At 42.7% G+C, this 144179-nt stretch overlaps 1 protein-coding gene across 1 annotated transcript; it reads left to right on the top strand.

The window, feature by feature from the left end:
- Positions 1–1186: 1186 nt before the first annotated feature.
- On the top strand, positions 1187–109277 carry Ntn4 (netrin 4). Its single transcript, XM_076920013.1, has 10 exons — positions 1187–1521; positions 4685–5214; positions 46357–46635; positions 73831–73957; positions 76937–77125; positions 96107–96320; positions 96663–96778; positions 101531–101599; positions 103984–104154; positions 107824–109277. Exons 1-10 carry the CDS (start codon positions 1467–1469, stop codon positions 107958–107960), a joined length of 1887 nt encoding a protein of 628 aa, XP_076776128.1. The 5' UTR covers positions 1187–1466; the 3' UTR covers positions 107961–109277.
- The last annotated feature ends 34902 nt before the right edge of the window (positions 109278–144179 follow it).

The following is a 144179-nucleotide window of genomic DNA, read 5'->3' on the forward strand; positions in this document are numbered from 1 at the left end:
GTACTGCTGACGATTTATAATAACCGAATGGTATCTATAAAGTAGTTAACTTTCTGGAAAATATTCAAAGGCACACACTGAATGCTGCAATACAAAATTGCATTCGACTTAACGTTTGCCAATTTCCTTGGAAGTGTACGCAGAACTATATTTTCAGAGAAGTTACAGAAGTCCCAGGCTGAAGTGCTATTTAATCTCCTTCCATAAACACCAGCCCTGAGCTACAATTAGCTGCTTGTGGTTGCTGCTAAATTGCTCCCCATAAGATATTTCATAACCTTATGGTTCCCCTGCACACCATACACTGAAGAATGTGTGAACGCACCTAGGACCCAGGCATTCTTATATCGCTGCCCCAGACTGGGATTCTCTTAGACAGTCCATTCCCTGATCTGGGATCTTGGTCTTTCAGGCCCTGTGAGAACATCTTTTACACCAAAAACGGGTATACACCTTCGGCTCCTGTAGGCAGTGGCTGTTAGCTGGGCTGCACCCCCCAAAAGGCAGCAGAGACTTAAAGGACCCTTGGCACTTGGTGCGCGTTCAGTGGCAGTACCCTAGGCAGAATGGGGGCAAGGGGTGAGGTCGTAACCCAGATCGTGGGATTCGCAGAGAATGGGTGCCGTGGAGTGGTGGGGGGTGGAGGGGGGAAGGCTTGTTTTGCTGGGTGATTTTTCTGGAAAGTAGTGGCTCGCCTGTTTCGCGGGTTTTTAAGCCCCTTGGCATGCCCTGACCTGATCCGGAGGGAGTCAACCGCTCTCAGGAATGTTCCTGGAGAAGGTGGGAGACTGTTTCCCAGGCGAGGCCCTTGGGTGCTGGAGGGCACCCGCGAGGTCAGGCGGGGAGATGCGCGCAGCGGGGGGAGGCAGAGACCCCTCCCCCTCCCTGGGCGGCGGCGACGAGGACAACCGGACCCGCGCGTCTGCACCGCCCGGGCTGTCAAGCGCGGGGGGCGGGCGGGAGGAAGGGGTGGAGGTGCGAGGGGAGGAGGAGGGCTGGCACCGGAGCGCCGCGGTGTCGGTGCAATAAAAATGCATCCCATGGAACTGCCCATGGAGAAGGACGGGACCGAGCCTCGGCGGCCACAGGAGGTGGGAAAAGCGGAGGAGGACAGCCGGGAGGCGGCGGCGGCGGCGGCCGGGAAGTGAAAGGTCTCGCAAAGTTCAGCGTCGGCTGAGGGCGCCGAGCCCCGGGCGAGCGGCGCACCCGCCCTCAGGGCCGCTCAGCCGGCAGCGGCCAGGCCGGCTATGATCCCGGGGCTCCCGCCGCTGCAGAGCTGCCCGGGCCCCGCCAGGCCGGTGCGCGACGGTCACCCCGCCGCCTGGCGCGGCCCCGGCCCGAGGCTCTGCGCCCACGGTGCCCACTGAGCGAGCCTGGCGCCCCGGGAGGAGAAAGAACCACAGAGCCCCGGGTGCTCCCGAGGATCGCTGCCGCTTCATCCCACTTGCTCCCGCAGCTGCCCGGCCATGGGGAGCTGCGCACGGCTGCTGCTGCTCTGGGGCTGCTCCGCGGTGGCCGCAGGTGGGTGGTGACGCGGCCGGGGCCCCCACCCCTCTTCCCTTGCTCCTGCTTCTCCACCCAAGCTTGGGGGCTGGGGGATATAGGGGATCCCGGACAGGGAGCCCAGAGCTCGGCTACTGAGGATGAAGCCAGTGGCCATGTTACGTTTCCTTTGCCCGCGACTCCGCAGTTTCAAACACTATTGATTTTTTTTCCCCCTGCAACTGAGATACACATGTCCTTGAATAACCAGATATCCTGGGTACGCCCTGCAGAAGATACAGAGAGATCAGTGTTTCTTTCTGGGTTTGGCTTGGGGGGAAAAACTGCCTCTGCACTTGGTGAGGGGAACAAAGGACCCAGCTCGCCAGCCCCGGGCTCTCCATGGCCTGAGGAGTGACGAGGAGGGGTGGCCCGGAGACCCTGGGCGTGCGTGGGCCGAGACCGCTCTCTCATTTGGAGCGAGATCGCCACCATCCCCGATCTCATTCTGTGTACTTGAGAACCAGGTAGGGCCACCTGGGGTGAGGGTGAGCGCCCTCTTCCCGGGGCGTTGGCTGCAACGCAGTAGAACTCGGAACTGGGACCATGGGGGGTGATCACTCAGGTGGTGATTGCCCGGAGCTGGCTGACTGCCCCTGGGGAATTGGTACCCTGGCCGAAGCTTTGCAGGAGGTCGGAGGCGGGTCTGTTTCTTGGCTCAGTAACTGGACTACGGGCAACCGGCAGATGCCCCTCTCCCTCCGCTCCGGTCCTGTCTCTCTTGGACTGCCCTTAGGCCACCGGTTCCAGGCTTGCTGTGTCTGAGTCCCGGGGGAGCCTCTTTCTGTTCTCTCCCTCCTTTATCGAAGGCCACCTGGCTTTCAGCTGGGTTAAGTACAGCACGGTGGGGTACTGGGGGAAAATTTTGAGGGTCTGATTTTATAACCCCCACACCCCACCCTCAGACGGACTTGACTTGCTCCAGGAAGGGGAGTGTGAGTTAGAGGAACCGACTGGAAGGTTCCAAGCACTGAGGCAGACATCTCTTCAGTTAGACTGCTTTCATTCTTTCCCCAGAGCTGCCAGTAACTAAGTCCAGGCTTAAGAGGCTGCGTCCTCCATCAGGGAGCAGCCTGTGTTTGCACTGCTAACTATTTCTTATCAAATTATTAGTGGATGGAAACTTTAAAATTATTCATTATCCCCTCCCCCCACAAGGATCTGTCAAACATCTCACAGTTAAAGATCTCACTTGAATTCTTCCTGATCACACTTCTTATTGTTCACTACAAGTCCACGCTCCCCCTACTTTTCATAACTTTTCTCTTTTCAAGCCTTGTTATGACAAACCAAACCAAAACCAAACAAAAACAAAAAAAACCCCAACCACCACAGGAGCAATCCAGAGGTTGTAAATAAAGAACACAAGGGGAGTGTTGCAAGTCAAAGATACTTGTACAGGCAGTATGCGACTTTCCCCCTGAAACGCTTCACAGGTGAGTCATAGGACACCGTGTTTGTGTGTTTCTGGCCACAGGCAGCTGCTGCGCCACTAATCAGAACAATGGCAAACAGAGTCCTGGCTTGGTGCACATTTTCATTTGACGTGTTAAAAAAAATGCCCGAGGAAACCCCTTATTTTGGTTGCAAGGAGGTGTGAGGTGGTGATTGTCAGTGTGTGAAATCTCTTCTTTCCAGCCAAAGCTGTCATTTGGCTCCATCCAGTGCCCCTGTGATAACAGTTCAGAGGTTCTGTCTCTTAAACAGAAACACCCAATTAGCCAGAATTTCGGGGTTGGTTTTCCTTTTCCTTCTTTTCCTCTGTGTTTTAATGTTTCTTAAATGGACAACTCTTTGCTTAAGGTATTCATAATTAACATGACAAACCCAAATTAAAGGATTATGACAAGCAGTCAGAATGTGAATAAGTGGGTACTGTTTGTCACTTCAAGTGCTTTCGAAGCATTAAGGTGGGTTGGAAGTTTGGGAGGCAGAGTATGTTTCTTTAAAAGGTGTTTCGTTCATGATAGTTGTTAGAGGTGCCGTTGGTGTGCCAGACTGGCAACATTCTCCAGCTAAGCAAACAGATAAGTACTCCATACCACAGCCTGCCATAGGAAGAAGCACTTAAGGCAGCAAGAGCAGGTACAATAAGCTTTCCTGTTGCTTGGTAGTTTGGAGGGTTGGGTTTCCCCCCGTATTTATATTTAGTTAATATTAGGCATGGATACCACACATTTGAGAACCAGTGGTTTTTAGCTGTGCCACCTGAAATGAGGTCCTACTGTATATTTATTAACTATCTTGTGTTGATTTTCCTAGAGAACCACCCCTTTACTGGACATACACACAAACACAAACACACACACACACACACACACACACACACTCACACACACACACACCATGAGAGAGATGGGAAGATCACTAGCTCAATTGCTAAAATGCTTGCCACACAACCAAGAAGCACCAACTTCGGTCCTTACCAACCACAGAAAACATTTAACCCGACATCGGAGATGCAAAGACCAGCAGATCGTAGATCTCATGGGCTAACCAGTCTAACCTATTTGTTCCAGGCCAGTGAGAGACCCTGTCTCAAAAAACACAGGGTGGAGGGATGGAGAGAATGCTCAGTGGTTAAGAGCACCTGCTGCTTTTGCAGAGGTCAGGGGTTCTGTTCCCAGCATTTGAAGTCTGGTGGCTTACAATCATATGTAACTCCAGTGCCGGGGGATATAGTACTCTCTTTGACTTCTTTATGCACCTGCACACACATGGTACATATGCATACACACACACACACACACACACACACACACACACACAGAGAGAGAGAGAGAGAGAGAGAGAGAGAGAGAGAGAGAGAGAGAGATCTAAAAGCAACCAGGTAGATGGAACCCCTTAGGAACAATATCCAAGATATTCTGGCCTCCTCATGCACACATGTGCACACTCACACATTTATTTGCACTCATGAACACACTGTCATCTATCTTTCAAGCACACACACACTTGTATACATGAACCATGGTGAATGCATGATAGCATTCATGGTCCTGTTTGCTAGATTCCTCTCTTTAGAGAAAGGCCCAAAGACTTTGGAGGATACCTTGACTGTTGTAGATTGTACCAGGTACACAGAGAGCATTCCCATTCCCCATGGGTTTGTCTTGAGTGACATATGCTTTCTTGTCCTCAGGACTGAACGGAGTAGCTGGAGCGAATTCCCGTTGTGAGAAGGCCTGCAACCCTCGGATGGGAAACCTGGCTCTGGGAAGAAAACTCCGGGCAGACACTACCTGTGGCCAGAATGCCACCGAACTGTTCTGCTTCTACAGTGAGAACACTGATCTCACTTGCAGGCAGCCCAAGTGCGATAAATGCAACGCTGCGCATTCTCACCTGGCCCACCCACCCTCCGCTATGGCAGACTCCTCCTTCAGGTTTCCGCGGACATGGTGGCAGTCGGCAGAGGATGTGCACAGAGAAAAGATCCAGCTAGACCTGGAAGCAGAATTCTACTTCACTCACCTAATTATGGTGTTCAAGTCCCCCAGGCCCGCAGCCATGGTGCTGGACCGGTCCCAGGACTTTGGGGAGACCTGGAAACCTTACAAGTACTTTGCAACGAACTGCTCGGCTACCTTTGGCCTGGAAGATGACGTTGTGAAGAAGGGAGCTATTTGCACGTCTAGATACTCAAATCCTTTCCCATGCACCGGAGGAGAGGTAAGGGCACCCGTTTAACTCTACACCATAAGGAAAATGAGGTAGAAAAATGTTACCAGCCCACATTTTTTTTTAAAGCACGAAGCTATACTTGTAGCAACATGAATGAAATTAGAAATTTTCATGAGCTTCGTCATAAATTATTCCTCTCTCTGGGACATGGATGTGTGGTTGTTCTGAAGCAGATTGCCCACTGACTGGATTTCAGTCAGAATTCTAAAATTCTTGGGTTTTGTTTGTTTGTTTGTTTGTTTGTTAGTTTATAGAAAGAACAGATACAAATCAGGATGTTTAAAAGCTGCTGGCCTCTCCAGTTAGCAGCTTGCTCTTGAAGCGCATACTGGTATCTTCCTGATATCTGTAACATAAAGAGATAGTAAATAAAAACAAAGCAAGAGAGAAAAATATGCTCACCAAAAGACTCCGAGAGAAGGGCCAAGAAGCTGACTTGCTTGATGAACTGCTTCCCCCGAAAGCAATGACAATCATAGGTTAAAACCCCTACCAAAAAAAAAAAAAAAAAAAAAAAAAAAAAAAAAAGTGGGTGTGAGCGTGCATGCTTGTAACCTCAGTGCTGGTGAGGTGGACACAGGAGGATCCACAGGGCTTGGTGGCCAACCACTCTAACAAAACCAGTGAGCCACAGGTTCAGTGAGAAACCCCGTCTCAAAGGGCAAGGTAAAGTGCCTGAGATAGAAGCATGAGGATTTGAGTGCAGACCCTTGGGACCTATGTAAATAGCATGATGGATTCCCCAGGCTTGCTGTTCAGTTAGCTAATCTAACCAGTTAACAGCTCTGGTTCAGTGAGAGGTACTATCTCAAAAGATAAGGCTGAGACTCGTAGTGAAAGACACTTGATGTCAACCTCTGGCCTCTGCATGTGTATATACACACATGCAGACACACACATGTTACACACGCATTACACACATGTACACATATGCTACACATATATTAAACACATGCACACACATGCTACACATGCATTATATACGTGCCTAAACACATGCATACACACATGCCACACAGGTATTACACTCATGCACACAAATAAGGTATAGAAGTGATTTAGAAAGATGCCCACCATCAATCAACCTCTACCCTCTATGAGCAGGTAGACACACATGTACATGCATACACATACCACATAGCCACACAGGTATACTCACACAAATAAGACCAAAGAGTTGTAAGTGACAATGCTAGCCACCAACCTCTGGCCTCCATACACATGTACATAAATTCATACATGTACACACACACACAAACACACACACACACACACACACAAACTAGAAACTTGGTATTAAGATGCCAAGAATGTATAGGAAGATAATTCCTTTTAACATAAAAGATGATTTGAGGCTCACATACACATGAATTCCAGTTAGGAACCTGGGTCTGTCTTCTTTTCCTGGGTCCAAAGTCAGGTCCCATTCATTCTGCAAATCATCCTTGCCAGCTACAGGTCCAATTACTTACATTTTCTCCGGTTTCATATTTTTCTTCCCCTGAGGGTATAGAATAGGTCTATAAGCATAATTATTTCCTCAACCTACTTTTGATAAGTGTTCAAAACTCTCCTCTAGCCCACCACCCAGCAGAGGTAGTGGAAGAGAAAAGTTATTAGGACGTGGGGGAAGTGGACCTGTTCAGCAATAGTTCTTTGGGGGTGAGTTTGATCCTTTTTGGCAGCAGTTCAGTCCTGTCGTAAACACCAAATACGACTCAGCAGCTACAGTCCAGTCCTCTTGGCAGGCAGACACCAGGCAGCAACCAGCAACTGTAGTCCAATCCTGAAGAAACTACCAGGCTTGCCAACTGACCTGAGGTGAGGCCACTAAAGTATAAAGCTACCACAGGAACCTTATGAGCAGTTCTTGGGCGAGTTTCTCTCAATAGCAGTGTTACCACAAGTTAGCTCAACAAGGCGAACCAATACATGTATGTCTTTAATGAAGAATAGGGAGGTGGAACAAACCAGACCAAGGCTCATTGTGTTTGCTGTATCCAAACATCCTTTCACCTGTGTCTGCTTCAGGAAACCAGTCTCTCACATGTCTGCTTTAGCAAGACATCCTTTCACCTGTGTGCCCCAGCAAAACCACAATTGACATCACCAACTTTCCAAAGAAACTAGAAGTTTCTACCTCACAGGTCTTTTTAGCTTTCATAGAGGCAGCCAGGCAGATTCTCCCTAGGTATACGATCACAAAGGACTAGAAGGAAGTAGAATAAGAGACTTGGATACTTTCAACAACTAGGTAATACTGATTCAGAAACAAAGAGGGCTGGAGACACGGCTCAGCACTGGGTGCTCTTCCACAGTTCCATCCCCAGCATCTACTTGGTGGCTCACAACCATCTGTAACTCTGGTACTCAGGGATGCGGTGCTCTCTTCTGGCTTCTCTGAGCACCAGGAGGACACACGGTGCACAGACATGCATGCAGGCAAAACACGCATGCACATAAAACAAACATTAAATCAAAAAATAAAGGTGGAAAATGTTGAGGGGAGAGGGGGGAGGTGAGGGAGGAGGGTGCCAGGTTTCTGGTGCTGATAGCTACTACAAATGTCAAGACTAGGTAAGTGACCAGCGGCCAGGGATTACGCCACGTAATCCCCTGACTTCAGGACATTTACTGATGTCTGGAGACATTTTTGTCCTATGAGGACTGCTGAATGGCATTAGGATCTAGTGAGTGGAACCAGGGACAGAGCTAAGTCCTAGGCAATGCACGGGACAGCATTCCCCACTCCCTCCCTAAAAGAATTATCTAACCCAGGATGTCAACACTACCCAGGTTGAGAAATGGGAGCTAGGTGTTGGGCATACAGCCAATGCTTGTGACACAGGTTACTCATACCGAGACAAGCCCACTTGCATTTACACGGCTACTCATGAGTTTCTCAGATGCCAGCCCTTAACAGACGTCTATTCAGTCTCTCCTGCGTGTCAAGCGCTGTTCTCAGTGTGCCTGGTTCTGACTTTGGATAGGTAGAGAGTCTGCCTACCGGGGGCATGATGTGAGCTTTAGCATGGGAGTTTCTTCTCCTCTTGAGCCCCTCTGACACATGTAGTCCTCACTGCTTCAGCCCCAGAACACTCCAGAACAGTGCACATGGATCCGGAGCCAAGAAGGACATGCTTCGCCACTGTTTCCGTTCTCCTTGATAAGTCGTAAAGCTCACTTAATATTGTAAGCCTTTCAGTACGCTGTCATGATGGACATTTTAAAAAGATATTAGGACAGGAAAGAGAAAGATAAGTTAGACTCATTGTTTTCTCATGCAGAGAACACTTTGTGTTTAAAAACAAGCAAATGGTTTGAACTCTCAGACCGCCTTGGTATTGATGCACAGGCTCATATTGGCTTCCCACATCTCAGTGCTACTGGGCCACGTGTATCTGTAAAGAAGCAAAACCAGTGTGGGAAACCAGAAGGCAGCAGCCCGCTCACTAACACTCATTTTTTTTTCTTTAAGATTTATTTATTTATTTTATGCATATAAATGTGCCACCATTGCTGCCTTCAGACACACCAGAAGAGGGCACCAGACCCCATTACAGATGGTTGTGAGCCACCATGTGGTTGCTGGGAATTGAACTCGGGACCTCTGGAAGAGCAGTCAGTGCTCTTAACCGCGGAGCCATCTCTCATTGACGCTCTTCCACTGGATAAGTACAGTGACTCCACAGTCACTCAGAAATGACTATCAGTTACCTGAGCTGTACCAGAAGTGCAAAGTGAACTGCTGGTTAGCTCAGTCCATCAAGGGCTTGCCTTCCAAGCACAGGGACCCATTTTTCATCCCAGAATTCACAAAAAATGCTGGGCATAGTGCCTCACACTTGTAATCCCTGCACTGGGAAAGCAGAGATAGGCAGATCCTGAGGGCTCACTGGCCAGGCAGCCTAGCCTACATGGTGAACTCCAGGTCAATGGGACCCCATTTTAAAAAAATAGGTAAATAGCCCCCATGGAACAATACCTATGCTTGTACACTGACACCTGCACGTGTGTACACGCGTATTTAAACACAACTGCACACATGCACACATTCATGTGTAATACTAAATAAATAATCATTGTCGCCAACGCTTATATCAAATTTCAAGCAGAGAGTACAGTTTTTTTATCAGTTATTTCAATGAACAGGATGCCTTTTCAGTCTACTTTGGCAAGGTATTTCAGTTGAGCCTGCCATTTTAGCAGGCTTCTGTTTTGAGCATGAGGAGAGGATGTGTTCAGCTTGGATACATCCTAGAGCTGTATGTACAACACTAAGGAACTGCTGAATTTTGCAGTTTGCAGGAGTAGACATGCATTTGGTTTACAGTTCTGGAGGTTGCAAAGTCCAACATCATGATACCAACATCTGCTCAGCATCCTAAGAAAGGGAAGGGAGCCTCTTGTGTTTTGATGAAACAACTTTGCTAGCTTGTGTCTCTCTATTCTTACAAAACTACTAAGCTTTATCACCCTTATGCAATCCCAAGTACTGATTAAAGTCTCTACCACCAAATGCTATCAACATACGAATCTGGAGCTTAAATTTCCAGGACATGAAATTTTAATGAGCAAAATCAAACAACCACCACTGGTTTGAACAAAGCCAAACATCTGTAAGCACAGATACCGTTCCTTTGCCCTGCACACGAGCAAGGGAAAGAGGAACATGGCATTCAATTCAATGTGTCTGGCCATGAGCCTTTTTTTTTTTTTTTTTTTTTTTTTTTTTGCATCACTCCAATTACCGTCTGCCAGGACCATAGATCTCCACAGTGAACTAAGTGGGAAATCCCGCAATGGAGGGACTAAATGTTGCCAAAGCCCCAGTAGGAGGCACAGACAAGCCTGGGGCTCAGGTGGTTTGATTTCAAGACTCTCTGTCAACTGGGGGCTTAGTCAATTTGACAGGGCAGTAGATAATAACAACCTTGGAGGTGAAGCTGATGGGTTAATTAGGCTCTTTGAGGAAGAAAAGAGGGCCCCTTACATCACCCCTGGGAACAGAAAATGTAGGACAGGGAGGAGAGATAGCAAATCATTCTGGGTCCCCCAGTTTTCCAGGCTTCCTGGAAGTGGAATTTGATCGTGTGAACCATAAGCAGTGGTGTAGAGATTATCCGTCTCGGGAAATAACCATTGCCCGCTCCCAGTTCTAGTGTCTAGTTACTAAACGAATTCTACACAAAACGGGATCAGAAATGACTGAATCACATAGTAGGCTTTTTTCTCCCACTTCAGAGCATAATGAATATATCACACACTCAAAGAGAGAAGAGTAAAGTCTTAGGCAGCAGTAAGAGAAGGAAGGAAGAGAAGGAGGTCCCTGGGCTCTGAGTAGTCCTTGAATAGAGAATGGCACTAACCAGTGCAGGGATTTTGTCAGTCTTATTTACAGCCATTTCTTTGGCACTGAGGACAGAGCTTCGAGCCTGTAGGGTAGCTAGGATGAAAGGAGGGATGGCTGACTGTAAGCTGGGGAAGACTAGAAAAATGCTCATAAATGGAGAGTAAAGGGGAAATTAGTGAAGTTTGAGAGTGGGATGAGAGGCAGAAGTTCCAGGTGACACAGAGACAGTAAGCTCTCAGTAAGAGAAGACAAGTGTAGTTAGTATGGATGCTAATGTCCACCCGCACAGCCATTTAAATGCCTTTTGAACATTTGTGTGTCAGGGCCCATTCTAGATTCTTGAGACATAGCGGTAAACTGGGCATAGAATTTCCCTGTCCTAATGAAAACTTCGCTTAGAACGCAGCAAGAAGTGGGTTGGGGGTTGGGAATGGGGAATAAATCGAACGTACCATAGACCGGAGAGTGGTAGATACTAAGGAGAAAAATCAAACAACATGGGAAATGGAAAATGTCAACACGGGGTGCCGTTTGTAAAAATTACACGTTTAAAAATTCTAGAGAGTTTTCATGAGCGAACAACATCTGTAGCTTAAGGTCCTATCGCTCTCTCCCTGACCCTCCCCCCATATGCATGTGCGTGAGCACGTGTACGTGTGAGAGCGGATGTATGTGTGTGTGTGTGTGTGTGTGTGTGTGTGTATGCACATGTGTGCACATGTATGCAAAGGCCAGGGCCAGACATTGGCTGTCTTCCAACATCACCCCAACCTTATGTTTTGAACCCACTTCACTGGTTAGGCAAGAGCCCTGGGGCTCCACCTGCGCCCACTTTCCCAGCACCGTGACTCTTAGCTTTTACATGGACTTTGGGGACTGAACTTAGAGTCTCATGCTTCTGCAGCAAACATATCACTGAGTAAGCCATTCATCTCCCCAGCCCCCAGGCCGCATTTCCCTTAACCTCTAGATAAAAGTAAAATTAAATTGGATGTTGCTCGGAATAACACAGATTGATCAAGATCCATTTTTTTTTTCTAATCAGTCAACAAGCACTTCAGTAGGATGAGAGTATTTGAAAAGGAACTTTAAAGTCACCGAGGGGAAAAGAATCCTACTCATGAGTCAATTTGAAGGCTGGGGAGTTTAAATGGCTTTCCAACAATTACCCCACGGGGCCATGTCTTCCTGCTACAATTCCCATTCTGCATACTAAGCTAAATGCAGCTGAGACACATTGTAGCATGAGAGACTTGGGAGCCACCGATGTTCCTTTCTTTTGGAATCTTACAGCCTACTGGGTGGAAGGTCACTTATGGACTGACTCCCTCAGTAACCTCGGTCGGTATAGGATTAGTCCCCCAAATATGTCGTATAGATGGCGTGCCCTTCAAGGTCCAACCATTTAGTTGTTAGGCAGATGGTAGCCAGTTGAGTTTTTGCCTGTATTTACATTTATGTGTTGATCTCTGCTTGGGACTTTTTCGCTGAAAATAAACTAATACCAATGCTTTTTTAGTTCACTGCTGTTCAGTTACTGACATCTGTTCTTTAACGGTAGCAGCAACGAAGTCATGATGCTGAGCTAGCAATACTCTCTCTGTAGCCTCCCCATGGGAAAAGCCATGTAAACATACTGCATCCCATTTCCTTACCAGACCCCACTGAAGCTGGGTGTGACATTGCACACCTTTAATCTTAGTACTGAGGAAGCAGACCCAGGGGGATTTCTATGAGTCCGAGGCTGGTTTGGTATGCATAGTGAATTCCAGGCTAGCCAGGGCTACGTAGAGTCTCTGTCTTAACAAAACAAAAAGAACTCCATTGATCAGGCATCAGCATGGACAGCATTTTGTAGACATAAAAAAGGAGGCTTGGTGAGTCAGAGTAACCCAGGGTCAGATAAATGATGAGCCATCCAATATGAGAGCTGGGGTAATGAGCTTACTGTGAAACCATCGATATGATTAAGTTCTAATATAACTTCAAAGCAGAAAAGAAGGTTGTCAAGACGGCTCAGTCGTGTCAAGAGGACACTTGTGTCGAGCCATCTGACCTAAATTCGATCCCAGGGCACATGACAGAAGGAGAGAACTGAATCTTGCTAATTGTCCTCTGCCTCTCAAATATGTCAGGAGAGTGCTGTGTGGTGTGTGCCACGCGCACTTTAAATAAATGGAGCAAACGTTAAAAAAGAATTCATTGGACAAAACTAAAACGAGACTACTCTGTGACTGTTAACGATTGTAGAGAACTTCCAGACTGGTGGACACTTTGAAAGAGTTTACATTTTTGACTTTGGGTTAAGAGTGAATGTTTTCTTATAAGATACTTATAACAAGTGAAGACTTAATATTACCCCCAGATGATTTAAAAACAGTGGTTGTCAACCTTCCTAATGCTGTGATCCTTTAATACAGTTCTTCATGCTGGAGTGACCCCAACCAGAAAGTTATTTTTGTAACTGTAATTTTGCTACTGTTATGAATCATAACGTAAATATCTGTGTTTTTCCACAGTCTCAGGCGACACCTGTGAAAGGGTCGTTTGACCTACAAAGGGGTTGAGACCCACAGACTGAGAACCACTGCTTTAAAACAAGCTATGTGGAAAGAAAGGACTATATAGCTTTCTGGTATCACTAGGCATTCTTTTATGGTTGGTTTGATTTTTGAGAGGAAAGGAGTACCTTTTACCTAGCTAGTAACTACTCAGGGTTTTCTAAGTTAGTTATATAATGTATTAATGTGTCTATCACCTTGAAGTTCACTGTCAGCTGTAATTGTAGAAAGCTGTGTAGAGTTACACACAGTGATTTGATCATATGAAGCCTAAAATAGTCCTTTCCTTAGGGGTTATAACTCAAAATGTATAATAGCACCTATTCTTTAAAAAAAAAAAAAAGTGCCTTCAGTTTATACAGAACTTACACGGGGGTTATTGATTAAAACTATTTAAAGAAGCTATAGAAAAGGGGATCCCGCCTGGACATAAATGTCTAGTCAATAAATACATGATTGATTGAATAGATTGTGTGTGTGTTCATGTATGTGTGTATATGTGCACAGGCCAGAGGTTGTATCAGGCACCTTAATCTATGACTCTTCATCGTGTGTGTGTGTGTGTGTGTGTGTGTGTGTGTGTATGTATTCATGTATGCATGTGTGTGCACATAGGCCAGAGGTTTATGTCAGGTGTCTTAATTCATGGCTCTCCATCTTATGTTTTAAGATGGGTCTCTCACTCACCTACTAAGCTGGACTGGCTGGCCAGCTAGCTCCAGGCACCTGCCTATTTGTCCAGGCACACACACTGCACCCCTAGCTTTCTAACACATACAGCTTTTTAGGCAGGCGCTTGGGATCCAACTCAAGTCTTCATCCTTGGGTAAGCACCTTGCCTGCTGAGTGAAGCCATCTCCCAGTCACCAGAATGGATTTCTCCTCCAACAGTATAAAAATTCCCCGGTTAGCTCTTTTAAAAGTTGGGTTCGCCGGGCGGTGGTGGCGCACGCCTTTAATCCCAGCACTTGGGAGGCAGAGGCAGGCGGATTTCTGAGTTCGAGGCCAGCCTGGTCTACAGAGTGAGTTCCAGGACAGCCAGGACTACACAGAGAAACCCTGTCTCGAAAAACCAAAAAAAAAAAAAAAAAAAAAAAAAAAAAAAAAAAGTTGGGTTCACATTTGCTTGGGGTTTTTTTGTTTGTTTGTTTTGTTTTGTTTTTTGTTTTTGTTTTGTTTGTTTGTTTGTTTGTTTTTTCTATTTGGCGACCTCACTTTGCCAACATTTGGTCAAAATATTCTGGAAACCGTGAGAAACCAGATTGCAAAATGTCAAAATGTTGAGTCACTGAGGTAGTAAGGCTTAATGATGAAGAACAGACGAGAGGCACATACCGGAAATCAGGGCACATGAAGTGGTTTGAAGAAATAGAGAACCCACAATATCAGAACAGGGATGAAGAGTATTAGGTATTCGGAACTCTGTAAGACTGTGTAGGTGACTGCTCTGACGTGTGGTGGGAGGTGTGTGGGACCTCAGGGGACTCGCTCCCTGTTGTAACATGCCTCCTATCTCTTTCCCACAGTGTTTGCTAATTGAGGGCCATTGTTCTTGGTATTTTGGTCAATGTGTGGATACCAGCCCCCAAAGTTTTCACCAGCACAGATTTCTATAAGAAGTAGATATCTAAGGTATATTTGTTGAACTGGAACTGAATTGTATGAAAGTAACTATAAAACTGTATTTTATATTTGACTGTGTTGGATGTTACACAGTTACTAAGTAGTGATCTTTTGAAAATATTCATGGTTCATTCTTTCTATAAATATTTGGAGAGAAACCCTGATTTGCAGAGAAAAAGGTTTTGCTTTGGTTGGTTGGTTAGTTGATGTTTTGTTTTGCTTGAGACAGGGTTTCTCTGTGTAGCCCTGGCTATCCTGTAACTCACACTGTAGACCAGGCTAGCCTTGAACTCAGAGATCTGCCTGCCTCTGCCTCTTGAGTGCAGGGATTAGTGGTCCCCACCACATCCCATTATTTTGTTTTTTAATCCCTATAGATTTGGACAAGTGTAAAGAAACATGCTAGGCAGGGAGAGGGAAGAGGAAGTGCAGAGAGGGGACGAAAAAAAGTGACAGGGAAGGTGGCAAAAATGGTTGGATCCTGGGTCTCTTCTTTAGAAAGAGCTAGCACATTTGCTGACAGGTTGCATAAATGATGAGAGGCAGAGAAACAGACAGACAGACGGACACACAGATGGACAGACAGGGAACCAGAGAGACATACAAAGACAGAAGAGGAAGGGAAGGAGAGGGAGTGAAGGAGGGAAGGAGGGAAATGTAAGGGTGCTTATAATGTGTAACCTGGAAGAGTAAATATCCATTTGCTGAGAAGCAGAAGTCTGAGGGGGAACAGAAGCTCCCCGACTTTGACATGCTACGTGTGAGGTGCCTGCTAGACATCTGAGAGCAGACACTGAGGGGGATTAGATTGTGGAGAAGACAACAGTTTACAGATGATGTTTGAAGCTATGAAACTTGGTTGAGATCATAAGGGTCTAGGTATGGTTAGAGAGGAGGAGGGCCTGGAAAGTGAGCCCAGGCAGAGACAACGTTGTTCATTGATGCTGCCATTTCTGAGATGCTCTAGGAAGTCCTAAGGCATTCCCAAAAATTGTTCTCGCTTGTTTATGAGACTGGTTGTAATCATGAGTTGAATTCCATTGAGTTTCCACAGTGGGAAGGATAAGTATATAAAATGTCCAATGAGAGAAAAATTGGAAGCAGCACTCTAGGTTCCCACAAGAGGCACCAAGTCAACCAGAGAGAGGAACGGACAGAGACTGGGCCTGAGTGACAGTTGAAAGGCAAGGAGGGCAGAGCCGAGTTAGAGAACAAAATCTTTGAAAGTCATGCAGAAAGAGCTATATTGGTTTTAGGGACTTTTGCCTTGTAGGGCTTTGTACTCTGTTACAGTTATTAAAAGTCTGGGTCACGCCACCTTGCCTAGGTTTATCTCAAACCCCTGGACTCAAGTGACCCTCCAGCCTCAGCCTCCCGAATACTTGAAATGTGGGCACACATTTCCAGCCTGCCTACGCACCATCTTGCCTTATTCAATTGCGCATCTTGTTTCAGTCCTCGAAGCTGAACCTCTAGGGGTAAGACTTGGAATGCCGTTGTTCATCCTGGCACAGTGGTGCTTGCTTTGCTGCCTAGTGTTTTATGAAATTTGATTTGGGGAGCAAGACGTTGGAGGACATCTGCTAAAGGCACTGGGGCTGGACAGCAAATCCCTTTTAAGTGAAAATGTATACATTTGGCAGCAAATTTTTACAACAAAACCTCATTAATGCTTTAATTAATTAATTAATTAATTAATGTTGAGCCATCCTGGTACATGGAACAGCAGATGCACATGAAGATGATGGATGTCCCAGGGCATGCATTGCATATGATTGGCTGTCCCAGGGCCCGCCCTACACTTTGCATGCATTGCCCATGATCTCTAAGACACCAGACCTGGCTCCTCTTGATAACACAACAAAAGCAAAGAAATACTCTATTTCCCTGTCATATTTCATTTTTAAAAGTCTTATGGGTCAAACAAGACATGTTCTTTTTTATATATAATTGTTTGCATTTATTTGTTTGTATGTCTAAGATGAATGTGGGGGGGGAGGGAAAGGGAGAGGGAGATTGAGAGGGAGAGGAAAAGGGAGAAAGATGAGTGTGTGTGTGTGTGTGGGAGGGGGTGCCTGCCAGTACATGAGCATGGAGGTCAGCAACTCCTTCCACCACACTGGTCTCAGGGGTCAAACTCAGGTTGTCAGGCTGGGTGGCAAGGGTCCGTACTTGCTGCACAGCGTTACTGGTCCATAGTACGTTTCTTGCCACCTCTCTCCTGCAACCGGCAGAGGAGCAAAAGTTTCCCAGGTCCTCAGTGACGTTTGTTGATGCTACTTTACGCTTCATGTCACAGCTCCCAGGTCAGAAATTATTATGAGTGGTATCCGATGGCCTCCACAGATGGCTTCCACATGCCATCTCATTTATTTGCACAGACAGTGTGCCTTTGGCTCCTGTTGGAAAAGGCTTCTCTGCTTTAAAATGGAATTGGGGGTAATGTGATCATTCTTTATATCTTCCCTTCCAACAAGTCCCTCAAACTTCCTCAGAAATCTGTTTTTCTTTAATCCCACTACATTCCTGCACTGACTCATGGATGCTTCTCTTCACAGTAAAAGACCTTCCCTTGGGAACTGGCAAGATGGCATGTCGGGGAAAAGGGGTTGCCATGCAAGCATGGTGACCTAAATTTGATCCTTGGAACCTATGCTCCAAATACTGCTATAGCCCTTGTGTCCCCTGCCCCTCTCTTCCTCACCACACACACACACACACACACACACACACACACACACACACACACACACAATAAAAAATTAAAAATCATTAAAGACTCTTCCTCAACTCAGCTAATGAGCTGGCCTCCTTCTTCCTACCTCATAAGACCTTTAAGAATGGCATCACTGTCTATCCCTACCCCTAAAGCCCGGGCTTCACAGAAACCTCCATCATTGCTCATCTGTGTACGTCGTTATAATGTTCCTGAAGGCTCTCTCCATCGTCTCGTTTGTTCTCCAGTCTCCTGTCTATCATGTAGCCTGAAGGATATTTTATTGTTATTTTGAGACAGGATCTAGCTCTGCAGATCTGACTGCCCTGGAGCTCACTGTATGGACTGTGCTGGCCCAGAACTTACAGCTGTCCTACGACCTGTACCTTCTAAGGACTGGGGACTGAAATTTTCAGTCGCCAAGTCTAACCGAAGTATTTTTTTAAGGCTATAAAATGTCCCTTTCTGGCTTAAAACTTGTCAATGACTCCTTAATCCCTTCATAATGTCATTCCATTCTTTACTATGGCATGGCAGGCCTTTCCTGAGCATTGGACCCCCTCCCATCCTCTGTCGCCATGGGCATAGCTCTGGCCTCCAAGGTGTCTGTGAAATGACGTATCACTCTGATCTTCTAGCACACTCTCACCTTCTGACTGATACTTCTTTTCCTTAAGGAACTCTTTTTCAATTTTTAAAAATTTTAATTATTTGTATTCTTAAGATTATAATATAATTACACCATTTTTCTTTATATTCCCCCTTCCAAACCCTCCCAGATACACCTCCTTGCTCTTTTTTCTTTAACTGTTGTCACATACTATGCTGTTATATAATATACATAATGTATATTTATATGCATTTACATTCCTAAATACCTAGCTACAGCCTGCTAGGTTTGTATGTTAGTTGTGTGTGTGGTTTCAGAGCTGACCATTTGGTATTAGATAACCAATCGGTGTGCTCCTCCCGGGGGAAGAGCATTTCTCCCACTCTCCATGTTCTTTAGTCATTCTTTGTGTAGGGTTGAGGCCTCTTGGGCTTTCCCAATCTGTGTTAGCATACCTAATGTTGTTGTCCTTGTTTGGTTCATGTTTAGGCATTGAGACTTGAGACTTGCTGTCTGTACCTTCTGACATTACTAGAGGACACACTTTCACAGCAAACTCCATGATCCTCTGGCTGTTACAATCATGACTCCCCTCTTCCACAATGACCTCTGAGCCTTAAGGGTAGGGGTTGTTTTGTAGTTGTGTCAGTTGGGGCTAGGCTCTACAACTTGGCATTTTGATTGATTTTAGTTTTCTATAATGGTCTCTGTCTGTTGTAAAGATAAGTTTCCTTGAGGATAGGTGAGGAACACATTTATCTATAGGTCTACGGACATATATTTAGACTGTAATTAGGGATTATGCTTGTTTAGTAAAGTGGTGGTGGTAGGTTCCTCCAAGGTCTATGACTTCACTAGCCCTGGGGGGATGGCTGGGTTTCTAATATCAGGCATGATTTTCTTCTTGTTGAGTGGGTATTAAGTCCAGTTAAAGAGTTGTTGGTTACCACCAAGGTATGTGTGTCACTTCTGCATCCTTGGGCTGACGTGGCTCTAATGCCATGCTGGTTATGTGCTCTTAGGTATCATAGCTAGGTAGCACTGCTAGTTGTTTGTTTTCCTCCTTTGGCAGCTTGCATGGCACCTCTGGTACCGTGAAAGCTGGGAATGACTTTTTTTTTTTTTTTTTTTTTTTTTTTGATTGTCTCTGTCAAGTTCTACTTCTCATTCACTTAGTTAAGTTCTTACTCAAGATATTTTGGGTGGATGGACAGACAGGTTGATGGGTGGACGGATGGATAGGATGGGATAGATGGATGGATGAATGGATGGATGGACAGATGGGCAGACAGATGGACGGTTGGACAGACAGATGAGATGGATAGATGGATGGATGGATAGATGAATGGATGGATGGGCAGATGGATGGATAGATTGATGGATAGATTGATAGATGGATGGATCAATGGATGAATAGATAATTCATATTCATCCTTAAGGATTTTGCTTAAGCTCCATCTCTTACCAAAATGCAGGAGTAGGTATACTGTGCCCATCCATCACATGCATGCTTCCCGGTAAGCTATACTCACTTTTGTTGTAGCCAACATCACATTCTTTTGTGAACTCCTTAAGGGAGTGCAGACCACACCTAGAGAAACACCATCTGAGTGTCTAGCATTCTGTCTGCCATTAGGTAGATATTTATCAAATAAATGTACCCTGAGATTATCACTGTTAATATTAATGATGACAACTCTTCATGTGTTTTTGTGATTTAAGGGTTTTTTAATGGCAGAGAATCAGGTATGAGGCACATAAATAGAGTATTTGAGAAGCAACTTGCCAAGTGCCTCTTAAGTCTGCCTTTGGGAGGACAGATCCCCAGGCAGTTGACGAGTATAATTTTTCACAGAGATGATATCATGGGTTCCATTCTTTTGCAAACCCAAACCACAGGCTCTGTTTCTAGTTGCCAGAGGCCTGGCACAAAGGGAAGACTCATCTATTCCTACCTCTTGGCAACAGTGCAAGGTGCATGGAAAGGTTTACTCCACGATCTGGTTCAGGCTGTCACCAGCGTCGATGCAAATGATTGGGAAGGGTGTCTTGTGCGTATGCTTCTGTGGTGCAGCCAATTGGCTCTCACCACACTGTGCTGATGGTGCTGGTAACTGTTTGGGGATTCTGGAGAGCAAGCCTCTTGATGCTATCTCTGGGAAAGTTTTTGTCCCTATTGGCTTGCTGGCGGAAGGCCAGGCTTGTCCCTTTCTTTCCCAAAGACCTTCTCTTTCAAGTAAGCCAAATCCAACATTCATCTTACCTGCTTACCTGGAGCTCAGAGGAAAAACTAGCTGAGAGATAAACCATTTTTGGAGAAAGAATTTAAATAGCAGCCAGGCTGTGGTAGCATGTGCCTTTAATCCCGGCACTTGGGAGGCAGATGCAGGAGATTCCCCAGGTTTGAGAGAAATCTGATCAATAGAGTGAGTTCCAAGATACAGCCAAGGCTATACAGAGAAACTCTATCTTGACCCCACCCCTCCACCCCAACGAGTTTAAGTATCATTTTCTTGGCAAAACAATATTGGGGGGCGGTCTAAACTGAGTCTTGTCCTCTCTAGTTATCTGTATATATCTGGTTACATCTATGTATCTGTGTTTTAAGGACTTCATAACCTAATTGAAACTTTTTATCTCCCATCTCTTTATTTAGTTTCATTTTTTTACTCATTTACTTTACATTCCACCCATTGCACCCCCAGTCACCCCTTCCTACAATCCTTCCATCACTCTCTCCCCTTCTCCTCTGAGTGGGTGCCCCCACCCCAGGTATTTCCCTACCCTGGCACTTCAATTCTCTGTGGTGCTAGGTGCTTCCTCTCCCAATGAGACCAGACAAGGCAGCCCAGCTAGAAGAACATCTCCCACGTACAGGCAACAGCTTTTGGGATAGTTCCCACTCCAGTTGTTCAGGACCCACATGAAGACCAAGCTGCACATCTGCTACATATGAACAGGGAGGCCTGGGTTCAGTCCAGGTATGTTGTTTGGTTGGTGGTTCAGACTCTGAGAGCCCCAAGGGTCCAGGTCATCTTTTCTCCTATTCTTCCATTAGAGTCCCCAAGCTCCAGCCACTGTTTGACTGTAGGTCTCTACATCTGTCTGTAACTGATATCTCTTAAGAATGGGTAATAATTGAAATGTGGGGAAGGGAATTCTGTGGGAAAAATATGTATAGAAAGTCACCTCTCAGCCTAGTTGGAGAATCTGGAGTGCTAGCTGCCAGGAAGGGAGAGGGGAAGATGAAGCTGACCTTAGAGGCTCAGGGTCTAATTTGTTAGGACTTGATCCTGGGAGAACTGGAGATCTGACAGCAGCTCTGGGTAAGGGTAACATAATCAGAGTTGTTAAGAAAGAAAACTCAGGGATCAGCCTGAAAAACCCCTTGAGCAAAATTTAAGAGATTAACTTCAGTAGTGATACATAGAAATTCCTCTGTTCAAAATTCAGCTGTACTACCGGCACCAGAGAGGTGTGGCTGACTTATCAGCCATTCATGTGAAAATAAAGAAAGGGAAAAAAAAAAAAAACCCTGAGGGTTTTAGTTGACTGTGATTTCAGTGTGAATCATCAACATATCGTGACTGCCAAAAAACCTGAATGCAATCTTAGGCCACATTTACAGAAGAGTTGCGTTCCAAGAGAAGGAGAGAATAGTCCTCTGTCCTCTTCCTTGTCAGTGAGCAGCTAGAATATTATGCTCAGGTCAAGATTTTCCTATTTAGAGAAAGCTGGGCAGAAGAAATGAGAGCAATTAGAACCCTTGTTATATAATGAACAATTAACTTGGGATATTTCGCCTTGGAGAGGATTTATGGATGTTCAGGGATTGCTAACATTCTTTGGATATTTGAAGAAGGATTAAATGGACTCTGATGCTTTCAGAAGGCAAGGGTATGACCAAAGAGAGACTTTCTAAAAACCTAAATGTATCCAGAGTCCGAATGCTCTTCAGTCTCTTGTGCCAGGGAATGTAAAAAAAAAAAAAAAAAAAAAAAAAAAAAAAAAAAAAAAGTCCGAGGAGGATCTGCAATGAGAAGCTCACATGCAGAGCTGATCTTCTCTGGGCCTCTCCAGCTCTGAACACACTCATTTTGACTTAGGGAATTCTTTACAGCCACCTTGTTGAAGATCAGAGGCCTCGTGGATGGCACTGTGGAGCAGCACAGAGCCTGGTGAGCCCCATGCCAACTGAGCCGCCACCCTCTGCCTCAGTGTACACTCTCAGGGGAGATCTCATGTTTTCCTGCCATGGAAGAAATAGCCCTACTTCTTAACCATTAACCACAAGGAAGTCATTTAACAACCAGGGGAAGGGAAAGAAGATGATGAAAATGACTCCCTACTATCTGGGTCTTTGCTTTGTACTGATGAAAGACATTTCTTCTACACATTATAATAGGACCAGATGCATGCGGCCATTTGAGAATGGATTGGAGTGCCCCCATCTGGACTTTGCTTATAGACTGGAGGTTCTAGCTTTTACATCAGCGGGCCAATTCTGCTGATGTCCCTCCAGATAAAACTCAAATTGTCATCTCGCACTCCAGTGTAGCCTAAGTAGCTGTCATGTCCTTATTCAGCGGACTTTCAGGTCTTCATTTATAAACTTGGTCAATGTAAGAAAGACTCAGATAAAGCATATGTGAATGTGTTTATAAATGGCAGAGTACTGTATAAATACCACCAACACACCCCTATCACATAACTAATGAAGAAGATACTTCACTTAGGCCACTTCATTTAGTGAGCAAGCAGATATTTGGTTCTAGGACACAGCAACAAACAGAATAAAGTCCACTTCTACCATCCAAACAATAGGCATAAATAGACTTTTCTTTTAAAAAACTATTTTTATTTCATGTGAATGAGTGTTTGCCTGAATATCATGTCTGTACATCACAATTGTGTGCATCATGTGGGTGTTAGGAATTGAACCCAGGACCTCTCAAATGTTATCTAATAATAGATAAATGAACATAAAGAAGTATATGTGTTTTTTTTAAAGCCATAGACCAGCCATCTCATTAGACAGTAACAAAGTAGCAATGTTAGATTTAGAAATGAACACATCGGGGGTGAAAGAAGGATTTCATGTCTCTTCAGTCCATATTTAGTTCTGCCTATCTACTGTGACTTTACAAATTATTTAAAAATTGTATCATGAATGCCAAGTGCAAGATAAAGAGCTAAGTTTTAAGAGCTATTTTTAGGTGGCCATGCCACAGCCAGAGGAAAGCCAAGTGCCTTAGCAAGACTGAAAGAAATGTACCCACCTACACCGTTTTGGTATTCCAGACTCCTGAAGTAATTTCTAAGTGAACCCATCTATAGGTTGCTCTGTAGTAAGCTTCCAGTGAGCAAGCACTTATGGTCTCAGTTCAGAGCTGGGCTCAGAGCTCTGAACTTGCTTTTAGTCTTTGGCTAAGGGTAAATATTCCTTATGACTTTATATGCCAGGTTTGCTGTTAAGATGAATGGACTTTTCAAATAATATGCTCTTCAAATTTCTCTTAAGGTGGTTTTTCAAGTCAGTCAGGGAGTTAGAACTTGTTTAAAGAGTACATCAGTTTAAAAGAGAGTGACCAAAACACGCACGCATGCGTGCACTCACTCGTGCACAAACAAACACATGCACACCTGCTTTCCAAGAACGACATTTTTTATGGACGACATTTCAGGCTCACATGAAAATCCACAGCTAGGAGTTTAGTGGTGTTACTTCCTTTTAGCTCCTCTTTCCCCTTTAAAAACCTAACTAGTAAAGTACGCAGCCACTTCTGCATGGTCTTGTCTGTGAGCAAAGCCAGTGTGGCGGGCTGGGACCACAAGAACTATGCTATGTATACAGCTGGCCCCTGGTGCCATTCTCTTTCTTTTGGTCCGTTTCTAGCTAGTCATCTGCATCTCTTGAGCTGCTGAGAAATTCCATGAAGACACTTCTGATGTTTTACCCAGAAACTTAAGTTGATGAATGCCACCCTTAACTATCTGAAGAATTCCCATACTGAAGATTAAATAGGCTTACTTTGGATGGCCCCAAGATGAGTATTACATATTCCAGAGGACAGGAGGAAGAAATCTCTTTCACGTGTAACTACTGACTATTCATGTAGTTTTCCCAAACTCCTTTGTCACCTCAGCCCCCACTTACCCTTCTGCCAATGAGTTCAGTTGGCATGTGACCAGAAATATCATTTTCTTAGGATCTAAATAACATAAAAACAGATGTAATAGGATTGTGGAGATGGTGTATTTTGCATCATAATTTGAATGGGAAGCCGACTCTTGCCCTCCCCCACTCTCCAATACAATAGCCCTCCTTCCTTCATCATCCTTCCTGCATCTTTGTTTCATTCTGACTGGAGGTAACTGCATAAATGTATGTCTCAAACACCACTCATCCCCTCCCTCAGGCCCCAGTGTCCACCGAAGCAACCAGATTTCTTCCCAAAGAACTGTACCAAAAGCACCACGGGTCTTTTCAAATTGACTATTGCTTAAGTTAAGGGAAGAAAAAAACCTTTCACATCCATTTTGATTTAAAAGTGGACATTAACAGTCAGAAAAAGAAATATTCAGAAACAGAGGTTAGAATTTGCTTGGCATCATAGAAGGAAAAAAAAATGGAAATGTTTTCATTGGTGACTTAGACATATAAATAAAAGAGAGGCCATTTGCTGCTCAGCCAGAGAAGTAAGTGGTCTAGAAACTATGCAGCATGGAGCACTGTAGATAGTTTACCCAGAGAACGAAAGCTAAGCAGATCACCACCCTTAACCATTTGAAAGACTTTTCTATACTGAAGATACAAGGAATTTACTTTGTGTATCTCCAATTCAGGATTAGAAATTACAGGAGACAGACTGTAGCTTAAGGCAGAAGACCTTTAGTGAAAACAATCCAGCAGTGAGATGTGCTGCTTGACAATGGTAAGATCTCATAGCAAGTGGGTGTGTCTCACAGCAAGTGGGTATATCTCATAGCAAGTGGGTGTGTCTCACAGCAAGTGGGTGTGTCTCACAGCAAGTGGATGTGTCTCACAGTAAGTGGGTGGGTCTCACAGCAAGTGGGTGTGTCTCACAGCAAGTGGGTATATCTCACAGCAAGTGGGTGGGTCTCACAGCAAGTGGGTGAATCTCATAGAAAGTGGGTGTGTCTCACAGTAAGTGGGTGAGTCTCATAGAAAGTGGGTGTGTCTCAGCAAGTAAGAGGGTCTCATAACAAGTGGGTGTGTCTCATGGCAAATGGGTGTGTCTCATAGCAAGTAGGTGTATCTCATAACAAGTGGGTGGGTCTTACAGCAAGTAGGTGTGTCTCACAGCAAGTGGGTGTGTCTCATAGAACATTTCTGCTTGTAAACATCCTTAAAAATCCCATGCTTTGGCTAGAGAAATGGCTCGGTGGTTAAGAGCACTGTCTGCTTTTTCAGAAGACCCAGGTTCCATTCCCAGCACTCACATGGCAGCTCAAAATTGTCTGTAACTCCAAGACCTGACACTCTCATACAGACATATATGTAGGCAGAACACTAATGCACATACAATAAAAATAATTATTTAAAAAGAAAAGAATGAGGCCTTGTCTTAAAACCAACAGACAGCAAAAAATCCTGTGCTTCAAACTCTTCCATAGGAATCTCTAGTCTCTGAGCAGAGAAAAACATAGATTATCTTATGGTGTTGTTTTCTGTTTAGAAGTCATAAGACTTAGACTTACTGATCTCTGGATTGGGAGAGAGTGCTTCAAGATACACAGTACAGGAGCTGAAGAGATGACTCAGTGCTTAAGAGCAGTGGCTCCTCTTCCAGAAGATCCAAGTTCAATTCCCAACACCCACATGGCAGCTCATATAGGGTTTGCTTTAGACCTGATACAATTCCTCTTCCTCCTCTGTAATCCCAGTTCCAAGAGAACTGACATAGACATATATGCAGATAGAACATCAGTGCACATAAAAATAAATAAGTCATTAAAAATATGCTGTACAAATTGGGAAAGTTTCATGCTTTGCTTTTAAAAGGCCAATTACTTGCTGGACTTCCACTTTGTAAGTCTTTCCTCCTAAGTCAGCTTGCTGTTCTTTTCCTTAATTCAACTCTTGAAACTAATCCTCATACTTCAGACTGGAACTTAATGGGAAAAGATATGTGAGCTTAATCTTTACTGGGAAAACTTTTCATGGTGGTAATTAATACTGGACCTCAAGGTCTCCTACCAGTGAAGGGCAAAGTGGCCCTGTCCGACCTACCACTCCAGTAACCGCAAATATTTGTCTGTGGCCTAAGGCAAGTTGGGAGGTCCTTTTGAGGTCTATTTGTTTGGTAGCCAGGATCTCCCCACCAGGGAAACGGCTAGTTTAAAGCTTGTTTTTAAACCTTCAACAGGACATTTGGTTGCTCCTGATACAGTCTTAATAAAAAAAAAAAAAAAAAAGAAAGAACATTCTAGTGTTAAGTTTGGGTTATAGAAATCTCCCAGTATGCACACTCATATTCAACAAGAAAGTTTATGTAACTGTGGTTTTCTGTAGCACTATAGACAGACAGACAGTACTTTTAATGTACTGCATTTAAAAGAATATCCCTCTTGTTCCACCTCAGAGGAGAAATACCTTTTTTATTTTTTACTACAGACTTTGGCATTAGTGTCCCTTGCTGTCATAATCAAGTGGCCACGACAAAGAAGAATCTAAAAGCTTTATTCTGATTGCATTGAGTGAGGAAAACCAGGCCAATCAAAAGCTTAGGAGCTCAAGAAAATAAACCCCCCCTCCCAGAGGTGTTTCCCTGTACTCCAGGAAAAATGGCTTCTACTATTCAGTCACTGAGTATGTCTCCAAACACAACAAAAACTATAGAGAACAAACTGCAACTTGTTCAAAGGGGAAAAAATCCTCTCAGGTAGAATCCTCAGCTCTTCAGAGAGGAAGGGAAGTGGAGCCTGTGAGGGCTAACAAAGAAATAAGAATTGCGTTTCCACGTGCAAATCGACAGCACAAAAATCAGATATTTTTTTCCCTTTGTTTCATTCCTAACATTCCACAAGTTACAATATCCTAACAGTTATAGCCCTGATATGGGACTTGAGCTTTGACTCACAAAAGATTATCAGCTCTAAGATTTAGAAAAAACAAAAACAAGCAAGCTACATAATCCAGTTGTTCTCAGGTCCTAGATGTAGACAATGCAAGATTGGGATCTGAGAAAGGAGAAACAAAAATGGCAGGCCTTACGGTTGCCTCTGCTCACCGGTGATTACCAATAAGACATGGCCAAGCCTTGGCATGGGAAGGAAAACCTAGATTCCAGCGGCTGAGCTGAGGAAATAGAGGGGTGTGGGGAAATTACACATGCTGTATGGCAGTACAAAGAGATTATGTAGTGAAAAAAATGTCACCAATAGAAACTCTATAAGAACGGGGACAGAGGCAAAGGAGATTAGGAAAAATATAAAGGAGATTCATGCTCAATTAGCGTCTCAAAGTAGCTGAAGGCAAAAAAGCAAAGGAATGATGGAAAAACTTTTCCAAGCTGGGTGACAGCTGTCAATCTACAGACCTAAGAAGCTCTATCTGGCTTGGGCGAAAAAAGAATGAGAAGAGTGCCGAAGCTGCCAACAGGATTCTCGCAAAAAAAAAAAAAAAAGGCAGCCATTCCCATAAACATTCACGAAAGAAAAGGTGGACATTTCCACTAATATAATTAGACCTGTAGAACTTAGAAACAATATTAAGTCTCAAGAACCTCACTAGTCAGTTCACATTGTTGTGTTTTATAAAAAGAGAGGATAGGTTTTGTAGAGCTAGGTATGGCGAGGTGGGAGGGGTGCCTCTGCAAGTTCATGCTGAGGCATCCCTTCCCCTGAGGTACCAGTCATATGATGGATAGGATACAGAATAGAGTTTATTTAGGGCATGAGAAGGGGAGTTGAGAAAAGACTTGAGACAGAGAAAGACAGAGAGAAAGAGACAGAGACAGAGAGAGGAGAGGCTGGCCAGGAGCACTTGGAGAGATGGGGGAAGGGGAAAGGGAGAGAAGAGAGTCAGGGAGAAGGGGTAGAAAGAGTAAGAGAGTGAGGAGGGACCAAACAGCCCCTTTTATAGTAAGCCAGGCCTACCTGGATGTTGCCAGGAACTGTTGGGCAGAGCTTAGAAGGAATGTTAACATTCCTCCATTTTCGTTTAATTAAAAAAGGAAAAACTAGAAAAAGGTTCCTGGTGAAGCAGGAATCCAGTCATTGTGATCTTCAGCTACTACTACTTTCTGCTGACTTTGGATCGATGGTTTTGTCTCTGGGAAACTTAAGGAAATGAGGATGGAGATGTTGGTCCAGTCTTAGGAGAGCTGGCTGTTTCCTCACTGTCCATGGTCTATGGAACCATCTGTGGGTAGAAGGAGCAGGTCCAGTAGCAGCATCTGTGTTTATGAGAGTAGATTGGAACATCTGTGGGTTGCTTCTTTGGAGCTGTTCTGGATGTAGATTTTGAGTAAATGCCTGGACTTTGCAGGATGCTGAAACACATATGTACATATTAGAGGTAGAGAATAAGGTTAAGTATGTTTGCAAGAAAAAAAAATTTTAGGTGTACATTGAAAGTACATTTGAAACCCTTAGGTCTTGGTGTTTGGGGTGAGGGGAGCCCCAATCCCAGGAACCAGGAGAGGAATCCCACCCTCTGGAATAGGTAACAGGTAGAAACTTAGGCTATTGATTGGTAGGTGTGTCTTCTTGGTCCATGAGAGGTAGATCTGGGTGTGTTTCTTGGAGCTTTATAAGTGTATAAAAGAGATAAATTTGTTAACAGCATGGACACTCTCTAAGGTGATCTTAGGGAAGACGAAAACCTTTTGTGGAGCAGAAGGAACAAGAAGGGCCTTTTCTGTCTAGGAGACTGAATGAATATAAATTTAGCATAATGTGAAGAAATTTTAAGTTTATATTTAAAAGACAAACAAAGGAGACTTGAAATTTTGATGACCTTGTGAATATGACAGTTCATCATATAGTCTAGCATGAAAACCGCCTTAAGTCTATAACTAAAGGAAACTTAGATTTGTAACTATGACAGCTGATAGGATATTTAGCATGAGAAACACTTTAAGTCTACAGGTAGAAGACAACCAAAGGAAACTTAAAATTTGGGCTTGTGATTATATAGTGGGGTCATATAGTGGAATGTTTTATTAGGGTTAGGCTAATTTATATGAACTCTATGGGTACATGTTAGGATGGTGGCATAATAAGAGGAGGAAACATGAAGCATTTAGTCATGGAAACTGAGTTTAGGGAGTAGTAGAAGGTTACACCTGAATTTGTGGATCCTTCATTGTGAAGTGTGTGAGCAAGGCAAGCCTGTCTGCCTCTGATAAGAGATATTGTAGTCTTAACTAGTTAACAAATTGGCTAATGAGCCAATAAGATGGTGGATTGCCTTGGGGTAAGGAGCTAGGTCTGTTTTCTAGCTGTCAATGTAGTCAGAAATCTGGGAAGAATAAATTATAATACAAGTGTCATATATTAATTAAAACGACAGAGGTTAGTCTACAGTCCACTACTTAAACAGATCTTCCAGGTCTTGTGGCCTCCATCACAACTCAGGCAGAGTCAACCTGGCCATCAGGCCCAGAAGACAAGAAGCTTTTTTCCTGTGGAGGAGGAGCGTGGGAGAAATGAGTCACCTTGTCTTAGGCAATATGAGGCATTTAATTCTCTGGGTATCCTCTGTTTGTCTAGTTTAGGTCAAGCCCTGGCAGCGGGCAAGGCATTAGAGAGTTGTGTCTCAGGGGTTATTGTATCATAATCCAGACAATCTTGTCCATGTGCCCATATCTTCTTGGAGTCCTTGGGGGGAGTGGAGGGGGGGTCATTGTTAGGCTCTGGGAGTCTCTGTCATAAGCCTAAACATTTAATGTTACATTTAGCAAGTTTCTGACAAGATTAACAACCAGTATCTACTATGTATATCTGAGTTAGGCAACCTGTGTTTGTTTTCATTATTTGTTCTTTATTTGCTAGAATGTATCTAGCAAATAAAGAGAGTACATTGTAACTCCATGACAATAGCAAAACACAAACAAACAAACAAAAAACCCAAGGCTAAACATATCTTTAATGCAGTGTCTTTAACCTTTATACTGTTGTATATCTTTAAATTAATATTAAAATTATGATTTACCGAGGCAGGAAAAATTATATGACAACTTTATCATAATTGAAGTGTCTTCGGAGACATTAAGTTAGGTTGTTTTAAGGTGAGTAGGCAGCGAACTGGGAATTGCCCATAACGAAAATGGCGGATAGTCATGAGACTGCCCTTAACCAAGACAGCTCTGAAGCTACAGCCAGCCATGTGACTTGCCCTTAGCTAAGATAGCACTGAAGCAATAGCATAGGAAAACTTTGCCCACAACAAAGATGGCAGACAGACTGCCTCCAACCAAGATGGCACTGAAGCTACAACTCTATGGGGAAGAAAGTCATGTGTTTGCTTGGAATGGCGGAAGTGGCTATATATCAGCAGATAAAAACATGTAAAGAGACAGACATAAAGAGACAAATGGACACATTTTGTCTGGTGGACAGGAGGCCTGGCCCTCTCACTGTCTGTGGGGTAGTGGCATGTAGGGATTTAAGACTGTCCACTGGAGCAAACCGCTGAAGGTGGTGGCTGCAGGGCTGGGGGAGGTGGGAGGGTAGAGTATGGGCAGCAGCTTGGCAGAGCAGAGTACCACAGGGGTGTAGAGCAGGTGAGCCTGGGGTGGGGCAAGAGAGCAAGGGCTCCCGGGGAGAGTGAGAGGCAGCGCCTGTACCTGTGCTCTGTGTGTCTGCCAGCAATTCCACCCCAGGGCAGCACGCTGCATGTCCCATGGGGTCGGGTGGGACAGGGACAGAAAGTGAAGAGTGAGGGGGTGTGGTGGAGCGTAGAGAGTAGAGGCTGCCTGAGGAGGCGGAGGCAGAATCAAGGTGGCAAGGAACCAGGACCTGAGAGCAAAAGAATAAAGCAGCGAGAACAAGGGAGAGCGGACAAGCCTACACAGAAAGCTTTCCATTTTTCGAATTGCTGTCGAGAGTAAAAGTTTTCTTTTTAAAGCGCTAGTAAGTGGCCATTTAGAGTCAATATTGGGGCCAAATTTAGCCTGTGAATTTGGCCGGGAGGCATTCCAGTAGGGAACCTAGAGGTAGCAGGGAAGACATACCCTTTTGGGTGAGGATAGGCGTGTTAGTAATCTTATCACTTGGAGGATAAAATAATCACTAGAATGAAGGAGTTATTAATCTTACCATGGCGTCCTGAAGGTAAACTAATAACTAAAATGAAATGATCAGCCTGGCCAGATTTACTAGATCATCCCGAAGTAATCTAGTGACTGAAATTACTGAGTAATCTAGAGGCGGGACCAGCACCTGAGCTGTGGAGCTCAGAGCCCCAGGCCTAGGATTTTTTTTTTTTTTTTTCAGCACCATGCAAGAGAGAATCTAAGAGAGAAAACCGTCTCGAGCCAAGAGAGCTCACCCACAGGTAGAGGTCTTAAAATGAGACTGTGACTATGGGAAGCTTACCAATTTACCTGTGTTTGGATGGAGAGTTTTAGTGATCCGATGGCTTGAAAGTCCTGTGACTATGGGGCATTGTGAACTCATACAACTTGTGAGTTTGTAAATCCAGATTCGCAGGAAATGCGAACCTGCACATTTCTAAATCTGAGTCATAGCACCAATGTTGTGTTTTATTAAAAAAGAGTCAGGATGGGTTTTGTAGAGCCAGGTATGGTGAGATGGGAGGGATGTCTCTGCAGGTCCATGCTGAGGCATCCCTTTCCCGTGAGGTACCAACCATATAACCCCGGTCTATACAATAGAGTTTATTTAGGCTCAGGAAAGGGAGTTGGAAAGGGGAATTGAGTAGAGATGGAGAAAGACTGACAGAGAGAGAGAGAGAGAGAGAGAGAGAGAGAGAGAGAGAGAGAGAAAGAGAAAGAGAGAGAGAGGAAGAGGAGGAGGAGGAGGAAGAAGAAGAAGAAGAAGAGGAGGAGCTGGCTAGGAACACAGATGTGAAAGGGGGAAGGGGAGAGAGGGAGAAATGGGTCAGGGAGAGAAGAAGGGGTAGAGAGTAAGAGTGAGGAGGGGCCAAACAACCCCTTTTATAGTAAGCCAGGCCTACCTGACTATTGTCAGGTAACTGTTGGGGGGAGCTTAGAAGGAATGCCAACACACATCACCTAGAAACTGACCTGAAACAGACCATCAGCCCAAATATAAGAGCTTAAACCCATAAAATGTATTTTAAAAAAAGTTTATATGGCCCAAGGTTGAGCCAAATATTTCATAGATGAAATTCAAGAAGCCCCAACTACAAAAGAAAAATCCAAGTTAAACTTTAAAAAACAAAACAAACAAAAAGAGAAGAAAAAAATACTTTGCTTTTAAAACACTTTAGAAAGTGTTTTAAAACTGTGAGAAAGATTTGAAAGTCTAATGCCTGAATATGTGTTTACATAGAATAATTCGTGAAAGTCATACTCAAGAAAAATAACAAAAATGGGTGAGAGGTTTGGATAGTCACTAAATCAAAGAAGTGTGTCCAACCATGAAAAGATGTTTAATCCTCTCCGCCAATGGAAAAACATGAATTAAAATCACCACAAGACATTGCTCATATTTACCACAAAGGCTACAGTGAGGATGACTGGTAAAACCAAGTGTCGACAAGGATGGGTAGCAGCCGAAGCTTTTCCTTATGCACCCATAGCAGGGACACAGAAGGGCTCAGCCACTTTACCTGAAGCCTGGCAGTCCCTTACCCATAGGTATTTCATTTGCCACACCCCCTAAGCACTTCCCCTCCCAGGAGAAGCAGTGACTTATGTTCTCATTACGACTTCCATGTGACACTTCATTGTGTAAATCCCTCAAACGCCTCTCAACTAATGAATGAATATTCCTCTATTTCTCAACTAATGAATGAATATTCTTCTATTTCTCTCTTATTCCTGTTGCCTCCTCCCATTTTCTTTCTTGAAACCTAACTGGACCCTCATTCCCTCTGAGCTGTGGAAAGTATTCTGCATTCGGTAAGGTGTGGCAGCTCACACCTTTAGTTTCAATCTCTCTACATAGTTCCAGGCTGGCCAAAGATACATAGTGAGACTCTGTCTCAAAACAAACAACAGAAAACTATTCTGTATCCAGCCAAACTGGGCAAGGTTTCCAGTCTTTTTTTTCCCCCTTTAGATTAGCATCTACCATTGTTACTTTTTATTTCTTTACATTTTCCCTTCTTTGGGCTTCCATGGTTATAGATTAATTAATTAATTAATACAATTTCCAATCTGTTCTATTATATTCATCCCCGAGCCCTTCTTACATATTTCCTCCTGGCTCTTTTCTTTTGAACTTGGCTCCTCTTCTCTTGACCTGCCCTCCCAACTGCCTCCACTTAGGTTCTTCTGTTATCTTGTTAATTCTCCAGAAGGGAGACTCCAGTCTCTTGGTCATCTATTTTCATTCTCCAAATAGCCGGTAGTTCGCTGAATTTGGACTCTAACAACCTGGGTTCAAGCGTTAGTTGAGTCACTTCCCAGCTACATGACCTTGAACAAGTTAGCATTTTCTTGGAGTTTCTCTATCTGAAAGATGAGGATAAATAATACCATACTCTAGGTGTACTTTTAAGGATGAAATGGGATTTAGAAAGAAAGAAGGAAGGAAAGAAAGAAAGAGAGAAAAAGAGAGAGAGAGAGAGAGAGAGAGAGAGAAAGAAAGAAAGAAAGAAGATGTTGATAAACTAAAAACCATTGTCAAGCATGACTGGGTTTTAACAAATAAGTATTTGTAATATGGGTTAAGCTGTGCAAGCAGAGGAAGTCCCCAATGTCCAGGGAGCTCATAGTCTAGAGATGAATACAGACAACTAAACAGATTAAGAAGTAGGCACAGAAACTCCCAAGTCCAGAAGTCTTGGAAGTCTTGAAATAGGACATGGGGGGCGGGGGACATCTAAGGTGGGCTCCTGATGAAGAGGGATGAGAAAGTCAACTTCCTGAATAAACTGATATAGAAGATGAGACCTGTAAGACAGGGTGACCTGGCCAAGTCACAGGGTAGGTAATGGGTGACGAGGACAGAGTGGCGTTCCAGGTAAGGAACAGCTTTGGAAGGGAGCTTTCTGGGAAGAGAATGAGCTTCCATATGGGGGAGAAGGGCAGGTAAAAACCAGGAGGCCATCTGTGCATTCACATCACAGGGCAAGCAGCTAGAAGATCGTGATGAGCCAGGAAGCAAGCCAAGGATGCGCTTAAGAACACAGGTCGCCAGTATTAAAGTGTTACCCAGGTAGATGGACAGAATCTGAGACTTCTGTTTTTGTTTGTTTGGTTGTTTGTTTGGTTGTTTTTGAGACAGGGTTTCTCTGTGTGGCCCTGGCTGTCCTGGAACATGCACCACCACTGCCCAGCTCTGAGACTTCTCAATAAGTCCCACACATTGACTAGCATTCACTGATTGGCCTGTGTCTCAAAGAAAGCAAAGTGCCCAGAGAAACACTACATGCCAGCATGCCAGTCATTTTATTTGTTAAGAATAGTGATTTTTTTTTTTTTTTTTTTTTTTTTTTTTTTTTTTTTTTTTTTTTTTTTTGGCGCACTCCTTTAATCCCAGCACTTGGGAGACAGATGCAGGTGGATTTCTGAGTTTGAGGCCAGCCTGGTCTACAGAGTGAGTTCCAGGACAGCCAGAGCTACACAGAGAAACCCTGTCTCGAAAAACAAAAAAAAAAAAAAAAAAAAGAATAGTGATTTTTTTTTTGAAGACATCTTTACATCTGATACTTTTGTTTATTTAAAAAAAATCATTCTCAGCTTTTTCGTGAGCTACATAGGAATGGGTATTATCATGTTTCCCAAGGATGCAGTCATTCCCGTTCACAATTAGGATAACAAGTAGGGGTCCCAGGGGGCACATGCACTATTTCCTAATCCCACAGAGCAGGAGTGGATAGCTACAGCAGGTGAGTGGGACTAGTAGGGACAGTTCTTAAATGGGAGGCTGGAATACTGGCTTCTGGTTCTTACTGTCTCTGAGCTGCTGGCTGATCTTGTAAACCACTCTGAGCTTTGCAGGCCTGGATCATTGGTCCTGAGGACTCTTCTGCGGTCAGAGTTCTTTGATTCTGACTTCTGACTTAAAGGGACCACTAGCACTTCATACGGATTGGGGGATTCGGGGCATTTGTTTTCAGCGCAATCTTTGTTTTTACTTTGCTCCTCTGCTGTTTCTTTTCCCTCCCGTCGGTCCTGTCCTCCTCCTTCCCTTTGAAGATATTTAAGAAGTACCCTTTCATCACGCTAAAACCGTAAATATGCCCTTGAAACACGCAAAGAAGCTTTTGTGTACTTACAACAGAGGTTATTATCGGACAAGTAAGTCACTTGAGTGCACAACATTCCTTAGCCTGCTTCACCGAGAGCTTTATTGGGTTATATTGTCCTATCTCAGCAGATAAGACTCTCCCACTCTAAGAGGTGGGTTATCTGATGAAGCAGGGTGCCTCACGCCCCGGGGGTGTAAGCAAAAGGATTCTGGTGCTCCCCAAAAGTCAGACATACTTCTCCAAGACAAGTAGGTGCTTCACTTAGTGTGTTACAATCAAGGACAAATGTTCTAAAATTAAACCAACCAGCTGTTTGACTGCAGACGCCCACGTGCCAACTCTGCCGTCCTCACCTTATCTAGCCTTTCAGAGATCCCACTCTCTGCAAGGCCTTTGTAAAGCCTGAAACTTCACAGACTTTCCAAGAGGAACCCTATCCACAAAGCCAGAATCCTGTTATGGGGCACATTAGGGCACCCCTCCTTCTCCCAGAGAGCATATGTTCTCTGCATTTTTCAGTTAGGTGCCAAAATCTTCAACTACAATGATGGCAGCAACTGGCTTCAGAAGGCAATGGCACAGAGCCTTCCTCGTTGATGTTAAAGAGTATTAAAGACTGTGTGTAGATGGAGAGATGGTTCCTGAGTGTGGCTTTACTGCAGGGCCCAAGTTCAGCTGCTCCAGGAGATCTGACATTTTTGGCCCTCACAGGTAGGTGACAATGAACTAGCTAGAAGGCAGTCTGGATTTCATAGTAAAACCTCATCACGAAAAGCAAAAGAAAAAAGAAAAAAAAAAAACCTGTCAGGCAGTGGTGGCATACACCTTTAACCCCAATATTTAAGAGATAGACACAGGTGGATCTCTGAGTTTGAGGCCAGCTTGGTCCACAGAGCATATTCCAAGATAGCCAGGGCTACACAGAAAAGCCGTCTTGAAAAAGAACAAGAGAAAGAAAAACAGAAAAGAAAGGATAGAAAAATGAAAAACCACCAACCCCAACAACAAACCAAACAACAAAAACTTTCCAATATGCTATTTCTACCAATTTATATTTTAAAAAGTGCTAGCCTATATGTGGTTTTACCATTTTATTTTATGAAAGTTAAGTTTTCTAGAGTTTTACCAGGATGGATGACAAAAAATGAGGCTCACCCTCTCTTGAAATGACTAAATACCAGACACAATTTGTGAAGCAGTAGTTGTTATGATCACACCATTCGGCAGGTCTCATGTGGCAGCTTATTGGGGAGAGGGGATACAAAGGCTGCCTCTCAGTGAGGATGAAGGGAAAAGGGGGTGAAGAGAGGAGATACTAACTGGTTACACGAGGATGTAGTGAGGATCTGCTACTTATGGCAGCAGTAGGAATATATCCTATTATGGCAGCTGATGATGATGTAACCTACTGTTGCTAGGTCCCTGGGGCAGGTGGTGACGATGCCTGGTTGCTAACAACAGTTTCAAGGCCTTCAGACATCAGGTGGGACAGGACAATGATGCTTGGGGTGGGCCCTGAAATCACCTCTCTGACGGTCTGGAGACAGTGACCGGATGCTGATTCAGGAAGGAGGAACATAGACGGAGCCTGATGGAGTCTCTGAGTTGAGAACCTGTGAGAAGTAAAACAGAAGAGTACAGGAAGGTCAAGGCAGCTTAGACCTCATGAGGATGGGGTTCCAGAAAGAAAACAGACTTCCAATGATCGTTCTCAAACTTTCAGCTGAGTATTGATCAACCCACATGGGATAAAACTATCACTGGGTGTGGTGCCTCACACCTATAATCTTAACACTTAGGACAACAGAGACTAAGGCAGGAGGATTGTCCTGGTTCACAGCCAACTTGGCTTATACAGTGAGTTTCAGGCTATCTTGTACTATAGAGTAAGACCCTGTTTCAGGGCTACTACTAGTTACAATTGTAACTGTAATACAATTAAATTTAAAAAGAAAAACTACAACCCACACAACAAAGGGCACTTTCCTCACAAAGAACAAAGGAAACAGTATCTACAGGTCACACTGGCTGTGTAAAACCAGCGTGGATCTAGTAACACATTATTAGAGTAGCTGGTGGGGTTTCATCGCCTCTGTAGAGGGGTACAATGTGTCCTATACTGTCTTAGTCACTGTTCTATTGCTGTGAAGAGATAGTGTGACCAATGCAACTTACAAAAGAAAGCATTTGATTGGGAGCTTTCTTACAATCTCAGAGGGTTGGTCCACAACCTTCATGGGAGGCAGGCAGGCAGGCAGGCAGGCAGGCAGGCAGGCATAGCACTGGAGCAGTAGCTAAGAGCTACATCCTGATCCACAGGCAGGAGACAGAGATGGGTGGGAGAGAGACTGAACCTAGTGTTGGCTTTTGAAACCTCAAAACCCACCCTAGTGACACACCTCCTCCAACAAGGCCACACCTCCTCCAACAAGGCCACACCTCCTCCAACAAGGTTACACTTCCTCCAATAAGGTCACACCTCCTCCAATAAGGCCACACCTCCTCCAACAAGACCACACCTCCTAATCCTTCCTAAATAGTTCACCAGCTGGGAACTACATGTTCAACTATATGAGGTTTGGGGGGCATTCTCATTCAAATCACCACAGATAGTATCATGTATACAGGGCTGGCTTACCTAACAAAACTTAAAAGTAAGCCTCAAAAGGATCCAGCTTGCCTCAAGTAGCTCGATTGCATCTCAGGAAAAAGCTCAGGACTACTTGCGAGAAGGAAATCAAGAAGTTCAACAAAACACAAGAAAAATACCCATAGTCACATCATAAACAAAATTGTTTAAAGACCAAGAGTAAAAAGAAAAATCTTAAAAATCAGCCAGAGTAACATAACACAGTATGTGGAGAGGAACAGGTATGGGGGTGAGAAGGCATCTGACTTCAGCAATGCAAGCAAGACAGTGGAGATGGAATGTAAAGGAACAGAAAGAAAAAAAAAAACAACACTTAAAATTCTATACCCAGCAAAACGTCCTTTCAGAATGAAGATGCAATGGAGATTTTGTAGACCTAGAAAGTCCTCCCTCACCCCAGGAAATCACCGGCAAATTTGCAAATGTTAAAGGGCCCTCTTCAGATAAAAACAAAACAAAACAAAAAACCTATAACAACAACAACAAATTCTGATACTACATCAGTATTTAGAGCTACAAAAAGGAGAAAATATAAAAAATGGAAAATGTAAACACATGTAAAAAATTTGGTTTTATTTTTAAATTTTCCTTAAGCAGAGCTGTCTTTTTAAAGCTAAGGTATCAACAATATGTTTCGGAGGTTATAATACACGGTAACACAGAAGGCTAGGGAATAGGCGTGTATTGCTATAATTTTATTATACCATAGTTGAGTTGGTATATGTGACCATCCTGGTTAGGTTTTAGTTGATGATACAAGCTAAAGGCAGCTTAATAGTAAAGTCCCTGTCTAGCACACAAAAAGCCCTGGAATCATTCCCTAACATTGAAGGAAAATATGTATCTTATAAAGCAATCATTTTTCAAAAAGTTCAATATTTGAACAAAAAGGAGATAAATAAGTTTCTGGACTAGTCAGTCCAGAAGAGGACAAAAAAAGCCTGAAAGGGAAATATATATGTTTTGTTATGAAACAGTAGTATGAAATAGGTTTAAACACAGTTTCATCAACAATCACATTAAGTGTTGATAGGTATAAATTATCATTATTATAGATTGTTAGACTGAATTAGATGTTTAAAAAAGGTCAGTTGAACTGTCTACAAGAATCTTGCTTAACTATGAGACTCAGCTAAAGGATAGCATAAAATATATTTCTAAAGGAAGAAAGCAGATGAGAAAGTAGACTTCAGACCAAAGACAATTATTAGAGCTAAAGAGAAACATTTCATATTGATAAAGGAATTCATTATAAGAATATAACAATCTTAACTATTTATGAACCCCAAAGCAGCACTTCGAAATACATAAAGCAGAAGTTGCACATGCTCAGGGGCATAGACATGATGATTGTGACAGTTGAAAAGGTCATGGCCCTTTCAAGGAATTTTTATCAAGGTAGACGGTACATAACACATGTGCATCATGTAAATGCTCTCTGACCACAAGAGAGTTAAATTAGAAAACCAACAACAAGAAGATATCTTGGGAAGTCCCAAAGTACTTGGAAATTAACATTTTCTTGAATAACTTAGAAGTCAAAGAAGAAATTGGAAGTATGTTTGGACTGAATGAAAAAAAAAAAAGGATGCTCTCGGGGAGGGGCTCACAGCAGCAGTCTCAGGTTCTACACTTAGAAATTCTGTAAGAACAAGTGAGGTTACCTTTAATGCCAGTCCTGTGCTTGGGAGGCAGAGGCAAATGGATCTCTGAGAGTTCAAGGCCAGTCTGATCTGCAGAGTGAGCTCCAGGACAGCTAGGGTTGTTCTGTTACACAGAGAAATCCTGTCTTGAGGAGGAAGAGGAGGAGGAGGAAGGAGAAGAGAAGAAGGAGGAGGAGAAAAAAGAGGAGGAGGAGGAAAGGGGGAAGAGGAGGAAGAAGAGGAAGAGGAGAACGGAGGAAGAAAAAGAGGAGGAGGAAGAGGAGGAGAAAGAGGAGGAAGGAGAAGAAGGGGAGGAGGAGGAGGAAGAAGAGGAGGAAGGAGAGGAGGAAGAGAACCAGGAAAAGGAAGGAAGAAGGGGGAAGAAGGAGGGAGGAGGAAGAAAGGGAAGGAGGAGAAAGGCAGACAGACAGACAGATAGACAGACAGACAGACAGACAGACAGACAGACTCAGACAGAGAGAGGAGGAAGAAGGTGAAGGAGGCAAGGGAGGAAGTGGTAGTGAACTCTGGCTTGAACAAAAGCAAATAACAGTAAGGAAATGTGAATATAACAGAAGCGAACGCTGCTTCTTTGAACATAAAAACCTTATATGCTATAGAAGAGAGGGAAGCCAGAAAGTCATTATGAGATGTAACACATATTTTACATAGATAGTAATAAGTCCAGTGTTCACGTGATTCTCGTTTTGAGTATGTAGTTTTATCAGTCTGCGAGTTGTATATATGAAATCATCAAGGACTAATTCAGGAAGAGGTTTTAAGAACAAACTTGTTTTCTTATTTCTAAGTCTAGTCCCTGTTTGACTGCTCTTTTTAAAATGAAATTTGAGGAGCAGTTCATTCATTCATTCATTCATTCATTCGTTCGTCTCACAATGAAATGCTATCATGTGCTTGACACTATGGGGCATGCAGAGATGCCGTAGCTGTTAACCGAACAAGATCCCAGCTCTCTGAATGCTCCGTCTAATGTATACAGACAGAAAATAAGACACCATCAATGAATCCTTAAGCAACTGCCATCCTAGAGCAAGACCCGAGGATATCTACACGGTGGGTGATCAATGTGAGCTTAAAACGTTCCCGAGATAGCAACTGAAGAAGTACGTTTCTAATGTGATAACCGTTTCTGGAGGCAGACTGATTTTCTTGAGCTCGCTCTGCCCCGCCCCTTCTCCCTCCCCCCCCCCCCTTCTCTCTCATCTGCCTACACAATAAATGTAAAGCATGGGGCAATATGTAAGACATTTTTGGAAGAATGCCTTCATGGTTATGTACCTGATGCTTGTTTAATCCCTATTCTGTTCATGCAGCCTTAAACAATTCCCAGTTCAAAACACACACACAAAAAAGACACAGAATGCTGTTTTTTTGTTTGTTTGTTTGTTTGTTTGTTTTTTTCTAATTCTCAATATACTGTCTCATTTGGTGATTTGTTGTTTGTTTGTTTGTTTGTTTGTTTATAAGAGACAAGGGGTTTGTTTTGGCTTAGGGTACAAGAACATAAAATCCATCATGGTGGGGAAAGTTTGGCAGCAGGAGAAAGAGGCCGTTGGTCATGCTGTATCAGCAGCCAAGATATCGTGGGCCGTTCCACTGCAGGGCCCATCCCTAGTTACCAGCTTCCTCCAACTAAGTCTTGTAGATGTAAAAGGTCCAGGAGAGAGAGAATCTAGCCTGCTTTAAGGATTGCCCCCTAACACTAAGACATGAGAAGAGCCTGAGCTGAGAATCCACAGCCACAGGTGACATTAGGGATCCTAGCCTCACAGGACTCAGGCAAGCCCAGGGTGGTGACTCGGGCCTTTCATCCCACCACTCAGGTGGCAGAGACAGGTGGATCTCTGTGAGTTCAAGGCCAGCCTGGACTACATAGTGAGCTCCCAGGACAGTCGGAGCTACATAGTGATACTCTGTCTTGAAAAACAAACAAGCAAACGAGAAGTGGGGGGGGGGGGGGGGGGGGTCAGACAAGACCAGGGGAAAGGGTTTAAGATTCATTCAGAAGGGCAGGTATGTCTAAATGATGCATTTTCTTTGCTCCACTGATTTTACTTGGAAGTTAGGAAAAAGCCATGGAAGTCCACATTTCACTTACAGTGTTGTTCATTGTATTTGGTTACGCGGAGAAGGAAACAGCTTCATTGCCTAACAATAGCAGCCCGGCTAAATAAATTATGTCATCCGTACAATGGCATTCTAAGCAGGTTTGTTTTTAAACTATATGGCACTGCCACTGCAGCCTGCGTCTCACTCTCTCCTCTGCATCAGAATCGGGCCCACTGAAAGTCAGATTGCTCAGCCAGGCTTGCAGAGTTGCTGATGTAGTTTGGCTTGGGAGAGGGCTCAAGAATTTGCTTTTCTAACAAATTCCCCCAAGGACTACACTTTCAGAACTACTGATGTAGAGGCATAGTTCTTGACTTGGAAGAATACTCGCCAACTGTACAGAATTGTTTGCATTATGCACTGGAGTTTAGGGGGAAAGACCTTACTGAGCTCATTTTCCTGGCCCTCTTTGGTAAAACAGAGTGTGAGCAGCTTAATTGTCTTCTAAAGTTTGAATGGCATACTTTTCTGGAAAGAGCAGAATGCCGATAACTAAAACACAATAAAATTACTTCATTTAAGGAAAAAGAATCATGGGGCATTGGGCCCTGGCTCTAACAGGCTGGGAAAGGACTTAATCTTGCTCAGGAGACAGCGCTCCTGGCTCTAAAAGTGCCCCTGTTGGGAGTATGTATTCAGAAGCAACTAGAGGCAGATGAATGATGGGCAGACCCACGGGCACCTACCCTTCTTCATGGGGACAAAACAAGAAGAGGCTTCTGGGAAATGGAAGGCTTCTACAGTGCCTTTCTTCTCAATCCCGTAGTGGCACACAGGCTACTTCTGGGTGGGACCCAAGGGCCACCTGCCAGGACTTTGCAGCATCTGGACTGGCTCTGGTTTTGTTTCCTGATACAGGCTAGATCCTCTTCCCAGAGTATCAGATTAAGGTGTCTCCTCTCTGGGAAAAACAAAAAAAGATTTCATGGTTTAAATTCCCATTCCCCTTTGTGTCTGTGGCACTGTGCTGTCTCCTTTCCAGCATGCAGCCTCGGGGGTCATGATGTCCCTTCCCTGCTGATATCAGCGTGCCAACTGTGGAGTCATGCACACCCAGCACAGAGCCACCATTCAGCCTCCCTGGGCTGGGTTCAGGAAGCAAAAGGGCCTCTAAGTTTCCCCAAACCTTGACAGATCTTCCTCCCCCTGTGCTGGTGCTAAACAACTCTGAGGATGAGAGGGGTGGGGTGGGGAGAGGGAGTCAGGGTAAATGTCAAGGGTAAGCACGTGGCCGGAACAGAGTGCAGACAGCTGCCACCAATGTCCAGGAAAAGGAAGGGTGGGCAGACAGGACAGAGCACAGTACCAGCTCCTCAGTGGGCATTGCTTGCCCAGTTCATGCCTTTCGATGCCTGCATGAAGAGATAAGAGAAATGCTGCTGTCTGGGGGGTGACATGTTGAAAACTAGTCTCATTTACAGTTTTCTCCACAGTGTCTCCAGCTTTGGAGAGTTTTGTTTGTTCAGGCTTTCAAACTATGAGATGTGTTCTGATTTCTGTCTTTAAAAGGCAAGCGTCATTTCTTCTACAATGACTCTCTCTCAGTTAGGTGACATACAGTTTGCTGGGAACTTCAGTTCCTTTGTGTCATTTTCCAACAACTTTACATGTGGGTAGAAATGGGCCAGAATCCTTTTAAGATGAAACTGGTCTAGGTTTGAGATGTTTAGAAATAACTAGAAGTGCATAGGCTGGTTAGTTGGCAAATACAGACTCTGTTTCTTCTGTCCTTTCTTACCCCTTTGATGCTAAGCCGTGGAACTCAGCAGGGGTCTCCACAGGAGCTCTGCACAGAGAGAGGATGCTCAGAATCCCACTATTACTCAGGTGCAGAGGGTAACTTCGTAATTAAGTCACTCACCAAAAGATGCATTAAACAAAGCGCCAGGGTGGTTCTTGTGACACTAGGACTATCCCCAAGACGTTTTCAGGCTATCCTGGGAAGACAATGAATGGATAAACTAACAGCTATAAGGAGACTTTCAGGTACTAAGTACTGGCACTATAGGTACTAACAATAAAGAGCTATAAATAGACTATCAGGTACTAAGTGCAAGAGCTATAAGTACTAACAACAAATAGTTATAAATAGACTGTCAGGTACTAAGTGCAAGTACTATAAGTACTAAGAAGCAAAATCAGGCGGGGCCATTGAAAGACTGTGTTTTATTCTGAAGAAAATGGGTCTTTGGCAGGGCAGAGAGGAGGATGGATGGTTAAGCAAGGGTGTGAAGTAATTCAGCTTTCCTTTTTATAATGGAAATCATTCTGCCTACTGTATAAAGGACCAGCATCTATTGAATCCCACCCCAGGCACCGATATATTTTATCAAGGGCAGTTTTACTGTCATAGGCATGGAGACATGGTTCTCCAGAGTTGATTCCTGCCTTTTCAGGCGTTTGCTAGAAAACAAGTTTCTTTTTTCTTTCCTTTTTTTTTTTGGGGGGGGGGGTGGAGGCGGGGGGGAGGGGGGCGATACATGGTTTCTCTGCGTAGCCCTGGCTAATTCTGTAGCCTAGGTTGGCCTTGAATTCAAAGATCCACCTGCCTCTGCCTCCCAGAGCTGTGATTAAAACCTTATGACCCCATGCCCAGCCACTTTTTAAAAAATCTACAACGTTTATTTTTAATGTGCATTTTGCTTGCACATATATGTGTGTGCCATCTATGTGTCTGGTGCTTCAGGAGTCCTGAAAGCGGGATTGGATCCTCTGACACCAGAGTTACAGATGTTTGTGAGCCACTATGTCGGTGCTGGGACCTGAACTTCCATCCTCTATAAGAGCAACAAGTATTCTTAACTGCTGGGCCGTCTCTCCAACCCCGCTAAAATCCATTTCTAAAATGAAAATTTTATATCTAAGGCATTCCTTAAGAAAGATTTATTTTCCTAAAATTTCACTTGGACACATTTTCCCCCGAGTGGTAGTTTTTCTGACGCCTATATCTGATAATTATTTTTGCACTACTTAGTTACAAAAATATCTCTCCTTTTTTTAATTTATTGTTTTTAGAGCTTTTAAGTCCTTACAGCCCAGAAAATACTCAATGCCTCAACACACCTAATGGCCGAGATTGCCTAAGACTTTATTCTATGTCTTTTTAAAACCTCTGTAATAAGCATGCATTCTAAATACTATTTCACGGTACATCCTACCTCAGAATCTCTTCTCTCCCTTGGCTTCCATTGGTTGGCTTCTCCTGCCAACCTAGCTCCTCCTGGAGACAGGCAAGCTAGGGACGGTGAAGCAGCCATGTCGGAGGCACTATATGACCCCTGTATACTGTAGAGACTCACACATGGCCGAAGATTTCTATCCTTCTGAGCCTTCCTCCTGCTAGCTTCCTCCCCAAAACCTCAGAGTCCAACTGTAACCTACACAATAGAAGCAACCTCATTAACATAGCATATTCACTCCTGAGCAGAGTGCTGTCCAGACACTTTTCTCCTTACTCTTGGACTTAATTTAAATGACTTCTGAAATCTATCCACCCTCAAAGGCAGTGCATCGACTGTCTGTAAGGATGCTCGTTTTGAAAGTGTCACAAATACAGAAGGCAGTTTCAAAAAGGACAACCAAATTGCAAAAATGGCCCCAATTGCTAAGCCATTAGGTCTTTGGAAGGATCAAAGTTCACTCAGAAATACAAGGCCCTGGGTTTTGACGTTATAGTTGCTTCCCAACTGATCTTCCTGTTTGATTTCTGACTTGGTAGGTACATGTTTACTGAAGAGGTAGGTATCAAGCCTCCTTTGTGCTAACCACACATTCCACTACAATTACTGCCCTGACTCTGTACAAACTGTTCTGCTCTGGGAAGTGACACTATCTCTTTAGAACATGGAATGACTCAGATCGGATATGTAGCTACACACTCCCATTGGATCCTTTCGGGGCAAGTGACCCCACCACAGCCTTCCAAGGCCTCCTTCTCTGCATGTCTGTCTGTCATTGGTTTTCTGGTGTCCCCAGCCACTCTTCCCTTGGTCACTGTCTCCATTCACACTGACCTTGTTAGTTTGGTTTTGACACAGGGTTTCTCTCTCTATGTTTGTTTCCCTTGCTGGTCTTGAAACTCTCGACTCATGTGATCCTCCTGCCTCACTCGGATGTGCCGCCATGCCCGGGCTATTGTTTTTCCTGAGATAAGTCAAACTTGGCTTTGCTGCAGGGCCTGGAAGCTGGCTGTTTCTTCTGCCAAGAATGCTCTTCCCACAATCTCTGCGTGGCCACCTTCATCTCGAGAGCCAAAGTTCCGTTGGTTGTGCCCCATTCCCCATCTGTACTCCAACAGGCAGTACACCTGTGCCCTAAAATAACAGGATGGCTCCTCTCCAGGTGTGACCAAGGTCTAAAAGCCTCTGGTTATCTTATCACTTGCAGATAACAAAAGGTATAAATCAAACCAGGACTGCACTGCGCAAACCAAACCGGGGTGTGCCACATGGTGTTTTCTTCTCTTTACAGGTAATTTTCAGAGCTCTGTCACCACCATATGACATAGAAAACCCTTACAGTGCCAAAGTGCAGGAGCAGCTGAAGATCACCAACCTCCGTGTGAGGCTGCTCAAGCGACAGTCCTGCCCTTGTCAGAGGAACGACTTGAACGCAAAGCCTCATCATTTTACACACTACGCAATCTACGACTTCATCGTCAAGGGCAGCTGCTTCTGCAACGGCCACGCTGACCAGTGTTTACCTGTGGAGGGCTTCAGACCCGTCAAGGCCCCGGGAGCATTCCACGTGGTAGGCAAAACAAACCGGAAGTTACCCTCGGCTTTGGGAACTATAGCCTTAAGTTCCCTGGGTTGGTGTCAGCTTCCCTCACCGTGTTTCTAGTCCCCTTCCCTGCTAGCCTCCCCTCCAACTCCCTACTCACCCCACAAAGTACTATTTGCTTGTGTTTGAAACTTCAATTTTGAAATTATACTCAAGTACCATAACTAGATTCCTTAAGAAATATCCAGGATTTTTGTTTTGTTTTTTAATGCTGTGACCTTCGGATCTAAAGTATAAAGTGAGCAGTACCGAGAAGCTGGCAAGATCCCATTTACACACAAGCCACCTGTGGCAGTAAATAGGAACCATTTTTGAGATTATGGAAAACTAGATCCTCCATTCAGTATCTGGTGGCTTTGCCGTCCAGCAGTAGGAAGAATAGCAGTTCTCTGTGAGGAGCAGCCTGAACTCAGAGTTAACCTCTCCTCCTTCTGTAGTCACAGAACACAAATACCTTCCCTCCGTTTCCCTGTAAATGTTCCTGTGCTCTCCCTTTGAGACTGTAACTTCCAGAGAGCTGGCCTTGTGTTTTTAGGATATTCAATTCTGCAGGACCCAGCAGGTTCCCTGAGCTAGAAGCAGATGCTCAGTAAATAACTATCAGAGCACAGGTAGAAGAAGGTTTTTAAAGTCCTGGGTTTCACTGTGGCTTTTTCCACACCTGTGTGTCGTTATTTACACTTTGTGCTTAGCTCATCCTACCCCTCCCCACCTCTTGCTGTTCCCCCCTCCCTCTCCCCCACAGGCCTTTTCATGTCACATTTATTCTATTTACCCTCTCTTTAGAATTTTGTTCCTCCCCAAATAATATCCTTTCTTTGCTCCTGTCCTACATATGTGTATGCATATATGTCTGTATGCATGCATATGTGAATGTAAACCTAGATTCTGCACAGGCGGGCAGACATGTTACTATCTCTGTGAGCATGGCTTGTTTTGTTTAACATCATGACCTTCTCTTCTATCCATTTTCCTGCAAACATCATACCCGCACGCTTTACAGGGGAGTAGAATTCTATAGTGTCTGTGTGTGTTGTTCTCTTTACCCAGCCAACTGCAGATGCTCTTCCAGGCTGGTCTTCGCTCCTGGCTATTCTTATCCTGAATGCTCTCAATTTTTTAATTTCATACACACACACACACACACACACACACACACACACACACACACACACACACAGCATAGCAAAGGAAATCACAGCAGCAGCAGCAGCAACAAACCAAAGGGAAGACCTTTACATTAAGAAGACTGGGTAACCTGGGCATGGGGATGTCCACCTTGTAATCCTAGCACTCAGGAGGCTGAGCCAGGAATGCTGCAAGTTCAAGGCCAGCCTAGGCTACATAGTGAGACCTTATCTCAAAGCAAAACAACTCAACATAAAGGGTAGATTGTACAGTTTCTTCTTTATCCTGGTTCTAATGTAGGACAGACTATCAGAGATCATGGACTGGTTCCCCAGCAGGACACTGTACTAATTGGGCTGAGTTGCTGGGGCACAAGGCATCATGGGTAGGGTAACTCAGATGACTGTGAGAGTGGTCAGAGAGTAACAGGACAGAAATGACTACTTCTAAAAGTGAATTTAGTGCTCCCCAAATTGGGGGGAAAATAAAGAGTACAGCTTTCCTATAGCCAGTACCTACTAGTTTCTAGGCAGTAAAAGATCTGTGGAGCAACACTGCTGCAAATGAAGAGTGAAATAGTTTTGTTTCTCTCAGTTAATTTTCTTCAGGTATGATTCAAAGAAAGGTGACCCAGATGCTCCAGAGACAAACATCCACTCCAGCAGGGAGTGGCTTCACTCAGCCAAATGCTGTCATCTGCAAAGTTCATACTTGAGACCTGCACAGTCAACTTCACAAGACGGGTGCTGGGGGAGGGGAGGAAGGTCATAATATTTTAAGCCCCTCCCCCCTTTTAACTTTTGTGCTAGGCCATATTTATAGATATAGCAGACTACATGCTGCCTGGTGGCTACAGGGTGGACATCTGTCACAAAAAAAGTGTGTGGTGGAGAATGCTCATACACTTCTGCCATTAAATCCTGGTGAAAGGGTTTATGGAATTAAAATTAAATTATGGAAAGGTACATAGGCCCTTTGTTCCCTCAGCTAACTTGCTATCCAAGCCATGCAGGACTACTTCAGAATAGAGTTCTGAGCAAAAGGACAAACGCTAGCCTCTAGGCCCCCAGCACGTGGCACAGAAGGAGAACTCAATGAATGTTTGTAGAATCAATAACCTTTTAAACAACTGAGTTTCTCACTGGGCTTGGTGGCACATGCCTTTAATCCAGTCAAAGTATTAGGAGGCAGAGGCAGGCAGGTCCACGTGAGTTCGAGGCCAGCCTGGTCTACAAAGCAAGTTCCAGGAGAGCCAGGGCTACACAGAGAAACCTTATCTCAAAAAGCCCAAACCAACCAAACAAACAATTGAGCACCTCTTACTACCCAGACGAACTTTCCAGAGCAGAGCTTTTCTATGCATGCATTAGGAAATGGTATTTCTTCTTCTTTTAAATAAGTCATCTGGCTGTAAACTTTCAAAGGTTTACTCATCTTTCCTCAATAAACCTTCTACAAGTTTTTCTTCATTCTGTTGGAATCCATCCAGGAAAATCACACAAACTTAACAGACTTTTAATAGAAACCTTAAAGTAAAATTATTCTAGACAATATTTGGACAGCAAGAGAGTCTCCCAGAGACAAAGGGGAGCCGAGTAATTGACTAGGAAAGATGACATAGTGACTGTCTGTCCATGCCAAAGGGACGCTGGAGTGAGAGGCCCCATGCTATAGGACAAACCTGGGGGACTGAGACCTTGTTTTCTCGATAGTTTCAGGCTACTTTGAAATTGGAATCAATTTCATTTGAAAATGGTCCTAGTTTCTGGTGTCTCTGCCTGTTTTCATACAGGGTGAGTTTCTGCTACAGTGGGGAAGCCCATTTTACCTTAACTAAGCATGTGCCTGACTGAGCCAGACCAGGCCAGGCCAAACCTGGAGCCAACCCGGGGCAAACAGCGGAGACTGTCAGCATCCAGGGATCTGGTGTCACAAGGATCCCTGCCCTGTCTTTAAAAACAGAACAATCTATAAGTACTCTACACTGAAATGGTTGCATATATGCTTGAGAGCAATTTTATTTTTTACCTATTTATTTTCTGGGTCGTGAAGACTTGGTGGTGAAGCCTGACTGTCATCTGAAACACTTGAGATCAGAAATATTTGAGATTTTGGAAAGTTCATATATACATGAGATGATTATTGCAATGTAGTTGGAATTCAAACTTGAAATGCATTTGTATTTAATGCAAACCTTATACACAGAGTGTGAGGACAATTTGACACCCTAGTTCCAGCACATCCATGCTTTGGCTATGACTGGTCACATAGGTCACAGTTAGAAATTTACCCTTGTGTTAACTTACTGCTGGGCAGAAAGTACTGATTCAGGATTTCGGAATTTTGATTAGGGGAATTTCACTCATTTTAAATTTGGAATCGTAGGCCGGGCAGTGGTGGCGCACGCCTTTAATCCCAGCACTTGGGAGGCAGAGGCAGGCGGATTTCTGAGTTCAAGGCCAGCCTGGTCTACGGAGTGAATTCCAGGACAGCCAGGACTACACAGAGAAACCCTGTCTCGAAAAACAAAATAAATAAATAAATAAATAAATAAATAAATAAATAAATAAATAAATAAATTTGGAATCCTGGACTGAGGAGATGGCTCGGATGTTTGCTGAGTAAGCATGAGGTGAGCCTGAGTTTTGATTCCTAGAGTCCATGTAAAATAGAGTCCATTTAAAAAGCCAGGTTCCAGGCACATTTCTATAACCCTGTCAGAGGGAAGAGTAGAGATAGGTAGGTCCCTAGACCTCACTGGCCAGGCAACCCAGAGAATTGCTGAGCTGCAGGTTTGGTTAGACTCTGCCTCAAAAAATAAGAGAGAGAACAACTGGGGAAGACACTCCAGGTTGATCTCTGACTTCCACATGCTTGCACACAAATTAACATGTACACCACACACATACAAATCCTAAGTCTGGGAATGGTTGTCTCCTTTGATTTGCTGAGTTCTCATTCTTAGGTTGCAAAGTTCTCATTCTTAGTTGAGCAAAGGGCACTTTAGAAGAAAAACTCTTGACCTTGGTGACACACAGCCACAAGGCCATTTGTCTCTCTATGTGTGTGCGCGTATCAACACCACTTATTATAAGAACATGACCTAAAACAACTGGATTAATAACTTATGAGTTTGGAATAGCATCTGTCCTGCCTCTGCCTCCCAAGCCCTTAGATGAAAGGCATGGACCACCACTGCCAGGTGAAATGCTATTCCGTTATAAGCCACCTTATTATAGGTATGTTCATAAAACCATGAGTCTCGGGGCTGGAGAAATGGCTCAGCAGTTAAGAGCACTGGCTGCTCTTCCAGTGGAACCAGGCTTAATTCCTAGCACCCACATGGTGGCTCACAACTGTCTGTAGCTTCAGTTCCAGGAGATCTGACACCCAGACACAGACATACATGCAGGCAAAACATCAGCGCACATACTATAAAAAAAAAAAATAAATAAATCTTTAAAACAAAGTGACTCTCCTCGGCACCTTGCTTTTCTCTTTTGGAATAGCTTGGGGACAATGCAAATCCTTAGACTTAGCTATCTCTGACCAACTGAACCAGAAACTGCAGACAGGACCCTCGATTCTGTTGAGCTGAAAAGGCTTCCAGGTGATGTGGATGCTTGCTGAGGTCTAAGTGGTCTCTAAGGCCACTGGCTTAAAGACTAAGCTGATTCACGTAGAGCAATTAGCGTTCCTAGGATGAGTCTCTACAACAAAGTCAGATTTTCTAGGCTAGAGGTTTTTTTAATTAAGATTTTTAAAAATAGATTTATTTTATTTTATGTGTATGAATGCTTTGCCTGCATGCACGTATGTGCACCACACAGATGCCTGTTGGATCCCCTGACTGGCACTCCGGATGGTTATGAGCCACCACGTGGATGCTGGGATTCAAACCCCAGTCTTCCACAAGTGCAGCAGATGCCTCTTTGCCACTGTGCCATCTCTCCAGCCTCTTGGCTAGAATTCTTAATGGATGATGGTAGTTAATTGGGGAAGTTAACGAAAATGATACCTGCTCTATGTCTTGAGCTCTGTGAGACTGTCTTTAGAAGAAAGATTGCAGTAGGCAGCTCTAAGTGGCTTTTGAAAAGAAAACCACCACTTCCCCACTTCCCAGATCCACTCCATTCAACCCCCAACACACACATACTTCCCGGATCCATTCCATCCACACACCCTCCCACTTCCTGGATCCATTCCATCTACCTCCCCCCACTTCTCAGATCCACTCCATCCACAGCGCCCCACTTCCTGGATCCATTCCATCTACTTCCCCCCACTTCTCGGATCCACCCATCCACACCCTCCCACTTCCTGGATCCACTCTATCCGCCTCCCCACCCACCCACACTTCCGGCATCCACTCCATCTATCCTTTATCCACTGCATTTTCCCTCAACAGTTTCTTTCTCTGGAAGGCAGAACATTGCAGTGCCTAGTCACGAGCCTCGCCGAACACCAACAAGACATGAATCTGACTCAATACAGTATTTACCAAGTCTCTGAACTTCAGCTCTCATACACAACAAGGATAAGATCTGCTTTCATAGCTACTGTAAGGATTAAAAAAGTATGATGCTTCCAGGCTTGTGGTACATGCCTGTGATTCGACTGAGGCAGGAGGATTCCAAGTTTGAGGTCAGGCCGGGCTACGTGCTAAAATGCTGTCTCAGGAAAAGGAACGCAAACCCAAACCGTAATGGCTGGTAATGGCTCTAGGGTAAACACTACTTTCTTCGCTGCTCTTAGCGCCTCGCAGGATCTGAGCCACCTCTGCTGTTTTTCCCACAACACTTCTTCCCAGTTAGGACAAAATAAATCAAAGCGTATGTGCTACTTGACATGTTTACAAGGCCAGGGGTTTTGTGGCACGGGAAACTGTACTTTGGCTCCAGCCTGCTGAGAGCCCAGAAATTATGTGACGTTTTCCGAAGGTTTCTTCTCTTAGCAGCTGTGGACGGCTGATTTGGTTCCTGTTTCTTCTAGCAGCTGGTGGTTTTACAGCTGTTGGATGATGGGTGACAATAAAAAGGAACATGGAACTTAAAAAAAAAAAAAAAAGACGAAATACCCAATCCACTGGATAAAACCAGAGACCTTTGAGAACCATGGAGAATTATTTAAATGCCTTGAGCTATGCTTGTTAGGGTGGATTTAAACTTCATAATGAGAAACTCATTTTAAAAGAGGGTCAGCATTTTGACTGATTTATTCTGAATTTAAGAGTGAGATTTGGGGAACCACGTCAGTTGGGTGTGTGGAGGCATGTTTGAGGATCAGTCATGTGGTTTTATTTCAATATGCTTCTTTCTCTCTTATTTCTACAACTGAATGTAAGTACAGTTACCCATGTTTGCCCAATGCAGGTATCATAAATACAGAACAGCTTTAAGTCATAGTTTCCATCTTCCTTCGAACATTCCATGTATTAGAAATAAGCCAAGAGCATCATCAGGGAGCTGGAGAGATGACACAGTGGTTAAGAACACTGGCTGCCACACAGAAGCCTGAGTTCTGTTCCCAGAACCTACATGGCTGCTTACAGCAGTCTATGACTCTAGTCCCAGAGGATCCAACACCCTCACCTGGTCTCTTCAGGTACCTGTCACACATGTGGTTCACATATATACATGTAGGCAAAACATTCATACACACAAAATTAAGGGAAAAATGAATAAAAATAAACATTGTCTGTAAAATATATGCTATGATATATATACATATATTTACATATATAATATCAGAAAACTCTTTGATCTTTAAGGTCTTATAGAAAAGAACAGAAAGTTTGAAACAGTATGTTATTAAATGAGATGACTGAGTCCAAATTTTTTTTAATCTTTTTTTTTTTTTTTTTACAGTAAGATACATATCCATATTTGGAAGTGAACATCTGTAAGTTGGTTTTAGATTTTAGCATAGAAAAACCAAGCTGCCATGGACTATAGAGACTACCGTTTACCGCTTATTAAATGCTATAGTGTAGCAAGGCTTGGGCTACCATTCTAACAAGCTACTGGATTTAGTCTTCACAACAGCTGTATAACCTATCCTCATCATTTCCTTTATAGAAGAGAAATCAAAGCATAGAGATGTTTACTGATTTCCCAAAAGCTAGTAAGGGGGCAGCCACACACAACACACCTGCCAGTCAGTCTCCAAGGCTCATCCTCTTGTTATTCTATAAAGGCCGAGCATCCAGCGAGGGTTAAACGGGCTGAGAGCAGAGCACAGAAGGGAGGAAGAGATGGATTGTGACAGTGCACCGTGGAATAAACCTAGTGGGGCTGGAAGTGAGGACACAACAGAGCCGAGAGGTTGAGTACTCTGTGACGCTCTTCCCGTGCGCCATGTCATGTGATGCTTGACGTAGATTTATAAGCCTGTTCTGAAGGTGGAGATCCAAGCACAGAAGAGGGCTTTCCTTTCTGAAGTCAAAATCACAGAGCAGTTATTTAGACTCCGGTTCTTTACACTGTTCCCTGTCTCTACTCACAGGCTAACAACAACAATGTGTGTGTGTGTGTGTGTGTGTGTGTGTGTGTGTGTGTGTGTGTGTACAGTGTCTCACTATGTAGCCCTGACTGACTTGGATCTTACTATGTATACTAGACTGGCCTCAAACTCACAGATATCTGCCTTTGCCTCCCAAGTACTGGGATTACTAAACAGACTTTTATAGGGATAGGAAATCTATCCAGGCTATACACATTTAAACACAGAGCCCCAAATTAGCACTGACTTTTCTCTTCCATTCATTCCTCCACCAGTGAAATAGTCCAAAGAAAAGGAAATTTAAAAACTAATAGCCTTTCCTTCCATCCGTGGTCCTAATTTTTATTTTTATATTATTATTATTATTATTATTATTATTATTATTATTATTATTATTATTATTGCTGCTGCTGCTGACAAAAGCAACAACCACTCACTTGTTTCATTTGTCACCCAAAGATCTGGATGAATAGGTAGTCCTGTCACCAGCATGAATGATGGAGATGCATTACTCATTACATTGAGGATACAGAAAGCTTTTCCATTTTGTCCAGTTAGTGTGATGGTTTGTTCTCTCTCTCTCTCTCTCTCTCTCTCTCTCTCTCTCTCTCTCTCTCTCTCTCTCTCTCTCTCTCTCCCCTCTCTCTCTCCCCCCCCAATGGCTGCACCCTCAACTCCTCCTCAGAGAGTCTCTGCCCCGTCCCCCATCCCCCATCCCCCATCCCCCATCCCCCATCCCCCATCCCCCATCCCCCATCCCCCATCCCCCATCCCCCATCCCCCATCCCCCATCCCCTTCTCCTGACAGGGTGGGGAGGTCTTAACCTTCTTGTTTCAACACCCTTGCGTTTTTAGACAGCTTCGCCAGCCAGCAGTCCCTTAACACCCAGTAGCCACTTCAAGTGATGACTGATTACAAAGTCTTCAAACTCAGAGGCGTTAAACACTGATCCGCACTCACGAAAGAATTCCTTGTGGGGTTTCTTGCAAGAGTTTTCAGAAAGTACTTAACGTGTTTATTTATAGACCTTTAGTTATTTCACAGCGAGGTAAAGTAAGAAGATAAAAATGCCCGAAAGCTAGAACACTGACGTCATAGCTGCGGCCTCTAAAGGTGAAGCCCGGGTGGAGTCTCCAAAATGCTCGTTCTCCTTTGAAGAAAGCGAAGCATTTATATTGGGGTCAACGAGCAGAGGTGTAGAGATATAAAATGAGTCTCTAACAAGTTTAAACTACTAAAAGTGGGAAAGGAACAAGGCAAATCTGGCATTTCCTTTCTTTAAAGAGTTCCCTAATAGGTAAAGCATATCTCATTTTGGAAATTTCTCATGAACCCTCCTGACGACACACCCATTTTAAATTACAGAGTGTGTTAATTTTGACATTCAATACTTCTCTAATGTAACTAAGACTGCAGCTGAGTTATACCTTAGCAATATAATGCAATAAAATAAAGCGTGGGTAAGGACATAAACTGTAATATATGTTAAAGCAAATAATATTGATGTTAGTAATATAGAATTCTAATATCATTAGAATTCTTTAGATACAAAAAAAACAAAAAAACAAAAAAAAAACAAAAACTCTGTGATTATAGAATTTTGGGAGTGATAAGGTCTCACCTTGAACTTTGGGCTAAAGTGATTTTTCTTCAGCATCTCAAAGAGCTGGGACTGCAGGCGTAAGCTGCTGCACCTCCCTGGAAATTGTGCTTTCAAAACCAAAATAAACTACTAGCTTTAACAGAGCTCACATGCTAGCAAAGGGAGTGTAAACGCGCCCAGCTATGTGTATCCCTAGGATACACATTAATACACATTAAGCAGGGCCTAGTACGGTTAGTACTTGGACGGGAGAAAGTGGCTATATTTGTTTCACTATTGAAGGTTTGATATATGATATCAACAATTATGAAGTTCATAAGAAGTATTCTCATCCCTACAGGCAGTACTGCCGGGCGTGGGATGATGCTCACTGTGAGAGCTCAGAATGTCCACAGAGCAGGGTTTTATTATGTGCCCGATAAGGCTTTAGTAGGGGCAAGAAAATGAAAGGGGGTGTGATGGGAATTATGTTCCCTCTGAGCAGGAGATAACACTGGTGATTGTGGCCCAGTTGTGCTGAAACCCGTTTGTAATTGCATTTGATTCCCACCTGGAATGAAAAGAGAACTTCACTTCAGTCACACAGAGCACCGACATGGGAACAGCTGCACCCCACCCAGTTTTCCACCTACTTCCAACACTGTGCAAAAATTAAGAATTACCCCCTTTGTCAAAGAATTGGGTTATTTAGAGCCTTTACACAAAATTCCAGTAATTCTTCCAGTTGTCCACAGCCCGTTTGGGTGGGACATTATTTACCATTATTGTTACTCCTTTTACCTGACTGCATTGTGGTTAATTGCTTCCACAGCCAGCTTTCCCTATCTGCTGAAATATCTGCTTTCACAGAAAAAGCTTGGCCATTCATACTCTCTAGTATATGGTATGTTTAAAAAAAAAAATTCTGGATGAAGTGCAGTGTGGTGGTGCATGCCTTTAATCTCAGCACTCAGGAGGCAGAACAAATGAATCTCTGTGCATTCAAGGCCAGCCTGGTCTACCTGCGGTTAGTTTTAGCGCAGCCAGAGTTAGTGAGACCCTGTCTCAAAACAAAAACAAATGAACAAAAAACCAACAACAAAAAAACCAAAACAACAACAATAATTCTGAATCAATATATGACTGAATTAATCAAGGCACTTGAAAATTAAGAGATTCATTTAAGAGAATAATGTTAATATTAATGATAATAGCTAGTCTTGATGATGTCATATATATGTATGATTGTATATATGTATATACACACACACACATATATACATACACACACACATATATATAGTGGTTATAATTATTCTGTGGTTTGCTACAGCTCCTTGTTATCTTTATCTATTTATTATAGGTTTCTACTCAACTTAGACCATATAGTTCCCAAATAAAAACGCCAAAACCGTTATATTTATAATAAGCTTTAGAGCACTAGAGCTGGGCAGATGTCCACCCTCTATGCTAGTGTGTCTACTTCCCTGTGGGGATCCCCGAGATATCACTCGCCATGTTCCACTGGACCGTTCCTACTCCATCAGGCAGGCCCTCAAGGCCATGCACTCACCATCCACCTCCCCCATGGAAACTTCCCTTCTTCCTCCTCCTCACTCTCTCCTCCTGGGTCCTGCTTGAGACACCAAGCTGGGCTCTGCCTACCTTCCTTCTGCCCAGCTCACCCAAGATGTAGGCATCTTTATTAATCAATCGGGGTAACTTGGGGGACAAGGTTTATATAGCATCTTTTGGTATATGTGAGGATCTCTGGGGGGGCAACCAGATCTTGGGTGCCAGTATTTAGCATTTGAATACATGGCAGCACCAGACCAACTCCATGCATGCATGCATACATACATACATACATACATACATACATTTTTTAGTCCTCTTAAGAAATAAATAGGACCAATATTTATGTCATCTTTATAAATAGGAAGCTACATTTTGTTACTAAGACTTTGTCTATGATTATTGAGAAGGGGAATTACAAATTCCTTATATCTAATTGCAAGTTTCTTATTTTCTCTGTGGTACATAATGGTAAGAAGAGAACCCTGTGTTCCTAGAGCAGCGGCTCTCAAAAGGTCAGGAATCTTTTGAGAGTCACATATCAGATATCCCTCATATCAGATATTTACATGATGATTTATAGCAGTAGCAAAATTATGGTTATGAAACAGCAACAAAAATGTTAGGGTTGAGGGGTCAGCACAACATGAAATGTTCTAAAGGGTCCTAGCATTACCACAGTTGAGAACTGCTGGACTAGAGTTTCATGTAGACTTGTTATTATTATTATTATTATTATTATTATTATTATTATTATTATTATTACTATATTATATTATATATTATAATCAACTATAAAATTATGATATATATATTACATAAAGCCCAAAATATATTTTAGGATCATCTCAAAGAAAATAAATCCTCTCATTTCAAAGCCATGTAAACATGTAGATACTAACAATGGTCAGAGGCACACTTCTTCAGAGAATACTAAATTATCTCCAGTGTTTCCTTCTATTAGATTGCTTTCAAAGGATATAAAGGAAAACTATGTAGCTAATTTCTGATACCACCATTGTTTTTTCTTCTCTCGCTCTTTTGTTGTTGTGTGAATGTATCAATTGAACAAAAGAATAATCATTGTGCCCCTCCCATATACCCACTTAAAACACTTTGATCAGGTGCCATTCTTGGTCTTAAACTATTTTTCAGGATAGAGCTGAAATAGAAAATCTTGGAATAATTTTAATGTGATTTTTCTTGGTTTATCAAAAACAACAAAAAGGATTTATTTTTATTTAATCTCTAATGGATTTTAATTATAGCACTCCATTCTAGCCTTTACATTTTTCTGCCCTATAGCGTGTGTGTGTGTATGTGTGTGTGTATGTGTGTGTATGTGTGTGTGTGTGTACATAGTAGAAGGAGGTTTTCCACAGAGGCCAGGAGAGAACATTGGGCCATCTCAAGCCCGAGTTTCAGGCCTTTGTGAGCTGCTCAGTGTGCACACTGGGGGCCCAGTTCCAGCTCCCCAAAAAGAGCAGCAGGGACTCTCTAACCATAGACCATTTCTCTGGCCCCTGGGAATTGTAGAACTTCTTTTTAAAACAGAATAACTTGTTAATATAAAGACATAAATTGTCTAAAATACATCTATCCTCAATATAACATATAATACTGGTTTTGTACTTAATTTATTGTACTAGATAATTTTAAAATTCTTTTTCCTGTTCCTTAACAGTTCATACTGTAGAAATTTGTGTTTCTAATTAAGAAAAGCCTTTAAATATTTTTTGCCTAGGCTTTGCACTATTCGAAAAATTTGCACCTATTAGAAAAAAAGTCATACTTTTTTTTTTTATTAAGGAAAAAAGAGAATAGCAAGTTCTTGTCTATGCAGGTTTGTTCTAACTCAGACCTAAAATGACTCTACAATTTGAAACTCAGGGTTAGTTTAACATTGGAAAATTAACCAATGTAATATGCCATAATCATAAACAAAAGGCAAGACCTGTCTGATCTTCTCAATAGGCGTGGGGAGATTGTTTGACAGAAATCCAACATCCTCTTATATGTATAGAAGAAAAGCACTCACTAAACTAGGAATGGAGAGGCCACCCTGAGCACAGTGAAGGTTGTCTACACTGGACATCTGACATACTGGTGGAAACCAGGGCTGTCCATACTCCACTATCAGGAGCAGACAAGTGTGACTGTTCTCAATGCCTTTTTAACTTTGTGCTAGAAACTCCAGCCTAAGCAATTAGTACAGAATCAGAGATAAAAGACACTCAGATTGGTAGACCTGGAACTCATGCCCAGGCTCAGTGGCCTAGAGTTCCAGTTGGAAGAGAGCCTGAGACCCTGTCTCAGAAAACAAAAACAAAATAAAACAATACAACACCAAAATACTATCCAGTAACAAAGATCAGTCTTTTCAAGAAGTGTTTAGGTAGTCACAAAGATGTATTTGGATCTCTACCATGCACCATGCATAAATGGTAACTCAAATGGACCAGCATGCCTAAACTCAGGGCTAACATCCTAAGCTCTTAGAAGGAAACACGAGTTAGCGGTGACTTTACATTAAGGGATGCTTTGTGAGATGTGACACTCAAAAGCACAAATAACAATCAATTAATAAAATAAGCTAGTAAGCCAGGCATAGTGGTGCATGCCTTTAATCCCAGCACTCAGGAGGCTGAGGCAGATAGATTTTTGTAAATTCGAGGCCAGCCTAGACTGCATAGCAAGTTCCGGGACAGCCAAGGCAACATAGAGAAAACATGTCTCCAAAAATTAAAACAAAAGAAAAATAAGTATATTTGACTTCATCAAAATAAAAAACCGCTGTGCAAAACAACACTATTAAGAGAGTGAAAAAGATGGTCTATATAGAACAGCAAAAAAAAAAAAAAAAAAAAAAAAAAAAATCCTTTCAAGTCATTTCTCTATAAGGTTCTAGTAACCATACAGTAGGTAAAGAATTCTCACAGCTCAACAACAGAAGACCAAGCAAGTTCTTAGAGGAGCAAAACATCTGGACAGACACTACTCTAAGGAAAACACACAAAGGGTCAGCTGCAGATACTGGAGAGATTCTCAGTATCTTTAGTCATTTAGATGAACACAAATGGAAACAACCATGAGACACCACTCCCCATTCACTACACAGCTGTCACCAAAAGACTGAATAGCCACAGGTGTGGGGGAGGACCTGGAGTCCACGAAGTGCTGGGAAAATGCAAAATGACAACATTTCCTGGCTGCTGAGGAAAACAGTTCCACATGCCCTCAGACAGTTGAAGACGAGTTATTGTATGATGCGGAAATTCTACTCTTCCCTAGACACTCAAATGGATTGACAATATAAAACCTTCCTGTAATATCGTGAACACAAATGTTCAACGCAGCACTGTTAGTTAGCAAAAAAGTTGCCATGACCCCAATACCCATCAACTGATGAACACATAGACATAATACAGCGTATCTGTGAAATGGAGTATTATGCAGCCATTAAAAGGAATGAAGTTCTAATACATGCTTCAACAAAGCTAGATCCTGAAGTCATTAAACTAAGCACAAGAGGCCAGACACAAAAGCCCATGTTATAGATTTTTTTCTTTTCTAGATGAAATGTACAAAGGGAGAAAATCCATAAAGGCAAAATCAATCGGCAGTGGCAAGCGCTAAGGCTCGGGAAAATGGGGGTGACCCGCTCTACCATGTTCTTTCTAGAGTGATAAAAAGCTCTACACTCGAGTTAGTGCTTGTACAGTGTCTCGACTAAACTGACAAACCACTGTGTTGTACCCTAAAGAGGTGAAAATGACAACTTCTTTGGGAATGTTACCCCAAAAAGAGATCAGGGCTGTTACAAGTCACCCTCAAACAAACCCAAAAGGCAAGTGCGGAAGTTCATCTTGCAGACCGAGTGTTATTTCTTTGCTAGTTTTGATCTTGAAACTGGCTGTTTCTGTTTCTTTACAGCAGTATCTGTAAAGAGAGCTGGTGCTTTTGCAACCTGTGGCTGCTGTTTCTGGTCACCTTCAGATGATCATAGATTTTTTTATTTATTTTTTTAATGGCTCTGTAAGATGCCCCAAGCAAACGCAATAAGCAAATTGCTTCTACTTTAATCTTTCATACACGCATGTTTAAAAATGCAGATTGCCTTTCAGGAAACTCAAAAAGAGGCCATTTTCTAGGCTGAAGAGAAGCCTCTGAATTAAGTAATTCAACAACAGAAACTATGGAAGAAAACATGCCCTAGCAACTAGCTTCTTGAGCTACGATCCGGGGCTCATTTATCTTAAACAAGTCAACTTTTGTAACACCCTCCGCACTGTATAGAGTATTGAGTGACAGACAGACAGAGCTGTCAAGAAAGAAGGAAAACAGTGGTTAATGCGAAGGACAATGAATTGAGAAGGGGGAGGGGCTGCGAGTGAATGCAAAGTAGTCTATAGCGAGGAGTTCTCCTTTAAAACAAGCAAAGCTACGCAACCACATTGAACAAGCATCATTGAGTGAGAAGTCCTTGATAACCCACCACGTTCTCATACAATTTACCTGGCCCCCAACTCATTATAAAATCTCATCTAAATCCTAAAAGACATTGAACAAGACCCTACAAAACCTTCCTTCAGGCTCACGTCAAACCGAGCTTCACACAGAAAACCCGCGCGCTTACAAAATGAGTTCTATTCATTTTCGCTTGCTCTGAGTTCTTGCCTAACCCGGGGGAGACTCAGCTGCACGCGGGACGAGGCATGTTGTTAATTCCGCTGTAGCTACTCCATCCCGAGATTGTGAAAGTTAAGTGGGTGTTAAGAAACTGAAATTGAGATCTTCCTTTTCTTTCCTCAAAGCGATTACATCATAATCAGCTACTTTAAGTATTTGTGGGAAGGATTTAAAAAAAAAAATCTCGTTGATGGCATCGCTGTTCTGAGTTGGAACTTCTGGCATTTGGGGGTGGGGGGAAGCTCTTGGGGAGTCCGTCTTGTAAGCTGTCACAGATTTGCTGTGAAAAATATAAACAGGTAAGCATGACATCAAATGAAAACACCTAACAGACCTAGGCAAGCCTGCAGAGGGAACGGAGTGGCCACTCGCAGCTGTTCTTGGAACTGAGTGAGCTTGGTGTCCAGGCAAGAGTTTGACTTGAAAGACTTGTACAATTAGCTGTCTGCTGAGGGGCTCTCTTACACGGCCCTGTAGGAGAGTGTAGTAAAAGTGGAGCCATATCTATCCACTTTTTAACAATCATTCTTTGTTCTAAATTTGCAGTTGAAGAAATTGAGGGTGTTTGGGACCATATGGAGCAGTGGTTCTCAACCCGTGGGCTGCGTCATGGCCGCTTTGGCAAACCTCTATCTCCAAAAAGATTTACAGCACGATTCATAACAGTAGCACAATCACAGTTATGAAGTCTCCACAAAAATAATTGTATGGTTGGGGGGGGGGCGGTCACAACATCATGAGGAGTATTAAAAGGTTGCAGCATTAGAAGGTTGAGAACGACGGGTACGGAGCCAACTTGGTATCTGGAAGCAAGGAAGCTTCAGATACATTGAAACAAGTGCGGATACACGAAGGATACAGGAAGGACAGGCAATACTCTGTCGCTACTGCCTGCATGCAGATCTGAAGCCAGATGATGGATGTGTACACACTTGCCCAATTCACTGGTATGACTTAGTCAAACAGCTTACCTGTAGACAGAATAATTTTTAACTTAGTACTCAAAAAATATTTTTTTAATTCACTGGAATCGAAAAAATAATAAACAGTTCTCTGCAATTAAAGAACTAATGAGGGGGGTACCCTCCTAAGTCAGCAGTAACATGGTCTTATCAAAGGTCCTTTTCACAAGCCTTCTAGGCATTGCAATTTTTAGTTCGGTGATATTATTTGCATTTTTATGGAGAGAAGGAAAATCAGGTGCCTGGTAATACTAAAATGAAGAAGCTAACGGACTTATTTTTATAAAATATAAAACATTAAAAACTCATTTATCTTTATAAAACATGTTGAAATTCTATAAAAGTAAATTCTTAAGTTTTTTTTTTTCTTTTGTTATTTATTTATTTATTTTAGACTAGGTCTACACTATGTAGCCCTGGCAGACCCAGAGCTTTCTACACAGTCAGACTGACCTGGAATTTGCGGTCCCCACACCTCAACCTCCCAGGATGCTGGGGTTTCAGGTTGTATACAACACGCTCAGCTGTTCTGTTATTCTTATTCTTCGGAGACAGAATTTCACAATACATCCTGGGCTGGTTTTGAATAGTTTTATTGATTCAGTCCTCCTGCCTCAGCCTCCCAAGTAGCTGAGGCTACAGGTACAAGCCGCCACGTCTGGCTTCAAGGATACTTGAGGAGAAAAAAAAAGGGGGGGGGGGGAAGAAAGAGGGAGTGGCACAGAAGAGAAGGGAAAGGGAAAGGGGGGAGGAGGGGAGAGACAGAGACAGAGAGACAGAGTAAGAGATAGGCAAGCAGGCAGACCAACAGAGACAGACAGACAGACAGACAGACAGACAGACAGAGACAACCTGAGACTGGAATCTAGCATTAGCCTGGCAGTGGCCAGACCCTGTCTTCAAACCCTAGAGCCACAAAACAAAACAATTACAGACATAAAATGGAAATTTGTCAGAACCAGTAAGATATTATAACAATTCAAATGAAAGTTAAAAAAATATATACATATTTAGGCAAATATAGAAACACAGAATGCTGAAGTGAACAGGGCACAGTGGCTCAGACCTATCATCTCAGCAGCTTACAGACTAGGTCAGGAGGCTTGCTTTGAAACAGAGGCAGGCCTGGGCTACATAGTAAGTTGAAATAGTCACTTGCCTTCTTTCAACACAGTTCATTCCCTAACACCACTGACTTGTGCTTCTATGGGTCAGAAACATTTGAATCACAGGTTTTCTACAACATACAGATATGAAACAACTCAATAATAATAAAACTCAGAATCAACCCAGCAGGCTTCCATAGATAAGATATTTAGCAAATGGGGTTTCCCCTCCCCTATGTAATAGATTTTCTTCACAACTTTTTTCCAGCAGAAGGAATCTGGCTAATTATATAGAGAATGAGGCAAAGAAACATCCTTCAGGGAGTGAGTTTTCCCAAATGCAGGCTGTCTGGGACCTGCAGTCCAGAGCTACAAATAAAAGTATTCCTGATCCCTGGCCTCAGAAAGGAGAGACTTGCTTTCTTCCAGAAAGTTATTCTTTTCCTCTACAAAGCAGAGAAACATGTTACATAAGAGCCTGACATTTAAACTGCTCCATTTGCTTATAAAAATAATAAAACAAAACAAACAAAAACCCCATAGAATTGAGTCAATGCTATATTTTTAAAACAATGAGATTAATTAACTCCTTTCATTTTGGCTTCTAAAACACTGAATGTGTTTGGGCTGGAGAGATAGTTATCTCTGTTGGCTGTTGAGAGCAGTGCCTGCTCTTCCAGAGGACCCAAGTTCCATCCCTAGCATCTGCATAGGAGACTCATAACCATCCCAGGATTCAACACATTCTTCTGGCCACAATGCACTCTATATGTGTGGTCTGTAGACATACATGCAGGTACAACAGTCAAACATATGTAAGTGAATAAGCAGATAGATAATATCTATAATATTTAATATAATATATATTATATATATAATATAATAATATATAATATAATATATATTATAATAATAATATAATAAAAATATATATAATATATAATATATATAATATAATATAATAAAAAATTATATAATATAATATTTTTTTTGCCTTTTGGGTGGTTTTTTTTTTTTTTTTGCTTTGTTTTTGTTGTTTGTTTTGGGGTTTTGGTGTGGGGTTTGGGGGGGGGTTGTTTGTTTGTTTCAGACAGGTTTCTCTGTGTAGCCTTGGCTGTCCTGGAACTCTGTACACCAAGCTGACCTCAAACTCCGAGATCCACTGCCTTGAGAGCTAGGGAGGTTATAGTTTTTTACTTACTGTTTTCTGTAACTGATTGCTTTCTATCAAGTTGGTTGCCATTTAGTCAAATGAGGGCAACATCCAATGGCTGCACCACTGATTTTCTTCCCCCCTGCAACATTTAACTGTCTGCAGGCTCCTTTGGGACAGGTGGGGCCTTATGTGCCCCTTCTCCACGCATGCTGGAATGTTGGTCCAGTCTCATGCAAGTCCTATGCAAATGGTCACTGCTGGGGTAAGTCTGTGGGTGCAACCGCCATGTCGTGTCCAGGGCACAGCACCTTACAGGGCTCCTTCCTGAACCCCAGGTCTTGCACGTTCTTTCTGCCCCATCTTCTGCAATATTCCCTGAACCAACAGGGATGACATAAATGACTCATGGAGGGCCAGACCCTCAAGAGTCATTTACTCTCAGCATAATGACCAGTGATGAACATCTATCTATATTAACAATTGCCCCAATGGGTCTCTGGAAACTTCTTAACATGTTCAGTAGCCTAGAAATTCCCTTAGCAGGACTCAGTGTTTTTTGGTTTGATTTTTCAAGACAGGGTTTCTTTGTAGTCTTGGCTGTCCTAGAATTAGCTCTGTAGATCAGGCCGGCTTCAAACTCACGTAAAGGCATGTGGAGCCCATGTTTTAAGTGCACAGATAGAAAGGTTTTGTGTGTAACCAAGGAGATTTTAAGCTCGTCTCCGCTTGACACTTACTTGTAGCAGGTATGGGACGATATAGCTAATCTTCCTGTATTCCCTTATCTTCAACTTCCTGGCTTCACCACAAATCCAGGATAACTCTGTCCTGAAATACTCTGCTCATGTGTCTGTGTGTGTGTGTGTGTGTGTGTGTGTGTGTGTGTGTGTGTGTGTATGTGTGTGTGCGCACGTGCGTTCTCACGTGTGGTATACATGCATGCACATATGCACACCTAAATACAGGCACATGCATGCAACAGTACAAATGTGGTGGTCAGAGGACAACTTATAGACGTTGGTTCTCTCATTCCACCACATGGGTTTCAGAGATAAGATTCAGGTCATAGCCTTGGCAGGCAGCATCCTCTGAGCCATTTCACCAGCCCCTGAATGCTCTTGAAGGGCAAACTGGCTTGGGAAACACCAACATCATTTAGGGATCACGCTGAACAGGCTTGGGCAAAGTGGATCCCTCAAAATCTCCGCTCTAGGTCTTACAAACAAATTGTTCGGGGGTTAGGTGGGAGTTCTGCACTCAGACTACTAGAATTCAAGTCATTGTACCACCTTTTGAGGCTTTGACACTTGGGCAAGTTATTTAAGCCCTCTGGGTCTCAGTTTAATCAGTTCTAAAACTAGGCAGTACCTATTATCCCTGCCTTCTAATAAGGTTTTTGTGTGAACCAAGTTAATTAATATTCATACGGCGCCTAGAATGACGTATGGCGTGTTGTGCAGGCTGTGCAATATAATCACTACTTTTGCTGGTATTTGTCGTCATCCCACGGCAGATCCATGTTGCAGTATGACCCTCGGAGACACTCGGGGTGTGCACCGACACAGCCTTCACAGAAAGTACCCAAATAACTGTATGGATCTCGTGCCCACTTCACAATAGCTAACTTCAGCCTTCTAAGCAGTTTCAAACAAATGGCTATGGTCCTCGCTACCCTGCTCAACATACATCAACTGAAGGAAAAAAAAAAAGTGCATCTTTTCTGATAACCCAGTAACTAGACTCTAGTTACTGGAAACTCAAAGAAACAGAAGCCACTCTTCCCTGCAAGAGTTTATAATCAAGTGGAGAGAGATAGGCATTCAGTTCCCACACTAAGCATGAACCGCTTAGCACTTCCTTCAGAAATTTGCTGGTTCATTCATGCTCTCCCCCAAATGTCAGTCAAGGACTGGTCTTGGCAAATTAGTGAAGTAGGCAAAGTCTGTCCTTGGCTTCTTTCCTCTCTGCTTAAGACATTCCTTTCTGTTTCTCCAGGAAGTCCGTTCTTCCCCCAAGCAACTCCGTCTGCGCTTGTTGGATTAGGAGCAGATAGTTATAATCTCTGATGATGGAGTTTTCAATAACTCTTTAAGGTGTATTTTTGTTAAGAGTGCTCCTAAACTCTGACACGTCACTAGGGCTGGAAGACTGAATCTCTGTGAGACACATCTCAGCGTTCAGGCGAGATGGAAAGAACGGTCTTTAAATACGAACCAGCTTTTGTCCTGGGTTTGTTCTCTCTCTCTCTCTCTCTCTCTCTCTCTCTCTCTCTCTCTCTCTCTCTCTCTCTCTCTCTCTCTCCCCCTATCTGCACAGCCCATGATTTCTGATACAAGCTGTTGTCACTAGTGTTCCGGTGCAGACCAAAGAATAAACCGCACAGCTGTTTGTTTCCCTTGCCTTCTTCCTGTCTGTGTTATTAGCCACGGATTGGGACTCCCTTCAACCTCTCTTATGTTCATTAGGACAAAATGTTTCAGGCTCCCTTTCCACCACACTCATTATGAGCTTCCTTCTTCACCACAGAACTCTTACTTCTGTCGAATTAAAACATGCAGTCCTCTAACTGGAAAGGGCACATTTTATTTTTGAATGGAAAGACGTGTTTTCTTGCTTTCTATTCCTGGGTTGTGGTATAGCATTGCTACGCATGTTCTTGCCCCATGTAAAAAGAGCAGGTTTCAACAGGCCAGCCTGTTACTAGAGCTCATCTCTTTCCATGCACTAGAAGCTCGTTCTTTTAGAAGCTAATCCTTTTCTTTAAGAGGGATATGCCCTCTCCTTGGAAATGAATCGGGTTTTCTTCCCGTTTGGTCTTAAAAAGCCACACAGCATCTTTCCTCTCTCTAGGTAATTCGTTAGAGCTGAACAGAGGCCCATTAAATAGCGCAGCCACTATTAAAGGTGCACTCTTCTTGGCTCATAGAATCTTTTCTTTTCACACGTGTTTTTTTTTTTTAATTTAAAGTTTTAATGATGGTATGAAACAATATTCATATTCTACTCGTATTCAAAGCTGAATGGTGATGATAAAATCATGCATATATATATGTATATTTACACACACACAAACACACACACACACACATATATATATATCATGGACAAGAAAATTACTTTACTTTTTAAATTAAGGAATTTACTAATATGAAATTATAAAACATGTTTCTCATTGACTTATACTATTGTTCTCTATAGAATCTGAACAAAAGACTCAAAAGTGGTTGTACTTTTCTTTTTTCTCAGAAGGCAGTGGGAAGCCAATTTTGTCAAACATTCCCCAAAGACCTTAGCATGAGTCCCTCAGAACAGTAGCCCTCTTGATATTGTGAAAGTCCATGCAGAATATCATCACTAGACAACAAAGTGCATGGCTACTAGGAAGAAATAAGAGTCTAAGGTGGCTTGAGCTGTCCCTGAGCCACGGGAAGGAAGCAGATAGAAAAAAACAAGAACAGAGAAATAACAGTGACCAGAACTTACTGTAAGTCATAGCCAACAGACAAGTGGAGTCCATCTTCAGAGACTGTTACTGTTCATTCATTTCTTTATCTGTGCTGCATAGGACAAGAAATAAGACGCTCATGGCTCTTCTGGGTTTCATACCAGGAGTTTCTGACATTGGTGATTGGGCATCAGAATCCTCTGATAGCTCAGAAAGGATTATCGCTTGTGTCTGGCTGCCTACAGTTGAACAACATCCAGAGTATGAAGAAGCAGGCTTTGATAGCACATTACTTTTTTTTTTAAGGCCCCCTAAGGTTTTTAAAGATCATTGAAGACAGTCCTTCATTTAATATTAAAATATTCTATAATATCTTTGAACTGCAGAGATGACTTAGTAGCTAAAAGCATATACCGCCTGAGCAGAGGACCCAAATTTGGTTCTCAACACTCATTTGGAGGTTCACAACTGCCTGTTACCCCAGTTTCATGGGATGTGGTGCCCACTTCTAAAGTCTGCAGATACCAGAGCTCACAGGTATGCATAGACACACAGATATATACATAATTAAACGTGAATTCGACCTTTTGTTTAAATCTACATTTCAAAATCGACATACAGATGAGTGGTTGTGCAATCACACGTGTTGGCTACTGTCTGTGACCAGATTCCCACCACCTCGCGCCACGCCCAGTGTCCTCAATCACATGATACATGACTTCTGAAAGCCAAAAGGAACCAATAAAAAGAAACCTTATTATCCTAGGTCTGTGCTCTGACACTGGATCTGAAAGGCAATCAATTGTGCTTCATTTTTGGCCTCACCGAAATTCTTATGTGTGCAGCTTCAAATATGAAGAGATGTTTTCCTTTTCTTTGTCTGTTTTGTTTGGTTTTGTTTTGGGGGTGGTTTGGGGATTTCTTTCTTTCTTTCTTTTTCTTTCTGATTTTTGAGACAGGTTTGTGTGTGTGTGTGTGTGTGTGTGTGTGTGTGTGTGTGTAGCCTTGGCTGTCCTAGAACTCACTCTGTAGTCCAAACTAGACTCCAGCTCACAGAGATCCTCCTGCCTCTGCCTCCCAAATATTAGAATTAAAGGCGTGTGCCACCACTGTCACCTGGCCATCTATCTGGTTTTAATATACAATTACTGTAGCAAAACTGCACGGCTCATAATGAGCACACTGGTCCAGTCAATCCTCTAGTGACTTGTTTTAAGTTTGCACAGGTACCTTCCTATAAGGAATGTGCTAAAAATGAGTAGAAAATGGGTTAATATTAGTGGTAAAAAAGAATTGCATGTAATTATAAAAACCTTTGCAGGGCAGTGGTTGTGCACACCTTCAATCTTAGCACTCAGGAAGCAGAGGTAGGTGGATATCTGAGTCAGAGGCCAGCCTGGTCTACAGAGTAATTTCCAGACTATCCAGGGCTATACAGAGAAACAATATCTTTAAAAGGAAAAAAAAAAAAAAAACCCAACTTTGGTCATTGAAAGAGAAAAGTGTTCTTAGCATTAACAGAGGAGTTTGTGAAACCTCTAAAACATTCAGAATACCTTCTGGATAATTAGAAGTTGTGCTTTGCGGTCAATATGCACTCCCTGTTTGTCAATTAGACAGCAGACAGCACTGTCAGATGCAATCTTCCTTACATAGCTCCATTTCCTTACTCTTTACCTAGTTCGTGTTTATGGACCAAATAGGAGTTCTGTTTAACTTATTACTGAAGTTTCCCTTCTGCTGTTTGTCCTTCGAGGAAGACCTGGTTCTCCTAGCGCATTTTTCACGGGTATCAAATAGTGGGTGATCTTTCAAGCTTGAACAGCAATCGTTGTACCGCTGAGGAAGGGTTTCTTGTCTCGAACTGTCTGGGTAATGATTTACAGCTATTTTTGGTAATTCTCAAAATGACAACTCCTTGAATTTTTCTAGGTGCAGAAAAAATTTGCTGGTCTAGCATCCTCAGGCCCTGGGAGGTCCATCTCAGTTCTTGGCAGAAAGGAATGCCCCGGATGAAACAGACCTGTCGATATGATCCTGTGATACATGTGAATGTTTGATGAGGTTACCCCCCGAATGTCTGTGACCTGCTGAGGCCTAGAATTAGTGAGACAAGATAACCTATGAGTTGGGAGAATTTATGTATAGGCTTTGGACCTTCTAAAACTAAACTTGATAAGCAGAACTCTTGGCAATAGTTGAGTTCCCGTAAAGAGAACTAACAGTACCATTCAATATCGCCTTCACATAACCCTTGATAAATGGATGCTGGAAGAATTTGAGAAGATATGAACGAGGAACAAAAAAAATAATTACCATTTAAAATTAAAGTACAAGTCATGTCACTGGGTGTCGAGAGACATAAGCTGGGGTAAGAAACAATAAAAGAGGAAGGGAAAGAAAAGTATACTACTAAGCAAGAGGAAGAAAGCAGAAAGAAGGCACCTGCAGTCTTGTGTGTGCACAGGTACATGTGTGTGTGCACACAGTCATAATTAAAGATAAATTAAATAATAATAATTAGTAATAAATAATAATTAACAAATAATTAAAATGTGAAGAAAAGAAAGTGTAGTTAATATGCTTTTCACTTATTTCTTTGCTTAAAAATCTTTAATGTGTCTGCATCATCTGCAGGATAAACCCCAGACTCATCGAGCTGACGTTTGGTGAATGCCAGGCTCATTCTAGACCAAGCCTAGCTCTCGAGTGCATGCTCTGGGTTATTTATTTACTGTTCTTTGCTTGTCCCTTTGCAATCTCATCATCTTATCTTCCATCCATGATGAAAATCCTGTGTGGCCTTCCAGACCCAGCCTCAAGGACCACACCTGCCCACAAATTCCCTGACATCTTGAGGTTTTTTGTTGTTGTTTTGGTTTTGATTTTGGGGGTGTTTTGTTTTGTTGTTTTCTTGGCCTGGAAAGCTTCCTCTTTTCAGCTTGTTAGAAATTCATCCCACCAGGCCCCCCTGCCTTTCATAATGCCTTCCACAACTGTCAAACCTATGATCAATTCTAAGCCATTGAATTCCAGCGTTTCCCTTCTTCTACATGTGTGCTGTCTTGCCTGTCATTGGTCTTTGCTCCAATCACACCGTATCTTGTCCTTTATAAAAAATTATTTTTATTTTTAATTACAACTGTGCGCACACACACATGTACCCGTGCACACACAAGACTGCAGGTGCCTACAAAAGCCAGGGGTATTGGATTCCCCTGGAGCTGAAGTCACTTCAGGCAGTTGTGAGCTCCCTGATATGGTTGTTGGGAATCAAACGAACATGGGTCCTCTTAAAGAGTAAGATGTGCTCTTAAACACGATGCCAACTCTCCAACCATCCAGACCCTTTTTTCTTAAATGTTTATAGGTGTTTTGACGGAGCCATCTCTCCAGCAACAACCAATTCCTCATCCTTTCTTAAAGAAAAGAAATGTTACGGCCGGAGAAATGGTTCTTCACTTAAAAGTGCTTTTGGTTTTTCCAGAGGACCCTAGTTCAGTCCCCAGCACCCAGGTCAGGAAGCTCACAATAGCCTGTAACTTCAGATCTAGACATCCAACTCCCTGTTCTGGCTCCTGAAGGCACGTAAACACAGGTGACATGCAGTCACATACACACATAAGTAAAAATAAATAAATAGAAAGAGGGTGTTCTGGGTACCAAACTCAGTGTAGCACAGTGATTGGCCACCCTAAATGGTTAACAAATGTTCACTGACTGATTGACATGATTTATTACCTTTATGACAAATCACTTTAAATACTGTTTTTCAAGAAAAACCTGCAGATTCATATTTATAAACCCCCATTCAGAGTTGCTTCACAAAGTTGCATATCTGTGGCCACTGTATCAGTTTCCAGAGATGCATTTTGTTACTGGGCTCCATGGTGATTCTTCCTAGGTGGTACTTGATGATCCAAAGAGTTTTTTAATGTTATCAATGGAATAAAGCCAAAAATATTTTCTTAAGAATTTTGCTAAAGCTTTTTTTATTTTCTGCGAAACACACTATTTTAGATAATAACCCTCAAGAATTCAGTTGTGGGGACAAAAGAAAAACGCACTAATTGTGACAAAATGTATTCAAAGTTGAAGCAATATATTTTGGTCCTTTAATTAATTAAACTACTAGGATATATATTTAAGAGAAATAAAGAGTTATACAAATTCTTAGCTACAGGGCTATTCATGGTAACACTGGAAATATCAATAGTTTGTAATATCAAACCTTTGTAATAAGAAAGTACACAAAGTCGGGCAGTGGTGGTGCATGCCTTTAATCCCAGCACTTGGGAGGCAGAGGCAGGCGGATTTCTGAGTTCAAGGCCAGCCTGGTCTACAGAGTGAGTTCTAGGACAGCCAGGACTACACAGAGAAACTCTGTCTCAAAAAAAAAAAAAAAAAAAAAACAAAACAAAAAAAGAAGAAGAAAGTGCACAAATAAACTGTTTATCCTACAAGAGTCTATTATACACAAGAATATTTTAAAAGGTACATAGATATTCTTTTTTTTGGGGGGGGGGGGTAGAGTGCTAAGGATTGAACCCAAGGGTCTTGTACATGCTAGGTAATACTCTCCCACTTAGCTACATATTCCTAATATATTATGCAGAAAAGTTCTTTCACTGCTTTTGAAGGCACTAGAAACATATTTTTTTCAAATTTTGATATCAATCATTTTTGAAGATTTCAAGTTTCTAAATTTTCTATGGTAACAATGCATTACTTTGTGCTAAGAATGTCTTAAGGATATTAAAATTAACTTAAATATCTAGGCAATATTGCAGAATTTCTCATTAGGCCCATATATTGTGTAGTCAAGAAAAAGTATTGTTTCTTCCTTTGAATTAATCACAAGACAGACTAAAAGTATTTTTCCGCACATTAGCTAACTTCTTCAAAAAGTGAACTAGTGTCTTACAGATAAATGGGTACGAAGAAGTTAAAGGGAGGATTTCTTTCTCCCTTAGTGCTATTATCCTTGCTCACGGCTTTTACTTAATGTTGTCTGTAGGTCCACGGGAAGTGTATGTGCAAACACAATACAGCAGGCAGCCACTGCCAGCACTGTGCACCACTGTACAACGACCGGCCCTGGGAGGCAGCGGATGGCAGAACAGGGGCTCCTAACGAATGCAGAAGTAAGTCACAACATCCACTCCTCAAAGCCTTCTTTGTAGAGTAAACTTATCTTTGAATTCCTTGTTATCTCTTGAAACTCAATATAAAGTGGAGGATGACAGAAGCTATATACAAACATAGCCAGTATCACTGCCCAGTGTGACTCCAACCATTGGAAACAATCTGCAGAGCTGCCAATTGGTCTGGGCAGCCAAGAATGTACTGTCTATTTGCTTGGATACTCTGTGGGACCTAAGTGCTACCCTGGAGAACATAACACGCTACAAACATGAGTGGACACAAGAGTAACTAAAGATTACAGTGTGTGACTACTCTCGTGGCTGTGATGATGAGAATCATGAAAATAGCTCTTTAAACTCAGCTCCCAGAACAACCCAGAAGAGCAAAAGATGTTAATCCTGTTTTAGAAATCAGGAAACCGAGGCTCGGTAAGATTAAGTATCTTGCCAGAGTTAGTAATGAAGGGATGAAGACTTGCCCCCATGTCTTCAGGGTCCTATTAGAAACTTTCCCTCATGGTATTACAGTCTCCTTTCACGGAGGGATCAGACCCGAAATTAAACCAGGAAGTCAAGAACGGAATTGCTTGACTAGGACTAATTTGGGATTTGCATTTGGGGATTAGATACAGGAGGACAGGACATGGAAAAAGAGAACCGTTTCTCTAATTGCAATTTAAAACATTGAGAGGCTGGTCCAGCTGCAGTGCATTCTCGTCCAAGTGGTCGGATGTTCTGAGAAACACACACATGCTCACATCCCAAGTCTGTTTTATGAAGACGTCTAAATCTTGTGTCTGCTCATGTCTGTATCACATCGGGGTCTCGAGGAGAGCATTTAGATCCCACAAAGTATGCAAGTGAATAGCACGTTCCTGCCTCCTCCGTCCTATTGGCAGCTCTGCAAACTGTTTGTACCGTGAGTACAGTTCGGAGAAATCTCTTCCCAAACACAATCTGGAATCATAACAAATTTGTCTCTAAGAAATATGAAGGATTTCCTCTAAGCACAAATAACAAATTACCTTATGCCTTTTAAAGGCATGGAGCCTGGGAAAATATCATAACACATCAAGGAAACAATGAAAAAAATTGCAGTAGCTTTTTCAAATACAGTTGACTTCTGGGGATGTCTGGATTCTTATTCTAAATTACTCATCAAGAGAATCTAAAGAATTTCTCCTAAATTCCTAGAGTGCCATTCTGGTCCTTTCCATGGAAACCTACTGCATAACTAAATACACATAGACACAGAGACATGTCACTTGGTGCTAAAGACTGTTACACTTAGAGATGTCATTGAGAAATCATTACATCTTCTATAAGTGGCAGCTTCAATACCAGACTTGCTTATATCTGTCAAAGTGACAACAGCTGAGAAATGTTACTTCAGAGAAGATGACTTAAACAAGGCCTAATGGCTCAAGCCTGTAACCTCAGTTACTTGAAAAGGCTGAGGCAGGAGAATCCTAAGATCAAAGGCTGCCGGGACCTATAAATTGAGTTCTAGGATAGACTGGGTAAGGCTACTGAGACCCATCTCAAAATAAAAAGTAAAAAGGTGGGCCTATAATATGACTCAACGTGTAAAGGTGTTTCCTACAAGTTAACCTCTGACCTCTAAATTTATTCAGTAACATGTACATGCACATGCACACACACATGCATATATGGACACACCACTTGCCTAGCATGTGTGAACCCCTAGATTCCATCTCAGCACCACAAGAGAGAGAGAGATCCTTGGGCTCTGTCTACTGTCCACCAGATTTTTCTTTCCAGGCTCCTGGGTAAGCATAAATTATGGCTTATATCTTCAGTATACATTTTTATTTTCAAATAATGCCAAGAGTCTTAGATTTTCCTCACCAAGGCAAGAGACCCCACTGATCGGAGCAGGAATTGGAAAGGTCAGGTGTCACGATCCAAGAGGAAACCTGGTAAGCTCTCAAATATCTTTCCAAAATAAATGCCAACCGCAGAATCCAACCATAGTAACCAGAATATCTCTGTAACCAGAATATCTTTGACGTTCATTTTGATAATTATTTTAGTTTCTTTTACTGTCGCTGTGATAAAACACTCTAACGAAAGCCACGTAAGGAGTTTACTCCGGTGTTAGTTCACAGGTCGAGTCCATCACGGCAATGAAGTCACGTACAGGAACTTGAAGCATCCAGAACCAGGAAATAGGAAGAGGAGACAGCATGCTAGTACTCTACCCATTCTCTCCATTTTGTGGAGTCCAGACTCCCTGACTCAGGAATGATCTGGTCCACAACTATGACAGGTCCTCCCACAGCAATTACCTTATGAATATTTCCACAGGCATGCTGAGGCCAGTTTCCCAGGTGATCTAGACTGCCCAGTTAATAATACCCACCTTCACAATGACCTTCGTGTATATACGAACATTTTAAAATATCAATATATAATGAAAAGTAAGTCTAGAGAAGAAGTGTAAAATAAAAGAGGTACCTTGAACAGGGGAAAGAAGATAGTTCTTTTTTGGTTTATTGTTTGTTTGATTTGGGGGTTTTAGGTTTTGGGTTGTTATTGGTTTGCTTGTTTCATTTGTTTTGTTTGTTTGTTTGTTTGTTTGTCTGGTTGGTTGATTTTTGTTTTTTTGAGATAGGGTTTCTCTGTATAGCCCTGGCTGTCTTGGAACTCACTCTGTAGACCAGGCTGGCCTCAAACTCAAGAGATCTACCTACCTCTGCCTCCCGAGTACTGGGATTAAAGCTGTGTGCCTCCACCGCCACCACTGCCCCTGCTGCACCCCACTGCCGCCTTTACCACCACCCAGATGATGGTTCCTAATATATCCCTTTTTTGTATTGTTTTTATTATTGTGCTATATACTCTTGAATAAATAAATAACATTTAAATTTAACGCCGACTTCATCCTATTCTGCCGTCTTGACCATTAGAGAACCCGCTGCAGTGTTTTATGTCCCTCCTATGCTGTTTTATTGCCAGGCTGCAAGTGCAATGGGCACGCAGACGCCTGTCACTTCGACATTAACGCGTGGGAAGCATCAGGGAATCGCAGCGGTGGTGTCTGCGACAACTGTCAGCACAACACTGAGGGTCAGCACTGTCAGCGCTGTAAACCAGGTTTCTACCGCGATCTCAGGAGACCCTTCTCTGCCCCTGATGCTTGCAAAGGTAAGCACACTCACGGTGCCTAAGGCGATTTGTGCAAACAAACCTTACCATCCTTCTCTTTGCTGGCCTGAGGGGGAAAGGTTATGAGATATCAGCTAATTTCTTATCGATACATGCCAAGAATTCTCGATCTGTTCAGTCAAAATAGCCCAAATATTCATGAAAGGAATCTCCAGTCTTGCTCCTGATAAAGAAGTTTCCTTAGCGCCACAAGAAAACAAGGCTGATGGGGGGGGGGGGGGGGGCGGATAAAGAGTACACAAGAATAGGAAATATGCTGACAAAATAGAATGGTCATTTACCTTGAACCCCTGAAAATCCCTGGGTTCTCACGCCATTGCGAACGCGCTGCAGTCGGCACTGCGCAAACCTATTTCATCGCAAATTCAGGGCATAACAATTTTATGCTATTTCTTAAAACACTGAATGCACAGGCTAGGTTCTGCCCCTCTGTTGGCATGGCTCCCGGAAGTTTCTTAAAGAGAGAATAGAATTGTTTAAAAGGTCTGCCTCCTGTGTGTGGCATTGCTCAGGGCGGGTGTGGTGTGATGTGGGCACACGGAGCCAACGAATCGTCTGGTAGGATAAGGGACTTAAACTACATTGGAATCTTCATGCATCGCGACTAGAAAGTATTATACAAGAGAAACCACTCATCTATCAAAGGCAGAGGCTCAGGTTCTGGCTTAAAATCAGTGATTGAATGGGAATACTACAATAGGTAATGAACACATTGGGACACCACCACCCCTTTCTTTTTTTAAGGAAAAAACAAATCGCTCTTTAAAAATGCATATTTTGAACTTCTGGGAAACTGTGAAATCTCATGAAGTTTTAATGGGTTTCTTGTTGCCAGCTTTGTCTCTTAAGTGGGGGAGGGAGGAACTACACAGCTCACCTTGTCTATCAAATGCCAAATCTCGACTTGCCTCAGAGTATTTCACTTATACATGCCAATTTGCCCCAGACCCTTGTGTGTATTCAGAGTCTCATTTTAACAGGTTTCTGTGTGAGATAGTGAGTAGTCAGCACATATAGTAAAACACCAAGAAATGGAAACTGGAATTGTAACTGCTGTTCATAAGCTAGAAAATAGGAAATAATATCTAGGGTTTCTGTTCGATTTAAAAAATGCCTATGCCAAAAATATTTGCACCTGGGGCTGCAGAGATGGCTCAGTGGTTAAGAGCACTAGCTGCTCTTCTAGAGGTCCTGGGTTTGGTTCCCAGCACTGACTAGCCACTCATAGTAGCTAACAACCATCTGTAACTCCAATTTCAGAGGATCTGATGCCCTCTTCTGTCTTCTGTGGGTACTACACACATGTGGTACATACACACGCAGGCAAAACAAAATAAATAAATCTCTTTTTAAAAATAATTGTATCTTTGAAGTCCACAGTAGTTTTGGGACTAAAACAAAGAATTCTTATCTCTATGTGCCTACTAAAAGAAGTATATACAAAATCACTTCAATTTGGAAAATGTTGAATTCTACCCCGTTCCCCATAGCCTCAGGCCACTAGTACAAATTCTCAAAGATCAAAATGTATTACCCAGCAGATAAAAGAGAGGAGAAAAAAGAATTTGTCACTAATCACCTAGATAGCTCTTCTAGGAAATCAGGCAACATTCTCTAGTATGTGTAACATCTACTTCAAATATGGTATTAGTCAGTGTACCTAATATGTTCAATTATTTGTCACTCATTCATTCATTCATTCATTCACTCATTCATTCATTCAGTGACTATCTATTGAGAACCTATTATGTACTGGGAGCTTAGGAAGCATCAGGAAACAAAACAGAAGTCCTTGCTTTGGGGGAGCATGGATTCTTGTAGGGGAGACAAGCAGAAAACATAAATGATAAATACGTAATGTGGGAGAATGCAATAAGTGCTGACCTTGTCATAATAGGAAAAATAAGCCATGGCTGGTCGGATGAAGAGTGGGAAGAGGAGGGGCGAAACGCCATATTGGTTAGGACAGAAAGGGAGCCTGGCTCTTGTGTCTAGGTAGGTAAGATGAGCCAAGATTCGAAGACAATGAGAAAAGTGGCTAAATATTTGACTGAGTGCAGAATGTTCTAGGGAGAAGGAATCCCCGTGTGTCCTCTGCAGCTATGAACTGTGGTGATAAAGCCGATGACACACAAGATCTATTGTGTTTGTGATGTACAGACTCATGGGAGGTATCCTGATAGAGAATCACTACACTTAGATGCCTTCTCTCCATCACTGTCTGCTTCACTTTAATGGAATGTAGTATCAAGAACACAGGTTGAGGGATGGAGAGACAGCTCAGAGGTTAAGAGCACTGACTGCTCTTCCAGAGGTCCTGAGTTTCATTCCCAGCAGCCACATGGTGGCTCACAACCACCTGTAATGGGACTTGATGCCCTACCTCTTCTGGTGTCTCTGAAGACAGCGATAGTGTACTCATATACACAAAATAAATAAATCTTTAAGAAAGAAAGAGAGAGAGAGAGAGAGAGAGAGAGAGAGAGAGAGAGAGAGAGAGAGAAAACAGGTTGACTAAAAGGAAAAAAATCCAGACTATTTCCTTGTGTGGCTCCATCAACATGACTTTACTCAGAATAACAATTTTGATATATTTGTTCTGAGTTTACCAAGGCAAAACAACAACCTGCCCTCTGTGTGTGGTCCTGAGACCTAATCTCATTGGCATCATCTACTGTGTGCTACTTAAGAAATGCAGAACCCCGGATCCCAACCCAGCAAAGTAAAAAATGTACTTTAACAAGGCCTCATCTGACTTAGAGGTTGAGAGGGTTGCAAGATGCTGCTTTCCCATAAAGGTTAAAAGTGTTCAAGGACTCTCTACGGCTAAATTGCTTAAATGAGCTAGTGAAACTGTCTACAAGAGACTGTATACAAGACTTTGCTTGAAGACATTTAGTGTCCCCTTTGCCAGTCACTGTGGTAATTGCCAGGTTTGTAAGATGCCAGGGTCTTCCTAGAAAGGCCTTACCTACTCAATGGGGAGAAATTTACAGTGACAAGTTACATCAGGACACTGAGGTGGCAGTGATGTACTAGCCCTGGCTGACACCCAGGGAGTGCTCAGGACTCTGTTCACTCTCCAAAGGGCCGAGCATGAACCAGCTCACTGAATGTTTTCAAAAGTGCTTTCCATAAGCACCACTGTGGTCTCTGGGTTGTGAGAGGAAAGATGCGTTCCCTGCATGCCTCGGAGAGAGGGTGGGGAGAGAATGAGCAGAGTATGAGAAAGACTTCCTCAGGAGATCCCCTGTGGTATTTCTTCATGGACTTTTTTTCCCCCTCTGAAACTATTCTCCTGCTTTGTAATTCAGTGAGTACCCTTGGCTTTGGATGGATTGTCTAAGAAATGAAGCAACATGATGCTTGTAGCAGCTTCCATACATTTAGTAGGATAGTCACCTGGTCACCTCAATGCAAATAGAATGACATTTAATCCTGGAAATCAGTGTTCAGGTTGGCTAACTTCCTGCCCAATAACCAAGGATTTGTTGGCCCCATTAAGGTTCGAGCTGTTTTCATGCCCCTCACTCTCCTGGTGAGCTAAATGCAACAGGGTCTTATCTGCACCCTTTAGTTGATCCACCAACTTAATTTGTTGGGCATAGATCCATCAAACCTGAATAAACATGGCCCTGCACCGAATCTGACAGTCAATATATTAATTCCTGTGAGCAATTAAATCATCTGTTTTCACTTCCTCTTTATTTCAACCTTAAGGCAGAGTCTACTGTGGGACTGACTCTGTCCACCACACTTTTCCAGGCCAAGAAATCACTTCTGGGGATTCCTAAGATGTTGTTTGTTTATTTAAGACAAGTGGAGATCATTGAGACTGAATTTATTTACACAAGTAAGGAAAAGAAGTGTTTTTCAAGGACAGTGCATTTAAGGTCTATAAACACAGGGGAAAATGTGAGTCTCCTAGCTGCATTTAGGGCTAAGAACAGAAACAGGCTCAAACTAAGTGGTTGCTAAGGGGAGAGAAGAAGGGAGAGTTCTCCCTCTTCTATGGACCGAGCTACTCTGAGCAATACTGTGCTTCCAAAGGAGCATAGTCCCTTTCAAAGAGACCTCTTTGAAACCTCTGGACTCTTAGGTGACTATAACCCCTGTTGGTCTGGCTATGGCAGGTGTACTAAAAATGGGAGAGTAACCCATGTAGCACCCAGTGGTGTACTTCAGTGTATTTCAGTGGAATGGGGGAAGAGTCCTAACCTGTAGCATTTTGCAGCGTCTATGGTTTTAATATTTCCACTTTAGCTGGTTTCAAGCTACCAGATTTAAGGATGGGAGATACTGAAGACAGAGCTTAGAGACTCACATGCTCAGCAAGCACAGGACTCCTGAGCCGCATACTCAGCCCCCAGTGTTTTTTGTTAGGAAATCAAATAGACTGTAAGTGGGATGTTTCCATCCTTTGCACACATTCTAGAAACCTTCACCGACCACCAGGTACAAGCACCGTTCTCTGTGGTCAGAGGCTGGATGTGGGTCAGGATGTCAGCTTCGGCTGATCTCCTGACTCTGAAAGCCCAATAGGGAAGTGATCCAGAAACGGATACTTCTGTACAAGCATCATTGGTGATTCTGATCTAACCTTTCCAGCTCCTGGCTGGGCTCTAAAGACCACTGCTTACGTCAGACCTAGCTCTGGGGCCAGCAGCCTTCACTTCTCCCTTAGGATGAAAGAGTCGGAGCTAACAACCACCTGTAATGTAATCTCCTCACTGAGTTAGCTGTACCTCCTGTAGAAAACCTGCAGTTTTTGTCTCCCAAGAAAGATGTTTAGCATAGGACCTGGTTTTGGCCAAGAAAATCTGTCCAAGAAAAGAAGTTCCAAGATGTCCATTTTCTGTGTAACCATTTCAGAATAATTATCTGGAAATTCCAATTGCCGAACCTTTTATTCATAGGCTATAGATGTTGTGTGCACTCATGTCTGTGTGGTTTATGATAAACCTAGCTTACCACCACGCGGGCATTGCCTTTTGTTCTATACTGGCCTGTTTTGGAACAGTACAGTGTTGAACTACTGTAGGGATATTATTGCGCTGGCACTGAGGTAATTCTTGAATCCAGTTCCTCCCAGAGTTTCTCCTTCCCCGATCTCATCTTTTCAACACGAAAGGATTTATTGAGTGTTATGTGGGTGGGAATTTGACTGGGCATGGACTATTGACAGCCGTCTTATGATGCTTCTGTACACATTTTCCTCGCTTTCGTAGAGCATGTGTAAAACAGATGTTTGAACACAGGCCTTGCAGAACAAAGTTAGCTCTTCTTAGGACACACCCAGTTAGATCCTCTATAATAGCTTTTTTTTTTTTTTTTTTTTAATGTCAAGAAACTCACTTCTAACTATGGCGTAGTCTTTCTCAATATGGAAAGCAAAGCAGCAGCCAGAAAACAATATAGAATATCAAAGTAGCAACCTCTAGGATGGTTGGCATACCCTTCCTTCATCCCAAGGGGCCAGAATAAATGCAGCCTTTTAGGAGCAAGTGAATAAAAATAAACTTGTTCTCTCGGCTCCGACCCCTAAACCAAGTGTTTACTAAGATACTATCTGGTTCCTTAGTTACAGTTACCTACACCAGAGAGTCCGTCATCCAAACAGGCCCCCCCACTCCTCCTAGCTTCCTCCCACACTCTTCCTCCTGCCTTAGGCCAAAAGAACTCAATGCACAGAAGAAATGTGTGTGCCTTGGGTGGGTGGCCATTTTCAGTCCTTCAGAGTCTATACACACAGCCTGTTCATATGATAAAGCCTACATATTTCTCTTCACTAGGATCTCTGTCAACCATTTCATTTCCTGCTCTTGTATACTGAGTCTTTCCTGTCCATTTGCTTACAGGTAAAAATTTTAAATTAATGAACTCCAGAATGCCTTACCATTACCATAAAACACAGTTAGGAACCGGAGACATCTCAGTTTTCAACTCTTGAGCCTATGTCCAGGGCACTGCTTCTCAGGTGCCAGAAAAGTCTCCTGGGACAGTAACCCTCTGGTGGACTCTTCCTTTCCAAGGACAATTTGGCAAAGCCATATAAGTTCATTTTATGGCGCACGAACAACACAAGTGTCTCTGTTTTATTCTGGAAGCAAGTTCAGATGATTCCAATGTAGAATCAATATGAAGTAACTATTTTTGAAAAGCAAACTTTAAAGAGAACCAACAGCGTGGCAACTTTTTATTTTTAATCCAAAAAGTAAAACCAGAGTGGTAAGAAAATGAAAGAAATGGGGAAAAATCAATATAGCATAATATAGTAACCGTACTATAGTAATTCTTTTAAAAGATTAAGTATTAACGTATTAACATTTATATTCTCCCTATAAGAACCATGACAAACTGATGAATAAAAGTCAGTTAAGACTGGGTGTGGTAGCACACACCTTAATTCCAGTACTGAGAGGCAGAAGCAGAAAGATCTTGAGTTCAAAGCCAGTCTGGGCTGCATGGGGAGAGCTTGTCTCAAATAATGATAATAATAATAATAATAATAATAATAATAATAATAATAATAATAATAAAACCTGAAGATTTAGGTCAGTAGTAGAATATTTGCCTTGGGGTTCAACTCCCAGCATACACACATACACACACACTCACATGAATATATGTACCTATTCACACACACATATACGCACACATGTACACACACATGCACACACACACAATCAACTTGGAAAGCAATAGATGTTAATAAACTCTCTGCAGTGTCTCTTAAAATGAAAGTAAAGTTCATTGAATAAGTAAATAAGATACCATCTTACACTTGATGAAGACGATAAACATTAAGTAAGCAAAGTCTATCCATATCAAAATCTTCAGAAAATCTGGACAAAATTAGAGGGAAGGAAATGGGGTAGTGTCGAATGACTGCCATGGGTAGGCACTGTGCAGGGCAGTGGCAAAGGCTACTTACACAGCAACCATAGGCTAAGTAAGCACTGTCAGCGCCACTTTACAGATCAGGACACCAGACTTAACCTGATCACACATTTATCCAGGTTCATCCAGTTGGTCAGCAGCAATCCTGGGCTTTGGGCTCAGGTTAGTCTGACTGCAAAGACCTACATGAAATCAATGAACTACAAAATTCTCAGGAATTCTACTCTACACCATGAGCTATTTGAAAACAAATTATATAGTTACAGTTATAGTTATTAAATATATGTAACAATGTATATTATTAAAACAAATATATAATTATATAGTTATAAATTTATATATCCATTATTATATATATATATATATATATATATATATATATATATATATATATTAGAGACAAGAGTTGTTGTAAAGGATTTTTTTCAAAGTCTAGCATTTGGTGTTGCATAGTGCTCTGCTTCCTAATAAAGAGCCAGGTAAAATCTGAATCTGAAGAACTGCCGTCCTCCTAAGTCTGTGCTTCTCGGCCTTCCTAACGCTGAGACCCTTGAAGACAGTTTCTCATGTTGTGGTGACCCCCCCCCCCCATAAAATTACTTTCCTTGCTACCCCATAACTGTAATTTTGCTACTGCTATAAATCATAATGTAAATATATGATATACAGGTGACCCCTGTTAAAGGGTCCCTCCACCCTCCAAAGAAGTCGAGGCCCACAGGTTGAAAACCACTGTCCTAAGGCTCTTACTACAAAAAAAACCAAACCAAAACAAAACAAAACAAAACAGAAGTGTCGAGAGTTCCAGACAGGCCAAAAGAAACAAACAGGAGGAGAAAGGCAGGAATGAACCTATGTAAGTGTGAGCAAGGGTGAATGTATTTAGAATAACCAGAGAGGAGACGGAAAGTTTCTATAGATACCCAAAAAGGGTAGAAGAATGCAGAGTGACAATCTTGAGACAAGTTATTGCCCCTACAACAAAGAGGAATAATTAGAGATAATTACATGCAAGAAAAAGGAATTTCAGATTGATGAATGTGGGGAAAATTGCTTCCAGTGAAAGGCGTTATTTGAAGTGGAGAATGTCTCCTGCAGAGTTGTAATATTTTTTTTTTATCACAAATAATAAATACCAGAACTGAACTAAGTGAAGCATTAACTGTCAGAAAGAGCTGTGCCCACGAGGTTCAGCATACTGGACTGTGCTTTGGCCATGTAAGTTTTCTACGGGCTTGTTGTGGGTCTCATTTGCTTTATCTTTCTGTTTGTAGTATCTCTGCATTATATGCAATAGTGCTAGGAAACTATTAAAGCCTATAAAAGAAGTAGTGTGGTCCTTTGGGGGCTTCACCAAAACAGAAAACCATTCCATGCTTACAGAGAGGTTCATTCATTCATTCATTCATTCAACAAAGTCTGAGCTGCCAAAGTAAGTTGGCTACAGACCTAGGCTTTAATAGATATCATTCTTACCTTCTTAGCCTCACACTGTTCTATAGAGATGACTGTGAGGCAGTGAGAGACTACTAAGGACCAAAGACTACCAGTCATTAACAAATACTAGATAACACCATTGTCTTAGTCAGAGTGTCTATTGCTTCAATGAAACACCATGACCAAGAAGCAAATTGAGGGGGAAAGGGTTTATTCAGCTTACACTTCCATATTGCTGTTCATCACCAAAGGAAGTCAGGACTGCAACTCACACAGGGCAGGAACCTGGAGGCAGGAGCTGATGCATAGCGCAGGGAGGAGTGCTGCTTACTGGCTTGCTTCTCCTGGCTTACTCAGCCTGCTTTCTTATAGAACCCAGGCCCACCAGCTCAGGGATGGCACCACCCACAATAGGCTGGGTCCTCCCCGCCCCCACCCCTGATCACTAATTGAGAAAATGCCTTACAGTTGGATCTCATGAAGGCATTTCCTCAAGTGAGGCTCTTTACTCTGTGATAACTCCAGCTTGTGTCAAGTTGACACACAAAACCAGCCCGTACAACCATTCATTTCAAAAATCCAACATAGGGGCTGGGGAGATGGCCCAGCAATGAAGAGTGCTGGAACTCTTCCAGGGAACCAAAGTTTGCTTCCTTACCTACTACCAACATGGCTGCTCACAACCACTTGGAATTCCAGCTTCAGGAGATCTGATACACTCTTCTGGCCCCTGTGGGCAACTACACATATAGCACTCACATGTGCATGCTCGCGCGCATATATATAATTAAAATGTATAATTAAAAGCTGTGAAAGTATTAGGAAGGAAAATAAATGCCATGACAAATTATATAGCCCAGACTCATCATATCCACTCAGAGGAAAGCTCTCTCAAGGAAAAGGGTTTGCTAGAGACGGCCCCACTCCTGTCAAGGTGACTGGCTAGCTGGTGAGTAGACTGGGAATACAGGAAGGTAAGCAGGTGGTATTTCTTTTCAAAGCATGATCCGGACAATAATAATAACTGTGGTGTATGACAGAGTCAAATTCTTCAGAGTCAAGCAACGGACATAAAATCATATCTGGAAGTTTTCCAGATATTGAATTTAAATTAAATCCATCCATATATTCGGAAGTATTTTCTCTGGTTTAAAAAGTCACAAACTGAGACTATAGACTTGTTTTCTTTCTTTCTTTCTTTCTTTTTTTTTTTTTTTAAACCATGTAAGACCTCTTAAGATATCTCCAGGAATAAATAGAAACTGGCATGGTTACAATTGGTAAACAGGAAAAAAAATGACACACACACACACACACAAACACACACATACACACACACACAAACCAAATGCATCGGCCACCATCACAGTTTAAAAATAAAGGCCATGACATCAATATTTATTTACATTATACATTTAAAGTTTTACCAAAGGCAGATAGGAAATATACTAAATTACCTTCCATATACTGTCTAAGACATTGAATAAAAGCATATCTTATGTGTGATGGATTTTCCTATGCCACGTGGGACAGCTAACTCAGGAGAGAGTAAATTTCAGTAAATTAAAGGCAAATGTTAATTTGGATTACTTACTAAACTTCTTCCAGCATGGTTTGGTTTGAAAACAGTACGTCTGCCGTGTATATTGAATATTATAGGTAGCTGTCAACTAAAGGAAATATATTTGTCATTTCAGGGATCATTAGGAAAACGTTCCTAAGGTGCCTTTCACAGGGTGAGAGATTCATTTACCTTATTTTTTAGTTTCATAGCTGTTCGTCCGCTAGCAGAACTGCTTGTTTTTGTAGCTGCTCCGCTACTATCAAAGGGATGGAAGGAGTAAGCAGCAGCCCTCAGAAAGATGGGAGGCGCCTTTCATCTACTGTTTAACTTCCCACTTAATACATTAGTAACGTCTTATACTATCACCTCTCTGCTTGGAACCGCGTCCCAAAATTATGCCCCTTAAGTCCCCACCCCCTCTAAGAGCCTCAGCAGGCAGCTGCGAGCTACTGAAATGTCTTTAGCTATTAAAAAAAAAAAAAAAATCGCCATCAGAAGAAGTTGGGTAGGGCCTTGGCCTTTCCAGGAGAAAACAATGCTGGGAGCCTGGGAGGCGCTGTGCTGTGCTGAGGAGGGCGTGGTCACAGGGCCCCCAGCGAAAGGTCCCCAAGCAGCCACTTCTTTCCCAGCTGAGGGCCTTGAACTTTTGAGTGCCGTTTTTAGAAATGCTAAATCGGGAACAAATACGTTCAGGGTATTTTGCTCTCGGTGTATCTCTTGCCAGCAGAACAGCAAAAAATAAGGGAACTACCAGGTAACGCTAAAGAGCCCTGTGTGCCCTTTCTATGGCGAGCTTTATGTCAAGAATCAGTCTCAGTGGAGACACCCAAACAGGGGCTGCAGTTCCGCCAAAGGTGGGAATGGGGGCGAAAAGGTTGCCATGGTTCCCATAGACAACCTCACCTCACCACCGCCACCACCACCATCATCATCCAAAAAATAGGTGACCACAGGGTTCCTGGCTATTGTTACTGGCATTTGTATTCTTAAGTTCATGCAGCTGAGCAGCTTCCACTCCGCCCCGCATTTCATTACAGGCTCACTCTCTATAAGCAGGACCATAAATCTACCCTACTTTTTCCTCCTACTCTGATATACTGCGTGAGTGATAGGTTGATGTTTTCATCCAAGGAAAGGACCGTGTAACCAAAGAGGAACTTAATTCCAACCAAAGGTATGCTACAATGTTGCCACCACATTCCTCCCAAGGGCAAGGTAGAGAGGGTAACTAGAAAGACAGTTGGATTGTTTATCCCCTTAAAAAATATATCAATATGTATGTGCCACATGGTCGTTACTGTTTTTTCCCTCTGTATTCTCACACGCTGTGGACTAACTCGATCATAACACTCACTGCCTTGGGTCATTTCTTTCCTTTCGCTCAATATTTTCCCTCCTATCTCTGGTTCCTAGCAGTTCATGTTGACGTGAAAGTTCAGGAACACCCTGTCGAAAGTGTGAGTCAACAGGTGAGTTAGTGGATGGATGAGTGGGTGGATAGGTAGGTGAGTGGATGGATGGATGGATGGATGGATGGATGGATGGATGGATGGACAAATGGATGGATGAACGATGGTAGATAGTGAGCAAGCAGGTAGGCGATGGATAGACGGATGGATGGATGGACAGATGGATGGACAGATGGATGAATGGATGGATGGACGGATGAATGGCGGTAGATAGTGAACAAGCAGGTAGGTGGTGGATGGATGGAGGGTAGATGGATAGCAAGCAGGGAGGTAGATGAGTGGATGGATGTTGAGCACTTAAAATATACATTAGCTAGAAGATGATATCAGTTATTTATTGATTATTTGGCACCACAAATTTCTAACACATTGCTAAAAGCACACACTATCCTACCCACCTTCAAGCTGCCCTGTGAATTAAATATTGTTCATCTCACTGGTTGATGAGAATAACTGAGACTCAAGGAAATGGATTTTATAAAGGCTTATAAGGGAATAACCCTCACAGCCAGGATTTGAACCCATCCGATCTGACTCCTGAGTTTGTCCCTTAGCAACTTTATTATATTTTCTCTGTCTTGATTTCCATTTTTCTGAGAGATCTTATAGGCAAATTTCCAAATAGCTGTATTTATTGTCAGCTCCTGTAGCCAGAAAAAATGTTTAACTTTGGATGCACAAAGTTCTTTGAAAATGTGTCAATCCACTATTTCACCAACAGTTGTGCTTCCTGTTAGAAAATCCTCCAGAGAAACTCCATGTCCTACCTCTTTCCTGGAACGTTTTAAAGAGGCAATGCCCATATTAGATGTGTTGCTACATATACTATAGACAGAATTTGTATGTCGCTTAACAAAAATGGGGGTTGGGGATATAGCTCAGTGGTAGAGTTCTTGCCTAGCAAGTGTAAGGTCCTGGGTTCAATCCTCAGCTCTGGAAAAAAAAAAATCATCCTTCAAAAGGAACCTGTTATGGCATCTTCTGCTTAAACTTTTTGTACTACCGCTTTAGATTCTCTTCCAGTAGAGCACACCCCCAGTCAATAATGCACTACTAAAAATGAATCATTTGTATTATAAGAGTATTCTTTTTTTTTTAGTTTTATTTTTTTTTGTTTTTATTTTATTTTTATTTTATTTCTTTATTAGATTTATTTACACTTCAGATGCCATCCCCTTTCACCATTCCCCCCCCTTAGAAAACCCCTATCCCATGACCCCTTTTCCTTTTTGCATTTATACATTGTTTTAAAATAATGTTAATCATAAGCGTTGTAAGTTTGGTATTGTTCAATCAGAGGTGTAACCCACTGACCAACCTAGATATAACAACTATCTTTGACTGGTGGAGATACATGAATATCTGCCTCCCTGTCTCCCCCCTCTTTCTCTCTTTCATCACCTAGCTTCTCCTATCCTTCTTCTCCTCCTCTTCTTACTCCTTTTCTTCCTCTCAGTACTCCTCCTACACATCACCCTTCCTGTTAAAATGAAACTTTTCTCTCAAAATACAATTAGAGCATAATTATGCCAATCTGTACCAGTGAGGTACAAGATAGTCCTAATACCCCGTCCATCCTTTTGTTGACTAACCAGCACTATAAGAATATTCTTATGGCTCAGGGAACTGGTTCAGCTGCTAAAGATTCCTGCTGCCAAGCCCAATGGCCTAAATTAAATGCCTGGAACCCACTTAAATGTAGGAGGAAGAAAACAACTCCAGGAAGTTGTACACACCCACACGGCACACAGTGATAATAATAATTAGAAAATATTATGTAATCTTCACTATTGAAGTTCATGTCTAATGACAAACCGAAGTCAAGGACATGCACCATTCTGTCTGTCAAAAGTTCAATAGTCTCAGAAAGATAAATATAGCACTTCTTCATTTGTAGTTTCTAAATTTTATTTAGACACAAAATAAGCGTATATGTGCATATGGACTTTAAAGTAGACATGAAACTTCCCAGAGAAATAAAGAATTAATGGGGGGGGGGGAGGGGAGAAAAAGGGTCAGGATAAAGAGGGTTCTGGAGGGACAATGTGCTCTAAGTACATTATATACTTGTGTGATAATATATTTATGCAGCCCTGCAGCATACACTATGAATGTATAGTAACAAAAATGTAAAAAATAAAATAAACGCCTTGCATCATGGAAAAGCAAATGTTTGAGCTGAATTTAAAAAGAACAATCAGCCAGGCGGTGATGTTGCATGGCATTAATCCCAGCACTCCGGAGGCAGAGGCAGAAGGATGTCTATGAGTTCGAGGTCAGCCTGGTCTAGAGTGAGTTCGAAGACAGCCAGTGCTACACAGAGAAATCCTGTCCTGAAAAACTAAAATAAAAAAATGAGAAAAAGAAGAAAATAAAAGAGTAATCAGTATTAAATATATGCTAGGAACGCAGAACTGAATCATAACTGACAAACATCCTCTCCCCAGCCTACCAATCCTCCTAAACAGTAAGACAGAGAGAGAGAGAGAGAGAGAGAGAGAGAGAGAGAGAGAGAGAGAGAGAGAGATTCTGTGTGTCAAATACTGACAGCCGTCAATATGCAAGGCAAGCCCCCTCTTTGCAGTCTGAGAAGGCGCAGTGGAGGAGGCTGGGGCCTTCTGCCTGCAGCTAGTTCTGCATAGTTTCTCACTGGTATTTTTGTCTTGTTATTATGTAAAAAGTCACATTGACAGGAATCCATTAGCACACGTGATAGAATCACATTCTTCTCTGGCCATTCCTGACTTGTGTATCAGTTTTAAAACATAAGGTCCCACTGAGAGGTCAACTCCTAGACAGACTTTTCTTTTATTTTTTTTTCTTTTTCCACTTCTGAAAACGCTGTGAGTGGGGTCCCATGGGTGGGGGACCTACAGCATCTGTCTTTGGTCTCGATCTCCTGTGGCTGCTGTTAAGAACCAAAAAGATTTGAGCAAGCGACGCAGCAACTGTCAGTTTATTCATCTAGTTTTATGCTCCCATATATGGTTTTATTTAGTATAATGTCTGTGCTGTTTTGTACATGTTTTATCTTGGTGTCTTCATGTTCCATAGTATGTATACTTTCTACATTGGTTAGTTGAAAACAGGTAATAAAATCAGGTGACCAGTAAGATAGTTCACCAGGAAATGTGTTTGCAGGGCTAGCCCTGTGACCTCCATTTGATCTACATAAGGACAGAAGGAAAGAGTTGGCCACATAAAGTTATCCTCTGACCTCTACACATGTGCCATGACAGGCACACACCTTCACATCATAACAATACATACATCCTAGAACAGGAATCTTCAGGCGGGAATCTAAATCTTAAGCTAGAACAAGGAAGTAGGCTTCAGACATGAAAATGACTTTGGGCTAGGACAGGGAAGTAGGCTCAGATGTTTTGGTCATCCTGATAAGCCCTTAGAAACATTGATCATGGACCTTTGTTTATTGCCTTGCTTGTTCTTTGACTATTTGTATCTATTGTATTGCTAGTTCCTCAACCTAGAACTGACCTTAATACTTGCATGTACTTAAAATGGTATGAAAGGAAAGGGGAGGAGGGGGGATGGGATGGGGGTTTCTAGGGAGGGGAAATGGGGAAAGGGGATGACATCTAAAATGTAAATAAATAAAATATCCAATTAAAAAAGGGGAAGTGGAAGTTAGGCAAAGAGGGTATTCATATTATTGGTTTTGTTTCCCTAAACAAATACATCTGCTCTGATTGTGCACATAAATTACCTATTTATAACCAAAATGTCAACTGAGGTTATCTGGTTGGACCAATTAAAGACTCTTGATTGTTCTGTTGTTAATATATTTCCATATTAAAAAACACCAAAAGATACATACATACATACATACATACATCATATGTGCATACACATTGTACCCATACATACATACATTATCTGTATACAACCCAGTAATAAAGAGAAATAATCTTTAAGAACAAGTGGTAAATCAATAGTGATTTGATATCTTAAGAGAGAATTCTAGAAGATCTTCATAATCAATCAAACCTTTGGAAAACTTAGGAAGCTTAATAAAGACATAGCAATACATAACTGCATTCAACTCAAATGACATTATCATCACAAGAAACTCGGTGTTTTAAAGATTAAAATCTTTCCTGTACTACATGAGTCCCTTTACGTTGGAATAGTCATTAGTTTCCTTTTTTCATAATTTATTATTTATTCACTTTACATCCCTATAGCAACCCCCTTCGCTCCTCTCTTCCCAGTCCCATGCTCACAAATCCCTTCCCCCATTATCTCCGCTCCTCCTCAGAGAAGGGCAAGTCCCTCTTGGGTACCATCCCACCCTGGGACATAAAGTCCAGCAGGACTAAGCTCATCCTTTTCCACTGAGGCTCAACCAAGCTGTCCAGTTAGGGGAAGGGGATCCAATGGCAGGCAACAGAGTCTGAGATAGCCCCTGCTCCAATTGTTAGAGGACCCACATGAAGACCAAGTTGCACATCTGCTACAAATGTGTATGGGGCCTAGGTCCAGCCCCAGCATGCTCTTTGGTTGTTGGTTCAACCTGAGCCCCCATGGTCCCAGATTACTTGACTCTATAGGTCGTCTTGTGGTATCCTTGACCTCTCTGGCTCACTCAATCCTATCCCTCACTCTTCCACAAGACTCCCTGAGTTCCACCTGATGTTTGTCTGAGAATCTGCATCTGTTTCCATTCGCTGCTGGATGAAGCCTTTCAGAGTACAGTTATTATGTTAGGTTCCTGCCTGCAAGCATAGCAGAGTATCATTAATAGCGTCAGGGATTGTCTCTCTCCCATGAGATGGGTCTCAAGTTGGGGTGGTCATTGGTTAGCTGTTTCCTCAATCTCTGCTCCATCCTTATCCCTGCATATCTTGTAGGTAGGAGAGATTTTGGGTTGAAGGTTTTATGGGTGGATTGATGTTCCCCTCTCTCCACTGGAAGTCCCACCTGGCTTCAGGAGGGAGTCACTTCAGGCTCCATATCCTTGCTGTTAGGAGTCTCCGCTAGAGTCATCCCTATTACTATGTGTATATGGTGTGGGGGGTGTGTGTGTGTGTGTGTGTGTGTGTGTGTGTGTGTGTGCGCGAGCGCGCTCATGCATGACAGCACCTTGATGCATATGAGGGGAGTCAGAGGACAAACTTTCAAGAGTTGGTTCTCTCCTCCCACCATGGTTCTAGGAATCAAACTCATGCCATGAGGTTTGCATGTTGACATTTTCCCTTAGGCCATCTCACCAGCTCTGGAATGATTATTCTCATAAACTGTGAGTCTCTTCAAAAGGCAAAAATTATCTAGTTCAACTTAGATCCCTAGCAGTCTGCTTAGTACCTGCTTAGCACATACTAGCTGTTCATTAAATGCTTATCGTTTAATGTTCATTAAATGACTAAATGAATAGATAGTTGATTACTACCTTGTGCAAATACACAGTTGTCTCTTTTGCCATTTGCTGAGCGTGTTTGTCATTGCGTTTTAATTCGATTTAATGAGTTATTTTTATTATCTGAAATGTATGATTGTAGGAGGTAGACGTGATCCTAACGAAGAAAAAAAAAAAAAAAACAGAAAAAAATGCCACGGTTTCTAATGTAAGATAAACTGGTAGTGGAGCTATAAGAAGAAATGCTATCCTTAAAGCAACCAAAGGTTTCAAAAAGAGGATCGATTACCTCCGTTGTGTGAATTAGGATTGACTCCTTAAAGACTTGCCCCTTAGATAGGCGCCTTGGGCGCCAAGCCTGGGGAAGTGTAGAAGGCTGTGGAGAAATGCTATAGCTTGCTCTTCTCTTAGAGATAGCATTCTGTTTCTGTTTCAAACATTCTGCCTTCGGACTGCTGCGGTGGCTCCGTTTTGGAGAGAGTACTCAAAGTGCTTGCTGCCAAGCCTGGTGACTGAGTTCAGTCCCTGGATCCTCCAACGATGGAAACAGAGAACCAACTTCCACCCGTTGTCCTCTGTCTATCTCGGCACGATCGCCTTGAGTACGTGCCACCTCAAATGCATGACCTGGAGATGCTGTCTAAGGTAGACACGAGTGATGTGTGGAATTCTGGAAATGATGCCCTCAATTCTTCTCCAGTAAATGAATAACGAAACGAATAGAAGGTTTGCTCTAAGAAGATAACGCATACATCTTGCAGACAAAGGAGCAACATTCCGCCCTTGTGACAGCTCTCCAACAAAGAAGGCGTGTGGAAGGGTGTGGCGAGGGGGTTACACACACTAAAGTGTTATAAATGCTACCTAGTGTTTATCTGAGAACACTGATCTCACACTTACAGGTTAAAACATCAAGGAGGATTGTGCCAGACACCATATCTTCAACTCCTATTCTCAGAAAACCATCAGGGACTTCCTGACTGATAGTGGTTCCTGCCTAACGTCAATCCTATGTGACGTGTTGTGCATTCTGCAGTATTTGATGCTGTTAACTGCTTGGGACTTTCTCAGCCTGTGTATTCCATAGCTGGTTTTTGTTTTCCTTTTTTTTTTTTTTTCTCTCTTCCCTATCTAACCCTTGGCAATCTAAGTTATCACTGCTTCACCTGTCTGTATTGGAAGGCTGGTCTCTACGTAGTGCCTGTGACTATCCCCTCACTCTGGGTACCTTTGGGGGTCTTGCCATGTTCTCTTGGCTTCAACTCCCACCACCTGAAAACTCTTTAAACTGTTTTTGAGATCCTCCAGCTTTTCTCCATGCCCTCAGAATATTTCCAGCTGTTTGTTATAACCTATTAGCGTATCCCACAAGTGCATCAGCACTCATAGATGACTAACCCCAAGATGATGCTTTCCCCCTATTTCGCAACCTCCATCCCCATGTAGCTCTACACACCCCAGCCTTCTCTTGCTCATCTGCAAAAGCAGTGTCATCCCCTTTCTATGAGCTAGAAAGCTTAAACCTTCCTCCACACCTGCTCCCCTTGACAGCTTTGTCTCATCATTTTGTCTCATCGTCTTTAGAAATCTTTTCGTTACTGTTCTATGGTTCTTTCTCTTACACAGGGTTCCTTAAAGCCTTATTGACTTCTGGGACGGTGGTTCTCAACCCGTCTTGATCTCTTTGAGGATCAAATACCCTTCCATAGGGGTCACCTAAGACCACCGGAAAACACAGATATCTACGTTATGATTCATAGCAGTAGAAAAATTACAGTTATGGAGTAGCAACTAAAATAATGTTATGGCCGGGGGTCCCCACAACATGAGGAACTGCATGAAAGGGTCGCAGCACTGGGAAGGTTGAGGACCACTGTTCTAGAACATCATCTGCTTGTAATTCATCTCTCACTAAATGTTCCTTCTCTACCTTCCTCACTGGCTTATCCTTGTCACCTCAGCCAGAAGGTGTTTATATTTAATGCTCCCAGCTTTCGAATAAGTTCTAAGGTTCTTTTTGCAGCAGACATGCTTTCTAATTACATCTTGCTTCTCTGTAGTATAATAAACTTTCGTTCTCCAAGCAAACACCAGCTGGCTAAGGGATGCATCTCAGAAACAGGCTATTTGAGGAGGTGAAGGCACTTGCCAGGCATAAGCTCCACACAGGTGACCTACAGACGCTCATCCGTCCCGTGTCTCCTCTGTTGTAGCGTGTTCCTGCCACCCAGTTGGATCGGCGATCCTTCCTTTCAGCTCGGTGACCTTCTGTGACCCCAGCAATGGTGACTGTCCTTGCAAGCCTGGGGTAGCAGGGCCACATTGTGACAGGTGTATGGTGGGATACTGGGGCTTTGGAGACTACGGCTGCAGACCTTGCGATTGTGCAGGGAGCTGCGACCCGCTCACGGGAGACTGCATCAGCAGGTGAATGTGCATGACTCTTGTTCTTGTCTTTGAGTAGTTCAAGCTTTTGGAGACTGGGAGGTGACTGAATGCTGTTAAGTACATAACTGCACATAACTTAAAAAAAATTTTTTTTTTTCAGTTTGAAGAATTAAAACTTTGTTTTTGTGATTGGGGGAAATTAATTCATTTTGCAAAATAAATTGTTTTGCACAGTAATCTCTTAACACAGCACTGTTGCTGGAAAGTGAAAGTAAGGAAATAGATAAATAGGATGGTCTGAGTGTATGTGGCAAGATTCGTTTTTACTCGGTTGCTAAGACATCTCTCACTCAGTTTGCCCTTTGTGTTCTGTTCTGTTAGTAATGCTGACGTAGACTGGTACCACGACATCCCCGCCTTTCACTCTCTGCACAATAAGAGTGAGCCGAGCTGGGAGTGGGAGGATGAGCAAGGATTTTCTGCACTTCGACACTCAGGTGAGACACCTAGGGCTGCTACTGTATATCCAGGTCTGCTCTTGAGCAATAGTGATTGTGTCAAATCAGGGGACAGTTTTTTGAATCTTCTGCGGGGCATTCTTTAGTTCTGAGTTTTAATAAATGAATGGCCTGTCCCCATAAATGCAAAAGTGAAAAACAGTTGAGGATTATGTTAATAGGCTCTTCATTTTTTTATGATTTTATATTTTAATATAAAAATATATAATATAGATTTATATGTATTTAATATATAATTTTACATATTTATAGTTTATACATGTGATATATATAAATTTTGTATGATATATAAATCTATATATTATATATAAATTTAGTTATATATTTTATATAAATATATATTTATATGCTATAATTTTATATTAAAATATATAGCAGGGGGAAAATGTAGAATATCACAGTAAAAACTCAAAGCTCCCAGTGTTGCCCACTTACCTAGTTTTGCAAATTGCAAACTAAAAACCAAGGCCATGGTTTTATTTTTTTAAACTTCCTTTCATTATAAAGGAGAACCTAACCCCACTCCGCATCTTTAAAAAGTGCCTCCTGGTGGTTCATCTTTAGTTCCCTTTACCCCATAGGTCTGAACTCCTGATCACAGACCTGAGTCTGAAATCAGAATCAGATCAGGATCTAGGATCTCTGCCCCTCTTCCCGACTCTGCCCACTCCATCATCTCTGACCCACAGAGGTTGTTTTCTGTCTCTGACACGGCCTGTATCTGGTTTATTTTCTCTCTTTCCTAACATGGCTGTATGTTTAGCCCCAACCCAACATAGGGCTAAGGACATGACTCAGTCAATAAATGCTTGCACAGCATACATGAGGATCTGAATTTGATCTCTGTTGTGTGAGAAGTTTTCCTGAGGAGACATAACATACAGGTCTATTCACCCAAGAAAACCCCGAGAGACCAAACAACGTCTGGATACCACCAACATCTGACGTGGTGAATCAATCAATTTTATTGGGATTACTTACAGGAATATGGGTTGGGGGGGGTCACCTAGGCAGAAATAACTCAAAGACATCTGTATCACCAAAACCCACCCCAGCAGAGTGACAGCTCACAAAATCTGGAACACCTAGGGTACATTGCACAGCCAGCAGGCAGCTCAACAGGTTGGAGAGTGTCCTGTTCAGGTTTTTCAGAGTCTACCCTTCTTTTGGGCAGCTCGGCTGGTTTAGATCTTCTTCTTTTTTTAAAGATTTATTTATTTTACATGAGTACACTGTAGCTGTCTTTAGACACACCAGAAGAGGGCATCAGATCCCGTTATGGATGGTTGTGTGCCACCATGTGGGTGCTGGGAATTGAACTCAGGACCTCTGGAAGAGCCATCTCTCCAGCCTAGCGGGTCAGATCTTATCTGCAGCTTTTCTACTCTGAGAGTCTTTGTGGAACCTCTGCTCATCTGAAAGACTTCTTTCCATCAGCTTCCTCATCTGAGGGCCAGTCTCAGGTTTATGCTTACTCTGGCAAGGAGTGGCCTAGTGAATCTGGTCAGTTTCAGGAACTTCCTGATCTAGGAGGAAACTGTTACACAGTAGTTTCCCAGAGCAAGCATTAAAAAATAAATAAATAAACAAAAACACAAACAAAAACTATTTTGTCACAGGCCTTTAATCCCAGCTCTTGGAGTAAAGGAAAGACAGGCAGACAGACAAAAATACACCTGGGGCTTGCTGGCCAGACTATCTAGCTATAATCAGCAAGCTTCAAGTTTAGAGAGAAGAACTGTGTGTCAAGAAATAAAGTACAACTGCAGCTACTTGGCATTCACTCTAGCCTCTACCACACACATGCAGCCCACAAACATACCCTAAAATGCACACATGTATACGGATAAACAAGCAACTAAGTAAAGATACGAATATATCTGAGTATGAATTTACAAAACTGTATTACTTGACTATCATACTTTCCAAACATTTTATTATTTTCAGACATACAGAGAAATTTAGAATCGTCATTTAATTTAATCTACATTTTAGATAATGAAGAAAATATTCTTTTAACATTTTCATAGATAACCTATAGCCCAAGACCAAGAATTTGGTGTGTGATTTTTTTTTTCTTTAACAATTCAAGCCAGACATGAAAATAGAAGCCTTTAACCCCAGTATTTGGGAGGCAGAGGCACAAGGATCTCTGTGAGTTCAAGACCACGTTAGTCTACATAGCAAGTTCCAGGACAATCAGGACGACATGGAGAGGCACTGTCTCAAAATCAACAAAATCCATGAACCCAAATTTGAGAGTCAGTGTTATTTGCCATTCTGTTTGTCTCACTAAACATAATATCATAATAAATTTCCTAATGGTCTCATTTTAACTTATAATAAAAAGAAGGTAGGGAACATGGATAAGGTTGTCTTATCTACTTATTTGTGTTTGAGACAGAGTTGGCTACGAACCCGTCTCTGCCTCCCAAGTGCTGGAATTACAGATGTGCACTGTGCTCAGCTCTCATATTTATCTCTTTAAGCATTTGAGAAAGAAGACAAATATTTATCATTATGTCTGGCCTTCATGGTATTTAGTCTGTACTTTATCACTTTAGCCACTCTGAAAGCTGTCTTCTACTTTGCTGCAACAATGACTTCTAATCTGTAACTGCTTGCTGGACCAAATCTGTAATAATCAGGTCATTTGGACTCCAGGACATCCACGAAGCCCATTGTGCATGTTATCAGGGAGCTTGGCAGCATGCCCAGTGAGCCTATAAAGGGTCCCACAGCTGTCAGGCCTAGAATGTCCCCAGGGAGCCTCTGGGAACCATCTGGATGAGTTCCTGAGGGAGGAACTCTGCTTCAACATTCCCTTTGGGTGTAGCTCAGTGCTCCTGGGTCCCTTTCAACAAAAGTGACGGCCAGTTTCTTAGGCACTTAAAAAGCCCATTCGTTCTCCAGTCAAGCTGCCTACCTGTCTACCTACTGTAAATACCATTTAAAGCTTTCAACTATAACTATAAAGCACTATGCCAAAAATTGGTATTTTTCACAAAGTAAACTTAATCTCTCTCTCTTTCTCTCTCTCCTCTTTCTCCCTCTTTCCCTCCTTCCCTTTCTTTCTCCCACCTTCCTCGGTGCCAGAGACGAGACCCTGAGTCATGTACACATTAGGCAGAGTTGTCCAACTGAGCCCCTCCTCAGCCCTCTGCCATTTCTACCATCTGTGAGGTAGAAAATACCAGATGTGAACTCTGACTTCCCGAACGACAAACCTGGCTTTAACTAGTCCCAGAAAACTGTGAGCAGTGTTCATCTTTCAAAACGTTCCAGCCACCTACTGTAACCAAACAGGCCTTTTTCCATTTCCAGATTTCGTAAATCCTGACAAATGCAAAATATTGTTCTCTGAGATTGGCTCTCATGATCTGCTCAGGCTGGGCGTGAGCTCCTGGGAAATAGTCCCTTGGGCTCAGCTTTCTGAGTAACTGAGACAACCACATAAATTCCCCCACAGAACCCAGTGTGGCCAATGCATGTTAATGCTTGAACTCTTAAGCGTGTGAAGAAAGGGTATTGTCGGGCAGCCAAAGACAGACCTTCAAATGACAGGCTTGTGTGTGCCCCCAAAAGGACTAACAAGAGAGCTTTGTCGTGAGGAATGGGGTACACCATTCACTCCTAGCTCCATTAGGCTTTATGGCAGCATGGCAGCTAGCACACGCCCTGCTTTAATGCTGCTTTAAAAGACCATGGGCCGTTCATTCACTTACCGCCACTTCGCCACTTAGAATGAGTTCCTCTGCTGTGTTTGGCTGATACTCGAATCACAACAGCGCGCTTTAAGCACCTTTAACCTCTCTTTCCCACTATGTAATTCTACTTGGGATCTTACACTTGCAAATCTTATGCTCTTTTCTGACGCATGGGTATAGCGGATGTGCCAGAGTTTTCTACGACACTCTGATGGGGTGGGCATTTCTGCCCAGATGTTTTGTCGGTCTTCCTCTAATTGACTCCATCCTCCTTATCCTAGACCATCAATCATTTTGGTCTGGCCAGATCCATTTTCCCTCTTTCCTGATACTTCTGGGTTAGTGCCAGTCAATTTTGCTATAGGGAGTTACCCTTCCTCACTCTCCCTAGAAGTCAATACAATATCATCTCTGTCTCTGAAACCTAAGTGTTGGATTTTATTGCTGTGAAAAGATACCAAGAAGACACCAAGGCAACTCTTAGGGAAACATTTAATTGGGGCTGGCTTATAGTTTCAGAGGTTCAGTCCATTATCATCATGATGGGAAGCATGCTACCGTGCAGGCAGACATGATGCTAGAGGAGTTGGGAGTTCTGTATCTTAATCTGAAGGCAGGAAGTAGACTGTCTTCCACACAGGTTGGACCCTGAGCATAGGAGGCCTCAAAGCCCCCCTACACAGAAACACACCTCCTCCAACAAGGCCACACCTCCTCCAATAAGCACTTCCTCCAACAAGGCCACACCTCCTCCAATAAGCACCTCCTCCAACAAGACCACACCTCCTCCAATAAGCACTCCCTCCAATAAGCACTTCCTCCAATAAGGCCACACCTCCTCATAGGCCACAGCTCTATGGTCAAGCCTTCAATCACATGAAACTCTGGAGGCCAAACCACCATACATTAGTGATGACACATGACTGTGTTATATATTTCCATGTGTTATATGACTCAATGAAGGAGTAAACTGTTACATAGATTTGCGCCCCCAATAACACAATTTTCCATTTGCTTTCTGTAGGTAAATGTGAATGTAAGGAACAGGTGTTAGGAAACCCCAAGGCCTTCTGTGGAATGAAGTATTCATATGGTGAGTTTGAATCCTCCAAGCTTGGGTATTCTCTTGTGTACAGAGGTATCTAAGGAAACTAGATGCCTGGTTGATGCGATTCCATAATGTATCAGATGCTTGGGTAATGGTATGAAGGCTGTTTATGAGGCATTCATTAAAACTGATTGTGGCATAGGTCTTTAATCCCAGCACTCTGAAGAAAGAAGCAGGTAGGATCTCTGTTTGAGGCCAGCCTGGTCTACAGATGAAGTTCCAGGACAGCCAGGACTACACAGAGAAAATCTGTCTCAAAAAACAAAACAAAATAAAAGATTGGTAATTCACCTAGGTAGGTTTCTCAATATCTCTAAATATTCTTCTACCATCCAAATGCTAATATATATTAATATATAATTAATAATATTATATATTATTAATATATAATATATTATATTATATATAAATAAATATACTTATAAACATATTATATATAAATAAACATATAATATATATTATATATATTTATTATATATATATAAAATATAGGAGAAGGAAAATAGAGTTTCTCTAAATAATGACTACTATCTTCAAATTCTAAATGGTTCTGTAATTATATTACACTATGTAGCAGTGAATTAGTTAACAGTTTTGGCCCCTGGTGGGTTGCACACATGCTTCGCCTGCCTGAGACCTCTCTGAATTCTCAAATGAAAGACAGACAGACAGACAGACGCACGCACGCAGCTAATTTTGTTATGCCTTGACTAGTTCAATGGCTGAGCACTTCTAAACCTCCCCGTAGCCAGCACATTCTCCTCTCCTCCAGCATTCCTGACTTAACACCTCTTAAATCTATATTTTATCTTGTTGCTCTGGCTCCTTCTGGGCAGTCTCCTTATCTTTGCTGCCCAAGATGCTTCTGGGCAGCCTTTCTGGGCGCTGTATTTCTTCTCGTACCTACATTTTGGCTATCACTCCCTCTTGTTCCTTCCCGGCATTTTCTTCCTATTCCCTTCTTCTTCTTGAGGAGATCCTTCCTTTCCCCTCCCTGTGTTTGTTTCCTGGGAACCTAGAAGTCCCTCCCCCCACCCCCGCCTAGCCATTGGCCATTGGCTCTTGTATGATCAATCAAAATCCAATTGGGGACGGGGACCTTCAGCATTTGGACACACAGATTCCTGATTTGGGGGCTGAATCAAGACAAAGCATTAGAACCATATCCCAACAACACTGAGTACTGCAGGGAAAGAGAGAGAGAGAAAGGGGAGGTTGCAGGTGTTTTTATTACAGAGAAATGATGAATGTTTGAACTGGCCTACTTACTCTGTTCTACATTTTACAATGCACATATTAAAATATCACACAGGACTTCATAAATATGTACTATCTCTATGTGTCAATATAGAAATATTTTTTAATTATTAAGAATTAAAAGAAGGGTCTGGAGAGATGGTTCAATGGTTAAAAACACTTGCTAGTCTTGTAAAGGACCAGGGTTCAGTTCTCAGTTTGCACATAGTAGCTTACAACTGTCTGCTACTGTAGCTCAAGGGGGATGTGATGCTCTCTTCTGGCCTCCCTGGGCACAAGGCACACATGTGGTACACATACATACATACATGCAGGCAAATACTCATACCTATAAAATTAAAATAAATAAATCTTAAAACGAATCACATGAATAGAATACTACAGTCCTTTAAGCAAGTAGGGGGACAGTTTACCTCACCTAGTCAGCTTGGCTTATATTCCAAAGAACAGTAAATAATCAATAATGTTACATAACCTTTGTAAAGTGATATAAAATATACTCTACCAAGGCATTTTGTTCTCTGTCATACTATCATACCCAGTCAACCAAAGAAGTATAATATAATCAGAATCTAAATAAAAGCCAGGACAATAGTTCTACTTCCTATTTATTCTCTGTCTGTAGATTTGATATGTTGATAGACTTTTTTGTTTTGATTTTTTTTTCTTTCTGAGACAGCATTTCTCTGTGTAGCCCTGGCTGTCTTGAAACTCACTCTGTAGACCAGGCTGGCCTCAACTCATAGAGAGCTGCTTGCCTCTGCCTCCCTGAGTGCTGGAATTAGGGTGTGTGCCACCATGCCTGGCTCAGCTGAATATACTTAAAATTGTATTTGCAGTAAGCAATGGTTAATGTCTTCCCAGTGTCATAATATTGGGGGGGGGGCACAAAGGTTGAAATTTCCCAATAAAGAGAAAATAAAATATAAATGAGATTAAGTCACTGCAATGCAAATGAACCCTGTGATTTTAAGAGTAGATTTCTGTATCCTGATTTTTATCAATTTGCCCTTCCATCATACTTGGAAATGACTGTTCAAATAGTTCCAATTTCAACAGAAAACATGAAATCTGCATGCTTTGTTTTTATGTTTGGAATGATGTCATTACAGTGTTAAAAATCAAGATTTTATCAGCTCATGATAAAGGCTCCCATGCGGAAGTCAATGTGAAGATTAAGAAAGTCTTACAGTCTACCAAACTGAAGATCTTACGAGGCAAGAGAACACTGTACCCAGAGTCCTGGACTAACAGAGGCTGCACCTGTCCAATCCTCAATCCAGGTGAGCACTAGTCAGACTTTCCATCCTGTGACCCTTGCCTCTCCACATTGGCTGTCTTACGTGACATCCTCCGAACCAAACCTCCACAAAAGCATCTCTCCTTTTACTTTATGAACGCAGGGTAAAATCCAAAAGGAATTCTTTGAACTAACATTAAAATATACCCCCCCCCAAAATCTCCTCCATGTGCTCAATAAAAGGAAAATATTTTAAAATCCAGCAATATAATACTTTGTGTCTTAAAATGAGAAGCCTCAGATTGGTTCCAGGTGCCCGCTGCATCGACCACACTTCCATGAGCTTATGTACCACTCTGTCCATTATTTGAAAGCTAGGTCCCTCGAAAAACAAAAACAAAAACAAAAGAAAAAGAAAGAAAGAAAGAAAGAAAGAAAGAAAGAAAGAAAGAAAGAAAGAAAGAAAGCAAGCAAGCAAACAAGCTAGGTCCTATTACATGAGGACCTGTTCCCAAAGGAAGCGCCAGTGCAAAAACCCATCTGTGAAAATAACACTGAAACCACTTCTACAGTTGCATGAGAAGCATCTGTTTCTCCTGGATAGAAAACAACCCTCAAGTTTTCATCAGGTTGCTTTCCTTTCCGTTGGATGACCATTCTGGTTTGAAATGAGAAGCAGCCGGGGAAATCATTTAAATACAATCTTAGATCTGGAATGGAGTGAGATTTGATTTGAACCTTTAAAATATAAGGTGAGAGATGGTGGTGACATCGGTCAAAGGTGAGTTCTAAAGACACCTTAGGAGTCCAGACTTCCGTGATTCTATGAAGAGCCCTCAGGCAGTGGTACTCTCAGAATGTAGGGCCAGCTGAGACAGGGTTCTCCCATGACAACCTTCCATTGGGATGTATAAGAATTCTGCTGATGATACCAAAAAAAAAAAAACAAAAACAAAAAAAAACACAAAACCTTATCCCACATGTAAACGCCCACCTCATGGACTGTAGCCACAGGTCTCTCTGCTCCCTTGCTAAATTTGAAAGCAGGATTTAGCTTTCTTATAATATTCCCTCCAACACTCATTCAATATTAGCACTCAAATAATACCAACATAACGATCAATAATAGGTTCTGGGAAAACAAATGCTTCTGAAAAGACTTCTTTCCTCTTCCTGCCTTTTGAGATTTCCTGTGTGTGCAGTAATATCTTTGTTGTAGGACACCACTGAGAAAGGTGTATCATTTATATTCTTGGTCTAATTTATTCCCCTTATGAGCCAGGGAACCCCAGCTCTTATTATCTATGTTAGTAAGAGCTCTTAATTAACAAATGAAAAGAAACAGATAACAGAAAAACTACAAATAAAGTATCCCCTTAGTCTGAACATTTAAACAGCAAAATTTTAAAAAAATTAATAATGTTTTCTCAAGTTAACTAATGTTTTTGTACTTTCATCCCTCTGATGTTTAGTTCACTTAATTTCAATAAGATAGAAGGGAAACTTTCTTAATTGTAAAAAATAAATAGTTGCAACGAATAAATAAGAATCTTGGGTTTTTGGATACAGAAACCAAAGAGTCATTCATTTAAATTCTGTTTTCCAGTGATTTGTGCTTGAGGGCTCTAGGGAGCAATTTTCTATTATCTTGGCAAAGGGAGAGAGAGAGAGAGAGAGAGAGAGAGAGAGAGAGAGAGAGAGAGAGAGAGAGACTATTTTAATCTCTAATCTTTAATCCAGTTTTGCAGAATGACATTAAAAAACAAAGCGCCCTGCGCCACCCTCCAGGAAGTGAACTATATTTCCTACTCAAGTCTGTGCCAGAGTCAAAGAACCAACTGAGTTCATCACAATTGAAAACATAAGCACAATTATTCAAAGAATTCTTGAAAACATGTTTACTTGCTTTGAAGAAAAATCTGGAAGCTGCCAAAGCAAAACCAGACAGTGTTTCGTTTTGCTTTTGTTTTTCCATTTTTACAAGTTCAATGACTAAAACCAAAGAAGACTGATAAGAAAACTCTGAAACCTTATGCCTCAACTTGTCTCCCAGCTGCTTTTGAGAAGGAGCCTTCAAAGCACATGCCTTTAATCCCAGCACTTGGGAGGCAGAGTCATCTCACCAGCCTCAAAGTTCTACTGGTTTTATAAATACTTATTGTATTTATAAAAAGAGAACTTTATTATTTAAATATTAGACAAAGCTATATATACACACACACATACACACACACACACACATACACACCTACACACACACACAGACACACACACACCTACACACACACACATTAGGTTTTACTATTGATTGAACCTAGGTCATTGTGCATAGCCATGCAAGCATCCTAGCTCTGAGCTACATCTACAGGCCTTTTGTACTTCAAGACTGGTCTTGCTAAATTGCCCAGGTGACCTCAGACTTGGGATTCTCTTGCCTTTAGTGTCCCAAGTAGCCATAATAACTGGGGTTACAGACCATGCATCACTACACATGGCTCATAAATTTAAACTGATATTTATTTGAATTTTAACATCTAGTGTTTTCATTAAAAATTTTAAAGTATACAGCTTTTTGTCTTAGAAAGTTATAGGCATAAATTATTTTTCTAATCCTATCTTTTATAAAATTGTTTCTGGGTGTCAAAATTGACACTATGTGGGATACTATCATTTTTCTTAATTGACACATAAGGAGACATGACTGTCTCTGTGCAGTTGTTAGCCAATTTTTTCTTAAGCCTGAATATTTTTAAATTATAATAATAGCAATGGGTGTGATCAAGTCTCATCGGTTTTTTTCATTTTTTAATTTTGTTCATAAACAAGCTACTTATATTCATTCCCCAAATCGTATAGAGAGAATATGTGTCCTTTTCTGTCATCTGTAGTTTTTTCAACATTTTTTCAAATAGTTGCTTCACTTTTGCAAAGTTTTTTTTTTTTTTTTTTTTTTCAAGACAGGGTTTCTCTGTGTAGCCCTGGCTATCCTGGAACTCACTCTGTAGACCAGGCTGGCCTTGAACTCAGAAATCCACCTGCCTCTGCCTCCCAAGTGCTGGGATTAAAGGTGTGTGCCACCACCACCCAGCTTGTAAGGTCCTTCTTAGTTGCTGCTACCAAACACACACAGTGATCTCCAGGGTCTATTAATGGATCAAGTGCCCATTGATCCCTCTCTCCTCTCTCACTCGGGGGTGGAGCAATACAGAAGCCAAGAATCAGACAGCTATGAGTTTGAGTCAATGTGCTTCCATTTAGTAGGAGAGACTGAACAAGCTTTCTGACTTCTGAGCCTCAGTTTCTCACTCGTACAAAAAAAGAGACAAGATACTTTATAAATCGTTGTCAAAGTCACATGAGATAATACGTGAACATTACATGGTGTATGATATATACTAAATGTCATCTCTTAGTACCTATGATTATCTTATCCATACCTATATAAAACTATGCACCAGTAATGTATGGAATTGTTAAAGCCATAGCACCCCTTCCTTTAATAGAGTTTAATGTGAGCCGGGTGGTGATGATGCACGCCTTTGATCCAGGTACTCTGGAGGCAGAGGCTGGTGGATCTCTGTGTGTTCAAGGCCAGCCTGGTCTACAGAGCAAGTTCCAGGGCTACATGGAGAAACCGTGTCTCAAAAAGACAAAAAGGAACACAAAACAAAACGACAAAGTATAATTTGTGTATTCCCCTTTGTGTTTTCAGGCTTGGAGTACCTGGTAGCTGGCCATGAGGACGTAAGAACAGGCAAATTAATTGTGAATATGAAAAGCTTTGTCCAGCACTGGAAACCGGCTCTTGGCAGAAGAGTCATGCACATCTTAAAAAGAGACTGCATGTAGCACTGAAGGTCTTAAGCACACAAGGGCTCTTCTCTGGGTAGCAGATACACAAGTCTAATGAAAAAGAGACCTCAGAATAAAACTGGAATGTTTTTTAAGTGCCAAAATGTAGTGGGGGGGGGGATTGTTTCGATTGCATAGGCCTTGTCTAACCTAACCATTCTGGATCTGCGTTTGAAAACAGTCTTGTTTCATAAAGAGAAATGAAAACCCCCAAGCTGATACCTGCTTTAAGAGAAACTGGTTCTGAAAGCCATAGTTATTGAGAATATTTTAATAGCGACATCGCCATCAACCATTAAGGGCCATATCCCTGACAAGGTCTCCTCCCAGCTTCAGATACGTGTTTGATGCTATTTAAGGAATTAATGAGATTTTAGGGAAACACACACACACACACCCCACACCCCACACCCCACACCCCACCCTCCAACTCTACTTGCAGGAAAGGCATTTCTTTAAAAGAGCCTTGCCTTGTGTGCTGTGTGTGGGATGTGAATGGAACTTTTCTGTATATATATAGTATTTCCTTGTGTAAAGCACTTTACCTACTGCTTGTGAAAGTCTGGAGACTGCTACTGTCAGGCAGAGAAGAGAAGGGCTGCCTGAAGACCCTACTGAAACAGAAGCATCACCATTATGGATGGAGAGGAAGCTATGCGGTTAGCTCCAGATACTGGGAGAAACACTGTCAACATGCAGCCTAAAAAGAGAATGTTTGTGTGAAGTCTCGGTTTGGGGTGAGAGTTTAGATTGTGAGATACTGGCCATAGTGAAATGAGAGAGAAAGAGAGAGAGAGAGAGAGAGAGAGAGAGAGAGAGAGAGAGAGAGAGACTTTAAAAGAAAAAAACCATAAATGTAGAAATATGTTTGCATAGAGAGGAAAGTAGACTTTAAATGTCAAAAGGCTCAATTATTTGTGAGGCACTTGTACACACTGCAAAAATTATTGTAAACACAGAATTTGTTCTATTTTTCGTTTAGTATTTAAACATGACTATTGGACCAGTTTTCCTCCTTCTTGTAATAACAGTACACGTACCTGTCTCCTAACCTGGCGTGTGTGATAGGTCGCCAGCTTGAACCTTTTCATTGTCTCCCGGCTTCTTTATCCAGGCCTAGCCTGGCTGCAGAGAGTCTCTACTGTACTTGAACTTACAAACCAGGAACCACAGTGCCGACACCTTAGATTCATATCTGGAGCATATTTTTTCCCTGAGGTCCTGTGGACTCACAAAAGAAATATATATATATTGCTTTGTGACTTTGTTTTTTTTATATTTCATGTATGTAATAAAGGCAGATGGCCTCCTGAACTTTGTCTCCTGACCAATTCTTCAATGATGCTACAGATTAGCTTCTCTTAGTAAGGAAACTTAAATCTAATTCCGAAAGGGAATTCATTTTGAGGGACCGAGAAAGGCCTCCGTGGGTTGAAGCATTTGCCACACGGGCCTGAGTTGAGCCCCAGAACCCACATCATAAAAGAAACGAACTGATTTGAGCAAGTTGTCGTCTGTCTTCTACGTGTGTATCAGAACAACACATGCCAACACATCACACACAGTAAATACATTAATTCTTTTAAAAAACAAGTTAATCTCAGCACTTGAGAGGCTGAGACAGGTGGATCTTTGAGTTCAAGGTTTGCCTGGTCTACAGAGTTCTCTGACAGCCATGACTACATAGAGAAATGCTATCTCAGAACAGAAAGTAAAAGAGGGATGGAGAGAGGGAGGGAGGGAGGGAGGGAGGGAGGGAGGGAGGGAGGGAGGGAGGGAGGGAGGGAGGGAGGGAGGGAAAAGAGAGATTCTGCCTCAACAGAGTGGAAGGAGAGATTCAGCTCCCAAAAAGTTGTCTTCCACACATACACTTTAGCACACACACACAGACACACACACACAGACACACACACTAAACAAATAGTCTTAAAAGACAATAAATTACGGAGAAAGACTCTACATTTCTACCTAGTTACTCTAGGATTCAGGAACAGACTAGAAGCAAACTCAAGTGGACTTTCTTTCAACAGCCTTTAGATATTATATTGCCATTTTTTATAACACACTTATTTTTTGTTTTCCGTTCTGAGGTTGAGTCGTCTCCCCAGCCAAACACACTTACTTTTTGAACTCATTTATTTTTTATTTAGTTAGTGGGGAGTGTCCATGCCAGAGCACTCATGTCAAGGTCAAAGGGCAACTGGCAGGAGCCCTCCTTCCAGTCCACTGTTTGGGCTCCAAGGCTCTCACTCAGACAGTCGGGCTTGGCAGCAAGCAGCTCTACCACAGAGCCCTCTCACCTGCCGTAATAACTAACAGTTTTCTATTGAAGACACGAAAGAAGGCTAGTGAGATGGGTCAGTGGGTAGTCATGTCTGTCAGCAAACCTGACAGCCTGAATTCAGTCCCCAGGTTCTACATGGTGGAGGGAGATGGCTGACTCCAAAAGTTCTCCTCTGATTCTCCATACATGCACCATGGCACATGTGGGCACACACACACACACATAGAATGAGAAAAATGTTTCTATTCCAACCATCCTCCATTAAATCTCCTCTTTCTGTGTGTCTCTGTCTGTCTGTCTGTCTGTCTGTCTGTCTGTCTCTCTCTCTCTCTCCCTCCCTCTCTCTCTCTTCTCTCACCAGAAGACCAGGACTACATCCTACATATTCCTGCAAAACCTGTTTTTACCTGTAGCATGTATCTTGGCTTCTTATGTCTTCCTGTCTATCCCAGAAGATGAACAAGTATCTAGTTTTACAATTTTCAGGCGACGTATACAACATATTGAGTACTATATCATATCCATAAAAATAATTTGAAAGCATCAGATATAGGACTTTCCATTTCACTTAAAATATTGCCTTTTAAAAAGAACAGCAGGTATGGTGGCTATTTAAAAAGAAGAGGAGGAAACATTAAGTAGAAAAAAAAAAACTTCAGAAGAACACATAGAATCATCCTCTGACCTAAGGACACAGTTATTGGATTGTATACTGTCTTAAAACTTCTGGAAGACAGATCATGGTGATGTGTGTCCTTCTAGGGGGCATAGGTTTGTCTTTATATATATCTACACTACTTGAGTTGTTTCACTGATCATTTGCCTTCCTTTCCCCAGCAATTAAAATTCACCTGGTGGGGTTTTTAATATATAAATAAATGTGTGTGTGTGTGTGTGTGTGTGTGTGTGTGTGTGTGTGTATCGAGTAAACTCATGACTAAAAATTTAATCTTATCTAATTTGCCTAATTGTTTGAGCTTTAATATATTTTTCATTTCTGTTGACAATTTGGCCTGTAAGTGTCCCCAGGCCTAAGGCCCACGTGCTAAAGGCTCGGTCATCAACCCTGGTGGAACTTTAGGAGCTGGTGCCTGGTGGCAGGAAGAGGGGTATCCTTTAAGGGGATGCTAGGAATACAGCTCGTTCTTTCCTGGACCTCTTTGTTTTCTGGATCCCATGACATGAGGTGTTTTGTTCTTCTACACCCCTATCATGGTGTTGTACCTCAGCACAGATCCAAGTGACCATGGATTGGAACTTCTGTTACTGTAAACCCTTCCTTGTTTAAGATATTTGTCTCAGGTATTTGCCACGACAGCAAGCTAACTAATACAGACTATCTTCTAATTTCCCTCCTTATAGTTGCTCTTCAAGGCACATTTCTTGCAACATTAAAAAGAAATCTTTAGGGGCTGGAGAGATGGCTCAGTGGTTAAGAGCACTGACTGCACTTTCAGAGGTCCTAGGTTCAATTCCCAGCATGCACACAGCAACTCTTAACTGTCTATAACTCCAATATCTGACACCCGTCACACAGACATACAGGCAGGCAAACACTGATGCACATAAAATATAAAAAAACAAATAAATTACTTTTAAGAAGAAATATTTAATATAAGAATTTCTTAGGGGCTGGTGAGATGGCTCAGTGGTTAAGAGCACTGACTGCTCTTCCAGAGGTCCTGAGTTCAAATCCCAGCAACCACATGGTGGCTCGCAACCATCCATATATGATGCCCTCTTATGAGGGGTCTGAAGACAGCTACAGTGTACTTACGTATAATAAATAAATAAATAAACCTTTGGGCTGGAGTGAGCAGGACTGGAGCAAGAGGGAGAAGGGAAAAGGTGAAAAAAAAATCGTAGTATCTTGATTCTGAAATCATTTACAGTCTCTCCTCTGCCGCATCCAACATCCTCCGAGCATCCTTTGGTCCAAAGTAGGGTGGTGGTGAAGTCAGGTGAGGACAGTCTAGGAGAAGAAAAGGGGGAAAGAACTCTTGTTTTGTTCCCAGTACATCCCATCCCCCTATCACTGCCCTGGTTTTGTATGTATGTTCTCTTCTGAGCATTTTACAAAATAACCACCTGGATACCAAGTCAACAGAGTCCAATAAAACTTCCATCTATGGAAGCATATGAACCCAAGTACATCCTTCAAGAGCTGCTGGGAAAGTTTACGCCCCTAGAGCGTTCTTGCCTGTACCGCTGGGCTTAATTATTCAGCCAACCGTTAAGCAATCTCCGCATACCTATCCTCGTGATGTGCCTGAGGTCAACACAGTCTGTGCCCTCTCCTGACATCATTTTCCCTGAAGAGGGATGTTGCTCATGTTTAGTATTTGATGCAATGGAAAGTCTCAATAATAGAATAATCTTTTAATAGTGTCCATGAAATGAGGTCAAATCTGTGGGGATGTGGCCGTGAGTCAAGAGGCGCCGTCCATCTGGCGGTATTAAGCAAACAGCAAGTCCTAGTATGGGTAAACAGTTCTTTGGGACACTTTACGTTCTTGGAAAACAAATCCTTTTCTAAAACGGTCGGAGATGGTACTCTGAAGGGTGGGAAAAAGAGCCCTTGAAAATGTCTCCTGGTGGCCGTCCCTTGGCCTCTCCCCTGGAATGCCGGAGACGGAGAATAAGGGTGAGCACTCGTTGGCCTCTTGTGAGAGGTCCCGGGACCACACCGCTTATGTAGTCATTGTTTAGATGATAAGCCATCTTCTAATGTAACCTTATCAGAGAGCCAGCGTTACAACTTATTTCCCACAGTTTGGAAGGAAAATATTTATGGGCAGCTTCAATTTTGCAAGGGGAGATCGGTATGATAAGAATGGGACCGAGGGAAAGGAGTGTGCCTCGCATGACTGATAGCTTGTTTTTAATCGTTCTCTTGGAGAAGGATGTGTCTGGATGTACTTTCTCAAGCATGATGCTCCGCCCGCATCGCAGCAGAGACGTGTAAATGTTTCTGTACTATTCAAACGTGAATGACTACGCTTGACACCTATAATCTTTCAAATGATAAATGCTCAGGTTTCTGGTACTCACACATGCTGAATAACTAAAAATGCAGAGACAGAAAGGGAAAAAAAAAAAACAGAAATATGCACTAGATCAAACACTTCCAAAATGTAAGATTTCTCATTCCGTCAGGGCGAGGGATTCAGAGCCACAGTAGGACAGTTGCTTACAACGCCTGAGTGGCCCTGGATTTGATAGGTCACTTTTTTTTTTTTTTTTTTTTTTTTTTTTTTTTTTTTTGTCAGAACAGGAGGAAACGGCAGCCAGATAAGGAATCTTGCTTGCCAATAAATAAATAAATAAATAAATAAATAAATAAATAAATAAAAGCAACTTCTAGCAAAATTTTCACAGCCTCAGCACAGCGATCTGCTCAGAACTCCTGGGTGCTACCAGGAGTAGAGAATAAAACCCGGTGATTCCAGCTCAGTGTGGGGATGCACCTCTTTTATCCCAGCACTTAGAAGACAGAAGCAGGAGGATCTCTGTGAATTTGAGGTCAGCCGGGGATACAGGCGAAGGCACTTGCCCTCTGCAAAGGCCTGACCATTGAGTTTTGATCCCCAGAACCTACACAAAGGTGGAAAGCAAGAACTGAGTCCACATTGCTCGCCCACCTCTCGACATGTGCACGCCTCCTACTGCTTACAAACTCAATACTAAAATAATTGTAATTTAATTCTAGGTATCGCTTTCGTTTTGTTCTCCTAAACACTCCTGATATGTGCACTATTGCTGTGTCCATTTCCAAGGTGAAGAAACTGAGGCACAGAGAAACTGAACTGTGTGAAGACTGGGTCTGAACTGGTGTTCTAATTAATTCACAACACTCATGTCTCAAGCTTTATTGGGATTCTGGAGTCAGAAGGTATCCGCTGGAAGGTATCCATAGCAACCAATGTTAATGATGACATTTTCTTCGCAGTCCTTTCTCTTGGAGTATGATTTAGAGAAGAGCAGTAAAGCGCTACATTTTTCTCATTTTCCTTCTCCAGGCTCCGGTGTATTCCTCTATTGTATTCAGTGGCTACATGATTTTCTACTGTCTTTGTCGTAGTTACGACACTGCCAGCCACGATTTACTAAGTCGAAATAGTAGGAGCGTCCCTTTGACCTCCACCCTTTCCCTTTGGCCTTGCTTTGTAAGGTTCATCTGGGCAGCAAAGCTGCTCTTGCATTTGTCAGTAACGACCCTGACCACGCTACTGTGAGACTCAACAGCGTATCTAATCAATTCTCTCAGCTGTGATGCGTGCTGCGTGGGCAAAGTCGGCTTGCAAGATGAATGAGAAGGCAGTAACCAGAGTGAGACAGGGACGGGGAGGACTGTAGAATGTAGGTGCTTTGTCACCCACGGATGGGTCGGAAGAGGCAGGAGACAAAGGAGGAAGGAGGACGGGGAGCCAGGGCTGCAAACGGAACCAGGAGGCTCGTCCCAGTAGTAAGCGTGGGCAAAATATTTCAGAGTACATTCAGCCAACTATTTCCTTCATAGCTACACATCCATATATATATAATATGTGCATATTTATCATTAAATATTTCTAATACTTCTCTTGCTGGTTGTATTTGAGGAGTTGGTACCACTACGCGTGATAAAATGCCACAGAAGCATTAGAAAATGACAATGAGAAAATGAGCGAGCCTAGGCAGCAGAGATGGCTCAGCGGTTAAGAGCACTCGCTGCTCTTTGGGAGAACCCAAATTTAGTTCCCAGAATCCCCACATTGCCTCCCAAGCATCTGTAACTCCAGTATCAGGGCATCTGACACCATCCTCTGGCCTCCTTGGGCACCAGGCATGTGTGTGGTGCACATTCCTACATGTAGGAATCCTCTCATACTCGTAAAATAAAAATAAGTAAATCTGTTAAAAGAAAAATTAAGGGCTGGAGAGATGGCTCGGCGGTTAAGAGCACCATCTGCTCTTCCAGAGGTCCTGAGTTCAATTCCCAGCAACCACACGGTGGCTCACAACCATCTGTGATGGGATCTGATGCCCTCTTCTGGATGCCCACTTCTGAAGACAGTGACAGTGTACTCACATACAAAAAAATAAATAAATCTTTTTAAAAAAAGAAAAGAAAGGAAAAATAAAAAAGCCAACTTAATTTTACAATGTACTGAGATGGGATTTTCAACTTACCATTCACAGAGTACCCAGTCAACAAAAGTCACACATAGTCATTTATATCATATTATAGTCGGTAACCATTGCCCAAAAGCCCTTTTACATGGCAACCATAACAACAGCTGTCTCCTTTGCCATCATATGCCAGATGCTACACTAAACTCTACATGGCTTGGCTCCTCTGGCCACACACAGTAATAACTTTGTAAGGTCCCTAATATTATTAGGCTGAACCTAAGGGCCAGAGAGGTTCAATAGCTAATTTAACCAAAGCACGGAATGAATAAAATGTAGCAAGGCTAGACTTTGATGCCTGGTGTATGTGCCGTGGGAATTTACACAAGTTGCCTCTATTCTCTGATGATACTTTGTGTAAAATTCAGCAGACATGGCTCCTTAATACAGTGTCCCCGACACACCCTTCTGGGGCCTTTACAAAGGTCTGGGTAGGGAGCAGGGTTTAACACTTTCTTTCTTTCTCTCTTTATTTATTTATTTATTTATATTGTTGTTGTTTTGCTTTTTGATATAGAATATCCCATAGCCTAGACTGACTTTTTTTTAACTGTTTGGTGTTTTTTTTACTACATGTTTACTATATGTGACTGAGGGTGGCCTTGAACTTCTCATTCTCCTGCTCCCGTCTCTCAAGTGCTGGGTCTGAAAGCTTGCACCGCGCCCAGCCCAGCTGTGAGTAACATTTTAATAGGTGCCATTAGTGACTCAGATGTAGGTGGCATCTGGACAGGACTGAGAAACCTGGCCATTAGACACTTCTCTGGAATAGCATTCACAAAGTCATACAATGATTCATTAGCTTGACTCCGAAAATATATCTTCATCTGGCCATAAATCTACTTGGCCTTTGTCACAGATGTCTCTTTGTGACTAACAGTCATCGGCCCGGCTGTAGCAAGGTGAACTAGGTGACTAAGAATCGAAGGGGTGAGAAGTTAAATTCAAAGAATGTCTCTCCAAGTACACTTGGTACGGCCCTACCTTCTAAGTGTCGTGAATGTGACTGTGAAGTACCTGCCTGTCTGTCTTCAACACCTTAACTCCTCAGTTCGCTTCGGCCACCTTGTCACCAGTGGCTTGCTTGCTCTTCACTTTCACCATCTTGTCTCTAGTCGCCTTCTGGTTCCTATTGCTCAGAGCTCCATTAAGGTTCCCTCTGGTCTTGAACTAATGTGCCACTGGCCTGTCAGGATGCTATTCCTGAACAAGAGATTAACAGACTCAGATAAAGAAAATTATCCTAGTGAAACACTTTCTCATTTCCCTACTTTCCAAAGTCTCCCTCAGATAACGTTTTGTGGGCCCAAGGATACAGTGTAAGTCTACAGAAAAGCTTTTAATGGGCAGTTCAGATCGGGGATCTCGGGTACTGGTGGCAGGCCAGTGCGGGAGATATTTTTGGTCAGATGTGCCTTTCAATGCCTCATAAATCAGGTCGCCTGGACAGCTTCCTAATTTCCCCTCAGGCAGTGCCAGCCTTGCTAACACACTCAGCTGCACCCCATCGTAGGCTCAAGTAAGGAGAAAGGTGAACGAGAAATGACATTGGGAAAGGCCAGCACAGAGCCTGGTTCTAAAGCATGGAGCCAAGACACAAATGAACCAGTACCACAGGTCCACACTTCATTTGTCCTTCTCCTAGGTGAGAAAAAACACAACATGTGCTAGCCTACTCCTCACTAGACATGACAAGAAAAATAAAGGGAAAGTAGAAAAGACTCAGCATTTCTTCCTGTGAGAAGACTTCTGTCTGGCCTGTGACAATCTGTCAGAGACGCTTGCTTGGCAGTGTCCTGCATTGACCCACGGAGCTTCTGATAACCACCGAGAACATGAAAGCGGACATTTCCAACAACACACTCTGTGCCTTTGAGCGATGTCACATTAAACCATTTGAAGCAGAAATGCAGCAGAAAATGTTCTTTTTTTAAAAAAAAAAAAAATTTTTTTTAATTTTATATATGTGAGTACACTGTCGCTGTCATCAGATGCACCAGAAGAGGGCATCAGATCCCATTACAGATGGTTATGAGTCACCATGTGGTTGCTGGGAATTGAACTCAGGACCTATTGGAAGAGCAAGCAGTGCTCTTAACCACTGAGCCATCTCTCCAGCCCCCAGTGAAGATGTTCTTAAGCAGCATTTCCCAGTATGTACATTCTGCACACCGCCAAACTTTACAGGTTTTACCAAATGTCTCAGGAAATCGAAGTTTAAAAAAGTCCTCCCCCAACTTTTCATTTAACCCAATAAAATTTTATTGTCTGTCAACTAACCTGACCACCCAGAGTTCCCAGGGACTAAACCACAAACCAAAGAGTATTCATGGAGCGACCATGGCTCCAGCCACATATGTAGCAGAGGATGGCCTTGTCAGACATCAGTGGAAGGAGAGGCCCTTGGTCCTGTGAAGGCTTGATGCCCCAGTGTAGGGGAATATATGGACAGGGAGGTGGAATGGGAGAGTGTGTAGGAGAACACCCTCATAGAGGCAGGGCAGGGGGGATGGGAAGGGGGTTTCAGAGGGGAAACCAGAAAGGAGGACAACATTTGAAATGTAAATAAATAAAATAACCAATAAAAAAAAAAAAAAAGAAAAAATGATTATCCTATTGGCAAAGCATCGATTAACCCTGCATATTGTCCATAGTCAATTTTTCAGAAGTAGGTATCTGTTTTAAGTATATTTTCCCTTTTCAGGCAGAAAGTGAATTATTTATTTAGGTGTCAAAGACACTTGCTTTAATGAGACATTTATACCCTACAGAGAGACACCCTTCCCTCACTGGGCCAAGAGGCCCAGCACCCCTTGCCTTCTATAAAGAGTTTGCCCATCCTTGTTCCAATAATTTGAGAGGGAACCAAAGACAAGCAGCTCCCCTGTGGAGAGCTGACTGGGAGAATAAGCAGAAGAGCCTTCTGGGCTGGAAGAGCTGCTGTTAGTGAGATATAAGCCCTGCAGAAAAAGCCTCGGTGACAATGTGACCAGAACATGGCCTCTCGAAGCTTCTCAGCTTTTTCATTCACCAGGCTGAGGGATGAGAGAGTTCCAGGTTGTCATTTACAACATCCATGAGAACCCAGAGACCCAGACTCGCTGAACAGTAAGTATCCTACAACATCAAGAGTGGCTTAGAACCCATTCGGGAGCAATGGATAAATACTTGTCCTTTTTATTTAACTGGTTTAGAATAACGGGTTCTATTATGATAGAATATACATCTGTATCACTGTAGCTTGCTCGTGTTTGCCCCATACTATTCTCCCGTGTCACCACACTTTCCCTTGCCTAACCCTAATATCTCAACTAAAGAAACCCAAGCAGTGGAACTGGGACTAGAGATGTGAGCGAGACACAAACAGATATCGTCAGAGTCCCAAACATCATCAGATTAATAACCACACTTCTTCTCTTTGCTGTAGGTATTATTCCTTCATTTCAAAGATGAAGAGTGTGGAACTGAAGAGAGTAAAGTAACTTGCCCAAAGCAATCACCTAGCAAAGCCAAGTTCAAAACTGGAGGCCATCAAATTGTAAGATCCCACAACTGCACAACACTGCTTGAGGACTTTGTCCTCCTGAAAGCTCCGTGCTCCCTAAAGCGGTGTGCTCCCTCCTCAGTATGACTTGTTGGGTTGTCACTCTGCATTGATTTATTATTCCCTATTACCCACCTCTGTGGTCAGCATAGCTCTAACTGCGAGGCTATAGCAGTGAACCCTATCAAAACCCTACTCTGGCTGAGCTCAGCTACTAAGGGGTGGAGAGGCCTTCAGAAGACAGATATACTAATCGGTTGCTTCTCGTACCATTAGTGTATTTATCCAGCACTTGATATCTGCGATGAACTAAAAGACGTTTCCAGCCAGGCTTGATGGTGTGCATGTCTCTAATCCCAGCACTCAGGAGGCAGAGGCAGGCAGATCTCTGATCTATAGAGTGAGTTCCAGGTCATCGTGACTGTACTAAACATGGTCCCTAAATGTCTGTTAGGAAGCTACCGTAGTTGAGAAATGGCCACAAAGCAGAAGTCATTGAGGTCTGCCTAATGCCTAGGAGAAGGTAGCAGAAATCTTCATCCCCCTGCTGAGAAGGTCCTGCTCTGCGCCAAACCCCTGAGTTCTCCTATTGCCTTATTGCATATTTACAACAGCTCTGCTCAGAAACCCCTGTGTGAGGACGCTAAGCTCTCCCTCACTAGTCTACGCTAGGAAATGCCAGCTAGCTTTGCTCCCCGTGAGCCAGCCAGGGGCTGTTCTTGTCCAATCCCAGTAGCACAGGAGGATTCATTTGCTTCTGAGAAGTAACAATGGCCATAACAGAAGAGAAATCCTAGGCATTCTTTCAAGCCATTGGGGAGTTACGGCACATTCCAATTGAGAAAGAATTCAGGTCCCTCAACTCACGTCAAAACTCTAGCACTGTCCGTATGTGCTTTGTACATTGAATAGACCAAAGCCCAGTAATTAACTCTGCCACCCACCCCCCTGCCTTATTTATTGTGCACTGCAAGCTGATTCTACAGGGAGGTCAACCTGGGATTAAGTGAATTACCCTCAGGCTTTGGGCAAAAACAGAGGACGGCGGTTTACATTCTCTGCCACAGAGACTTGAGCCAACACTTGTGAGCTGGGAGTTTGTGCAGAATAGTCCACCCACTGGGCTCCGACACTACATCCATGACTCCATGTGGCTGCCCCACAGGGAAATCTCCACTTTATCAGGGTTCAGCCCAGTGTTCTTCCACCTTGTTCTAGGTCCAAATGTATTTTTCAGACAACCTCTTATGAATCTTCCCTCAGACATCTCCAACCCACTTTGGAGTTTATTTAAAAAGTCTCACCTCTTATTTATCTCATATTCCTTCTTTTCCTATTTCCTCCTTTAAAGGAAGGCAGGGGATAAGAAATGACATGGAAACAAGAGGCAAAGGAAAAGAAGGAGGAAGAGAAGGCCCCAAACCGCTGCCGTGTGTGCAGATTGAGGTTATTTAGGTGTCAGAGACACTTGCTTTAGTGAGACATTTACACCCTACAGAGAGACACCCTTCCCTCACTGGGCCAAGAGGCCCAGCACCCCTGCCTTCTATAAAGAGTTTGCCCATCCTTGTTCCAATAATTTGAGAGGGAACCAAAGACAAGCAGCTCCCCTATGGAGAGCTGACTGGGAGAATAAATAGAAGAGCCTTCTGGGCTGGAAGAGGTGCTGTTAGTGAGCTACAAGCCCTGCAGAAAAAGCCTCGGTGACAATGTGACTAGAATATAGCCTCTCGCCAGCTTCTCAGCTTTTTGCATTCACCAGGCTGAGGGATGAGAGAGTTCCAGGCTGTCATTTACAACATCCATGAGAACCCAGAGGCCCAGACTCGATGAACCTCGAATGCTATCTTCCCTAAAGACGGTTTAATACATGTCATCATCATAGCCACTTGATGCAAACCTGGGACACAGATGCAACTGTCACCCCATTTGAAAGATGAAGGAAGCTCAGCTAAGTACACAGGCCACCATATGACAGATAGACAGACAGAGCAAAAGTACAGGCTAGGTCTGAACCCCTCAGCCTTTGCTCTTGATCACCTCACAAAGCATTTCTTCCTTCACAAGGGCTTTCTCAGAGGGCAGGGACAGCCATCTTCAGTTCCTTTTGAGCCTCTTCACTCCTTCTGATCCTCAGGATCATTTCCTGGACTGAGTCAAGGACCAAGACACAGGATAATGAACCGGGTAATTCTTCCTACAGTGAGTCACCATTACAAACAAAAGCTTCAGTCTTTTTTCTAAATGTTTATTTTGGGGTGTGTGCGCGTGCATGCGTGTGTGCGTGTGTGTGTGTGTGTGTGTGTGTGTGTGTGTGTGTACACATGAATATATATGTGGCTGGGCATGTACATGCCACCATGCATGTGTGGGTCAGAGGGCAACCTGCAGGAACTGATCCTCTTCTCCCACCCTATGGGTTCTGGGATCGTTCTCAGGTCATAGTCTCGGGCACAAGCACCTTTACCCAGTGAGCCATCTCCCTGCCTAAGACCATTCTCCTTTACTAGAAGGCTGAGAAATCATCCTTTTCCTACCCTTTTCCTACCAAAGGGTAAGAAAGCATGCTGATGAGCCAGTAATGTAGTTCAGTAAAGACCTGTGCTGCCAAGCCTGACCCCTTGAGTTCGATTCCTGGAATCTACATGGTAGGAAAGAACGGATTCAGGCAAGTTGTCCCCTGACCTCCACTCACACCATGGTACATGTGTACAGCTACACAATCAGACAATATAAAAATGTAATTTTAAAATTTGGGGGAATGGCTAGAAGGATGGCTCAGCAGCTAAGAGCACTTGGCTGCTTTTACATAGGTGCCCAGACCCGACATGCCAGCTTCCAACCCTCTGTAACTCCCGTCCCAGGGAATTCAATGCCCTTGTCTAGTCTTCTAGAGCACCTGCATACATGTAGTTCATATACATACATATAAGCAAAACACGCGTATACATAAAATAAAAATAAATATATTTTTAAAAAAGTTTTAGTCGGGGCTGGAAAGATAAGATAGTAGTTAGGAGCCCTTGTGCCTTGTTCTTGCAGAGAACCTGGGTTCAATTTCCAGTATCAGTAACTCCATCAGTAACTCCAGTTTCAGAAAATCCACCCTCCTTATCTGGTCTCCACAGACAGCAGGCAAGCATTTGGTGTACGTATAAACAAAACACTAATGCACATAGGTTTGTGCGTGCGTGTGTGTGTGTGTGTGTGTGACTATAGAAAACACCCTCCTCATCATCACAGACCTGTTACGAACCCTATGGATTAGGTATGGGTGGTACACTGGGGCCAGAAAAGTAAACCAAGCATTTTGGATAGCAAGTTGTAATAATATTTAATAACATACTTATCTTCCAATATGATTTATTCTCTTCTGTTAAATTTCAGAAGCTGCTCGAGGATGGGGATCCCATTTGGTTCATTTATATTGTATCCCCAAAACATTTCATCAGACCTGGCATATCATCGATACTCAACATACTTGTCAGCTGAACCTTGTGCACCTGTGAGCTCATGAAGTCTCAAATATCTGTCAGAGGACGTGGAGGTGTACACGTGTGACGTCAGCATTCAGGAAGCTGAGGCAGGAGAATTTTGGATTCATGGCCAGCCTTAGCTATATAATGAGACCTTGTCACAACAATAGCAACAAAAATGAGACAATTGGGTGGATATGTGAACTCTCCAAACCCCAGATTAGAAAAGCAGGCCCAGCTGCTCTCCTCTGCTTATCTAACCACTCAGCAAACATTTATTTGAACAGCTGCTATGGCAAAAGAAATAAAAAGGAAAGAAGGGAGAGAGAGAGAGAGAGAGAGAGAGAGAGAGAGAGAGAGAGAGAGGAAGGAAGAAAAAGCCTAGTATATATGGCATGTCGAAGTACGTAGAAAATAGACCCAGAATGCCTAAGTTCCAATATGGGTTGTATTACCTACTGTGTGACTCTGAGATGGCCAACTAATCTCTCTGTATTTGTGTTTGCCCATCTGTAAAGTAGAGCAAATAGTAGTTCCAGTGTGCAGGGGTAGAGTAAGAGAGTAGGAGGAGGAAGTGGTTCAATATGGTAAGTTAGTCATAACAGCACCTGGCACCAACCAACAAGTATTTGCTGTGATGACGACAATGGCCAGTGCCACCATTGTCCAGAGCGCTAGCAATACAGGACTGGAGTATGGTGGGGGAGGGGAGGCCTACACCCACTTCACTTTCCTTCCACGAGGAGAACCGAACAGCAGGCTATACACACATCAGTAGGATCATTTTAAATCATTTTAAACACTACAAAAGAAACAAAGTTTCATTGCTATTGTGACACCAACATGAACTCATAATTAGCATACAGAATATATATAAATATATGATTATATTAATATTGTGTTATATTGTATAACGTATAAAATATATTTATATTAAAGAGTGTTTTGGGGATCGGTAACTGAGTGGGGAAAGGAACTGTAAGCATAGAAATAGAAGCCAAACTGGAAAGCATGCCCAACAATAGCCTCCAACTCCACAAGAAATACCTTCTTCACAGGCACACACCTGCTACAAAGGTGGATGGGTCTCTGATGGTTTGTATGTGCTTGGCCCAGGGAATGGCACTATTAGAAGGTGTGGCCCTGCTGGAATAGGTGTGTCACTGTGGGTGTGGACTTTAAGACCCTCATCCTAACTGCCTAGAAGCCAGTATTCTGCTAGCAGCCTTCAGATGAAGTTGTAGAACTCTCGGCTCCTCCTACCATGCCTGCCTAGATGCTGCCATGTTCCTGCCTTGATGATAATGAACTGAACCTCTGAACCCATAAGCCAGCCCCGTTTAAATGTTGTCCTTTCTACGACTTGCCTTTGTCATGGTGTCTGTTCACAGCAGTAAAACCCTAAGACAGTCTCCACTTATGCCACTAAGTGTAGGTCTCCCAGGCATGGGTACAGGCATGAGTCAGTCAACTCTCTTCTTAGCGAAGCAACTCCTAAAGAGTCCGAGAGCTACAAGTTGTCTGCCTATAGCCCTCTGAGAAGCTGAAACAGCCAGGCCTTTTCATAGGAGGACTCAGACCCCATAGCACCAATAAACGTGCGAGTGGAGGCTGGCCATCCTTCTAGAACAAAGAGGGCCTCTCTGAAAAGGTCATATTTAAGCTTCTAGCTACTCAGGGAGACAGCTGCAGCCGTGGGAATAGCTGGGAGAAAGTATGCTTGGTAAAAGAAACTCCCCTAAATTAGAACCAATTGAGTGTTAGAGGTCTGTGTAACAAGAGCAGTGAGGCCATGGGGTCAGAACAGGAGAGCCTTGGAGGAGCTTCCCGTCTATTCCAGGTAGTGACCGCAGGGGAAGAGACAGGCATGACCTGAGTTACTCTTTCAGAAGATCACCCTGGCCGATACGTGGAGAATAGGCCTAAAGTAAAAAGCACGGCAGGTTGACAAAGGGGGTATTGAAGTGTTCCAAGTCAGAGACGCTCACAAGGCAGAGGAGAGTGACTGTGTTCTAAACAGTTCACGGGGAGCTGTGCAGGGATCGGTCCAGACTAAATATAAACAGAGACAGAGAAGAGAATCGGGAATGCCTCCTGTTTTGGGTTTGAACAAGAAGGATGATTATATAGTTTACTCAGATGGGAGAAGGCAGCTTTAGGGATAAAAATAGTCATCTCTTGATTTTTTAAGAAGTATTTATTACTGTTGTCTATGTTTTGGTTTGAAATGCTTCTTAGATGCGGAATAGAAAAGCCAAGTGCCCAACTGAATATACAAGTCTGAAAGACACACAGGGCCAGGCCAAAGCTAAGGCCCTATATTTGGAAGTCCATATAAGCAGATGATGTGTTGGTTTGCTGTTGCTGCACAGCCTGCATAACACTCAGTGCCTGTCTTAGTTAGGGTTTACTGCTGTGAGCAGACACCGTGACCAAGACAACTCTTATAAGGACAACATTTAATTGGGGCTGGCTTACAGGTTCAGAGGCTCAGTTCAGTATCATCAAGGCAGGAACATGGCAGCAGCCGGGCAGGCATGGTGCAGGAGGAGCTGAGAGTTCTACATCTTCCTCTGAAGGTTAAAATATTGACTTCCAGGCAGCTAGGATGAGGGTCTTAAAGCCCACACCCACAGTGACACACCTACTCCAACAAGGCTACTTCACCAAATAGTGCCACTCCCTGGGCCAAGCATAGTCAAACCATGACAGTGCCATAAGCCTATGAGAGTCTGTCTGTGCCTGCATCTGACATCTGTCATCTCTGTCTCGATCTGCAGGTCTGCCGGTCAAGCAAGCATCTTTCTTCTGTATGGCTCTTATCCTCCTAGTTTTCCACAGCCCTCTTCCAGGCCATGCCCATGGCACTGTGCCAAGAAAGCAAGAGGAAGTATGGGAGATCCTATCTGAGTTCACGATGCATCTTTAACTTTGCCAATATATCACTACCTAAAGCAAATTATTACACATGCCTGGTCCCGAGTCCCAAGTCCAGGGCAGGAGAAGTATGCTTTGCCAGTTTCAAACCTGGATACAAAAAGCAGGAGGAATGAAACCAGGGTTGATAATGGAGTCTACCACAGAGAAGGTCACCAGGATGAGGATGTGGGTAAAGAGTAACTGGGCCTTGATTAAATGTCTAAGGCAGGTCAGCATCTGTCCATCAACTGGGACAGAAAAATCCTAGCAGAAAGTATGCCAAGTAAGCCAGAGACTCAGCCATCCCTGTAATGCAAACACACTGGAGGCTGAGGCAGGAGAATTAAGAGTTTGGGCCAATTTGGCCAATTTGGGATACGTAGCAAAAAACTCTGTCTCAAATAAATAAATAAATAAATAAATAAATAAATAAATAAATAAATAAATAAATGGAGATGGGGGCTGGAGAGATGGCTCAGCAGTTAAGAACACTGGCTGTTCTTCCAGAGGTCCTGAGTTCAATTCCCAGGAACCACATGGTAGCTCACAACCATCTATAAGGGGATCTGATGCCCTCTTCTGATATGCAGGTATACATGAAGATAGAGCACTCATATACATAATAAATAAATAAATAAATAAATAAATAAATAAATAAATAAATAAGGGAATATAAAAGGAACAGGAACTGCTAGTCTGGAGGGATGGCTCAGGGATTAAGAGCACTGGTTTCCCTTCCAGAAGACCTGGGTTCGATTCTCAGTACTCACAGAGCAGCTCACAAGCCTCTATGCCTGTAGATCCCTGGAATCCAACGCCCTCTTCGGGCCACTATGGTACTGCATACAGGCAGAAAAAAAAAATCCGTCACTGAAGATCAGTTTCTTCACACTAAACTCAATGCTTGTAGTTACTGGCATCTTGATTCCTTCTCCTTCACCAGGCTGGCTTAAGTTGATTTATGATAATGCTTTGCCCTGCTCTCCGGTTCAGCATTCACTCACGCAGGGGGGGTAGAAGTATCATCTCCTGTCTGTTACCACATAAGAAAACATCTCTATTCACAGACAATGCTCAGTGGGAAGCAAGGTCTAACCTGTCTGAGCAGCTTCATGGTGTCAGGTACTTCCCGATCTTGTCCCCTGCAGCTCTGCTCCCCCGCCCCACCTTTGCACACTCTTGCAGACTTGGTTACAGCACAGCACATATTGATGGATTCAGAACATGCTAACAGCCCTCACAGGCTGGCACGGGCTTCATTCTTGCTCCCATGGGTTTCCTCATTTCCAGCACATCTGAGGGGCTTCGCACTTAGTTCAAATGCTGGTCCTACTGAATATTGGTCCTTTTAGTGACTTTGGCAAGGGATGAATAACCCTGAAAGCAGTCGCTATGTGCACAATATGGCTCATTCTGTACCATTTCCTAGGGGTCTAAAGAAAACATGCCAATGAGTATCTCATATAATGAAATCTCACTAGTACTGTTACATGGTAATTTAGTTTGGATTTTTTTCCCCCTTACATTTTCATGCCTGGGCTTCTGACAGATCTTCAGAAAGATGAGCAGGTAGTGTTTCTAGAATGTGAGGGTCTCTTGATGTGAGCTATAAATTAAATTGAGAAGCCAGTATTGGCTCTGTTCTAGGATTTTCTTTGATTTCCTAGCACTGTGGTTTTTTCCCATAACACATACATCTTTGGTTGCTATTCGTGGTTTTTTTTTTTTTTGTTTGTTTTTTTTTTTTTTTTCCTGTTGTCTGACAGCTAAACTCTCTAGCTGACTGGAAAAATGGAGGAAGTCTGGGGAGAAATAGCTTCAGTGGTCAAGTCAAACACACACATACAGGCACACACAGAACTCCATTTGACTCCATTTTACTGTTAACAAAGGATCGGATTTGGAAAGTGGGAAGCTACTCATTCTTCTGTCTCACGCTCATTCAGTAAATATTTGTCTCCCTGAACTCAACAGGCTCTCCTTTTTCCCAAGGCTGTTTCACTGGAAGTCTCCCCCCACCCCCCACCCCGTAAACATGCTGCACCTCTTATCCCGGAAGCATTTCACGGTCAAGTAACTATGATCCCCTTTACACAGTGTCTCCACACTGCCTTTACTTTGTGGGACACCAGGCATCTTCAGAAACAGCTTTAGCCTTGGTCTCTGCCCTCTGATCATTTCATTATAGATTCCGTTTAGAGTGTGATAACCGGACATTATTGCTGCTGCCTGGCAGGGGCCAGTCTCTTGTCTGGCGTGTCAAACTGTTCTCTTCAGCCATGGCTATGCTGAGCTGCAAAGCTCACACCCTCTAATATCTTTGATGCTTTCACAGTTAATCGCTAACCTCCTGGCAAGCTTTCTTAGGGTTACTCTGAAATTCCTCTGTCACAGTGTAACTCAACATTCTGTCTCATAACTTTCCTAGAGAATTTTTTTTAACCTACTTAATTTTGCCTTTTGAAAATACTGTCTCATGGAGTCCAGTCCGCCCTCAAATCCACTGTGTATCTTGGACTCAGGAGGTGTGGCCTTGTTGGAAGAACTATGTTACTTGGGGTGGGCTTTTAGACTTCAAAAAACTCATGCCATTCCCCCTAACATGCCCCATATCCCATCCCTTGCCTCCTGCCCTGCAGAACAAGATGTAAGCCCTCAGCTGTGGCTACCATGCCTCTCGGTTCCACCAACATAAATCAATTTAACAATGTCTTTCATAAGTTGCCTTGGTCATGGTGTTTGGGCACAGCAATAGAAAGGTAACTTAAAAAAAAAAAATTGGCCAGTGATTGTGCATGTCTTTAATCCCTTCATTTGGGAAGCTGAGGCAGGCGGATCTCTGAGTTCAAGGTCAACCTGGTCTACAGTGAAAAGCAACTAAGGCAGAACCCATGGCCTGTGCCCATGTAAGAGTCAGACACTGAACAGGTACTGAGCTCCTCATGTCCAGTACTAAGGAGTTTCTGGCCTTGGCTACTATCACCACCAGTCCCGACAGGTATCCCTGACAGGTTAGTTACATCATCTGCTTTTCTGGGCTCTCACTGTCCTCCAGTAGCTATGGTGCAAGATTGGGCAATTATGGACAGATGAGTGGAACAAGTCTTGGCCCCAGAAGGACCCAAAGCAGATGCAGTCAGCTGACCCCAAGCCTCCTCCTCCAGCCTCCAAAAAAGGCATAGAGCACACAGTGTCTTTACCGTAGGGTGATTACTGTGTCTTTCCCGTCTTTGCTTCATTACTTCATGTCTGCTGCTTTGACCATAAACACAGACTAATTGCCAAGATACAGACTACCGTCACCAGGAAACCCAGCTTCTTGCGCCAGACCCACCTTTGGGTTTTTGGACCTGTTTGCTGTGTTTGTTTAAAGACGGCAAGGGAAAAGTCCACATGGCATAGTGCTTGTGTGTTTTCTCTCTGGTTATGTCTCGAAACCCAGGAACTAGGGCCAGCCTGTCTTGCTTATTCTAGCGACCTGGCTGGACCATCCAGTCCCAATCTTAGCCCCAGTGAGTGTACATCTCCTCTTCTTCCTTCATCCCTCTACCCAAGGTCCTGTGAGCTAAGTGGCATAATGGTATTCAAGAAACATGCGAAGCACGGATTTCTTTATGATTTTATTCACAGGGTGGGGGACTTGTAGGGAGGGAAGAGTATTGATTATCTTAACCTGCACATAACTTGTGGCACACACACACAAAAATCCCCATGAAATAACCCTCCGTTAATACACCCCCTTTGCTATTGTAAACTAAGGCATGACCTTTGAGCATTAATACCCAGACAATACAACGTTTGTGCATTGTTTAATTAACTTATTACTTTTGTTAATGTACATTCCTGTGGTTGGTCTCGCCTCCGCTCAACCTGTAATCAAAACTACATGGGATTAAAACATTGTTTTTTGCCAATACATTCATATCTTTTTGCTCCATTAAAAAAAAAATGCTCTAACTCCTAGCCAACATCTCTTAATGTTTAGAGGTTACATCATAAAAATAACGAATTCGTTAACACCTAGAAAAGTGTGACAACACTAAGTCTTTGTACAAATGTCTGACATAGTAGAGGGTTTTGGGTTAAAAGAAGAAGAAGAAGAATGTGAAAGATCCAGCTGTCATTTTTATATCTAATCCCCATTATCAAGTGATTCTTATCAAACTGGAAAGTGTTCTTCTGGCACCAAAAGCCCCACTGGAGACACTAATTCAATAAATCAGAGAGGCTAGTCCCTGTCATCTACAGGCTCAGATGGGAGAAAGAGAAACAGTGGCTTTCATAAATCCTGAGGTCCTAGCCAAAGGCCTTTCAGAGCTCTTGGCTGACTAACCAGCTGTCTGGGGTTGTGAAAGCAAAGACGGTTTATGGGGCTGAGGAGGGAGCTCTCTACGTAGCCCAAAAGGGAGATGGAAGTGTGTATATTAAAACCCTACATAGTTACCTAACAGTTGTTAGATCAGTCTTACCCATGATAAAATTAAGACCAAATTAAAAATTCAGAAACTTGCTCATATATCATGCAAGGAGATATGTTGAGGGTAGACCGTACAACAACCCTCCACCCCGACAATGTCCACCACATAAAATGTGATCAAAGAACGCTGCCTGCTCCTTCTGGTGATTCCAGTCTCATAGGTTGCCTGGCATGAGGTTCTGACACACCGGGAGCCAGATCAGCTGATGAGGTCAAGCTATCCAGTGATAGAACAAGTATTATTGAGCAGCTATGAGGTACCAGTTATTATACTAGGTGCTAGAGTAATATAGAAGTGAAAAATAGGCAACCCCACCCCCCACCCCCATCCTCGTCGGTCTGCATTATATTGGAGGGAGACAGACAAACAAGTCAGCTCATTCAGCTGTCAATCAGTGAGAGACGCTGGGAGGAAAAGAGACCACGATGTGGGAGGGGCAATTTCATAGCGATGGCCAGGGAGTCTTCTCTGAGGAAAAGACTGGAACAGAGACTGAAGGAATCGAAGGACGGAGAAGGAAATGGGCACAGTGAATACCATGAGATGAGCAGAGGCAGGATACTCCGTACATTTGAGGAAACCATTTAAGATGCTGGCAGGGCCACAGCGAAGCAAGCAGAGAGGAAGCTGAAAGAAAGGAAGCAGAACATGGTGCCAAAGAGAGAGGAAACTCCAGAAAGGCACTGCAAAACTCTGTAGCCGTTTGGATTCGACTCCGTGCGAGCTGGAAATTTTTCTGCAGAAAAGAAACATGCTCTGATTAACATTTTCGGAGAATTACTCTAATTAGCAGTTGACTTAGCTGCCAAGAGTTAACAAGGCCCCAAATACAAAGAGAATGAGAAGCTGGGTGGCGGAGAGAAGAGCATGGCCTTTGAATTTAGACAAGAGTGTATCCAAACCTCAGGCCTCGCTGGCACTACTAATTGTGCTAGCTGTTTTGATCTGAGAAACTTTAAACGCAAGAGAATTATATGGCCTGCCATATAGAGTCATTCATTATTCCTAAAGTCACCTGAAACTTAATAGTTACAAATAAAATATAGAAATATGCTACTTTAGCCATGTCATGTAGTGATTATATGGAATTACTTTATTATTAAAAATAACATAGGTGTCTTAGTCAGGGTTTCTGTTCCTACACAAACATCATGACAAGAAGCAAGTTGGGGAGAAAGGGGTTTATTCAGCTTACACTTCCACATTGCTGTTCATCACCAAAGGAAGTCAGGACTGGAACTCAAGCAGGTCAGGAAGCAGGAGCTGATGCAGAGGCCATGGAGAGATGTTACTTTTACTGGCTTGCTTCCCCTGCCTTGCTCAGCTTGCTTTCTTATAGAACCCAAGACTACCAGCCCAGGGATGGCACCGCCCACAATGGGCCCACCCACTCTTGATCACTAATTGAGAAAACTCCTTACAGCTGGATCTCATGGTGGTATTTCCTCAAGGGAGGCTCCTTTCTCTGTGATAACGCCAGCTTGTGTCAAGTTGACACACAAAACCAGCCAGTACAATAAGTGAGATCTTGGTTGCATAGTATATCTTCTCTGTTTCTATTACAGTAACGTATTAGTAAAAAATAAATAAATAAAGAATAAATAAAGAATATGTTCTTTTTCTAATAAAACAAATAAAACTGTCTTGGGATGGAGAGATGGTTCAGTGGTTAGGAGCACTTGCTAGTCTTGCAGAGGACACAGGTTCAGTTCCCAGCACCTGCACAATAGCTCAAAATCCCCTGTAATTTCAGATCCAGGAATCCCACACCCCTGGCCCATGTGGGGATTCACACTCATGTGTGTGCAAGCACCCACACACAGTTAAAACAATAATAAATAAATAAAATCTTTGCCAGGCACCATGGTACATGCCTTTAATCCTAGCGCTTGGGAGGCAAAAGCTGGCAGATCTCTCCCTGTGAGTTCAAGCCTGTGTAGTGAGTTCTGTGACAGTCAGAGCTACCTAGTGAGATCTTGTCTCCAACAAACAAACCCCACAAAGCAAAAAAACAAACAAAATCCCCAAATTTTAAAAAATCGTGTGCCATTTAAAAGCACATGTAAGCTGGGCGGTGGTGGCGCACGCCTTTAATCCCAGCACTTGGGAGGCAGAGGCAGGCGGATTTCTGAGTTCGAGGCCAGCCTGGTCTACAGAGTGAGTTCCAGGACAGCCAGGGCTACACAGAGAAACCCTGTCTCGAAAAACCAAAATAAATAAATAAATAAATAAATAAATAAAAGCACATATAAAATTAAAGCAGATAATGTAAGAAATCTCACTATTATAGCTTTAATAATTAGGATTTACACTTGGAGCTGGAAAGAGGGCTCAACAGTTAAGAACACTGGCTGCTCTTCCAGAGGACCCAGACTCAACTCCTAGCACAGCCATCTATAGCTCTCGTTTCAAGGGATCTGATGCCGCCTTTTGGCCTCTGTGGTCACCAGGCATGCGTGTGGTACAGTGACATACAGACAGACAAAACATTTATTCACATAAAAATTATTTTTCTAAATAGTTATCATTTACCCAATCTTATTTTTTTATTCTTTTCGGAATATTTTAAAGCAAATATCAAACTATTTTTTTTTTTATCACTTCAGCTCTAAGTAAGTAGTTGTTTATCTCCCTAATAGAAAATAGTTTTGGTTAATATAACGCCAGTGCCATGGCCATATCTGGCAAAACTAACAGCTATATTTTACTATCATCTAGACAATGCTTGATTTCCCATTTGTCTCAAAAGTACTTCTGACAGTTGTTTTCAGCCAAATCAAGATCTGAAGCAGGCATGAGATATAATTTAGACAAGTATTCTCCCAAACCCTTTGTAGAAAAAGGTTTGGGTGGCAGCCTATGGTGTTATCGGAAGGTGGTAAAACCTTTAGGTGGCATACTGTGGGGAACTGGGGTATCTAGAGATACATCCTTGAAGGATGTACTGGGACTCTGAGTCTTTCTCTCTGGGTATGTGCAACCATGAAATAAGCCTTTTCCTCCACTGCCGGAGTTCATGATTTGTTCGCCCTAACCACAAGTTCAAAGGCTATGGTGCCAACCAAGCATGACACAAGCCCTGAAATCAAGTAAACCTTTTATGGTGGTTTGAATAGGAGTGGCCTCCATAGACTCATGCTGCGTTAGAACGCTTGACTCATGGGGAGTGGCACTATCAGGAGATGTGGCTTTGTTGGAGTAGGAAGTATGTCACTGTGGGGACAGGCTTTGAGATCTCAGACGCTCAAGCTATGCCCAGTGTGGAACAATCTCCTGCTACCTGCATAGCCAGATGTAGAACTCTCAGCTACGTCTCCAGCACCATGTCTGCCTGCATGCCGCCATACTTCCGACCATGATGATGAGAGGCTAAGCCTCTAAAACTATAAGCCAGCCCTATTTGAATGTTTTCCTTTATAAGGGTTTCCAAGGCCTGGTGTCTCTTCACAGCAATAAAAACCCGAAGACACCTTTCTTCCACAATGTGACCTTTTATCTGAAAGTTGTAGGAGAAGGCAGTTATATATTAATGGCAGGCAGTAATGTCTTCCATATGCCCAGGACACACACTTTGCAAGGGCTTTCGGAGAGGAAAGGAATGCTTTCTGTTTCCCACCAGAGAGGCTAGCACTGTCGACTCCAGAAGGGAAAATACCACATTGTAAGGAGATGTCCAAGAGTAAATTTAGACTCTTTAACATGAGTATAAAGGACCATTGTGGAAACAGATCATATGACCAGAGGCCTTTCTACTACCCCAGAATTCTCTATGGCCTATCATGGAGTATGAATGTAGACAATTTACTATGAGATAATGACCAATAGAGTTTCCTGTTTTCTGTAAAAAGAGAAATCAGCATTGTTTCCTGCCGGTAAGAAATAACATGAGCACTTCCTGTGTTGGTGAAAAGGACGGGACAAGTGAGTCGGTGGCCTTCAGTGCCAAAGGTCTCTACCACCCTGAGCGATGCTCTCTTGATGGGGTCTGTCTAGCTAAACTCCGTTCTGGACTCCTAGGTAGAGCTACTCGGTTTATATTTATTCTTTTAGATAATTCTTAGAATAAGAGTCAAAGAAATTATAAAAATACAGATAAATTTTGAATAAACAGAAGCAAGTTTTTTGAGATGAGGGGGAAAAAAAAACAGGTCAAAGCAGCTCTTTTTGACTCCGTGCCATGGTTATGAAGAGGTTTGACCAAAGCATCACTTGTGAAAACAACTTCCAAGGAGGTAAACTTTCAATATTCCATCTAAGAAATGACTCCTGGGAGCAAGTCAAAGAGTCAAATTTAGATATTCGTTCCCATAATACTTTATTTAACTATCAAGTACACGAATTCCTTTGTAGACCTTAATAAAAGACCAAAATTAGAAATGAAGTATTTGTAGTCACTGCAAATAATTTTGGACTTGTGGATCCTTTTGAAATTGTCCATGTGAGTCAACACGGGGTGGGAGCTAGGAAAAAAAACGCATGGCCTCCCACTCACAGCTAATTCTGGCTCTGGTAATCAGGGAAACATAAGAGGCAGCCAAGCATGGCCTGGCAGTGCCAACGGGCTCGATTTGTTTTCTGTGTTTCTCTCGGTAGTCAACCCTCCTTTGGCATTCATTAGAGTGCGACCTTGCAGCGGCCCACTGTGTTCTAAGGATAATAATTATTCATCAAAATGTAAAGCTAGGAGTCTGGCGTAAAGGCATGCAACCTTTAATGAAGATGGATCACTCTGAGAAGAAAAAAAAAAAAAAAAAAAAACAAATCCCAGACGGAAGTCAATAGTCACTCAGATAATAGCCACAGCAAAGCAGGAGGGAGAGAGGGAGTGGGAGAGAGACAGAGTGTGGCTTCGCTTTGTTTTCTATTGGGGTATGCCTCGCATGTCTGATAAAAAGACAAATTGAAAAGAGAGACAAAATAGAAAAAAAGACAAATAGAAAGAGGGAAGGAAAACAGTACGGAGCTGGGGAGGCAGCTGTGTGTAAAGCATCTGCCTAGGCCCTAGGGTAGGTAAGGGTCTAGGTTCAATCTCCAATAACAAGAAAGAAAAAGAAAGGAGAGAGGTAAGGAGGGGCAGGGAGAGAGGGGGAAGGAGGGAGGGGAAGGGAAGGAGGGAGGGAGGCAAGAGGGAGGGAGGGAGGAGGGGGGAGGGAGGGAGAGAGGGAAGGATACAAGAAAGAAGGAAGAAAGGAAGGATGGAAAGGCGGGCTTTAAAGCTGTCCAAGGCTCACATAGGACTGACGGGTACAGCATCAATTCTCTTTTGTATTGGACCACACATAACTACATGGAGAATAGTAAAAAAAAGAGGTCAAGGGTCATGGGCAGGACATGTTACAGGGTATTGGGGATGAAGTAGAGGGAGAGAAATAGAACAAAGTCACTTTTTGGTCAGAGGAAAGATGAGGTGAGACAAAGTCTCACTATGTAGCCCAGGCTGTCCTGGAACTCACTATGTAGACTAGGTTGGCTTCAAACCCACAGAGATCCTTCAACTCACAGAGGTCTGCCCTTCTCTGCCTCCCAAGTGCTGGGATTAAAAACATTCCCTACCACATCTGGTTCCAAACTTACTTTTAAAACCAACCCATTCTCACAATACTGTACCCACTTTCATCAGAAGAAGTCATATTGAGCAACCCAACAGTCCTGCACAGTTGAAACCATCTTCAGCTGCTGGGTGTGGTGGCATATGATTGTCCCCTCAGTACTAAGGGCCTAGGGCAGGAGGAGCTTTGCAAGTTTGAGGACATTCTGGTCTACAGTGAGTGAAAAAGTGAGTTCAGGACAGCTGGAGCTGTAGAGCTAAACTCGGTCTCAAAAAAATTTTTTTTGTTTGTTTTGCTTTGCACTGAATGTAGCAGCTCCTGCCTGCAGCAGGAAGATCAGGAGTTTAAAGTCAGCTTCACACTATAATGATGAGTTCCAGGCCAGCCTGGGATACATGAAACTGGCTCAAGAAATGAAATAAACTACCCTATGGTAGTTAGAGTAGTAATTTTTATAGTTTTTTTTTTTTCTTGGTTTTTCTGTTTCTTTGTTTTCTGGGGTGCTTGGGGAACATGGGGGACAGGGTCTCTCTACATAAACCTATCTGTCCTGGAATTCACTATGTAGATAAGGCTGGCTTCCAGTTCACAGAGGTCCACCTGCTCTGTCTCCCCAGTGCTGAGACTGAAGGCATGCACCACCAGTGCTGACTGTTATCCTTATTTTACTGCATAAGAAAGAAATCATGTTATAAAAACATGAGTTTAATGATGCTTTTAAATAAATTTATGTTTTACACTTATGCTACGTGTATATATTGAAGAAACCTAAATATAGTTACATAGGAAGTGGAGGCCGGTATTCTAATGTACGATAGAGTCACTATAGTTTATAACAATACAGCTACTAATATTTTTCTCCTGAACTGGGAATTGAACTTAGGGCCTCACATTTGCTAGGAGAGTGCTCTTACACTGAATAATAATGGTCCTCCTCCTCCTCCTCTTCCTCTTCTTCCTCCTCTTCCTTCTCTTTCTCCATCTCCTTTTCCTCCTCCTCCTTCCTCTTACTCCTCTCCTCCTTTTCCTCTTCCTCCTCCTCCTCCTCCTTCTTCTTCCTCTTCCTCTTCCTCTTCTTCTTCTTCTTCTTCTTCTTCCTCTTCTTCTTCAAGACGGGATCTCTCTAAGTTGCTAGCTTCAAACTTCTGATCCTCTTGCCTCAACTTCTTAAGCAGCTGAGGTTATGAGTGTGACACCAGCCCAGTCTGTAATTTATATCTTATAAAGAGCCAGAAGATTGGGGGAGGCAAAGGATGGGGGGAATAATGTAATTATATTATAATCTTAAAAATAAATTAAAAGCCAGAAGAGAGGAGTTCAAAAGTTTACAGCACAGAGAAATAATGCCATCAAGAAGGCGGAAAGTCATTCAGAGGGTGGTACACACCTTTAGTTCCAGCACTCAGGAGGCAGAGGCAGGCAGAGGAGGAGGGAAGAGGGGGGGAAGAGGAAGAAAGTTTAGCTTGATCATTACACATTCTATACATGTATATACAGGTATCACTACATGTGTGCAATTCTTAGAAATGTCTTCAGAAAAGGAAACTGAGTTAAGTGTGTTAGCTGTACAAATCTGACAATCAGAGTTCTTGCATCCAAATCCACATAAAAAGCTGGATGTGGTGACACGTCTATGGAGAGATAGAAGGACAGTCACTTAGAAGCTTGTGGGCCAACAAGCCTGGAGTAGACATCGTGACAACAAGATCAACTACAGGTGGAAGGAGGGAACTGGACCCTCAGAGTTGTCTTCAGACACACACAAATAAGCAAGTAAACAATAAATACTTTGAGAAGGGAAACCAAGTGCGTTCCTTTGCTTACTTACTTGTGGAATACCCACTTTGGGCCCCGAGGTAAGATACTGAGGATCCAGAGGTGAGTAAAAGAGATGCTAACGGGTTGGGTTGTCGAGTCATAGCACATACCTGCAATCTCAGCACTCAGGAGTCACCCGCAGAAGAAGCCCAGCAAATTCCGGGCCAGCCAGGGTTACCTAGCACTTCAGAAAAAAAAAAGAAAAAAGAAAACCTGACCAAACATATGCGTGTGTGTTTATGCACAATGCACATGCATAGGGTGGAGACGAACCTTCAGCCTACACACCAGTGGTTCTCAACCTTCCTAACGCTGCAACCCTTTCTCTTGTGGTGGTTGTGTTAGAACGGCGACTCTTTGGACAGGTCACACCAGGCCAGCTCAGCTCCACGGAAAAGGTTTATTGGGGGAGAAAAGTACGAGGGGGGTGGGGGGGCGACAAAGAAGGAACTAGAGAATAGAGAAGTAGAAGCCATGAGCACCTGAAGAGAGAGGGGTGAATGGGCGAGGGGACAGAGTGGGAGCGCGAAGGCAAGAGCAAGAGAGATGAGGTGGGCAAGCAGTCCCTTTTATAGTGACTCAGGCACACCTGGCTGTTGCCAGGTAACTATGGGGCAGGAGCATACTTGGTTGTTGCCAGGTGACCGTGGGGCGGAGCTTAGACAAAAAGCTAACATTGGTGACCTGCAATCATAAGATTATTTCATTTCTACTTCAGAACTGTAATTTTGCTGCTACTCTTATGAATCATAATGAAAATATCCGATATGAGGGGTATGTGATCGGCGACCCCTGTGGAAAGGTCACTTAGCCTCCAAAGGGGTCACAATCCAAAGGTTAGAATCACTGCCTTACACTAGGAAGTACAGAATAGGTCCTTTAACCCACAGCTTTCTCTATGTGCATTATGAACAAAAGCACACAGGCCTGCTTACAGGGACGTGATAAAATGTGAAATTTGTTCAATACTGGCTTGATCTTAAGAAGATAGACTCGGGAGACAGACAGATCTTTTTTGAAAACCCCAATATGTCCCCGATCAGATTATGAAGATGATTGACACACGTGTCAGTTTGTTCTTCTATAGCTAGACATTTCTTCCTTGTAAACAAAAAAGGAAGAAGACGGTTGTACTCTCGGAAGTCCTTGGTGGGAGCATGCAGGCTCACCTAAGAGAAGGCTGGGAGGCACTGATTTAAAGCAAAGAGGTTGGGAGGCAGAGGCAGGAGGATTTCTGAGTTCGAGGCCAGCCTGGTCTACAGAGTGAGTTCCAGGACAGCCAGGGCTACACAGAGAAACCCTGTCTCAAAAAAACAAAACAAAACAAACAAACAATAAAAAGCAAAGAGGTTTTGCTTTAAATCACACTCAATTTACTGTTGTCAGAAAAATAGTTAACAATTTACCTACTGCTCTGGGTGCCTGCCAGGGTTCATGTGGGATTCATTATGAACTGTGTCCTGCCATGGAGGGCTAGTGAGAGGGATTCCTCGATTTTACAAGTCTCTGTTTGATACAGGTTCTTTGAGGAAAGGATCTGGGTATAAAGCAGCCTTTTCCACTGAACTATTTGACTGAACCAGCTGAACTATTTGACACCAGAGCTCTTCTGAAGGATCAGGTTTTCCCCAGCAGGCCCCCAGCTGAGAAGGTTGCAATCCTTTCCTACCTGGAGCTCTGCAGGGGGTGTGACAGGTGGAGACATTGCTGGGCATTTGCATTTAAAGAATTAATAAAAATTCCTCCCTGGCCTGAGAGCCCCATGAAGTTTATAACCTTGACGAGTTTTATAACCCCCCACGAGGGTTTGTCTCCCTGTAAGGCCAATGTAAGGCTGTGTTTCCAAGAATGCCATTACTGATCTGCTACTGGACCACAGACTGGAACCATGTGGTTCCCTTAGCCACTGAATGTCACAGAAGGGAAACAAATAATACAGAACAATGCAAGCCATTCCCTGGGCCATACTAACCTTTGGCTCACCCTTATTAATGACAGCTATTCTATAGGAATGTTTCTTAGTTCACAAAGTTGAGGGCACAAGGTCAACACTGGCTTTCTTGGGTTGACTTAAAAGAGCTTTTCACTTATTCTGGACTAGAAATGGAAGCCCTGGTATTTTCCAACGATGATGTCAAGACTTGCTTCCTAAAACTACTTTAGAATGTTCTGGAATCCGTCTCTGCCACAGTCCTTGAACCCAGACTGCCTTGGGGGTCCTGTACCCTCCCTGGAACAACAGAGCTGAGGACCACGAGATCCTGAGAAAAGGTACTTTCAGGAAAGCGTTCCGATCCACCATCATTCTCTTGCTGGCAAGGGTCAGCCGGGCAGTGAGATCCCACCACGTGAAGAAAATTCAAGAGCGTTTCCTGAGCCAAGGACGAAACAGGGACCCTGCCCTTGGAGTTGACACTGGGGGAGACAGAGCAGAGCATAGGATGCCAGTCAGGAATCCTCCAACCTGCCTGTCTGGGTAACTTTTAGGCCACTTGGGAGTTTTCACAGAGACTCCAGCGCCCTCTGGAGGCCGTGCTGGTTTGCCTGCCCTAAATTGTTAGAGATATTGGGGGCAGAAGCTAGTAATCAAATATCCACAAAGAGTACAATAAAGATAATGGCTATTACATCTCCTTCCTGAAATACAGAGGAATAACAGAACTACTCAAGAAAAGACATGCATCAAGCCCAAACCTTGAACATGGGGGTGGGGGAGAGCAACAGAATTAGGGGTTCAAGGCCAGGCTCCTTACAGAAGACTCTGACAAAAATAAATATGGATGGATGGATGGATGGATGGATGGATGGATGGATGGATGGATAGATGGATGGATAAATGGATGGATGGATGGATGGATGGATGGATGGATGGATAAATGGATGGATGGATAAATGGATGGATGGATGGATGGATGGATGGATGGATGGATAAATGGATGGATGGATGGATGGATGGATGGATGGATGGATGGATAAATGGATGGATGGATGGATGGATGGATGGATGGATGGATGGATGGATAAATGGATGGATGGATGGATGGATGGATGGATGGATGGATAAATGGATGGATGGATGGATGGATGGATGGATGATAAATGGATGGATGGATGGGTGGGTGGGTGGATAAATGGATGGATGCATGAATGGATGGATGGATGGATGGTGAGTGGGTAAATGGATGGATGGATGGATTGGTAAATGGATGGATGGATGGATGGATGGATAGGTGGGTGGGTGGATTGGTGGATGGATGGATGGATGGATGGATGGATGGATAGATGGATGGATGGATGGATGGATGGGTGGATTGGTAGATGGATGGATGGGTGGATAAATGGGTGGTTGGGGTGGTTGGATGAATGGATGGGTAGGTGGATGGATGTATGAAAAAACAAACAAATATGTAAAAGAAGAAGCAATATCTGAAACAGAACAATCTTGATTCATTCACAGAAAAGGATTATTTTGGAATCTTTAAATACTATTAACTGTCAGACAGATGATCAGTACAACCCAAGGTTGTTGTGGACTATTTTCAAAAAAGAACAGTGTCATGAGCATTCGTTTAAATATTTAAATTACGGATGTGTAGATAGACACGTATATTCTGCTGTACTATGCTGAGCTACTCTTCCCTGGCTTCCAAGGCACTTGTTTTGAAGTGTGTGATGTATAGAATCTACTGGTGATGCAGCATTTGGCAAAAAGCTTGCTGAATTACTTTAACTCCTTTAGGATGAACAGGGCAGTTTCTAGGGACATTAAAGTGTGTGCCAAGTGTTTTCTGTATTTGGGTTGTTGTGGTTGTTTCTTTTTCTTAGCTGAGTACATAAGTCAGACAGCTTTCTTTGAAAAGCTGTACCCGGAAGCTTTGAATCCAACTTCACCGGCTGGACCTTACACGATTCATGAACTCTCTACACCACTGTCTCCTGAATTTTGCCACCCTCGTTGCTTTTAACAGCGTTTCTAGGCCCGTGTCAATTAGTTCCTGTTTTTCCTAGAACATCCAGCTTTTCATAAAAGAAACGCCATCTTACTCTTTCCCTGTACCACTGAGAAAGCTGCATTTGCAGATTAACGTAACTTCGTAAATGTTACCCTACAAGCTTCTCTAATGATTTGGGTTCCATCACAGGTTACTTGACTGTATGGCTTTGAAGAGAGGAAGGAATGGAATGTGTCAAGCCTTCTAGGGAGAGCCGCACTGACACACATTTGTAAGAAAAGCACAGGAAAATCAATGGTGCCAACTTCCACTCTGTCGATTTGATTGACTTATTCCATTATTTACTTCTTATGAGATTAAAAAAAGAAGTTTTTCATTGAGCAATTCTTTTTAATGTACCCCATGTTACTTTAATGTACCCCATATTACTTCATTTATAAGGTAGGTTGGGAACCTTTATAGAGAGCTGAATCCTGTACTGTAAGGGAATGAAGGATACAACCCAACTAGATATGGTGGTTTGCATCTGTAATCCCAGCCAAGATGCAAAGAATGCTGTGAGTTTAAAGTCAGCCTTTGTCACAGACAAACTACATCGAGAGAGCCTGACTCAAAACAAAACAAACAAAAAGCCACAGAATATAATATTCAGTAGATACTGCTAAGGTAAGCTGTTACAGATCTAAAAACAAACAAACAAACAAACATACAAAACAAAAACCCTCCTGTCATATCGTACACAAAAATCAGTTCCAGAAACATTAAAAGAATTAAATAAGAATTTATTTTAGCCGGGCAGTGGTGGCACACGCCTTTAATCCCAGCACTTGGGAGGCAGAGGCAGGTGGATTTCTGAGTTTGAGGCCAGCCTGGTCTACAGAGTGAGTTGAGTTCCAGGACAGCCAGGGCTACACAGAGAAACCCTGTCTTTAACCGCCCCCCCCAAAAAAAAATTTATTTTAAAAGAATTTAAATAAGCTGAGCAGTGTTAGTGCATGTCTTTAATCCCAGTACTTGGGAGGCAGAGGCAGGCAGATCTCTGTGAGTTTGAGACCAACCTGATCTAGAGTGAGTTCTGGAACAGCCAGAGCTACACACACACACACACACACACACACACACACACACACGTTTAAGTAAGAAGGAAGTATGACTTAGAAAATGACCAATAAGTAAAGGCATGTCTGTAGAATATAAACTCAGGCAATGATGAGTTGCAATCACATTGATAAAAATGTACAAGTCTGGACTGGTGAGACAGCTCTGCACTTAAGAGCACTGGCTGCATTTCTAGAGATTCTGAGTTCAATTCCCAGCAACCACAGGGTGGTTTACAACCATCTTTAAAAGGGGATCTGATGCCCTTTTCTGGCCTGCAGATGTATATGCAACAGAGCACTCATACATTAAATAAATGATTAAAAAAAAAAAAAGTCTGATACTATCTCAAGGTACTGAAGATAGAACAATCTGGAAATGTCTAACAAATTCCAAAGCTACACCTGACTTCTTGTTTTAGTTCATAGAGAAGCTCTCATTCAAAGAAGCATACCAAAGACAAAATCCAGATATCACAACTGTACTAGTGAGTGCTACAGCCTCCATGATCTCTCTGTGGACTTTTGAAAGGAAAAGCCTTAGGGTTACTGTTGCCTTGGTGAGATATCATGACCAAAAGCAACTTGGGGAGGAAAGAGTTTACTATGCTTATGATGCTACTTCCTTGTTGTTCAGCGTCAAAGACAGTCAGGGCAGGAACCCAAGCAGGGCACAAACCTGGAGGCAGGAGCTGATGCAGATGCATGTCTCTAATAGCATGATCGAGGGGCACTTTGAGCCATAATCAACCCTAAGAAGGGTTCATAAATTACTGTGGGAGACGGCCCAATCTCAAGGTAAGGGCGCAGCCAGAGCCCACATCCAGTGCTGTGTGTGTCATAGGTGACTCGGAGCTCGTTCTTATGAATAGCTCCGTCAAGTGCCCCTGCCTTCTTGGTTCTGTGTCGCAGAGCTGAATGGAGAAGATGATATAATTATTACTTGATGACTCAATGTAGCACAAAACCAACTCAATTTAGCACAAAAACCTGCAGATTGGAGCTTGCCAATGCTACAGAGGCATCTTTTCAGTTATGGTTCCCGATCCTCAAATGACTCTGGCTTGTGTCAAGTTGACATAAAAATATCGGGCATAATAACCAAGAAGACTCTAAACCTTCTTCCCTTAACATAGACATTCTCATTTAGAGAATTTGCTTTTACAATGATTGGTAAAAAATTATACCGTAATTTATCACTAAACTGACTTTATTTTATTTAGGAAAGGTCAACTTTAGTACAATTACTTATAACCAATTGATATTTACTAAGAATTGACATAACTCGTTTCCTCTGATCTTGTATTATGTTTTTATATTTTTTTTTAATTTTAGTTTGTTTTATGTAGATGGGTATTTTGTCTCCAAAACCTGTCTGCTCATAGGTACCTAGTCCACAGAGGTCAGAAGAAGGTGTTGAATCCCCTAGGTCAAACCTGAGTCCTCTAGAAGAGTAGCCACTGGTTTTGTTTTCTTCCCCCCTCCCCCTTTCCCTTCTCCCACTGTTCTGGCCCAAAGGTATTTATTATTATATGTAAGTACACTATAGCTGTCTTCAGATCTCAGATCTCATTATGGATGGTTGCTGGGAATTGAACTCATGACCTCTGGAAGAGTAGTCAGTGCTCTTAACCACTGAGCCATCTCTCCAGCCCCACAGCCACTGTTTTTAACCACTGAGCTACCTCTCCATCACTGTACCTCTTGGCACTAAACCATTATATAAATCTTGAGGGGGAAAAAATGTTCAATTCTACAAATGATCAAAAAGGAGATCAAAGTTTCTTATACACAGTTTCTCAAGATTATTAATCTTTTAGAACCTCAATAAAAGAAACAAAGTTTTAGATTATAAGGCACTGCCTATCAGAGTTTTAGGAGCTCAGCTGTTGCTTGGACTTAGAGCATTTGAAAGCAGAGATAGAACAC

The sequence above is a fragment of the Arvicanthis niloticus genome, chromosome 22 (genome assembly GCF_011762505.2).
Source record: "Arvicanthis niloticus isolate mArvNil1 chromosome 22, mArvNil1.pat.X, whole genome shotgun sequence".
Lineage (NCBI taxonomy): Eukaryota > Metazoa > Chordata > Mammalia > Rodentia > Muridae > Arvicanthis > Arvicanthis niloticus.

Coding starts and splice junctions, on each gene's coding strand:
- Ntn4 (XM_076920013.1), top strand. CDS start 1,467: ATGGGGAGCTGCGCACGGCTGCTGCTGCTCTGGGGCTGCTCCGCGGTG. Junction 46,636..73,830: donor CCCCGGGAGCATTCCACGTG/GTAGGCAAAACA, acceptor TGTTGTCTGTAG/GTCCACGGGAAGTGTATGTG. Junction 96,321..96,662: donor ACGGGAGACTGCATCAGCAG/GTGAATGTGCAT, acceptor CTGTTCTGTTAG/TAATGCTGACGTAGACTGGT.